Genomic DNA, 127500 nt, shown 5'->3' with positions numbered 1-127500 from the left:
GAGCCACTGGCGCGAGGCTACCATCTGCGGGCTTATGACTGATCGCCTCTAAGTATCCTGCTTAGATGCTTGTTGTGCTATTGCGTCATCGGTCGCTTGTGATTGACCCTGGAGATGACAGTCTCATTAAGAATGTGTGGGTGAAGGTCTTCCCGAATCTTCGTTAGCGATGTCAGGCATTCCTCAAAGGAGAAGGAAAACTCTTACCTTCAAACCCGGGCTGATGGAGCTCATCTAGCCTTGTATGGTCTTCCATCAGAGAAGGACACTCTTACAAAACCTACAACCTGAGGACTTTGCTGTCACCGTCCTAGCTAACTAGGCCATGGCAGTTAAACCTCAGGTGTTTAGGGTGGGGCCAGTACTGCGCAAGCTGCGCTTCACCTTAAAAATCCACTGTGGAGGCTGGAAGGGCTTACTCTCACTTGTCTGGACAGGTGAGGGTCAAAACGGTAGGTGACAAGGTGCATGGGTTGCTGCAGATCCAACCTTGCATGCGGGCAGACCAGCACATGGGCAGCTCGAAATTGCTCAGGAGATGACAGTCCTGGTCGGACACTCCCCGATTGCCGAAGCACCCTTTTTTTCAATTTGCATATCCCACTTGCCCTTGGTCGTCGTGCTTGTAGTAAGTGTGGTTAAAGCCCTTCCCAAATCTTCGCTTGCAAAGCCAAGCCATCAATCTCCAGTGATGTTATGGCCCCTCTTGTGGATCACTTTATCTGGGCATTTTCAGTCAAAGCAGAAAACAGCCAATAAATAACTGCTTTATACAGTTAACACACTCAGACACTAGCTAGGATTTAATGAAATGTTAAGCATTTTAGTCCATATTAGGCATTTTATGCTTCTCACTTGTGTAAAGGCACCCAAAGAGTCTTTGCTGGTGAGGCAGGCGTCAGCCTGTAGGGAAGAGTCAGCCTCCGTGGTTGCCATCTACCACCAGCTGGGTCAGGACTGATGCACTGACAGCTCAGTGATCCAAATGACTTGTGATTGGTCCTCAGCTAGACTCACTACCCCTACTAAACCTCTTATGGTTTTGTTTTTCATATCTGTTTCCGTGTTGGTGTTTTCCACTTGAATCCCTGGGCTACTGCTGGTGCCATCTCAACAGCCCTACCTCTGTCTATAATTATTCCCCCAAGACTTTCTCCCTGCTCATTCCCAGCAGTTTGAGTCAAGTTGCACTGTATCAGAACTTGGCCATGGATCCTTGGTACACATGTAATTAAATCCTTGGGTTGTATGTCAAAGGAGGAAGTTTATAGCAGGTATTACAGAGAAGGAGTGTTACAGTCACCTGTTGATTTTAAAGTGGCAAAAGTTTGGAGCTTGCTCAGTATAAGCACTTTATATTTCAGGGATCTTGTCTCAGTTCTAACAGGAGACAAGAAACAGCTCCCTAACTAGAGCTGTTCGTAGAGTTTCTTTTTAGGGCTTTCTGATTAAGAATACTTTGGATGAGGCAGGCTGGCACTTCTCAAGCTGTAAAGTCTGGGGTCTTTGTGAGGGGTGAGGTTAGGTAATGGAATCTTTGGCCTCAGCATAATTTTTCCCAGATGAACCTAGTTGAGTAATCACAAAAATTACTCTTACAGTGGAGCTGTCTGACAGTCTTCACAAGCCAGGCTGCAAGAACATCTACCAGCAATGCACTTGCTTAGTGATGCCCTACTTCGCTATTTCTTGTCTTGCCGCTGGCAGCCTCACCACTGGGCTGCAGGATGCATGATCCAGCCATAGGAAATCAGTAACTCTTGATTATAGAAGTGGTCCTGCTGGGGTACATCTGAGTTACATAAGCAGGAAGTGGTGAAGAAGCAAAGCTTATGTTGCTACTTCCCCTGCCACATCTGCTCTGCTGATGAAAAGCGGGCTTCGGGTTGCAGGCTGTCTGGTGGGTTCCAACACTAAGGCAGGGTAAGTGCATGCCTTAAATTTGTCAGTGCTACAGTTTCACTCTTTGCCTGCTCCAAAATAAGGGAATTCAGCCTTTCTGCAAATAGTTTTTCCACGCTGAAAGTTGTGGTTGTCCATGCTAAGCCATCACAGATAAAAGACTCTTTCAACCCGAGTATTGCAGCCCCTGTTGAGGAAAAAAAGTTGGTTGTTTTTTTTTTTTCATTCTGTCCACAATTTGTCTTACTCTTGAGATAAATAGTAAGTCACTATAGAGAGAATTGCATGACAGTCACCTGCATTACTTGGAACTGTAATAGAGTAGTGGTTGGTCTATGCAGAAAGTTTTTCCCTGCTACCAGCGTATTTGGGTGATGTGCACAAACTTCTCCATGACATTGCTACAAAGAAAGAGATCTGTTAGAACAAGCATGCACAATAAGTTTGAACTACTGACTTGAGCTAATTATAGCCTCTTAGCTGTGCCATCTCTTTTAGTTACTAATGTCTTTCTGTGTCTAGTAACTAACTAATCTCTACCAAAGACTGGTGCATGCTCATCCATGTACAAATCACAGCATTGCCTATGAGCTCTCTAGAGGCTAGACTCAGCAGTCCCAGCTGATGTTGACGAGCATATACTTCTTCCAGCTTTGCTCTGCCACCAAGACATAGCATGGAAGCCATCGCCAAGTTTGATTTCAGTGCTTCTGGAGAGGATGAGTTGAGCTTCCAGGCTGGAGATATGCTGAAGGTAAGTGGAACCCAGGTATTTCTGAGCATACTGACAGATCTTTCAATGCTTCCATTTTCTTTGACAAAACAGATTAAGACATCTATATACTGGGATAAAAATGCAGGATACGTGTCTCCCATAGGGCTTGCTATAGGTCAACATTTGAGTCTGTGTCCACATCATTTGATTTTAAGTCCATAAACTATGGATTTAGCTGCCTTGCAGTCCTCCAGTACTCAACAGGAAAGGCTAAGTACCTTTGCTGGGGCAGAGATGCAGTTCTTCAGTAGACAGATTTTGAGGGTCCTGTCTGTTTTCATTGATTATATAGGTAGTCTAGGGTGACTACATTTGGGATGACTATGTCTAAAGCCAGGCAGGATGAGTGTGGTCCAGAGAGATTGCTGTCTTCCTTACTTCCAGGTCTTAAACTGTTTGATAGTTATCGTGCACTATAGAACTTATATCTAACTTTTCACTGTAAGTAATTACCATTAGTTGCCACAGGGGTTTTAGACAATTGCAAATGGAAGTCCATGAAACAGTCTGTTACACACTTAATGGAAGAGTTTAAAAGGTTCTGGGCTAATAGTATTATATACACCCTTGCAGGAATTTAGCAGTGGGGGGAATAGCTGAAGTAGGGTTGATCATGTGCAATACAGAGCATTTGAGAGTTGATTTACATGTGTTATGGTAGAACAGTTCTTGTTAACCCTAACAAAGTCCCGCAGATGAAGCCACACACACCGTCACACTCATTATTTATCCGCATCTTGGTCCCAGTATAGCTGTCCTGTTTTGGTTGAAAATGCCTTAGTATAACCATTAAATACTATTGAATATAACCACCAACTCTAACCATTTTATGATTCTGTTCTGTAACTCCTCTCTAAGGCCTTAACACCTCCACTGTCTGAAGGGATTATGTACAGCAATAGGATATAAACCCTTGTTTGGCCAGGGAGCATACAGGGACCCTCCCTGTATCGTCCCAGCTATTCCAGCTAATAACCAGATACTGGGGCTCAGCCTTGGCTCTTCCATCACCACCATTTTTTATTTTATTGGCCTTTTAATACTTGAAGCTTAGACAAAGCTGATGGCACCCAGAATTCATTAAGAAAAAAAAAAAAGTAGCAGCTTTTTACAAAGGGTTATGAGAAGGTTCTGGAGAAATCTTTGACTCTTCATTCTGGCTGATCACTCTCATTCCTAATTCCTCTTTAGGTCAAAAGTAGTCTCCATGTCTGTACTGTCCTATGATCTTTACCTGATATCTTCTTCCTCAGGAGACTATCTGCAGGAGACTTCTACCAAGTCCTGGCTGGGGTGATAGTGTTGGCCAGATCACTTCCTTCTGTTCCTCAGTTTCCCTTCCTGTAAAATCATTATAAGCTAGAGCTTCCTTTCAAAGTATGTTGGAAGCTGCTGATGAAAAGTGCCAAGTAACAGGACAAATTGGTATTCTTATTAGTTGTCCCAGAGACTTCATGAGCAGAGAAGTCAGACTGTCTCTTGCTTTAACATCCTTTAGGTAAACAAAATAACACCATTGCCACCCAAGACACAGTAGCAGTAAAGTAGCCTAACATCTCTCTTCTAGCATATGCACACATACATTCATACCCTGCCACGAGCCCCCTCCTGCTGCCTGCACAACCTGCCAGCTGTCTTTTCTGATTCATAAAGGAAATAAGATAAACAGTATTGATGTAGAGATTAGAAAACAGGAAACATGAGGCCCTCAGCCAGCAGTGACAGGAGGAAATCCATCCTCTCATCCCCCCCACATCCTTCTCTGAGAGGATGACACACTGAGAGAAACCTGCCAGTCCTGCACCAAGAGCAGCAGGTGGGTCTTTCTGGAAACCTTGCTGCCAACAAGCAGAGCCTGAGCATGATCAGGGTGCAGCTATCATCTTTGGTTGGCCACAGCAGCAAAAAAGAGCCTTAATCTGGCACCCAGGGATGGGGAAAGCAATGACTATAAAGGCAGGAAGCTCCACAGCTTTCTATTTCCCAACCTTTCAGTATCCAAATGCATAAAAAAGACCTGTGTGGCAAGCAAGGCAATGCAGAACCATTCCCGGAGACAGTAACATCCTGTTTCCAACACTAAGCAGTTAGAATGTGGTTGGGCTCCCAAAAACTCGATATTGGCTTACAAAGCAAGTATTATTATTGTTAACAATAGATTTTAAATTAAGTCTTTTCCACTTGCTTTCTCCTTTTAAAACTGTCATAGCTCATGCTTTCAGGCTCCTCTCCAAAACCAGAGAGAACAGAAACATGTTCTATTTCATAAAGCAGAATTATGTCCCAGGAGTTGGAATGTCAAACAAAACACCAAAATCCAAAACATTTGCAAATCACAATGTAAAATCACAATGTAGTTGTATTCCTGTCCTCTCTCCTCTAGCTTAGGGGTATATTGGGGCCATCAGTCAGCGAACAGTGAATTTGGGCCGACCCTGGCCAGCAGTGCAGTCCCTAAGGACCATCAGAGTCAACATTAATATAAGCACACTTGAAGCTGCTCCAGTGTGCACTGAGGACTGGCTTCATGCAATCCTACAATCTCTTAAGTGTGATAGTGTCTTTAAAATATCTTTTGCCTCCTTCTTTTATCTACCTTGGCAAAGCTCAGGGCAGCTGAAGACTTAACCATAACCACTGAATAATCTCTTGCACAATGGCATGTGAGAGCACACAGTAACGTCTGTGCAGTCATAACACACACATGCAGAGATACAGCTGTATATCACTCCATACCCATACGTGTCAGAGGAGTTTTCACAAAATTTTTTTCCTCCCTTGTGAAACTGAGGTGCTCCAGTACCGACAATTAAAACCAGCACAGAGAACTCCTTAAACCCCTATTAAATCCTTCAGAGATTTAATTTCTCCATTTCACAGACATCAGAGACATGCAGATGGCATCCCCAGCCACCTGGACACGCATTCAGATGAAGGGATAAACTTAACAAGCAATCTACCTAATTCTACTTGGCTTTCTCTATTGCTTTGTTCACTCTGAAGCGGTCAGCAGCTACTAACCTCTCTGCATAGTGGGTGGGAAGTAGAGGATATGTGGAGTTCTATTCTTGGAAGAAATTCTAGGTTTCTGACAGAATCTTGATTACTTTTACCTTTTTCAGGAGATGTTTATTCCATCTCTCCATTCCAGGTTTTGAGCTCCCAGGAAGACTGGTACAAGGCTGAGCTCAGAAGTCAAGAGGGCTATGTTCCTAAGAACTTCATTGATTTTCATGTTCCCCTGTAAGTGTCACCGACCAGTGTATCACCACTTCACATTTCCACAGCATGCAGTCAAGAGCATGTGTGCATGCATGCACAGAGGAAGACATGACAGAGGGAGCCCTGATTATAACATAACACAATTTAAGGCTGGCAAGGATTGCCATAATGCTATATGCAGTTCTGCCAGCACACCTTATTTCTACCCTGAAGCATCTTCTGTTCTTTCAGAGCTGAATGGCTCTTGGTGCTCTCCATCACTCCCAAGTGACTCCTTTGTTGCTGTTGCTCAGAGGGGTGTCACTGGGATGTGCAGGACCTGCATTTAGATCTCCTCAAAGAGGAGAACAGTCACTGTGTGAAGTCTCGGCAACAGAGACAGAGGCTGAACACAAAAGGAAGAGCAAGGGACCTCTCTTAAATGAATTATAAAATGTAATTCTCCCCCCCCCCTTCCCCCCCCCGACTCCTAAGGACATTAACTCCCTTTTCCGCACCCTGCCATCCGCATTCCCACCCCACGGAAAGTGTGTGTGTTTCTCTCGATACACTAGAGGTCAGTGCAATGCTACATGAAATGTGACAGCTGGTGTTACTCATGTATTGACAGAGATGATAGACCAGACATTCCGCCCTGCTCCCACACACAGGCAAACACACACACAGCCACACAGGCACCCTTCACTACGTGTCATGACTGCACACCCAGACGTAGTGCTGCCAGAGGACTGGCATACCTTCACTTCTTTCTTCCCGCTGAGTAGATGGTACTGTACTTTCAGAAAGGACTGATAGGTGTTTAAATGCATGTTAAATGTGCTGTCCGGCCCTATGCCAGAAATATGATAATGCATGGCATTTTTACAACCTTTCCCTTTCAGTTGGCAGAAATGCTCCATGAAGCCACTCTTATTGTCCTCCCTTGAAAAAGCGCTGCAGCATTTCAGGAGCAAAAAGACAGAGCATGCACCAAGCGCAGTACTGAGAGCGGTAACACACAGGTGCCCTGAGCAGTTGAACTGGGAGTTACAGGGATTTTGAGGGTCCAAGTAAGTGTCCCCTTTGGAGGTGGAACTTACTGTCTTTTTTGGACATAAACCAGCCTGCTTGGCTGAACTGAAGGGTATTATTAGTCTGCTGTGCAAATATGGGCTTGTGCTTTAGAGCCTCAGGGGGATGAGATCGCCCAAGTCAATTGTTCTTGTTTGCTCTTTCATAGGGCTGTCGCATCATGCAGGGACAATAGCAGCTTCTTTTCTCACACACGTTTTTCTCATGATGCTTTTTCTGTGGAAGAGCTGTGAAGAAATACTTCCACTTTGACACTTCTGTAAGAATAGCAAGTCTGCCCTTTGAAGCAGTTCAGGCCAGATGCTAGATAGAACCAGATATAGGGAAGAAAGCTGTCTTCTGTTTTTGATGGGCCATTTTTTCTCATCTTTCTCTTGTCAAGTTATTATTGAGACCAATCATCAATGCTGATTAAAGTCTGATTTTCCTTTGCTAATGATGGATGCTGGGGGGGGACTCTTCATCAGGGACTGTAGTGATATGACAAGGGCTAATGGGTTTAAACTGAAACAGGGGAAGTTCAGGTTTGATATAAGGAAACAGTTCTTTACTGTTAGGGCGGGGAGGCACTGGAACAGATTACCCAAAGAAGTGGCAAATGCTCCATTCCTGGCAGTGTTCAAGGCAGGATGGACAGAGTCTTGGGTGACATGGTCTCATGTGAGGTGCCCCTACCCATAACAGGGGGGTTGGAACTGAGTGATCTTAAGGTCCTTTCCAACCCGAACCGTTCTGTGATTCTATGATATATAAGTAAACTGTGATGGTAGTAAAGAGAAGTATAATGAAACTTAAAAGTGGAAATGACACAGATTATGAAACTATCAGTCCTTAATTTGAATGCAATACAGGCAATGAAGCATTACATAAGAGCAGAAGACTGCAGACTGTAAATCTTCTTGCTGTGGAACGGACATATATAAGTGTACATGATTTTTTTTTTTCTACTGAAAAATCCCTATTGATGCTGTATTATTTTACTATTTATGGTGACTTTCTTAGTATTACTCTAGTGCCTTATACTATTGTTTGTCTAAATTTACATAAGTATGCTTATGTATTCTGTGTTTCTGGGATTTTGTGATATTATAACTCTTGCAGGAACCAATTTATTAGTACTAAAATTTTCATGGCTTGCTTCTGGTAAAAAATTTATTTGTGTCCCTTGCAATATATCCATCACAGTCCTGTAATTTTAATCAGTTTACCTAAAGCAATTTGATATATGTCTGAGAATTATGTGTGTATGTATACGTACACATTTGTAATTTAAAATGGCTTTGACTAACACCTTGCAGTACTGTGCCTCTGATTACAGTTCCAGCTGAGGGTTGCTTTTTAGCAGGTCAAAGCTTACATTGTTCTCTTTGTATCTGCATGTTTTTACTGCTCAAAGAAAATGGTCTGCACCCATCAAAACCCTGTACCTTAGCATGTACAGGGCCACTGGGAGTAGTCATGTGGGCTCCTCTGATCCTTTTGTTTTGTCTTTTCTCCACCCTGCTTATTCACGTTCTCCTTATCCTCAACTGCTTTTGTTCCTCACCTTAAGTCACGTTCCTTATTCATGTCTCCATGATTTTTCCCACTTGGCAGCTGGTTTGATGAGAGGATATCCCGCCACGAAGCAGAGAACATCCTCATGAGCAAAGGAGTTGGCTCCTTCATCGTCCGAGCCAGTCAGAATTCTCACGGTGACTTCTCCATCTCTGTCAGGTATCTGCTGCTCACAGCATTTTCCTGCTTCTTTTCCAGTTTAATGGTGTCCCTAGTCTCCTCTTGACAGGACTCCTAATGTGGCGTAGTCTGCATGCTACCAGTCACTGGCAGTGCTGCTGTGTTGTGAATGAGAACAAATTAGGCATCTGATTCCCAAATGCTTCTGCCTCTTTTCAAGCGTCACAGTGAATGCCCCGTTCCAAAGATGCATCCACTGGTGACCAGCTTCTCTGAAAGTGCTGCAGCAAAGCAGAGTGGTATATAGGACATATTCCCACAGTGCAAAAAATGTGCCTATGTGCCTTCCATTTGTTTTAATTCCCTGACAGCTCTGGTTACTGAACCCAAGAATTCCACTAGTACCATTAAGAGATTACTATTAAATTGTCAACTTATTTCCTACAGGTCACTGAACAGCCATTGGACAGGAATGGCTTTTAGTTGCTTGCAGCCCAGCTGCATTTCAGCAAGTTGTTGTAGCCTCGCCCTTTTCAGACCATTTGCTTCAAAGCCAAGCTCTCAAATAATAGCCAGTTTCCTAATTTTCCATCTAACAATTGATAACCAGTTTTAAATTACTGATTAGCAATGTTTTTTCCAAGCAGTATTCACTTTCTGATTCAGGGAGCTCAAAAAGTATCTGTGACAAATGAAGGAAAACATTCTGGTTACATCTACATCAGTAAGCATCAATAAACAGAGTACAGTCAGGGTCTTTTTCTGGCCCTGATGTCAAGCAGTGTGGCAGATCTCTGATGCATATGGCTAAACCTTCTTCACCCCACCAAACAGAACAGCTGTATTCAAGCAACTCACTGCAAACAGTTCCTGATCCACTTTGTCCCCACAGCCATGGCCCAGCACTATCTATGTGAGGGCTTCTGGTTTAGACCAAAACCATACTAGCACTTTAACAGTTTGTGAGACTGTAGCACTCCAGGGTAGTATTCAGTCCCTGCCTGGTCATCCCCATTCAGTTTATTTGTGCAGATGTAGCCCTCTGAGGTGCACATTTTGAGTTCCTGGTATTAAATTACCAGGATGTGCAGGTAATAATTCCTTGGGGGGGGGGGGGTTGGTTGGGGTTTTTTTGGGTTGTTTTTTTTTTGGGGGGGTGTAGGAAGAATGACCAATAGTAATGATATTACACTAGATATTATACAATTATTAAACTCAGTGTATGGCTTCATGTGACTGTGTCTGCCTGTGGTGTGAAGTCAGTGCAGACTGTTTACAGGATGTTAACAGGAACCTGCAGAGATTAGTGGGTAGACTACAAATGCACTTTTGTCTCCCATACAGAGTATGAAATAAAGCTATTAGCTATTTATGTCCCTGAAAGCTCCTCTGGCCTTTATTTCAAAGGAGAGTCTTTAAAACCTTATACTTTGTTCTGATAGCGTTTTGTGACTGGGCAGCCCTACAGCACTCAATGTTTGTAACTTGATGAGTCTTTTGAAATACAGAGCCACAGCTAGGTCAAATACACACAAGGACTGCCATGGCTTTACTTTCCAGAAGTCTAGATTTGACCAAGCAAGAAGTTTTGGTACCCTTCTGGAAAAGACTTCTTCAAAAACAGTGCAATCTGGTTGATGATCTCTTACTTTTTCAATTGGACCCAGGCATGAAGATGATGTGCAACACTTCAAAGTGATGAGGGATTCAAAGGGTAACTATTACTTGTGGACAGAGAAATTCCACTCACTAAACAAGCTGGTGGACTACTACAGGACAACTTCCATCTCCAGGCAGAAGCAAATCTTTCTGAGGGACAACAACCGAGACGAGAAGGTGAACACAAACTATCCTTAGTAGTTTCTCAGTAAGAAACCTTTCTGTGGAAGGAACTCAGCCCATGACAGTGTCTCAGTGTCAGGGGAGAGAGTCTGCCCTTGGAAACCCAGTCACATCCCTACACTGGTGGGCTCTAAAACATGGATTTTGAGTTGATTTTAGTAGGTACAGTTATATAATTGAGCAGAATCTTCTGATTCTGTTTTGGATAGCAACAGGCAGTGCTGCAAATCTGCATGGAGATGTTTTGTTAAAGCTGTGCTAAGGCCCCAGAGCTGAAATTCTAAGACACCATACGCATCCATGGGAACACAGGACTTACCTTATTGAAATGACTAAATTTCGTAAGGGTAACTACACAGCTGACTGGTAGGTTGTGTCTGAGACGAATTTGAGTCTGGTTTCCTAGTGTCCCTTAATGCACCCAGAATACGGCTGATTTTAAAGTCGAAAGTTTGTCTACTCAGAAGAATCATCCGTCTTCTGTTACTGAGTGAACACAGTAAACACTGTGGAAGAACTGAGGGCAGAACCTGGAGCAGTGGCTGGTAGGAACTGAAAATACTTCTGAGAAGAAGTTAGCAGATACAGAAAAAAAGCTGTGCTTGTTCAGTGGAGATGTAGTATTTGTTTGAAAAAGCAGGGAAATCCCAGTCCGATGAATGCCTGGTTTTGTGCCAGGAGAACAAGCAAATGACACAGTAGAGACTGCTATGCATTGCACACACTGTACTGGGAGTGAACATGTCTGGTCAGTGCAGTAAGCAAAGTCCTGCTTTACTGGGAAACGGATTCTGGTATTAAATTACCAGGATGTGCAGGTAGAGGCAAGGCAAAAAGTACATGACTTGCTGACTGCAGCATTAAAGTTTTATGGGTTGCATGTGGGTCATTCTTGCTGACTCTGAAAGAATGATGATATATTTTTCAGTCTGAAGAAGGGGCTTGTGTTGTTGTTTCCTTCTAGTCCACTTGTGCAGAGCTTTAAAAATGCATTAGTAAGGTATAAAATAGAGGCTATGAAACCTATGAGAGAGACATCACAGCAAAGGATTGTCTAGGGAAGGAGAAAGGAAGAGTGTATGCATGTATATCAGTAAAACAACCTGTTTGGGCTGGCTGTGAGCAGGAAGAGAAAGAGAACAGCGTTTGCTCTGAGATGCAGACAGGCAAATGAAAGAACAGGAGTCAAGTTTGCTTTGGCAAACACTCTGTACATTTGTTATGGTGATGGGCTCAGCAGGATATGTTTAGCACTTGTCACAGTGGGGTTTCTGTTCACAATTCAAATTTCTAGATGCTACAGCCATATGACAAAGTGATAGCAATATACAGATTTCAGTGCAGAGACAAATGAAGTCTAAGGGCAATATTTTCAAAAAGAGCTTGGGTCCTGTGACAGTCCTTACATCAGTGGCCACATTTTCAGTCCAGGACCTCCCATTACTACCTTGTCTTCAGATAGAGAATGGCTATGACAAAGATAAAATACTAGATTCCTGAATTGTCCTTCTGTTCAGAGGGGCAGGATATTTCCTTTGGAAGAGCCTCCAAGGTGGAGGGTAGTGTTCATGATCAGTGTACTATGATTCAGTCAAGGATGTGGTTGGAAGCAAAACCTGACCTCACTTCTATGATCTTTATTCCATTAGGAGAGGCATGGTAGTAGCCTGGAACGGATGAGCCGGGAAGGATTCCACCTGGGTGGAGCAGCTGGAGAAGATCATTCTTCTACATCCAAGAGATATGTAGAGCATCCTATCCCCATACCGCAGCAGCAACAGGTACTACCAAGAACGAGGAACTGGAACGTCAAGCCCTGGCACATGAGACATTGGCCTTAATTGCTTGGTAGCAAGTGAATAGTCACTTTGTCAGAAATCTCCCAACTGAATCTGCTTTAGGAAGCAGAGTCAGTTAGGTCTTCATATGGGAGTAGCAGCAAAGATGGTGTTGGCTGGGAAGCTCCTTTGGTGTGTAATAAATAAGTGGGCTTTCGTTTAGTCCTGTAATTTGTGACTGATTGACAAACCAGTAAAAAATAGAAGTCAGTATACAGTTGCCCTTTTCGCTATGAACCTGGGAGTACTCCCAGGGAGGTTTTGGGGCTCCCTCCCAAAACCTGGAAAACAAGGACTGGTGTCAGGTTTTTGCTTTGCTTAGGAAAGGACATAAAGTATCATCCAGTGAGAATGCAGAAAAACACTCCCAAATCTTGCAAGCACACACATATATATATATTCAGGAACTTGTCTCTAGTTTGTCAGATAAATGAAACCTGCTTCTTTTATTCTGAGTTATGCTACTGACATACAGCACCACAAAATGCATCACAGGGATGAAAAATAACTATGGTAACCCTAGGAGAGTGTGGTTTCCTTCAGAACATTCCTCCTCCCTATTCTATTCCCTCTCTGCACACTTTCATCATGTTGCATCCTTGATGTATGGGGTTTCTTTATTCCTTATCCTTGCATAGGAATGGAGAGGATAACTGCAGTAGCTGGTGCTCTCTTTAAAGTTCTTCCTGATTAATTTTAGGGGAAATAGTTTTCGTAGGGTTGGCTCATGTCTCTGGCCAGAGACAGCATCATCCAAGGAGAGGTCTTGTCCTACCAAAGGGAAGAAATCCCAAACCATCTCCTGTAAAGCATGAGAGCTCCCACATAGCAAGGCCAGGGACAATTGTGAAATGGCTGTTCTCTCATCAGACAAGCCAAGCTCCCTGGCAGGGGACTGCTGATGGAATAATACAGCTTCTGACAAAGCTGAGGGCTTGCGCTCTTTGGAGCACATTCTATGCATGAGTTACATTTGATATGGAGCAGAAATACTATAGGAGTGAAGTGTCTGTGTAGTAAGTCTTGTAGCTGCGAAGCCAGATGGAGTTCACTCACTTTCTGGCAGGGACAGGTGAGGTGCAAATTGTGCTCCAGTCTCAGGCAGCCTCAGCAACCTTTTAGGCTGACAAAGGCACAAGTGATACCAAGGGAGGTTTTGGAAGAGTAGGTGCAAGAAAGGAGGCAGCAAGATGAAGAGGACGAAAGCTGTTTACAAGCAACAGCAAGTGCAAGCTGTTGTTCTTCCTCCCCTTTGTTGACACAGCTCATGAGGCCCTGTGTCACTGAAGCACTGTTGCAACCTGAGCTATCATGATCACAGATTCTGTTGCACCATTATCATATAAAAAAGCTTAGAAGCTTAGTGCATTCACTAAGGTCATGGAGGGATGAAGACAATCAGCACCTCTCAGTTGTGCACACAAAAGAGAACTTATTCCCTAGATGTTGTCTGCTTCCTCTCTCCATCTTTATGGGCTGATCTGTATTGATATGACTTAAGATGTGTGATCATATGGCTTCCTTTTTTTTTTTTGAACCTGATTTTGTTTCTTTATTTTTTGGTTAATTGGGCTACTGGCTTCTCAGGCTTGCTGCCTGCACTTTACAGCACGGAGCAGCCCAAGAAAACCTCAGATAGAGAGTTAACTGCATCAGCATTGCTGCCATTCCATCAATATATGGGACAGAGGAAGAGCAAGGAGTGGGCAGGACTGGGGCATAATTACTCCAGATTGGCAAAAATCCCCTTTGCAAGCACGGTTTTTCACCTGTGAGTTACAACAGCCTTAGGTTTTCCCCAAAAGCCCCAGAGGCCAAAAAAGCCCCTCTCTGACCACTTTTCCCAGCAGCTGCGGAACATGGCTGAGGACACTCAACTTTCAACTTCTAAGAAGAAAAGTACAAAATAGAACAGCCTAAGGTGACCTCTTCAATGAGAGGCATTGCTTGCTGGACTGCAGCACAGGGAAGCAGAGATCTAAGATGATTTACTTGAGGGTTGGACCCTGACTCCCTGACCACCAATGACTCTGGAAGCTCCTCATTTATATATCTCAGCACATGTATGACTTTTCTCTTGCTGTTTTCTTTCTAGGATAGATATGGTGGGAGTCTGGACAGAAAAGATGGGCTGCATGGGCTAAGGGACCACAGCCAAGGAAATGCAGCAGCTATGCAATGGAGACACATGGACACCTACCAGCAGACACCGGTAGGTGATGCACCTGGAAGGCCCCATTTGCCCAGTTCAATGGGTCCCTTAGCAACGGCCAGCTCTTTAGGACAATGTCACCTGCACAGAGGTTGCATCAGGAATAGTGTATTAAGCCTGTTGGGATGTATCTTAGAAGATGTTTCTGAGTCTCAAGACTATTCCAGCCACTTGAATCTGCTTCTGGGGCACTCTGAGGGTAGGACTATGGTGTTCTATGAGCATAGTTCTAGAACTGCTCTCAAGGTCAGTCTTATTTTAAGTCCTATAGAGAGTTGCTTCATGATACTGTGCCATGCTACAGTGCTCCTTCTGTCTTGCAATACACTTGTAGCCACACTGTCTCTTCCACTACTTCTGCTTCAGTCCTGAGAAGATCTGTCATTCACTAGTCACCACCTGGCACAATCTTTTGGACCTACTATGCCATCAAAGTGGGACTCACCTACCTGGCACCCTTATCTGTCAAGCCTCTTAGCAGAGTGAATGTAGGTCTACCCAGATATGTCTGCAAACATCTCAGACTGCTTCCCTACCTGGATCCACCCCTGGCATTTGTCCTTAAGTAAGCACCTGCTCCGCAAATTTGTAAAGCATGGTGTCTTCCTCTGCCACAGTCCATGATTTCACTGCCATCAGCTCCTAAGAGTGTGACCTAAGGCATGCTCCTCTTCCTTGAAGAAATGTACAGCTCAGAACAACTCAGAATCTAGATCGAAGGAGAGAAAGAAAGGACAGCAGACCTTTCTCAAGTGTGAGTGAAAGAGGACAGATTGGATCAGGAAATTTGGAACAAACTGGGAAACAGGAACATGTTTTCTTTTGGCAAACCCCCCAAATCTTTATTATAATCCAGCTCAAAATATAATGGCTTTTATCCCTCAGAGGCTGTGGAAATGAATAACAACGTGCCTTTGCCTGCCATACCCCATCAGTGATCTAGAAGCTATAAATCCAATTACAGGAAGGTCTTTATGTCCAGCCAAATAACTAGGAGCCATGTCTAAGCAGAGCCCTGAATGGAAGATATAGCAAAAGTTAGTCTGTCTTCCAGCAGATCTCTTCATCTTGTGCCCAAAAAATATATCTCCCAAACTGTCCATGCCCAATGGTGTGGGTGCCAGCAATTTCCCAGAAAAGAAGCCGCTATGTCCTTTAAAAACTGATTTCCAGTCAAAATTGGAGATTGACTGCACAGTCTCTTACAATGAAGTTCTTATAAGAATCTGACCATAATGCTCATTAAAGTGCAAACCTGTAATAAACTGATATACCCAAACAGTTCCTAAATCCTTTTGATCTCAGGGGCCTGACCTTGGGCAGAGCCCAAGACCCACCCCTTGGGCAGGTTTAAGACCTGTCTGTATGCCCCAGAAGTGCCTGAAAGAGCAAGTATGATTCTTTACAATGTTTGCTAGACTCACCTGTGTGCTGGTTCTGTTGATGTATCCCTCATACTCCTCTGCTTGCTGAGGACACATTTCTATATGTGTACCAGCACCAACTCACCATGTAGAGCCATTCACTGATAAGTGTACAGCCCAGCAGGAATCAGGCAGGGATTCTGTACTCCTATACCTGGATTCAAACATGGCTACTAAACCTAATCGTACAGGCCGAAGGAGCCATGTGAACACTACTTTCTAAGGACCTGCTCTCAGTCTGACTTTTCACCTTATGGTGCAAATACCCATGAATTCAGCGAGGCTGCTGAGGAGCCAAGCACCATCCCTTGGGGTGTACCAGTAAATTGAGTCCTTCTTCCTGGCATCTTGACCACTTCATGGTTTAATTGCCAGATGGTCTTAATTTCAGTGTAGTTTGTCCTCTCATAGTGAACATATGTACTGGGGCATAAAAGGGGTGACAGGAGGATGATCTTTAAGAGTTCTGGCTCATTTTTTCCTGTCTGTTTCTATCTCCAGAGAACGCTATGGGTCCGTGCCTTGTATGACTTTGATGCTGTGGAGCATGACGAGCTGGGCTTCCGCACTGGAGACATCTTAGAGGTCCTGGACAGCTCCAACCCATCATGGTGGAAAGGACGTCTGCGTGGGGAACTGGGTCTCTTTCCTGCCAACTATGTCACACCAGTGCTCCTGTGAGGGCACAGAATGCCCCAGAGGGCCATACTGGAGCTGCTTTTCTGACATGACATGGACAGAGAGGGTGTGCATCCTCCCTTGCCCTCAGGACAAATGGTGGTTTTGTTTTTTTCTTAATTTATTGGCAATTGATCCTTTGAAATATTGGTATGAAAGGGAACTCTTTAAAGAGGATAGAATTTTTTTTTTTCCTCTATTTTTCACATTCATGAAGGGGAGGAAGCAAAAATCCTGGACTGTTCATTGGGACCTTTTTGGATCCTCCCTGTCCTGCCACTTCTTTAGTTAAGCATTGTTAACTTCCTGCAGTTAGGTTTGTTCTGTGGAAATGCACCTCAGACAAGTCAGGCTTAAGTATTTAGGCATCTCTACCTGTTCTTTTCAAATCTGGTAGCACTCAGAGTCTCTTAAGGCTCTATTTTGCCTTTCTTTCAGAGGCAGGAGGAATGCCCAAGTGAATGAAACAATCATTGGTAATCACATTAATCCTTCAGGTAGAGAAGGAAAATGAGGGGGGGCTTAGGCTGAGGTGCAAGGCAGCCTTGACTTTTCTAAATAGTTTCTGATTTACCCCTGCAGTACTTTCTGTGGGTGTGGACTGTATGGATATACTAGATGAAGGGAAAGGATCCTGTAAGCTTTTGTACAAACAAAGTGGTGAAGGTATGGGAGAGTGAGAAGCTACTTTCTTTTCTTCTTCTGATAGTCCTGCTCTACTTTCTGCACCCCATAGCAACAATTTGTCCCATTTTCAAGTTGCTCTCTTAGGTACCTAGGCTTGTGTTAGGCATCCTGGTTAGAGCAGGTCAGGCCCTTCAACTAAATATCCACTGGATTGAATATCCTTTGCTGATTCCTTTTATAAAACTGAACTGGGGAGGGTTCGGAGAGATTTGGTGGCAGAAGTTCTTTCCTGAGAATGTGGGGCGTTCACGATCACTATACACAACTCTGACTTGCTAGTGAAATGCCTTGTTCAACAGGTTAAGCTGTTACTTCACAGTATGCAGAGAATAAATTTGTGACCATCAAGCAGTCTGTTCTCTGTTCCAGTTTCTTTTGAATGAAACAAGGGAAATGAATAGGTTTTCAAAACATTGCTGAGTGAATTCCAGACGTGATACAAATATACTGCAAATGCACATTTAAAATGATCCAAACCCTGTGAAGAAGACACTGCTGCATAACCACTGCTCAGGCAAATTGATATTACACAAGCTGCCTGAATTTTTCACAACATGTGGGACCTTGGCAGTCAGCAAGGAAGTGATTATTTATCATTTGTGGGAAAGAAAGAAAAGGCAAGTGAAAAACTCTACAAGAAAAAATCAAACCCAGCAAGAAAAATGTTCTTACCTTTCGTTAGTCCCAGTAGGTGAAAAATAATCCAGGAAATAGGGTCTTGGTAAAGTCCAATTCAATGTAGCTGGCATAAATAAAGCTGCCAGCTTGACAGAGTATTAGCAGAAAAAAATCATTGTCAATTTTTTGAGAGGACTTTACTAAAAGCAGGTTATTCATGGGTGAAGTAAAATGAGAATAATTAACAAGGCATATAAGCTCTAAATAGAACAGAATACTTTGAAAGACATATTAAGAGCTTATCCCCATTGGTGGAATGAAAAGATGCCATATGACTTCCTGGGCTGGACTTGGTCCTGTTCCCTGGCAGGAGCTCTGTTATGGAACTTCAGCATCTCCTTTTGAAGTGAAGTCCATGAGGCTTCTTTTGGAACAAGCTACCTTGTTACTGTGTTGGTGTGAGGGTGTAACCTCAGGGAGAGTGACTCCACAGTTTGAAAAGTGTTTTGTTGTGATTCACTCTTCTTTAATTTTTATTACTTTTTTTTTTTTTTACTAAGGCAATACCAAATTTGGAAGAGAGAGGGTTAATACTCAGTGAGAGAGGATTAAGACCAGGGGAAAATGGAAGCAAAGAAACCAGAAAAGGCAAAGGAGGGATACGAATTATGAATCTTTCATATTCAAGTCTGGCTGAAACAGAAGAAATGGTATGTTCACAATTATTCCCACCATGTCAAATCATCTTTCAATTATTATTTTTTTTTGTTACTTTAAAATTGGAAGCAATGTCTCCTTTTCCTTTCCTCAGCACTCTAAAGACCCTCTTGCTAGTGAAGATGTAGTTGCACAAAATTAATTGCAGATAATGCACTTAGCAGTTTGATAGCTCTTCACACATTTGAAACCCCTTTGCAGAGATTAACTAATTAAGCATGTCTAAGTAGTACATTGTAAGTACCCCCATGTTAACTCATGATTCGTTTGAGGAAGAGGTAAATTTTCACGTGATTTTTTAATTGATGCTGAAGGAATTAATATTTAAAGTAATTAGCATTAAAGGACTGCACGCTAATTATGGACAACATACCAGAACCACAGTAAAATCATGATTTCCCATTATGAGCAGCACCTAATGACAGCAAAATTACTAGGAGGCAAAGGTGTCGTGGCGTCTGTGATAACTATACTAGTGCCATGTTCTTCACTGCCTCGTGCAGCTGGCCAAGCTTTGGTTGCAATACCCAGTCTTGCTTGCCCTTGCTTTTGTCCTTGACTGCTCCTCACAGCAGAGCCAGTGCTACCTGCATTTACTGTATGTGCCAACAGCTGGGAGGCACAGGCGTCAGACTGCATTTTTGTATCCTCCCACAGCAGAAGTTGTTTTCCTCCCAACAAAACAGCACAGAAAAGAACCATGGCCCTTCACAAATCAATGGAGTCTCTGTACAGAATGAGAAGTGTAGGCAAAGGGGGGAGTTTTGCTGGGGTAGAAGTGGTTTAGCCATAGGATCGAGATATTTTCCATGCTTGGTGCCATTTTCTGCTATAGTCTAACCATGAAATGATACCTCCCATAGATCACATCACTTAATAAGGAAAAAGAGAAAGACACACTCCTCTACCATATATCCCTGCCAACCTTCCTGCTCCTTCTTCCAACAGGTTTTAATTGTAACACAATCTTTACTAACATTGCGGTGCATCACTCACACCTGTGCTGTTAAAACCTCAGATGCTATTGCCCGTGAGAGAGGCATGTGTTAGCAACGTACGACAGGAGCCTTAAGATGACAGTGCGGTTTACTGAGGTTACTTGCGTTAGTCATTGTTTTGTAAATAACTAACCCTCCAGAACACATCCTGAGTGAGCCCACTGTGAAACCAAAGCAAGAAGGATTAAAGAGGATCCCAGAGAAGTATTTTGGTTGGTATTTTTCTTAAGCAAGAAATTCAGTTCATGAGAAAAGAGATTGTAAACAGAGATAAATGTAGGAGAAGCATGTGGGAAGGCAAACATTATTATAACAAATGAAATGGAGGAAGCTGGACTTGCACATAGAAAAGTAAGTTTTGAGCACCCCTGAGCTGTGCTTTTTCCTGTCTGAATGAACTTTTAGCCTGCATTCTGAGGTGAAAGGTGAGCTCTGCCCTCAGCAGGAAACAGCAGGTCTTTATTTGTATCAGTGTCATCACAGGGACAGCAAGGATGTATGGTGGGACAGATATGTAGCAATGTGGGCTAGGGCTGTGCTCAGACTTTTGCTCTGCTTCTGCAGCTTTCTGTCAAGGAGCCTGGGTTACACCAGGCTAGGTGTGAGAAGTGTTTGACAATGGTGTTCCTTCTGATGCTGCCCATCCCTGCCCAGTGTGGCCAAGAAGCCCTCCTGCAGCTGCAGTACATCACTTTGCTGTCCTTGGATACACTAGAAAGCCCATCACCCAGTTTTGCCTCTATGCTGATGGAAATGCAGACATCTCATTTCAAATACTTGTGCAAAGCAATTGGCTTAGCTGCTTTTAAATGAAACCCCATAGAGATCAGCTGAAACCATTAGTGTTCCCTAGATGATCCAGGCAGTAACATTTACTGGTTAAAGCATACACATTGACTAAAGAGCTTCCGACACCAGCCACTCCTGGCTGCTGAAAGCTTTGTATTTCAGTGGGGAACCATGAACTGAAGGTTTGATAAAGTCTTTAATAGCACTGAGGAAAAGGGCAGAGCATTGCCAATTTCTCCAGTTTTTAGAGGCAGCTTTCATGTGACAGAATTCAGGGGCCTTAATTTGCATCAAACGCAAAAGAAGTTTCTTACGTAAGCAGAACTGACCGTAGAAAACAGCCAGTGACTTATCTGTGAGCTACAGGACAGCAGGGAAACGGGCAAGTGAGTAGAAAAAGGTCACTGGCCTTTATGCAGAGGGAAAATTCAAAGCACATTGTCTGCTATCATTGTGTGACAGCCACCTGGCGCACACCCAGCCTGCTAACATGAAAATGCAAAATTTCACAAATGACGGGCACGCAGGGATCCTTGTAGCCATGCAGGAATAAAACTGGCTCAGGCAACAAAGGGAGGAAGAAGAAACAAACAAATTAAAAGATCTCAAGATATCTCGTGGCTTCTCCCCGCTAGTCCAAGCAGGCTCATTTCCACCAGGTCTTATGAAAGATATAGACAGCCACAGCATTTTGTTTGTCACAAATAAAAATTGAGAGCAAATCTGTGGGAAAAAAATGCAGTTTAGGACATGAGTCTGATATTATGTACTTAAAGCTATAAAATGGTGACAGTGGGAAGCCATTCAGTGATATCCAGCCATAGATGAAGAAAAGAAGGGGGGAAAAAAAGAGTAAGAGGTGGTACCTTCTCTACCGATCTAGAGGTCATTTGCATTGTATCTTTTATGCTTGTGCTCTTCTGAGTGTGTCTGACGCTGACTGTAAGCTCCTTGTGGTACTGGCCAGTCCCTCTCCCTTGCCAAATTCCAAGAACAGCTCTACTGCAGTGGCTCCAACAGACAATAACAAACAGCAGGAACCAGTCTACAGCGACCCTCCTCGTCACTGAATGTTTTGTGCCAGATGCAGCACACCAGAACTTTGGCTGCAAATTCTGGATTAGAAGCAGACTGCATCAACCTTTTTTTTCTTTTCTTCTTGTCTCATCAAAATTTATGGGAGGATAAAAAAAAAACAACAAACACATCCCCCCCCCCCCCCCCGCAAATTTGCTACCAGCACCAAGGGATTGGGGAACTGCCCTCTGTTCTCAAGTGATTTCCATTAGAGCTGAAGGCATGCATACCACAGCTCATTCTGAACTAGCAGCTTTTTACATTCACTTGGCAGAGATGTGAGTAAGAGGGATATGTTCAGCAGAGAATCAGCTCTCTGTAGCTGCATATCTACGTATCTGAGCTTGCCATTGTGGTGGCAGGTATTTGCCTGTTATCGGATGAAGGTGGTCTGCTAACAACAATGGCCAGGATTTCATCAGAGCAGGTGAGTCAATCTAACAGCTCACTGCTACCCTGCAGAAAAGGAGCCACTTGGTTTCTACCAGGTTAATGAGTTGAGTCAGCTCACCGAGGGCAGCATAAGGAGGACCAGAGCCAAGGCAGGGTGAGCAGTGGGAATGCACAGCCAGGAGGAGAAAGGGTAGTAAGACAGAACCTCCCAGTCCTGGCAGCAGGAGCTATTAGATCACCTCATCCTAGGCTGCAGACTCAGCAAAATGAAAACTCAGTTGGCTTTGAGTTTACCATAATGCCTTTACACTAGTAGGGGATCTTTTCTTAAAAGCTTGATTGGAAAATCAGTGTGGGGGCAGGAAAGGGGGAAAGAACTCAGATCTGCTACAAACACTATATCACCTCCATGGAAGCTCATAGAAAACCTTCTCATTTAAACAACAAAGCTGTAAGAGTTTTTTATTGTTTGTATTGTACATTAAAGCAGAAAAAACCCTAATTCCTAAAATAGTCACTAATAGTAAAATTCTCAGTCATTCAAGCTATTTTCAGCATTACCTCTGGGGGGAATGGACCATGCACAACAGTTTTCAGAAGAAAAAGAAATAATAATAAAGAGAGGTACCTTGCTGCCCTGTGAAATAGACAAATTAGTGCCACATGTTGCTGATGCTTCTCTTTCTGGGTGGAGTGCAGCTATCAGTCATGTTTATCAAGCTGGAGAGCACACCAGTGCTTACAAGTTTAAATCTTTAGCATCAGCTGACTGAAATGATAGCTGCATATTCTCATTTAGAATGTGCGTGACTTGAAGAGCACAGACATTTCACAAGCACTTACACAGTAGAATGCACTCTGGAACACCAGTCATAAACATGTTGAATTTAGGGCTCCAAAAATAAGAGGTAAGGCTTCAAGACACACAAATGGGTGGTTTGCACTGACTTTATATAAATTCTGATTAAAAATAAAATGTGCATATTTAAAAGAAGCTTCGTAGCCACTTGAACAGCATAGCAAGCTTGTTGTGGTCTCTACCACACAGTCTCCAGGTTAAGGCTGGCAAGAGGGCTGGATTTAGTGGGTGAAAACTCTGGCCTTGATAATGGGAAGCTGGAGAACACAGTCACAACTGTCCCTTCAGTCTTCTGAAGCCTTTGGTTCTGTCAGTGAATTGAAGGGCAACCACTATGATGAGAGATACCATTACTAAGAAAAGACTGGCGGTGTTTACTGTCCTTACAAGTAAACATTTCCATATGAAGCCTATTTTTTCTGAAGTGCTGGCTTCCCTGGGTCTAGAGGCAGTTGCCTCTCAATAGCAGCCCATTTTTAGCTGAGGCATGCAGCTACGGTGCATGCAGGCTTGAGTGAGACTTTGGAAGGAGAGGGACACCTGAGAGGATATATGAGCAGAGAAGCGGGACTGAGATTTGTCCGAGTAAGTCACTGTTGTGTGTTTTAAGTCCATGGAGCTATTCCCATTTTTGCCAGCTGAGGTTCCATCTTCCACAAAGAGATCATATTTTAATTTGATAAGATCTCCATGTAGGGAGCCAAAGGGTGTGGGTAGTGATTTACTCCTCTTTGAAATTATAATTATCATCTTTCATCTATTTAAAGAATCTTTCTATTTACCTGTGTAAGACAGTCTAATATGGTCAAAGCCTTGGGTTTTCTTTTCTCATGACTCAGACAAAGCTGACCACAGTTCCAAAGCTCTTCTCAATGTATTCCTCATATTATGCTTTATTGTTTCTACCTTCCTTATTTCTGCAGCCTCTAGCTTATTGAAAAACCTGCTGCAAAAGGGGTTTTCCATCCATGTCTATGGGGGGAAACACGTCACTTAGGAAAAACAGCTGGTTAACTTAGAGCTAGTACAGCTCTGTAAATAACTCGAACTGGTGACAGTGGCATGACTGTTTCACAGTAAGTGGTCAAGCCAAGCATCATGCATGGATGCACACAATCCACACAGCGGAAGTGGAAGAGACTGTGCTTGATGGAGGCCTCTGTGGTGTAAAATAACAGACCTCACAGGGAGTCAGAGAAGAACATCTGTGTTGTGAATGTACATAGATGACTACCCCATGTAAAGAAGAGCTAACATTTTGAGGAATGCTGTCCCAAAGAGGCTGAACTTAGCATATACAAGATACGTGTTGTAGTCAGAGAGCATCAACTGAGACCAACTAACCCATTTTTAATGCAGCCGTCTTTCCTTCATGCAAAATTCAAATTCATGTTCGGCATCCTGTTACTTATAGCGTGGGTGCAAAACTCTTCCTAATAGGATGTGTGCTGCTAGTATACATAAGGCTTGGCTGGCTCAGCACTGCAATCACATCAACCTCCTATTTGCATCCCGCCAGTCTCCCTTTGCACTCCCATATTAGCTGGAAGCTCTTGTCTTCATCATCGTAGCTTCCAGTTCTTTTGGCCTCATCTCAAATGCTTCATTATGATCCTGGAATTCATTTTACAGTATTCCTAAAGTTCACTGTCCCCATCACCTTCTCTCTCAGGAGTGTGTAGGTTTGCTTTCCGTTTCATTACACCATGGGCATTAATTAGTGTGCTCTCATTATGTGTGTGTGTGTGTGTTGGTTGGTTTTTTTTAAGTTTTGCTAGTAGTATCTTAGTATTTATTCTTACTACTCCCAGGTTGCTGTAAACACTTAGGAATACTAAATCCAGACCAAGACCAAAGCCCTGTCATTCTGGCATTATGGCAATGCCCCAGAGCTCTTGCAGCTTCCAGCTAGTGATAGAGGTGGGTACAGGAAAGCAGACAGGAGTAGCACAAGGAAGAAATGAGGCAGAAGAGATCACTGTAATGGCCACAGCAGCAGGCATTCTTGACACATCTGAACATCTCGGTGCATGTTATGAGTAAAGTATTTCCTCCTTTGACTTGAAATCCCTTCTAAGACTTGTTTGTATTACAGAACCTATAGCAGCACCACTACGTGAGTAGTAACACCGCTGTTAGTGCTCCCTGGTGCTTCTCCCCTCCCCTCTCACAGGTTTGCTCCTAATGAAGCAGTGTGGTTTCCCCATGTCCAGTGAATAGGGCAGGGAGGGAGCAGGACCCCTCCACACATGCACAGACATGGGCAGGCAGTCCATGTCAGTCTGGCATGGCCTTGCCAACACAGATGCTCTGCTAGTGGTCTGGTCTTTTACCCACCAGGTAAAGGGCACTGAGGAAAGAAGAGTCACAGATTGGTTTGGGTTGGAAGGGACCTTAAAGCTCACCCAGTTCCAGTCCCTGCCACGGGCAGGGACACCTTCCACTAGAGCAGGTTGCTCCAAGCCCCGTCCAACCTGGCCTTGAACACTGCCAGGGATGGGGCAGCCACAGCTTCTCTGGGCAACCTGTGCCAGGGCCTCAGCACCCTCACAGTAAGGAACTTCTTCCTGATGTCTAACCTAAATGTCCCCTCTTCCAGTTTAAAGCCATTCCCTCTTGTCCTGTCACAACATGTCCTTGTAAAAAGTCCTTTTCCAGATTTCTTGTAGGTCCCCTTTAGGTATTGGAAGGCTGCTATAAGATCTCCCTGAAGCCTTCTCTTCTCCAGGCTGAACAACCCCAACATTCTCAGCTGTCTTCATAGCTTCAACCAGTTTTGTTGCCCTTCTCTGGACCTGCTCCAGCACCTCAATGTCTCTCTTGTAATGAGGGGCCCAGAACTGAACACAGGATTCGAGGTTCAGCTTCACCAGTGCCCAGTGAAGGGGATGATCACTGCCCTGGCCCTGCTGCCACATTTGGTGATACAGGCCAGGATGTCCTTGGCCATCTTGGCTGCCTGGGCACAAGCTGGCTCATGTTCAGCCAGTCTCAAGTGTCTAACTACACTTAAGGATCTGACTCTCCAGAACAGACTCTGCAGCGTCCCTGGAGCCTCTGCTGTGCAAGGGCTGCTGTGGGGTACCACGTGGGGTGGGAACAGAGCATCCTGTCCCTGCGGTGGAGGGGAGTTGCTGCACACAGGATACTCTGGCACAAGCTGCGGATATCCTGGATCAGAGTTAATTACTGATGTCTTCATTTTCGTTCTCTGGCTTTCCCACTAATGTTTCTTCCATATTTCTATGGCTTTGTGTGTCTGGCTGCCTGCGGTCCAGAAGGTCTATTAGTTTCCTATCCTGACATCTTGATAGGCAGTAGGATGAGTCAGAGAGATAGAACACTAAGGGATAATAATTAGCCTTCAGATATGGCAGGAGCTCACTTCGGGGTTGTGCATGGCTGGGTTTTCCCAACTTCTTATCAGAAAAATGTCGATAGAACAAAGGCAGCCACCAGTGGTGAAACTGCAAACGTGAAATCAAACCTCAGTGGTGCTTCAGAAGAAGTATATGGGGGCAAGGAGTTCACCTTGTGCGTTTGCTAATCACAGGAAACAGAGGTCATGAAATGCTGTCCAGAAAAGAGTATGCTGCAGAGATCTTGCTGTTTTCTTCCTGCACCTCTCCTCCGCTGTCCAGGGCACTCTCATGTTCTGAGAAGTTTCCTTCTTGGTAGATGTACTGTGTTAAGCACCACCTCTCTCCTGTTCTACAACGATTTTGCTAGTCCCTTATTTTCAGTGTACATTAACATGCATGTTCACTACTGTGTGTATGTGGGCATTTGTAGAAGACACAGCGCCTGCGTTAGCTTTGTGGGTATTTGTGCTTGTTAGGAGTTTCATAATTTCTCCTGGAGTTTCCTTATGTGTAAAATTGAGATAATAACGTGTAATTACCTACCTTGCTGGGCTGTTGTAAGGACAAATTAACCAATGCTTGTGTGGGTGTTTGCAGATGAAAAGCACGATATTAAGACTAAATATAATGATTGAATGTTACAGAAGAGAGTTTGTATTTATTATGGTGATTGAATATGAGACGACAGTGCTTTGTGGGTGTTTGTTTCTTGTGCAGTACCAAGTATTTATGGAAGGTGGGAAACTGGGGGAACTGAGTTTGGGGAAGGTGTTAAAGAGATGGTTAGTCTTTAACCTTATAGCCTACTGTCTTTCTTCTCTCAACTAAAGCACTGAACAAGGCACAAGAGAACAGAGGCATTAAAACAGGGCCAAGCTATAAAGGAAGGGAATGAAAATGAAATAGAATTGAAGATCGTGATTTCTAAGAACAAAACCATAAAAACTGAATGGGAAAATAAAAGCTAGGGGAAATGAGGACAGGCATAACCTGAAGCCTCAGGGATTCGTGATGTTACATTATCTCAGTACATGGAATTATGAGAAAGTAAACACCAGTTTAAAAGAGGCATCAAACCAACTGATGGAAAGCATGTGCAGGGAAAGAAGAAAACAGTGGAATGGGAAGGAAGCAGGAGATGTGCTTAATTATCTTTTGTTTTCATTTCATTAAGTGCAATGGTATCGTTCTTTTTTCTCCTGTACGTTGTTGAGATGCACTCCTTTGCAAAGCTTAAAGATGGTGTCAAGTATTCCCAACAATTTTTCCATGTGTTCCCTGGGCAGGCTGGTAAGAGTTAAGGTGTGGATGCATTTGTCAGCCTGAAAATGGCCTGTCTGGTTTCATTTGGCTTTCATGCTGTCTCTGGAGAATTAATGGAACAAATTCATTTCCATCAACTCCAGTGAAGCTGTACCAGGAGTGAATCAGACCCACTTTTCCCTGCTAAATGCAGCTGTTGCCCCGTGAAACCCTGATCCAAAGTGCATTTCAGGTTAAACCTGGAATGTTTTGTGATTAAACGCACAAAAAAATAAAACCAAAGCTTAATTTTAAGATCTCTTAGTGAGTATGGTATGTTGGTGTGCGAGCTCCCTGGAGGAGTGGCAAGGGGAGGTGGACTATGAGAAGGAGTAAGGGGTAAATAACCACTACACTGCAGAATTCAGGCAGAAAATTACCTTTCTTTGAAAATTGTCCTGAGTTGGAATGAAAATCATTGTCAAACATCCCTGCAGGGTCCTATGAACTGCTCACCTTTGCTCCCTCTTGTTCACCCTCTCTCATCCTCACCCTCGCTTCAACATCTCTCCAAGACCAGGAGAGATGGCTCCAGTTCTTCACCTGGCCCTCGTTTCACATCTTTTCATTACTCCCCAAAACTTATTTTGGGCTGACTCACTCTCACCTCAACTCACTGACCTGAATTAATCCTTTGTGTAATTCAACTGACTAAAATTGACGTACACGGAGTTACATCAGAGCTGAAATTAACCCAGTCTGACTAAAATAGCACCTGCCTTTTCTACTGAACCATTGCCTGTTTCTTCCCCACCTCCACCCACATATCGTGATTTTAAGATTTCTTTCTCTTTTGCTGCCATGAGCAAGCTGTGCTCTCAGTGGCTGGTGTTGCCCTCTGCTCTCCAGCATCCTGTTCTCCTTCATCCCCACAGTACAAGCTGTCGGTCTCTGCTAACAGTGAAGCCTTGCCTACGTCCCAGACTATGCAATAGCTTTTCATCTTCTGTTGGATGTTGCTGTCCTTCATGATAGAGATGCACCAGCTGAGTTCAAAGCCTGGTTGCTGTGGGCACTTCATATGCCTGTAGAAATTACAGTCTTACTCCTAAGAATTTGCAAGTCAGAGTGCTAAGATGCACAAAGACGAGGAGGGAAGTCAGATGAAGGTGAAGTGGTTTGTCAAAGGTAGCATAGCAGGAAAATGGCAGAGCCATGGATGTCAAACTCAAAGCAGCTCTTCCTTTTCCATGACTGTCTTTATGCAGGCATAGCATTTCTCATCATTTCTTACAACCCTTGTCTTTGGGCCCTCAACCTTATGGGAGGTCATTAAACGTCTCCTTCACTTTCTTTCTCATCCCCTCTGGCCTTCTGACTTCTTTCAGCTTGCCCCTGGAGCCTGCTCATGTTGGCTAGGCTTTCTTCCCTCCTCCTGCAAAAACCCTGGGTGTTTGCAGCATGCTCCTCTCTGGTTGAGCTGTACTTTGTTTGGCAGCATGCTTTACCATTCGCATCTGGGTATCTCTTTGGGGCAAGGATTTATTCCATAATTACTCTAGCTTATTTATTATCATGGCATATATATCTGCAGTGTTATGCAAACTGTAAAGGCTTCCAGTTCTAAAGGTCACCATGGGCGTACCTTGTGTTTACCTTCTAAATGCAGATGAGCTCAAAAGGAAAGGGAATGGCAGGCCACCGATTAGATGAAGGCAGGGAATCGCCCTGATCTAACTAAATTGCCCAGGCAGCGTTCATAAAAGTAGGTTACCTAGTGCTGCAGACAAACAGCCCGATCTGAACTCACCTTCTCCAAGGCAACTGAATTAATCCCCCAGCTTCACTGTGCAGTCCCACAGCAGTATATAGCTGCATGGTCTGGACACCCAGAGCAGCAAGAGAAATGTCCTGACCCCTTCCCACCATAAATGTCAGGCCTACTCGGTCTCCCACGCTGGGACTCGGGTATGGCACTTCTTGTTCTCCTGTATCATGACTGCAGAATGAGAGGCAATATTGAGTGACAGACAAAGCTTCCTGGAGGTGATGAACAGATCCTGTGATGTTGCCTTGCCACAGATGATTTGGCCCAAGCTCAAATGAGCCTTGCTGCAGCTAATGACCTTCAGATGAAGCCTAGCTGGAGAGCTACCACATAACCTGTGACCAAGGCCTCCAGTAAATCCCTCCCATTGCTTGTCACAGTGTTACCCCAAGCATTAGCATTTTTGAGCTGTAATTTGCCATTCATATCGCTCTGCAGTGCTGAAAGAGGATCACAAGGCAATTACCTTACATGAGAGTATGAAATTACCCCACTACTTTCTATATGCAACTTGCAGGAAGAGTCGAAGGATAAATTAAATGTTTGTGAGAAACACAAAATGCTGAGCCATTAGTTGCAGTCCTTCCCAGGATCATCCGCTGTCTAATTGCATTTCCTGCCTTACTGTGGCTTAGGTCAGTTGTCAGCATGAGAAAAAAAATCCAATCATCACTTCCTCTACTAATTGGCAGCCTCAACAAAGTGGAAGTAGAGCCATGAAGACTGGACTCTCTCATCCTGCTTGTAAGAGCAGAGATAATCTGGTAGGGATGGGGATCTGCCACAGGCTGCACTCTTCCCCAGGGGATACAGCTGCTTCTCCAACAGAAGAAAATTAAATACAGGAGGGTGGGGAAGAAGGTGTGGGGTCTGACAAGCAGAAACATGTTAGTGAGGCAGGCTTGCTGGAAGACTAAAAGGGAAATTGCTCATGGTCACTGTCAAGGGAAGATCTTTTTAAAGATCCCACAAAAGGATGCAGGGCAAATAGAAAAGAGCATGTGAGGAGGGTAGGCTAAACACGAGGCGACATCTGTGGATTCTCCATTGTCAGGAGAAGAGGGGAAAAAGGAATGTGGATAAGCCCAGAGCTGTGGCTTATTTATATTGGAGCTCCTCTTCCCTCTTCTTTCTTGCAATGCATTTTGCATGAGGGTGCAACACGGTAACCTGCTAAAGGCTGAAAATAAAGATGTGTGGGGACAATCTGTCTGAAAAATACCCCTCTGGAGAAAGGAATCTCTTGAATATGATGATCAAAGTGTTCAGATATTAACAGATAAGAATGGTTTATGAATCTGGGTTAGCTCAGGATCCATTTGATTATTTTTAAACTTCTCAGACTGAAAGCTACAAACACATTTCTCTCAGAGAAATGCCACTTACTTTAAAATGAGCTGCAAAATCTTGATTAATTGAGTTGCAAAAGAAATGGATCTAAAAACAAGCAGTGGGGGAACATAACTGTGTTATGCACTTGGGTTTTGTTTTGAAAGAATTCAAACCCAGATCTTTCTGCCAATGCTGATCTGAACATCCATTATACAGTATACAGCCTGAATTCAGGTGTCCATAGACCCAGGAAGGGACAGCCTGGGTCACTGCCTCTATGACACTGTCTCAGGACCAAGACCACCACCATGCCTCAGACTGGCTTGCTTAGAAGCTCTTCCCTGCTGAAGTCCAAGGTGGGAATATCTCCTGTATCAAATGTAGGCACTACGCTGGTTTCTCCTTGTGTGGACATGGGGTGGCCGGGAGGGCACCCCTCCTTGGAGCAGCGTTAAAGCCTGGTATAAATGGTGTTCTGCAGTGTCTCGGTCAAGCCAAAGTATGATCTAGCCAGATCACTAGTGTGATCTAGCCAGAACAGAAGCAGGGGATGTTGTCTGGTATTTTTTTATGGCCTTAGTTCTGGATTTATAAAGGCAAAAACAAATGAAACAGCAGATGTCAAGCGTAACTTCCTGTACAGTTTTGCTTTCACACCTACAACACGTCTCTCTGGAAATAGCCTTTTGGGAGGGAGGTCTGGCCAGCTCCTTTTATTTATTTTCTCTGACTCACAGGAGTTGCTGGCACCCACTCAATCTCCCTTCATGCTGGCACTGCTGGACAGAAACTCTGGTGAGTGAAAGGTCTGGAGCTAGCCGTGCCTCCGATAAGGTTGTGAGCAGCTGACTTCTTTGCATTGCCTCTCTGAGTATTTTTAAGCTAGATACACATCAGCAGCCAGTGTACACTGATCAGTAAAGGACCTCTTCCAAACCGTATAAACACACTTCTGTCACATCTTAAAATCTAGCTGTATCTTTATGTTCATGAATCACAAATCAGCTTATTCCATCTCCAGGTCTAAGCCTACACTTCAGAATTCTGCATCTCCCCTCGGAGGATTCCCTTTTTTCTTTCTTATGCTGCTCCCTTCATGCAGTTTTGCATTTACTGTGGGGGCCAAACTGCTTCCTGCCTGTTTTTTCTTAAGTTTTAAGGCCAACTTCTAAATTCTACCCCCATGTTCAAGCTTCACAGTTCTATTATTTCTCCCCTCTTTATAAAAACGCAAGGCTTCCTATTTTGCCATGGCTTTTTTAGCCATCTTCCAGGATGGCTAAAACTTTGTGGATACGAGGGCCTCATCTCTGCTTACCACTGCTCTCTATTCCTCCACTGATTACACAACTTCTCAAAAGAATTTGTTCACTCTTGGACACATCATGTCTCTTTTGCGTCCCCTCCAGTGACTCCCTCTTAGCCACCACACAGCATGGGACATCTTGTCCTTGTCGTCAGCACATAACTCTGATTCCCACCTCATCTTGCTATACTGGCTGGTGGCCTACTCCACCGTATCAAGACTGTCCCACTAATTGCTTCCTGCCAGTCTGCTCCTCATCCCTCCAGCCTCTGCCTGGGACACCCACCCAGCCTTCCCTCTGTGCTCCATTCCTCTTCCCATCAACTCTCACCTGAGCGTTTTCTTCTCCAAAGAGTCGGTAGCAATGCACACTGACAGGCGGCCAGTACGCACGTTAAGCATACACGATGCTGTAGACTTGTTGCTGCCTTAACCTACCAGTGCCCCCACGCCTGGAGTCCCTTTGCCTATAAAGCACACTGTGATTTGAGAGCTACATAATTATCGCTGCGATTAAGCATCCTATTCGGAGACTGCATTGCTGATTCCTCATTGTTTTCTCTAGAGAGACCTTTCACTCAGGGTTTGGCTCATGTGCAAAGGGGCTCTACAGCTGTCCTCTTTTTTCCTCCCTTCCTTGCAGGAGAAACCAAAGTAAACGTAGGTGATGCTGGCTTGGGTTTTGTTTTTAAGCTCTTCCTTGTAGCAGTCCTGTGGAGTACTATTTTCCTCATTTTACAGATGGGGAACTGAGGCACAGCAGATGTCTTGCCCAAAGCCCCACAGGGTAGCTCAGCTGAATCCTGAATTGCAACCAGTTCTGCGTCCTTGCCTACATTGGAGTTGAAAGATTAAGCAAGAGACCTGGGTCAGCACTATGTCTTACAAGAAACTGCCTCAAACTGTTGCCCTTTGAATGGGAGCAGCCAGGGAAAATGGCTAAAGGCCTTTCTGTGCATGCTCAGTCAGCAAATACCTTGCTGCAAGAAATAAGCCCGCAAACACAGTTGTTCCTTTCTGCTCTCTTCAGAGGCCTCTCCTACCTATTTACTCCTGCATGGAAACAACAGCTGAAAAGCTGAGTGGGAGGCCAGAAGCACTTGACTCAGTTGTGGGAATTCTCCAATTCATCAGCTAGGTTTTCTCCCTGAGGCAGTGTAATAGACAGAAAGGAAGCCTCTGAAACCATTTCTTCATCCTCTTGATTGCAGTCTGTCACTACTGCTGCAGGAGTGACACACCTTCCACCGCCTGCAGCTCTCTGGGTTGCTGGAGGGAGAACGGAGAAGGCAAACACTTCTTCCTCTCCACCCTGAAATCGCTTGTTTCAGGCTTTTTAGCTCTGCCAGTACTTGGACGTGACTAATGCACCCATTCCTGTGCTGCGTTGGCAGCCCTTGCAAATGAAATTTCAGACTCCGGACAAGCAGAGCGCGGGTTGCTGCGCACGTAACAGTCTTCCCACAAACTCCTGGATCCTGGCTGCAGACAAGATAGTGCAGAAGATGCAATCTCCACCAAGCCTTTGCGAGTCTTGCTATGGTGCCAGTCAGCCCAGGGAAGGAGTGTACTGTTTAATAACAACCATGGCACAGACACCTATTTATTTATTCTTCCACTTCAAGACAGCAAAGCCCCATCACCTCAGGCTAACCTGCAGCTGGAACACTGAGAAATGGAAAAACACTCTCCTGTATCCTCCATCATGTTAGCCATCCTATTTTCTTTGCAAAACTCATTTTGAACCAGTTGCTGCTTTTCAGGAAGGAAAAAAACCCCGAACAAAGCAAACCCCCAAAAGGTAGTATGGTTGATCAGAAACATTTTGGTAAACCATGTTTTGTTTCGGGGATACCACCCCTCAAAAAAAGGCTTCTACTATAAAGCTGTCAACCACAAAATTATACTTTAATATCTGCCCCTGGCTTTACTCCTGGTTTGCATGCAGATGCTGACTGTTCTGGGGAGAAATAAAGTATAGATGAGGGGGAAGGCATCAGAATTTTATTCCTGAAGAGCTGAGTTAAACCCAAAAATTTATACAAGAGCTTGTAGCAGTTTGTCACAAGGGAAAGTCTGCTGGGAAATTTATCAAAGAATATATCATGAGGTGGGCTATTTAGGGACTGAAATTACACAGGAAGGACTGGCAAGAAAGATATATGCTCAGGACAGGTGCAGTTACAATTAATGCTAAATATAAGGTGTCATATCTTTACCTAACGCTCAACCTGCACTGCCTTGCAAAGGAAAGCGAAGCAATTAGGCCCAAATAACCAGAATATACGTGGGAGGTGTTTGAAGGCAGAAGATTTAAAGCACTGTAATGGGGTTGGGGGAGGGTTACAGTAAGAGGTAACATTTCCTGATAGGTTAGTTTACATCCTTTGGAAAACATTATGGAACCAGACCAGAAAAGTAAGCAAGACCTTAACCAGAACTTTGCTTGATATCCAAGCAAAGGTGAAAAGCAAAGAGACCCAACCCTGCCTACATAGACGCAGCCCCTCCAAGCGAGTGATCCCTAGGAACAAAATAAGTCAAAGGATGGCTAACGTAGTTCTGCGTGGATCTGCAGCTGCCTCAGCCCAGTTCAAAAGCAGGCTCTCCCTTTCTTCTTTCTCTTGAGCAGGTAGCACCTGAGCTACAACAATAATGACCCTCTCCTAGAATGGAAAATCGAATTCACTCCTCAGTCCCAGCCGCAGTATTTCCCCCACCCTGCCTGCCACTTTTCTTCTTCAGGCCCAAAGGGCTGAGTTACCCCTGTGACAGAGAGAACAGTATTTTTGCACAACTCTTTTCTACCAGTCTTTGAGGTGAGGCTGTCAGCTGGGTGGTCGGGGTGTATCAAAAGAGAACGAACTATCAGGCCTTATAAAAAACTCCATATAGGAAATGCCCTTGGTTGGAATGTATTGCTGTGTGAATGCGGAGGGAGGAGAGGAAACATGCAGGCATTGGGAAACGGTCTCCCTCAGCTCTTGCACAGCTCCTTGCCCCTATTTATTGTATCAACATACAGACACCACTTTGTCTTTTAGAGTGAGGGATGGGGCCTAAACGTTTCATCACAACAAACTGAAAAATGCTTTTGCTTGGATGTGGGAAATGTTTGCCATCTTTTAAATATAAAACTAAACATATATTTGTGAACTTACTGTTGCTTTCATGTGGGAGCCTTCGCTGAACACAAACGATTACATTGTGCAGCTGCAAATGAATAGAGCATCTAGGATTAAAGAGATTTTTATTTAGCCACATATGAAATAGCAGAGCTGATAGCAGCCTCTGGTACAAAAAAGCCCCAGTGACCTAACAAGTAGCACCGTGAGCACCGGAACTAACAAATCTGCATCTCCTGTGTATTTGTATACGGTGGTTGATTGACTAGGGTGTCTAAGATGGCACAAACTTCATTTGAAGCTTTTCAGACAGATCAGGCACTTATTAGTGCTTTCGCTTTTATGGAGTATCTGCAACATAACAAGGCATGAACCCGCGCTGTAACTTTCCCTGTTGGGGACTGCGATAGGGTCCCTTTTTTGCTCTCAGACCGTTTGTGTTCACAAAATCTGTAGGGATGCCATTATGCTTCTGCCAAACTTGTTCAAAATTGGCCAGTGGGCTCAACAGTTATTAGAAATGGACAGACAGGCAGGCAGATGCAGGCACCATGACCACGTAAGCCTCATTTGCATCAGAAATCGGGCTAAAAGGACCTATATTGAAATTAATTTTTTAAGGCGAATTGATGGAGGAGCAGACCTCTGCAAAGTACAATTTTCAAATTTTAAGTTAATTTCATGCTAGGAAAAGCTACTGCTGACAGGCTGGAATACTAAAATTCTCCTTTTTACCTAAAGGAGAGGAACAGCACAGGACGAGCTCTGATGCCCCACCTCACCCTTGGATTTCTAAGCTAACTCATACCGAGAGCAGGTGATTGCTTATAAAGAGGAGGCAAAGAACACCTCCAGCAGCTCTGTCCCTACAATTTTTTCATGCATATGAGCACTTAGGGCTAATCACATATGTAAAGCGCTGCAAATGCCTTGTATTTCACCGCTGCCTTGCCTTTATCCCCATTTCCTTGATTATCCCTGCCAGCTTTGTTCCTGGGCTGCAAGGGCGAAGCCTGCTTTTCATCCTTTGTGTGCGCACTGCAAACCGCAGCGGGGCCTGGATCTATATGAGGGCCCCTAGCAACTATCACATAGCACGCAGAAATCGTAATTTAACATTACAGCCCCTAGTCTCTCAGCTGGGATGCGCGCATCCAGCCGGGGGTATTTATTCACGCTCCCAGACAGAGCTAGGACCATGGCTGGTTTGTTCCCAGCTCTGACACCAGCCCGCTGAGCGGCCTCGGGCAAACCGCTCTGTCATCTCCCCATCTGCACACGGGATGCCCACCTCCCGCCTTTCTGGAGCCGCTGAGCTGCTGCTGCTGCTGCTCTCTAAGTGGGTTTGAAGAGGGCTGGCCAGCGGCCCGCTGCAGCCGACCAGCCATGGCTTGCAGCCACCGTGTGGCTCTGGCCCCATCCCGGTCCTACTCGCGGCCCTCCTCCTTTCCCCCATGAGCACCCCCCCCCGGCTGGCTGCCACGTCTGAGAAAGGGGGGAGAACCTCTCTTAAATACTCTTTCGTATTTGCACCCTCTGGCCAAGGACCCCGGTGCGGGCCGGGCCGTGGGACCGCCACCCCTGTCCCACCCAGCTTCGGGGCAGTCTCCGGGAAAGGGGTAGGGCCGAGGGGACAGTGTGGAGCGTGCGGGGCCGGCGCAGGGCGGCGAGGCCGCCCCACCCGTCGGGGCGGGCTCGGGCAGGCCAGGTGAGGCGGTACCGGCGCTGCCTTTCCCTCCTCGTGTAGCGTCCCGTCCCGTCCCGTCCGGCCGGCGCTGCGGGAGCCGGCGGCATGGCGGAGTCCCAGGTGCTGCTGCTGGACGAGCTGCACGTCAATGAGAAGGTGACGGAGGCCCAGGCCCGCTTTTACTACAGCGAGGAGCAGCGCCGGGCCCTGGAGGCACTGGTGACCCGGGGCGAGGCGGCCTACCGGGAAGCGCTGAGGAAAGAGCAGCTCCGCGACTTTCTTTCCAGCCGGGAGCTGCAGGCCCTGCGGAGCGGATGGCGGGGGTACGACGACCCCGCGGAGGGTGGCAAGGTGGCGAGGGGGCCCGGCGGAGAGACCCTCTCGCTGGCCTACTGGCCCGAGTGCTCGGACACAGAGGTGCCCCCGTTGGACTTGGGCTGGACTGACAAGACCTTCTACCGGGGCATCAGCAGGGTGGCCCTCTTCACGCACCCCCGCAAGGAGGAGGGTGCGCCCCACCTGAAGGAGGTTGTGCGGGAGATGATCCAGCAGGCACAGAAGGTAGGGCCCGGCAACCACATGAGGCTGCTGGCCTCGACGAGGCAGCCCTGCCCGCCTTCATGCCTGGGCCGTGGCTGCCTGCATGGAGGGCTTGGGCTGAGGATGCGTGGGGTGGAAGGGAGGCAATAGCTAGCCCACCGTGGCCAGGCTTTCCTCTTTGGCCCCTTCCGCACGCACTCCAGTTGGTTGGTGTCCACCGGGCAGGGCTCTCCCTGCAGTTTGTTGCCAGTCACTTGTTGCCAAAGCTGATGCCCAGGATGGGGTTAAACCCTTACACATCCCCCAACCCCCGACTGGTTGGTGGTTTGCTTTGTTCTGCTCCAGTCTGATCCTCTGACTCAGGGGAAGGCAGGTTATGATGCTGTCATAGCCAGCCTTCTTGTAGAATCATAAAATCAGCTATGTTGGAAAAGACCTTTTAAGATCATCAAGTCCAACCTGTATGTGCAGGTATCCCTAGTTAAACACAGGGCAGCGAGTGTGGTTATGGAGTGGTGGTATATTAGGTTTATTTTTTGTGGTCTCAACACCATCCAGCCTGGACTGTGAGCAGCCAGACAATATGTGGCTGTGCCTGCTATTTATCTTTGGTTGGAAAGGACTGTTAGTGGTGACAGAACACCCATGGCAAGGAAACAAACTAGCCACAATGCTACAACAGTTTGTGCTGCATAGGAGGGGGCAATGAGGAGGTTTTTCTAGGTGTAGGTGAAATTTCCAGGGAAGACCACCCAAGAACAGACCCCCTTCAGGGCTGACATCCCCCCTGGGAAAGGGGGCTAACAGCCCAGCAGGCTCATTCCTGCTTTTGTTTTTTTTTCCTTTCTGGTTTTTCTTCTGCTAATGCAGCAGTGATTTCCTCCTCCACCTGCTTCATCCCCCCTTTCTTTGTCCCCGCCAGCACACGCTATACACACAACTTTCGCAGACTTGTTAAGACCAAATCTGCTGGGAAACACTGAAAACTTCCAGAGAGGCATTAATTAATCCAGCAGGTGAGCTTCACGGCCCCCTGCTCACAAAAGTACGTGCACACCCCAAAATCCTGTTCAGTGACTGATGTGATCAGTCGTATACAAGAGCCAGAAGCTGTACAATCCTCATGCTCCTATTTAGTGCAACGTCACATCATCTTTGCACTGCTCTAAATGCCTCTACAGACTGTAGAGGCATTTGGGAAAGCCCTGGGAAGCTGCTGTTTCATAGCTGTGCCTGGCACCTGGAAATAATTAATTCCTTTGTAGGTTTTCATGTTTTTCTCTGACTGGACAAACTGTGCCCCTCCCAGCCCAAAGGTGGTTTCATGTTTAATAGCCATTTGAGTGTTTAATGGTCCTTTTCATGATAACTATGCCTATTGTATTCAGCTGAGCTGGCCCTGGAAACTAAAAGTCTCCAGGTAGCAGCTTTTAGTTCAGCAGAGGAGAGGGGGGTTTTGTTGGTTTTGTTTTTTTTGAGGGGGGTCTAAACAGATACTAGTAATGTGGCACATGTCTGTGGGTGGCTTATCAGTGTTTTACAAACATATGTTAATTAAGCTGCCTTGCTGCAGTGAGATTGGCAAGTTAATGCTTGCCAATCTTCACATATCTATGAAGAGCTAGGCACACCTATGGGCCTAATAGATAAGTTTATTATCCATGGGATAGATAGAGGAATGGGGAAAACCTCTTGCAGGGGCAGACACTCATGCTCTGACTTGCTCTACTTGGGAACGCTCCTAGGTAATCTTGTGGCAAGGGTATGAGAAGACTTAACAACAGGGGTTGCCCACTGTACATTTTGCTGGCTTGAAAGTGTCATCTGCAAGGCAGCTCATCTGCTTTTTGAACAGGACTGCAGTTTGCATGGGTTTAATTCACAGTCTTGCAAAGAAGCCTAAACTGATCCAGGGCCCCAAAGCCTGGAGGGAACCATCCATTCATATTGTAAGGCAGTACCAGCAATTAACGGTTTGTCCAGGACATGTTGTAATTTCTGCAGTCATTGAACTCATTGCAAATGGAAGGGATGGAAAGAAAGCAACACTTCTGCTACCAATTCTTGATCAATTCTCTATGTGGATGTTCTTGTTTCAAATGAATATTCTTGTTCCTAAATTACTACATCAATACCACAATGTGTGGAGGGGAGCAGGAGCGTAACAGGCCTGAATTACTGCATAAACTGTTCATGCCTTTAATTATAATCTGCCTGTATATGAAGTTATGCAGGAATAAAGTGGCAAAAGTTCACTGTATTTTAATTTTTAGAGGTTCTGGTAACATTCCTTGCATCTTGCTGCTTTGTGCTGGGAAGTGGGAACCAAGGCAGGACCTGAAATCCATTTCTGCCTAGCAAAAGTTATATGGGGCCTTATTGTTAGTATAATGTAGCTCCACTGTAGTTCACCTGTATTAGTAACCTATGTGTTAATAATGAGCATGAGCACAATGTCAGCTCTTTTTTCCTTTTTCTAACAAAGAAAATCTTGCGTAAGCACTGTTGACAGAAGGAGCCTGACAGAGCAGATGTGTTGGTTGTTGTTGACCGTACAAGCAGAGACTCGGCAAACACAGTAGGGGTTTACTGTGGCATCACTTTCCCGAAAGCAATTTGTTCAAGGGCATTTTTGAAAGGAAAGAAGTCTCTGGTGAGAATTATTCCCCATTCCATAGAGGGTTCTTTCAACTTCAGCTGCACTTCTTCCAAACTTCAATTGAAGAAAATCCACTGTTCAGTCCGGTCTTCAGCTCCATTCACCTGGATGTGGCATCCTCACCACAGCCTGGGCTTGGCACTGTGACCCCAGCACCTGGGAAATTAAGGCAACTCTTCCCAGCATACTGTCAGCATGAGAAAGGGAGAATGACAAAACATCTAAGTTCTGCATTAAAGTTGCCCAGAACCTTCTTGGTTTTGTTATTACTCATCCTATGGATGTTCAGGCTTGTCAGTCACGTCAGTGCAGCCTTTTGTTTTTATGTAAAATCTATGCCTGGAAAGAGGCATAGTTTTATACCAGAAAAAAATATACATGTGAAGAGAAGGAATGATCATTTTGCCTCCAAATCTTGAATACTCACCCCAGTCCCTTCCTGACAAATATGAGGTGTTTATGTTTGAGCTCCATAAGACATTCCTCAGCCATTTCCCTGAGAGCAGATTTCTTACAGGGAACTGGGAAAAAAGGAAAATAAAACTCTTGTTGTCTGGACTATGCCTCATGGCTGAGGATTCAGGCCTTGGTTCCTCAGCACATTCATTCTTCCATTAGTCACCTTCTGAGTAAGTGTCAGAGCTGTGTTTTTCACTCTTATTTTTCAGTCTATTTTCAGTGGTGTTCTTTGATTTAAGTGGATCTGTACAGAGGCAACAAAAGTTTTACAATACAGAGGAGAAATCAGGTATTGGGCATTCCCCAGGCTGCTGAAATACTCCATCTTCCTTTAGAAGAAGGAGAAATCTCAAAGACATTTATTAAGTTCCTTCCAAAGTGCAGCAGGAGCCAAACCAGAAAATTACAAGATTATCGGCAGTGCTTGGGCATGTACATCCCGGTACTTCTGTTTCTCCTATATCCTCCTCCTCCATATTCCGGTGTCTGTGCTCTCCTTTTTTTTTTTGCATCAGTATGATGTGCCTCCCTTTGAGTTCCTAATATTTTATTCAGTTGTCTGTCTACTCTCTTCTTGTTTCCAGATTATCGCAGTAGTCATGGATGTATTTACAGACCGGGACATCTTCCGCGATATTGTTGATGCAGCATATAAGCGCTGGATCCCAGTCTATATAATCCTAGATGAGGAGGGTGTGAAGCTTTTCCTGGAAATGTGCAGATGCCTTGACCTCAGTGACTTACAGATCCGGGTAAGATATTCAATACTGAATCATCAGCTCCTGCAGGTCAGAAGTAATGAAGCTTGGAATTCACTCAAACAGGCAAACACACGTCTTCCTGCAAGTCACATCACAGCACTTAGACAGGGGTTGATGGAACATGGAGGTATAAGACAGTGGCTTGCTAATACAGAAAGAAAGAGAAAGGAAAGATTTGGATTTTTTGAATTTCACCTGAGACCTTGTGACCTAAAAATTCCTGTTTGGGAAGAAAATTTTCTGAGTAAATTCCTGTTTGCAAGGATTCAAACTAAAGTCCAGTGTAGCACTATGAGTTGTTGTCTGCATGGATCGCAGTTATAGGACAAATACACTCTGTGAAAGCAAGACTTTCCTATCCAGCAGCGATCAGCTGGAAGTGAATGAGCTTGCAGTCCTCCTTTGCCTGAGAACTTAAGGGATTGAGGAGCATAGCTGCTCCCCAGTTCCATAACAGAGTATGCCTTCATATAGTGCATGCAGCACAACTGAATCGTCAGCCTAGCTTGGCTGGCAGAAGCAGCCTCAGTAGAATCTCATTCCATTACATACTGACTGAAATCCTTTGTGTGTTTATAGTTAGTGGTGTATTCCTTGCCTTTTTCATGTTTTTTAGTCACTGTCACTACTACAGACTTGTTCTGAATACTGACAAAGTTGCTAGGTTGGAAACAACCTATGGGATGCCAGACTCTCCCCTCTTGTGATCCAGCTGTTCTGAGCAGTGGGGGTGGGGGGAGGAATAAAGCCTTTTTGCCTGAAGGAAAAACTTTGCCCGAGTCTTCCATAAACACTCAATTAATAGTTAAAAAACAAATCCACAACCAAAACTCAAAAAGCTCCAAAGATTATACAGGCTCATATTGGTTAACAGTTGGACTTGATGATCTTTAAGGTCTTTTCCAACCTAAACTATTCTATTATTCTCTGATATTAACCATTTTAGGAGAATCATCTTAGTTCTGGATGAAAATTACTTGCATATATCTGAACAGTGCTCCTGTGAACTGTCACTCTGCTCTGAGTTTCTGGACTTCATCAAAAAAGACATCCAGCCAAGCAGCTTTCTCATCTTTCTCCAAAACAGAGATAGAAGTTTCTTTCCTCTGTTGTCTTTGAAAGCAAGACAGACCTTTTTCAAGTTTCAGGGGTATTCTGTGGCTTAGGCTTGAATCTCTTTGGTAAAAAACTGTGAAATCACAGCAGTAGTTCCATTTGCTCTGGTACCCATTTCCCAGTATTTTTCTCACCATGTCCATCATGTGTAGGAATGATGCCTTCAGTACAGCATATTTTAAGTCCTGGATAGAGTGAATGAAAAGATGCCCTGGCATTTTGTCTGCTTTCTCCGTTTTTAAACAGGAAGTGGCACCCTTCTGCTTTTCCTCTACCACTTTCTCCATAGGTATCTACCCAGACTTTACCCTCCAAAACCAATTATCCAGTGACATGCCAAAGCATTGACTAGGTCCTATAGCAGCCTGCTTGTGTTACGCTTTCCAAAGAGGTAGAGTTCAAACTGATGTCTTCAATAGCAGGAGAAAACTCTTCTGTGTCCCTTCTGTGCTTTCCTTCTCTCACTGCGGCCCTTGCTATGTTTTTGATTGGACTCCTGCTAAGTTGAGCTGAAGGATATCCATTGCAAAGGACTTTTTAACATTCTTTTTTTGACCTAGTTATTCACACTTCTGCAGAGCTCCAACCCACAGAGTGCTGTCCTTCAACTTTTTGCCCTTCTTCCCAGCTATCTCAGGCTGTATCTTAAATTGCCCTTAAGGTAGTTGTATTTCTTTTCCAGTGTGGATAAGGCTTTAGCTATTCTTGCTAAGGTCAGTGCAGTTTATTCCTGTTTATAGTACTATGAAAAGTCTGGGAAGAGTCTTCCTGTAAGGGGAAACAAGTCATTTGCCTCTCAGGGAAGATGGCTTCTTAGTATCCTGCCCAAGGCTGCCTTGGATGTATTTATGCTGCTGCTTGGGTCAGTATGGCAGAAGTCATCATACAGTGGTTGCCCTGAATCACCAGGATTTAGATACCCAGGGAATCTCAAGCAAGGTTAAGGCTTCCCCTTCATGACTTCCCCCACCTCCACCTCATTGATGGAATGCATTGAGGGTCATTTTGATCTTTTGGTGTTGAAGACCCAGATTTTAAAAGCCAGCAAGCTGGGCCTCTGGGCTTGCTCAGGCAGAATCTTGTCCCACACTGATCACAGATGATGCTGGAATTGCTGAGGAAGAATGAGAAACTCTAGTGCAGTTAACTCTATCATTCACCCATTCCTTACTTATGACTTTCTTTCTTCTGATATCTGCTTTGATGTCTGATTCTTTTTATTCTCCACAGATTTCAGCATCAGGGAAAACATTCTTTCCTTACACAGTCTTTTTGTGTAATCATTTTGCTTTCTTCTAAAAGATTTTCACCAGCAGGCCATTAGTATCCTTCCTGCCCTTCCCACCATTCCTTTGGAGTACTTGGACAATACAAGCTTTTTCCTCAGAAAGTTGCAGCAATATGGGATGTAACTTTAAAGTTTAGAGGCAGGGAAAAGGATCCCAGGGAAAGAGGAAGAGAGATGACATGATACCATGGGCTGTCACTGCTGCAGGGCGAGGATGCTTATTCTGTCTTCTGTCACCACCAGATGCTCAGATCATTCACTGATTTCCCACCCTTTTGTTTCCATTGCTGTGTTCATCCAGCACAGAGTGAATACTTCAATGGTCCTAATACAGGGAGATTTACTGTTAACGCTGGATTTTGCCCCTTTGTCTATATACAGTGCTGGGCATTTTCACAAAATTCCTGGCTAGCATATCATTTTGGGATGGGAAAGTATCATGACCTGCTGTAGGAAGACAGTACCTCACAAAACAAAAGACAAAAAGTTCTTTACTGACTCCAAGCATGAAATGAGAAAACCTCAATGATTGTCTGAAGGCCAGAGATCACTAAACAAACACTGAAATTCAACCACTGGCCCATTTATGCTGGGCTGTTAGTAAAAGCATGCCCTGTGTGTATAAGTCATGTGGCTTCCTGAGCCTACAGGACATGGTTTGCCAGACCTTTGTTATGTTTGTTAGGCCCAGGTCGGTCCAGGGATAACAAAGTGTCAGTCACAACAAGAGTGTTCTTCGGAGATCATGATGGATCGAAGTACTCAACTACAAAATTCATAGTCCCACACAAATTCTCTTCTAGTTGATCTGAGGGTGGCTGTTCTCACCATCTTTCAGACAAGTTCTCTTTTTCTTGATTAGCTTCTGCTAATCAAGACCGCAGTAACAGACACTCCTGCTCAAAGACAAGGAGTTCACTTAGAGCTCCAAGCAAGCCCAGGGAATGAGTTACCTGCAGGAAGTTTCACCTTCATGTTAATTTTTACATTAATTTTCCCAACATGTAAGGAATTCTTACCCTCACTTCACTCTTAAAACTTCTCTTAAACTCTTAAAAGCTTCTGCCTAATTTTTGGAATTTCTTAATCAGTATTTGTATATATTAGGGCCACAAGGATGAGCAGGGGGCTGGAGCACCTCCTGTATGAAGACAAGCTGAGAAAGTTGGGGCTGTTCAGCCTGGAGAAGAGAAGCTGCATGGAGACCTCATAGCCTTTCAATATCTGAAGGGGTCCTACAGGGGTGCTGGAGAGAGACTCTTCATCAGGGACTGTAGTGACAGGAGAAGAGGCGATGGGTTTAAACTTAAACAGGGGAAGTTCAGGTTAGGTATAAGGAGGAAGTTCTTTACTGTGAGGGTGGTGAGGCACTGGAGTGGATTCCCCAAAGAAGTGGTAAATGCTCCATCTCTGGCAGTGTTCAAGGCCAGGCTGGACAGAGCCTTGGGCGACATGGTCTAGTGTGAGGCGCCCCTTCCCATGGCAGAGGTGTTGGAACTGGATGATCTTAGGGTCCTTTCCAACCCAAACCATTCTGTGATTCTATGATTCGAATACCTGCAAGTTTTACTGTTTTGTCAACAAGCATGCCTTTTCCAGAACTGTTTGTGGCAAACACGTAGGGTGGAGCAGTAGTACAAGAAAACAAAGGATAGGAGCTAACCCAAACGAATTCTATTGACTGAAGGGATCCGATTTTTCCAGGGACAGCAGAAAGGGGATCTCCACATTCAGTGTGGAATTGTGGAAAAATTGTGGAAAACCACAGTCAATGTAAGGGTCTGTTGAGTCACTGTCATCTATTGGCTACTGCTTTTGTCTGTTAGTTTAGAGGTCGCTCATGCCATCCATCCCAACTTGAAAGAAAGATCATATATATCAGCAGTTGATCTAAAAGGAAGAGTACACACAGGATTCCCTTTTGGAAGTACTTAAAATGCTTCCTTTTAGGTTCTGCCTTGAGTAGCCTCCCAACTCACCCCCAGCTGTAAGCACTAATGCCCAGGTCTGTCTAGTGATAACAACAAAGTGTCAGTCACAACCCAACCTTTCTAAACTGCGTCTAATTTATCTCTCCATGGATTCAGGGTGAGCTTTAAAAGTGTGTCACAATAAAGCAAGAAAGACTGATTCCTTCACTCTTTGTATTAGGATGCTGTGTCAGGCTTGACTGTTACTAGTTCATATTAAGTTGCTGCCAGGGAGACGTTAGTCACTTCTTGTGATGAGTGGTGCAAGCCTGTGTAAAGTAAATGTGGACACTTAATGCAGGATGCAGCTTCCATAAGCCAGGATATGAAATCTCAAGCAGGCTTCTGCAAGAATAACAGATCTGGAGGGGTCACTTCTATCTGGTGAACTCTCTGGTCATCCAACCAAAATATTTATTATGATTGTAACAGTAGTGTCCCCCCCGCACTCCCCAAAAGGGCTGCAGTATCACCTCATTTATATTTGTCTTTCCTCTTTTGTTGTTGTGTAGTCTGTAGTACATGAACCCGGGCTTGTTCCTCCTCTGTATGGCTTGATGTATCAACCTACAAATGCTCCGTGTTTCTTCAAGGCAGAAAACATTATACAAATAACCTAAGTGATCCGGTGTTTATATGACTTTGTGCTTGTTTTCTGCATTTCAAGATGTATTTATGCACTCCTGTGCCTGCTTTGTTCAAGGAGGCTTATGTATTCTTTGGTTCTATCCCCTCTGTGTCTTTCTAAGTATTATATGTAGTTCAGTTACTGCAGAAATTCAGGTGTGCTTTATTCCCACCTAAAGATGATGTAACGTACAAACACAATAAAATCCACACTTGTTACATGCTCAGAAACTTTCTGCTCACACAGGCTGGTATTTCTTGATTCACAAAGGTACAGGACCCATGTGTTGACTGATTTGAAAAACAGAGTCCTTCTTGTCACTTGCAATCAATATTCCATGATTTGGTCAATCCAGCATTCAGCTTTACTCAGCAAGGAAAGTAATTATTTCAGGTGATCAGCCAGCCAGCTACAAATGTTATTCTAAATACTGGAAGGGGCACCCTTTCTCCCGTGCTGTAGCCAACCTGTATTCAGCATCCCACACATATGACTCACTGCTAGGCCTTGGGCAAATCACTTCATCTTTTTTCTCAGGCTCCTCATCTTTAAAACAGGGTAATAATACTTTCAGCAGTGTTGTGAGCATTAATTAGCTAATGCCCACACATGACTCCAGACAGATCAAGCAATAGATGACTGCAAAATAGTAGTATCATCAGTTACTGTTAGTCAGAATTTGTATTGCTGCTGCTGTATTTTAATGGGGCAAAGAGGAGCAGATTCAAAAGGTAAGAGTTATAGTTAGAAAAATGCTGTTTGAAAGAGATCTGCATTCTTACAATCACTCGTTCCTGCGCACTGATTTCTATAGCCTATCAATATTTAAGCTGTGAGGTTTATAATCATAGGACTTAGCTCTTTGTGGGATCCAAGGCTGTGCTAGCATTAGCCGAATCCTCATGATTCTCCTGCTCTGCAGATGGAGGAAGAATGAGGCAAAGGTGAATTGAGTTTCCCAGAGCATCACAGCAAATAGCATGAGAACTGTGATTACACTTGGGACTATCTGACTCCCAACCCTGGATTTATTACTCTGGATCACAATACCTCTTAGCTTTTCATTGTTAAAAGAATTCTTACAGAAACAGATGGTCAGATGAATAAAATGGTCCATATTTGTGTGTCAGAGTGACAAGATAATTTGCTCTAAACTTACACTGACAATGTTTTTGGGGGGAAGGGGTGTTGTTTCATGTTGGACATTTTGGCAGTTTAGCCACATGTAGCCAGGACCCATGAGCAGAACACTTGGCCCAATATGGGGAAATCTATTCTTATAGTAAGTGCAGGCACACATCTGTTGATGAAAGTTGTGTGACCTTAAATCTGCTTTTTCTCTGTGCCTGGTAGTGCTTTGTTTCATTACTTGTAGGTTTGCTGGCCAGAAGGTGTAAGACAGGAGGTTTGGGGAGAGGTACTTTTCTAACTACTTCCATGCACTTAATGAAAAGTTTTTCCTTCCTCCTCTTCAGAGATTTTTGCTGATCTATTCAGGACATTGGTAGATGTACCCCACTCCTATTGTTCAGAAAACGTTCTGTGTTTTTTCAGTCTCTGTTGAATAGTGAAGAATCTGGGTGGACACTCTGTTTGGGGTTCTTATAGCAAAATTGTAAAGGTCAGGGTTCTCCTTTTGTTGTATCAGACAGGAAACATTTATCTTTTAAGCAATGGAATCGTTTTCTCCTCTCTTCTGTAATAATTAAGTTGTCCAGTCTTCTAATTTGCTCAGTTTTGTCAAGCCATGTGTTGATGGGAATCACAACACAAGCACAAAAAGAACTTAATCTACACCTGTCTCATACAGTACCCTCCAAGTAACCCTGTCCTTTGCACCTATGCACAGATGTTGCAAACTTCCTTGGTTTTGTAGTCGTGCTAATGTAACCTGGAGAAGAGCTCATGGGTGCTGTGGAATAGAGATCAGGATTCAGAGAGTGCTGACATGACTCAGAGCTCACTCTGAATCATTCCCCTGAACTGGGCTGGGCCTTCTGAGCTACAGCATAAGACTGGAGATGCAGGATTACTTGATTTTGAAAGCATTGTTTTGCCAGTGGGCTAAGATGAATAGCTGAAGACAGCAGGCAGGGTTACAAAGATGCTGACCCATTGGACAGGGCTATAAACTGATGGAGGGGAGTGACTTGCTTTGGCAGGGGATGACAACAGGTCTTACGGCACTATGCTTTTCTTTCTGCAACCCTTCTGATTTCTGGTGGATGATACTAAATGAGCTGTAGTCCCAGAAGTAGTGAGATAATGCGAGTGACATGTTAAGACTTGGAGCTGGCAATTATATCATTCTCTGCCCTATTTATTGTGACATTTGGTCTTTTCACCTCCCTGTTAGAATATCCGTATACGTTCTGTGACAGGAGTTGGGTTCTACATGCCAGCAGGGAAGATCAGAGGCACACTGGCATCCCGATTTCTGATGGTGGATGGTGAAAAGGTGGCCACTGGATCATACAGGTGGGTTGCTTTTGCATGAGGCAAAGCTATATTCTTTGTGTAAAGAATGGCCTGTGACTTTGCTTGGGAGTCTTCTTTTTGTATCATTCCCTTTCTTATTCCAGCCTCTGTAATCTGTGTGGTGTGTGTAGAAACTGGGGTGGGACAACAGAGAAGGTGACACAGAGCACAAGCTGCTCCTTAGAGAACAGAACATGCCCAAGCTAGTGGACCATTTCATGGACTAGAGATAGTTCCATACTGTGCTCAGTTCTCTTCAGTGAGGTTTCCATGCTGGGGGCTCCTTCTGTTGATGCAGTGTTGCTTTTTAAAAAGCGTAAACTGTCCTTCAGAGTTTTAGGGCCTTTTCTTCCAGATCTAGTCTGCATGCCTGATGAAGAGCAGTAATAAGCTTCATGTATCTATCCTGACCCATCTTGGCAAGGACATATGGGCAAATGGCATAATGCTGCATATTCCTATGTAGTATCTTAGGTATTGCTAGGTGGGCTGGGTCAAGAATACACCTAGAAATATAATGTTGGTTCTGTTTCCTGCTTTCAGCTTCACATGGAGTTCATCGCACATTGACAGAAACATCCTGCTAGTCTTGACAGGACAGCATGTGGAGATGTTTGACATAGAGTTTCGTGAGCTCTACGCCATCTCAGAGGAAGTTAATTTCTACAAGGAACTGGGTATTGCTAACCCATTCCTTCTTGGAATTGGGAAGCCAGGCCTTCGTTCCTCCACTGTGGCTCGGAAGTTCATTAACCCCAAGTATGGTTTAGTGGCAGGGGCAACCCGTGGTGATATGATGCTCTGGGCTTCACGACACAGGCAAGATAATCAGGGGAACATGGAAAAGGAGGAATCAAGTGAGTCAAAGAAGCGGTTAAATCAGTTTCTGAATGACTTAGTCACATTGGAGCAAGAGTTCCCAGAAATTGATCCACCACTGGAGAACTTGAACAAACTGAATCGGAGCCCTCAGAAACTGTTGTCCCGGCTCCACATGGACCTGAAAAATAAATCCAAATCCAGAGAGTCTATTCGTGATGTGAAGAAAGAAGATGCACAGGCCAATTCAAAGCAAGGAAAACGGTTTGCCAGTGGGCTTTTCAGTCGCAAGGCCAAACGGTCTCCAGGCTCAAGTATTGAGGCCAACTCTTTTGCCAGTGAAGGACATTCAGGAGAAGATCTTGGGAACATGAAACTGGAATATGAGCAGCTCAGCATTGGCCGTGCCAGTGTTCGGAGCACCGGAGGCATCTCAGGTACCAGCATATTCTGTCTCCGTGTCCCTTGTTCTGAGTCTGGCTGATTGGTGGTATTGTTTCCTCTACATTAAATTGCGTGGGATCAAAGAGAAGTAGAAGTTGCATCAAATGATACAGGCAATTTAAGTTGAAGGGAATTTAATGGCATTCTTACTGTAAAGTTGGTACTTCCCATGTAAATGTTTTCCCATACTTCTCAGCAAGCGGATATGGGACAAAGGGAGAGAAAGGTGAATGTTTCCTTATGTAAAACAGGTTGTGTATACAGTTCAGGAAGTGCACTGCCCTAATATCTTAGAATGGTTTGGATTGGAAGATCATCTAGTTCCAACCCCCCTGCCATGGGCAGAGATAGCTTCCACCAGAGCCAGTTGCTCAAAGCCCCATCCAGCCTGGCCTGTGTTTGCTATTGTCATGACTAGCAGGGTGCAGGCAGATTTTCAGTGTAACCCTTCCTTTCCTCATTTGTGTTTAGTTGGATGTGAATCCTGTGACAACTGGAGAAGAGAGGAAAACGTTTTTATGTTGAGGTGAGAGGGCAAGGAGTGGAGGAGAAGGTGAAAGTCTTTATTTTGCTCCTTTATCACCTTCTGGAATAAGGGAGAAGGTTTTGAAAATAGACACTATGGAGAATTAGTTAGATCTCAACTTTTCTTTCCTTGCTAATCATAGAACGCATGATTGATATTTTCACTACATCCTTCTAAGGCTTCATCTGGTTGAAGACATAAATGATAAAGATGTCTCCCAATTTATGGGTTCATAGCTAACTTCCCAAGGTTTTAGATGTTTTATGACAATGAAGTAAATCTATGGACTGTTCAGCCTGGTTGTCTTCCTCTCTCAATGAGCTGTGCTAGGTGTCCATACAGCCTGTGCCAGCAGGAAAATAAACTAGTTCCAGGGAGAAAATTTTTCCTTAACTCATCTGGCCACAGACCATTCTGTGCTCTGATGAATGTGAAATGCAGGCGCAGAGAAACTGAATTCCCTTGAGACTGCCATGATGTGAAATGGAAAGACATTCTCCTGAGACCAAAACCAAAAGAAAGATATTGGGAAGGTCAACAGCAGCAATTGATTAGGTCCTTGGAAATATTTCTGGTGGAATGAAGCACAGACTCAAAAACACCAAACGAACACAAGAGAAAGGAGCTGTAAGAGAGCATGAATTGTGCATTTAAGATTATTTAGGATTTGTGTTTGGCTTTTTGGGAGGCAGAAGGAAACCCTGGTCTAAAGAAGTCCTCTCCCCAAATCACTTTACGGCTTGAGCACAGGCAGTGTGTGCTGCTGGGCCGCATTTCTCAGAGCCAGGAAAACAGTATCTGCGAAGACCTATAGGGAGGTGTATGGGCATTTCCTTTGGAAGGAATGGACCTGAGGGCTTGCACTACCCTCTAGTGACAGAAGTAGAGTATTGTGTAATCTCTGATTTGTCAGCACTTTACAGGATCAGAAATGCACCGAGTTTCTCACTGTCAGCTGTTTTAACGCAGACAGCCCACCATTTCTGCAACGTCGTGATAAAATTAGACTGAGATTAAGGCACGAAAGAGACTGATGTCTCTAGTGAGGTCCCTTGTGGGGCATTGCACACTCTGGGCAGCAGGGATGTCCCTATTCCTTTTAACACAGTGGATCTGGGCCAGACAGTGTGATGCTAGGTCTGGACCATCTCCACAAAGTCACTATCATGCTATGCTGTTCAGGTTTTATTTATTGCCACTTCCTGAAGGCTGACACGTCTTTAAGTAATGATGAGGGAAGAACTGAGATCAGGTTCAGGGAAGGTCCAGCACACCTGCCTTCCCACTGTGCTCTTCCTCACGTGGTAAGTCTTTCCAAGGAGTCCATGCAAGTATTTTCTTGGTTTATGCGAACTGAGAATGCCTGTTCATGGTGGCGGTGGGAGAGTCCAACTTTTGAAGCATGATGTAAGTAGCCTTAGGTCATCTGGTGTTGTAAAAGGCTGAAGGAAGATCACTACCTGGGTGTTACACTGTTTGTGAAAGTTTCTCTAAACTAATGGTCCCAAAGCGGCACATGAGTAGAGATGGCAGAGGGCACATTAGGAAGAGGGAGGCTCATGAGAAAGAGTTAAAAAATGTGTTGCCCAGAAGATCTTGCAGCTACTCAATCAGGAGCACATGCTTCATTAGGATTTAATAAAAAATTCTTGAACATGGGCATGAATAGAATTCCAGCTTCAAGATAAAAATAGGAGGCACTTTGTTCTTGTGTAACTGTAGGAGTGACTTAGTTTTAAAAGTGTAACTTTTCTTTGAGCAAGTCTAGTAAAAACTGGTGCTATCATAGTCTGGGTGACAGAAGGGAGGTAAGAAGTGAAATGAAGGAAGAGAAGGTGCTTGGTATGCAGTCAGGTTGGGATGCAATTATTCAGAACTTCACAGTTTGAAATAGCTGCCCTTACCTTTTGTAAAGATTAAACAGCACACTTAAGCCCTGTGGGCCTGCCTGTGCACACATCCTCCAAAGTCACTATTAATTCTCTAGTACCACAGAGACACATCCCACCTCACAAATGCATAGAGACTAGATCCACACCCCAAGCAGTTTGCAGAGTAATTGAAACACATTATTCAAGTAGGCTAAAAGTCGGGTTCAGCCTTGTAAGAGCAAATGGTGATGAAGAGAATCTGAACTGGGAAGTGATGAAAGTGTGTTCTGTGACAGTCTGAAAATCTGCCTCGGTATCTGCATGCTAGAAAAGGACACCTACAAGTCAAAATTGGGAGTCTGGAAAATACAAGAGCTACAGATAGTAATGTCACAGAATAAGTGTCCAAATGAACATCCTGAGGTGGTGTTCTAGCACACTTCACAGACTGTGCTTTGTTTCACAAGGTTTTCTTAAACCACATCATCAAATTGACACAACTCTTGAATTTCACTGCTTAGGAATTGCCTGCTTAGGAACACAACAGCAGCTCTGAACCTGACCAGAATCTTGTTAATTTTAAGCTGCTGCTGGGCAGACTCTGATCAGCAAAGACACTGACATCTGTGTGCAGTTTCAGGGGAGGACTGGAAAGGTTTGAAAGCTGCCTTCCTTTAGAAGGCACTGGCTTTTTGTCTTGTTTTCTCCCCTGCAGTAAGCAAATTGGGCTCATTCAGAAGGGTCTGCTATCCCGAGTTGCTTCATACATTGGCCTTTGCTCCTCATGAGCACTGGCTGCAGAACATACATACTTAATAGCAGGATTTTGTGTTTCGTTTTCAGGTGCTTCTTGCAACAAGGAATAGGATTTACTCTGGGCACAGAAATACTGCAGAAATAGCTGCTTAGTTATCAGTGGTGTTTTTCATCCAAAGTGGGATCACGGACGGCTGGTAATTGGAATCTTCAGCCTCTTTTCTATAGAGGAAGAGGAGAATGTTGCTGGGTGCATACAAGGAGTGTGTTTGCTCTGACTGTAGCGGGATCTGTAGAAAAAGGTCAGAAGACAAGTATACAGTGAGAAGAATAAAGGAGTTGGGAGTAGAGATTAAGCAGAGAGGAGCACAGACACTTTTGAAAGTAAACATGAGGGTCTTGACTGTGATACAGACAGGGAAAGGAACAGGGGTGGTGACGAAATAGGAGTAATGATAAACTTAGTAGTGACATACAGGGTGGGTCAAAGTGGGGACAGGAGGTAGAACAAAATGCCATGGGGAGATGTGGGGAGGAGGCAGTAGCATGCAAAGCAGCCACAAAAGTGAGGGCAGGTTGTGGAGCAGCCTCCCCTGTGGATATTAACAAGTTGTAGTGTGGAAGAAGGTGGAAAGAAGGAGGGGGAGAGGAGAAAGCTATTATCTTCCCCATCTCCTATGGATGAGGGAAACATTGATCCAATACCCACAAGCGAGTGACAAGAAAAATGATTCACTTGAAGCCCAGTTCAGAGGCAGTGTGTGGGTTGAAAGCTCCCTTACTTTGGCATGGTTGAGACTTCTTAGTAGCATGTCACCGTGACTTGTGGCAGTTTTCCCTCCCAGTTCTCACTACATAATGGCCACTGGCTCCAACTACTTGGGAGATGTACACATACCTTCCTTCTGTACAAATACATGAGTGGGGTCTGTCCTTGTTCAGAGTGACTGCAAGCCACACAGCAGCCTCTCTCAGTACGTACTGCCCTGGGCTATAGGTAAGCCCAGGGCAGTATATGTATAGTAAATGTATAGTATATGTAAGCCTTGCTGAGCTTAGAGCACAGACGAGCTCCTTTACTTGCAAAAGCCTCTGCAAACACACTATTGCAGTGCTTGAAGAAACTATGCTGGGGCATCCAGACCAACAACTGGCTGTAACGAAGGAGATGCAGGCACTGAAAAGTACTGGGAGCATGGAGAAGGAATCCATAGAGTGAGCAATGAAAAAAAACTATTATGAGAAAAAATGGGGGCAGCGTACTTCTGCTACTAAAGTGAGAGACCCTGGGGCCCTGGGATTTGTCCTGCAAAGGAAATGGTAGAAATACTGGTACATGAGATGTTTAACACAGAACATGAAAAGACTTCTACTGAGAATGTGTGTGGGGATCAAATGGATGAGGTGACCTGACATTTTTTTTCATACCTCCCCCTTTGGAAAACCTCCCACCCAAGTCATGGCCAGACTGTTTTTCAGTGCCAACTGGGACGTGAGAATATCACTGAAGCTGGCCTGAGTACAGGCCAAAGCCTGGAAATGCTTCTCCAGTGGTTTTCTCCATAGCATACTTTGAATTTGCTCTTACTTTAATGTCTCTTCATTTCACAGTAGTAGGAAATACTAAGTCTAACACAAGGTGTAGAGTAAACAACATGAGAGTTTTGAAGCATGAGCCCAGATTTTATCCAGACCTTATTTACTTAACATTAACATTACTTCTTTTCATTCCAGGTAACATGGGTCCAAACTCCACTATGAGCGATAAAAACAAACAATCTACCTGTGTGTTATCTTGATTGGGAAGGGTTGTCTGGAGAACTGAAGACTGAACAAGCTGGAACAGTAACCTCTTGATTGCTTTTGAACCTACAGCCATATACTTATGCAGTGGTCTGTAAAGCCACTGCGTGGTCCTGGGTGCACCTGGCACCCCCAGTTAAAGCACATTTACTGGGTGAAGCATAGACTTTGGATGGTTGGTCCCTAAAATGAGAGTGATGAATGTATTAGTCCATATGTCTGTGTGCACACATATTTTATATATAAAAGCAACTGTGATGACTGGTCTCAGAGCCTGCTCTGTGTCCAGATAAATGCAGATTTTCTGACTTAGTTGTGCTGCTACTTCAGTCTGTCTAGCTACAGACTCAGAGTGACTATGTTGCATTGTTTACTGCACTGCAAAAATGTATTGGTCTGACTGCCTGGAAGGCTAAATCCGATCGAAGTGGCAAATTCTGGGTGAAATAAGAATGTTTACAGACAGCGTAGTAATCCTTTGTCCACAAGGAGTCTTCCTGTAGATTCTCGTTGTCACCTACCCACACAGAAATGAGTGGTCTGGGAGAAGGGTTTAGTGGAGTCCAACAGATTAGTATCTTAACTGTATATAGCAGTCAAACAAAGTGATTTAGCAAGAATGTAGTTAAGAATAAAAATGGATGTTTAACCTGCAGCTGAGACTGGGTCAAGAGAAATGCCTTAAAAGGGAGACTGGGCAGGATCTGGGAGCAATAATGGAGCTTTGAGTGGCTGTTACAAAATCCTGTTTGTTGCTAATTCAGCAACACTTTACCATTCATGGAAACTGAATGATTAAGGAGCAGGTCTTTGAGGATTGAAAGAGGAAGCACAGGAGGCATACAAGCTTTTCAAATGTTTCTTTTTTCTTTTTTTTTCTTTTTTTAAGTTAACCTTTCCAAACTCTAAATCATGCCAAAATCAAGAGCTTGAATCCATGAGAAGCACTGCATGCTGTCAGACAAAAGTCCATCTAATCTGCTATCCTGTCTCTCGGAATAGCCAGTAACAGGTGATCACAGAAGCATAAAATAGAAAGCTTGGATACAGAGATCTTTCTATGACACTGTTCCAGCAGTCCATGGACTTTCTGAACTGGCAGTTCCTTCTGGACCTGGCCTTAATGAATGTACTTAGTCCCTTTTTAAATAATCCTTTTCTACTTTTGGCCTTTGCCTGTTCTGTGGCAGTGAACCCTGAGTTTATTGCATAGTATGAAAAAGAACTGTCGTCAGGCTGTTTTAATGGTTTTCCTTGTCTCCTTGCCATTTGTGATTTTACAGAACTCTGTCATATGTCCTCAGTCATCACTTTTTCCAACTTGCAGGTTCACGGTATACATAGCTATTATATGGGACCTGATTGACACCTCTGTTCTCGTTTCCTGGCCCTTTTCCAGTTCTAACCACTAATAGAGTGTAGAAGTGGGTTGTTTGTGTTTCTTCAGTGTGTGGATTGATGTTTCACTCTGCTTTCTCACAATCTGAATTACATACTCTGCTGTTGTATTTAAGCCCTCTTTTGATACCCAAGAAAAATAAATCCAATTAGGATTTATTTATTTAGGTGCAAGTAGACACCTGAAAACTAACATACCTGCTTGCCAAAAAAAAAAAAACCAACTATCCAGACATCAGAAAAACACAGGTTTAGTTTTCTTTTTGTTTAGAGAAAAGCATCCGTGTTCTTCACTGCACACGGAATTCACAGCAAAGGCAACTGCTACACTCCCAACACAGAGCAAGCTGTTCCAAAGACTCTTTGAGGTGCTGTGTTGCAGTAGTGGTTGTTACACTGAAACAGCTGTCTGTAATTGATGATAAAATTTGATTGATTGATTGATTGATTGATTGATTAGCTGCCTTTCCTGGAAGTATATTTAACTTGAATGGCAAGCAGGTCTGTTTTGCTCTGAGTTTACTCTGTGGAATGTCTTGAGAATCTCAAACACCAAAGGTATTGTGCCCTCTCTTAAACATACTCATCCCCTATCAGTGGGTTAAATGCTTGCTCTGCCATAGCTTTCTGGGAACAAGTTGTAGATTTACAGCTGGGTCTGTCAGCTCCTATTATCAGCAGCGTTTTATAAAATTGTTCCTGCTAATAAGAGAAAAGAGGTGTTGGAAATGACACCATCACTTGGATTGTAGAAGTAATTTAATACATGACTTAGCCTGTTGGCTTCAGGTTTGTGGCTCATGTGCCAAAAGCCATTTGCTGTATGCTTGTAGGACTGTCTAAAATGGCTTCATTTTGCCATAATTCCGTTATTCTCCAGATGTGTGGGAGATTTTATTTAATTTTTCTTTTCTCTCCCTGTATTTATTTCACTTTGTTAGCAGAGATCAGAGAGACATTTATCTGGCCAACACTGTTCCATGGTTTTTTGCTCTGATACAAACACTGTCATCTGGTGCTGCCTTGTTCTCCCAGACTTTAAATGTATTTATTTATTTTTTAAATTGTGCAATAAGTTAATTAACTAATTAGCACCATGTTGAGATATATGGGCAGGTTTTCCAGGAAGTCCTCTATCTCTTTGTTTTTATGTCTTTGTTGCTTCATCTGGGGTGGAGTGACTTCAGAAGTAGTCCAGGAAGCTGATTACACTTGCCCTTCCTTTCCTCTGTGCTTATTTATTAACGTGCTTTACTTTCTCTTTCCTATGATGGATATGAGGACACTTTTCTTTAACCTTGTCAACTAACAGGATCTCCTTTCCAGAAAGATTCTCTCATCTGGTTTGAGTCGCTGTTTCATTTGTCTCATGAGTCTCTCTGTCTTTGGCTTCGTTTCCACACCAGATCTTGAAAGGTAGCATTCACCTGTTGTTTTTACATTCCTTCTCCTGTCACAGCAGTCAGTCTCATGCCTTGACTCCGGGGGCTAGTAGAATTCCTTAGGCTTATCACGCACTACTTAATTAGTTAATTTGAGAGAGCAGGCTTGCCTTCTTGCATGATATGAATCTGCTCCTTAAACTCAGCGTGACTCTTTGGGGATGCATGCAGCCTTGCCGATCCAGAGTGGATATTTCAGACACTGGTGGAACTTGTTCTTCCCTGAAGATAAGATCAGCTGAACTTGGACTATTTGGCTGCTCCTATGGCAACAGATCAGAGTCTGGGTGAGATGACCGCATTTATTTGGACTAGTCTTGCTAATTGTGGTTCTTGATGAGAGCTAGAAACCTGAGGCTGTGACCTGTAAAATGAATCTCTATCGCTCCTCAGATAAAGTGTGGTTGATGGTGCTGGGGGGCAGAGGGACAAGGAGTAGTGGTTATGAACTCTGTTGGAAGCCTTCTAGTAGAGGCTGAAGTACAGCAGTCTTCAAAGGAGTTGTCATTTGGTCCTTGCCCAAGACACCACCTCTTGCAACCAAGTCACTATCCTCCCAGCGGGGTGGGAAAGAGGGGAGACATTTGTTGTTCCATTGCCATTTTAAGGAATAAGAATAGCTCTCCTTGGCATCTGTGTCCTGATCCTGGACAATCCCAAGAAGACGCTGGTTCTCCCGATCTCCTTTACTCTGGCTTGTGAGCCCAGGTTTGCTGATCTGGCTGACATACCATGGGGCCTACACTTGCCTGGCTGAAAAACCATGGGTCCTGGTTTTGGACAGAGAGTAGTGAAGCTGTGGTTTGCAGCTCTTTCTTTCCGGCATGAAATGGTGAGTGGTTCTGAATGAGCCTCTTGGCTGAATGTATGCCTTCTGGCTTTCTTTGGTATGCATTTGTATATTTAATGTGTATGTGTCCAATGAGTTACACTGGAGACCTTTTTAAGTCAAACAAATAAACTGTATGTTACATTGAGATAGTTGGTTTATTGATGTTGCATTTAATTCCTCAGCTACAGTTGCTGCATTTGGGGTTTCTTTCTTGTCTATTTGTCAAGAACCTTGATTGTCTGAATTAGAGCAGGTTTCAGTGTAACACATGAACATCTCTGGTCAATGTTTGGCCGTGCTTGTTAAAAGATGTGTGGGCAGCTAAATTCCCCACAAGTGCAGCGTCCTGTGGCTTTGAGTACCTTGAAGAGAGACTAATTCATTCCTGCCCTCTAGTTGCTGGAGTAGGCTGTAGCAGATGTCCACTTCAGTTTTAATTCATTTTCTACTACCACTCTTTCCGACTGAACTGTATCTTGCTGCAGCTATAAATGCATCTGACAAAGTGCCACCTCTGTTTCCCTTTCCATTTTTCTTACATAATTTGTACCTATCAGCACTGACATTTCATTTATGAAACTGAGTCCCTCTGCTACATTTCGGTTTCACCTGGTACCGTGTAATCCTTGACATTTAAGTAACTCCCAAGCGCTTGTTTCCCCTGCTCCCTTTGTTTGTGTATACAAAAGCCTATTTTAAAATTCCTCACCATGTCTCAGAGTAAATCCAGCCTCAATTTTACCATTGGGCGTTAAGGTACATGAAAAAGCACTTGCAGTAAACAAAACCTTTGCCTTTCTTTCAGTGTTTAAAACCACATAGCAATTGCATTTGTACTGTTTGTTTAAGAGGAGTCTGTCTAATCCTAGCTCTTTTCACAGGGTAGGTCAGTGCTCTGTGGATCCTGAACCTCTTTTGTTATACTATTAGCACCACCGTCACTTTGTACCTCCTCTTTTTCTGCACTTGTTTTAGGGAGGCTCTCCAAGAAAGTAATATAAACTTGTCCTTCCCCTTGCTTCACTGCAACTTCAATACCACATTTTTCTCTGTTTTTTTGACACTTCTGTCTGTGCTTTTGCAAAATTAGGGAGCAGTCCAGGAATTAATGACCTCTTTGTGTCCCTACACCCTATGTCCCCTGTCCTTGGCCTGCTGAAGAAATGCAAATTCGGGAATCCTCATTAATAAGCAAGGCTTAGGAAAAGCACAGTTAGTTGGCTGTAGGAACCATCTTTGAAGAGCAGCAAGGCTGGCAGATGTTTACCTAACTCTTTGCACAACACCTATTTCTGATCTTTCCTGCAAGTCTGGGCACGTGTACTGGGGAGTTAGGGTATGGAAAACCCCAGCATAATGTACAGCACCTCAGCATCCCAATGTGGGCAAACTTGCCATGTTTTTCAGCAAGACAGTGAAGGAGGGGACAGCAGCTGAGAAGCGCCTGCACAAGAAGTTAAGGGCAGAGTAGCTGGTGTATCCTAAGTTGGTAACATAATGTGTCCATGTCTCAAGTTTTGAAGATGTTTCTAATACCACTTCTCTCTCCCTTTCCAGCCTGTCTGCCTGCAGTATCAACTTCTGCCTTTTCATCTGACTTGTTAGGGGTTGCTTTCTTTTTCTGAAACATTAAGATATGTCACTTATAGGAGAAGTGCAGGCATAAAACAGCTCTGCTGCTTGTCTCAGGTAGAAAGCAGCAGCTTCTAGATGATGGGGAGTGCTGAAAGCCGTGATTTCATAGACACTGGATGTGTGAAATTGCACATAACCAGGAAAACACAACCACAAGAATTCGTGCAGAAAGCATAGAGGCAAACTACAGCATGTGAATAATGAGGACTGTAGCTACTATAGAAGGACTGAAAACTAGAACATAAAAATGAGAGCTCACTAATGCATATACATAGAGCAGCATAGGGAAGGATCTGGTAGGTCAGGTTAAGGATACTTCCCATTTGTAAGTACTGACTGTATTCAGAGGGTCCTTTGCCTTTTTAACTTAAACTTTACTTAAGTTAACTTTAACTTAACTTAAAGCAAAAATGCTTCTGAGGAGCAAATTTCCAATGTGCAAGAAAAGTATGTTTCCCCAGTGGGCTGTGGCCTGATCAGCATTTTGCATGGGCTTGGGGGTGGATTTGGCACATTCCTGCTGTGGGCTCAGTGAACACCCATGTTTCTTCAGCAATGTGATTTACTGAACTCGAGTGGCTGTTACAGGAAGGATATTGCTTTCTGCAATCAGACTGAGAACCAACTGATTGCAGGATAAAGCACTGTTATCAGGACTCTTCAGCCTTTGTACTATGGCAGGTGTTGTGCCCTTTTATTTAAAAGTGCCTAAAGCAGTATTCCCAAGCCAAAGGCTAAAACACAAGACCTGAATGAACATAAGAACATGGAATGACAATGGAATGAGAACCCTTCTGCAACATCTGCATCCTTTTGATACGCTGGTGGAACACATTAGCCTATGGCGCCCCTGAACCGGATGCAGTATAATGGGAGGATGGAGAGTGGGCAGAAAAACTGAGCACACAAGAAAGAGCAGGCTGCTTACTTGAGCTGGATCCTACACCAAGCATTAAAAACAAAGGTTACGTCTTGCATGCCAACAGCGTGCGTGGGATAGGAATGTCAGCTGTCTGTATCCACAGAGCTGCAGCAGCCCAGGTCTGGGGTTTTGCACTCTTGGGATTGTGAAGAATACAGCTGTTATACCTCAGTGTTGATGTAGAAAGACCCTTGTGTCTGAGGCTCCCCCTAGGACACAAGAAAAGGTGTAAGTGCTGCAGGCTTGGTTATAAAGGGCAGAACTGTACTTGTCCCTTCTTGCATTGTTTTGTGCTTAAGACATGCAGGAGCTATTTTATTATTATTATGCTCTGGGTTTTCTGAAACTTCAGCACTAGAGGAAACAATAAGGAACTTCCAGGTAGCTGGGGACTAACTTCTGTGGAGGGGACACTTCCACAAAGAAAGATAATTAAAAGAAAAAGCTGCCTCCTGGAGAAATTACAGTATATTTGGTGAAACTCAGTGTGAAATCTCAAGGTGTGGATGTTAGACAACCTTAGGAAAAGGGCATTTACCTCAAGTGTTTGAGAAGAAAAGCTATTTAAACTTTGAAAGAGCTATTGGTTTTATTGTTGCAATATTTATGATCCTCTCTTTATAGGTCATGCAACCATTTCCTTAGTTATCCTTAATCTCCTACCAGAAATTCTTTCCCTTGGCTTGCAGTCTCCTTGTGCTGAGAACTTGCACTGCAGAAACAGAAAATAGCAAATCTAAACAAAGTGGGATCATTTTTAGCCGTCTTGCTAAGTGCACAACACATCTGCAGGAGGATCAATTGCTCTGATTTAGCATGGCCATTAGGAGCATTTTGCTGCACTGAAAGGAAGAAAATGGTTCTGTTTAGTGTCCTGAGGTATAACTGTAATAATCATAGACATTAGAGATGGAAAAGGCCACTAGGTCGTCTGGTCCATTGCCTCAGTACAATGCAAGGCAATTCACCAACGTACCTTTTCTGGGACTTGGTAAATTATTCTACCACTTGTTTGAGATTCTCCTTCACAGTCTAATAAATCTCATAGGAAGGAAGTTAAAAAATAACTTTTTGGAGATGTACAGTAGGTAGACATTCAGGCATTGCATGGAAAGAATGACCTGTCTCCTGGTTTATCAAAGCGTCTGCCATTGCCCTTTCACAATGAGGACACTGCAATATATTCACTTCCTTTGTTCTGTATTTATGACTGCAGCACTTCAATAAATCAAAAGTTTTCTGGAAGAAAAAGTTGGAACAGTCTCTACTGGTTTCTCACAATTTCCAAACCGCTTTTAAAGATGCTAATTCAGCTGTAGAGCTAGTTACGCTTCTGCAAATCCAGATTAATTTCCCTGCACCCAATGGGGTTACGCAGGGTTTACGCTGGATTTACACTGGAGTTACTGACAGCACAGTATGACCAACAGCTTCCTCTTTGCATCCAAGGAGACAGACTCACCAGAACAAAGAGAGAGACAGACAAGCACAGGCGCCAACTACAGATGCTGTACCCTGCAGCCAAAAGGAGGGTGTTGTTCCAGGCAGGCTCCATCTTGTTTCAAAATCGTCCACCTAAGTAGTGCTTGCCATAAGTAAGTGGGAATTCAGCTATGCACAGCAGTGTTTGTTAACACAAGGACACCCTTGGAAACGCTGTAGGATCTTTGCATTGAATATTGCTGCAAAAGCAATTGCTGCATGAGGCGGTCTTCTGAAGGAACTGGTCTCCCTTGATAAACACAGCCTCCTTGTCTTCTTAAACACAGCCCTAGTCTTGAACTTCTTGGAAGAGTAGCTTAAACGTGTATTTGCCATGCTCTTTGTGCACTAGCACTACTCGGTGGAAACAGGACCGTAAGTTACAATAGACACAAAGGCTGGTTTAGACTCCATAAAATCATTCATGATGGTAAGGAATCCAGCAGCAGAAATCAAGTGTGGTCCATGCAGTGTCAGCAAACAGACTAGATCTGTACTGCTGAGGGCTCTTGAGAAGGAACATCTTTCTTTTCAGCAAGTTCCTTGAATCCAGAACAAGAGTCATAAAAGAAAGAACATTTTGCTCTTTCAGGGAAAAAAAACCAAAGTAGCGCAAAACAGAATGCAAGCCCCAGCAAACTGTTGACTTTCCTCTAGCAATTTAGGGCAGGATTAGGAGGAAAACCCCAGGGTTTTTGCTCGCTTTCTCCCAAGTGAGGGAGAGAGAACCCGGTGTTTTGAGAGGGGCCATTTGCACATGATGAAATCCACTGGAATCTTGATTACCTTACCTTCCTCATGCAAAAAGAAAATGGCACAGTAGGCCAAATACTGCTGTAGCCCCTGAGCAAATGGGTCTTCCTCCATCTGTTCCTGGTGCAGTTTATCAGTTCCTCCCAAGACTGCTCCCAGGAGTCAGCCTAAGTTCTTTGCCCACACAGCCCCACCTCAACCTCCCAGCAGCTGATCCCGTGGCAGCCACAGGGAAGCTGCTGGCAGATTTCCACCAAGGAGGTGACACAGAAAGCTGTACTCACGAGCCTGAACTGATTTTGCTGCCAACCATTGCAGAAGCAGAGCTGGGACAGAGAGTGAGTCATGGGGTTTGCAAGCAGTCAGGTTTGAGTCGTAAAGAAGAAAGAGCGTGGCCCACCCAGCTTTGCCGTTCTTTGTTCCTGCAGCTGCCAGAGGCAGTCATGGGAACCCTGCTGCTGCTGCCTTCCTCTGGGCTCACCCCACCTCACGTGAGGTGACCCTGGCCATTTTCCTGCGCAGCTCTTTCTCCTGGAGCTCCTAGCCATTGTGGTGTTGGTCTCCCTTCTACCTCTCCACACAGCTATGAGTCTTTGCCAGGGACTCCCTGCAGCTGATCAGGGATGATGCAAGGGCAAGGAGAAGCCTGCAGCTGATGAGAGCTCTGTGTGAGGGACAAAATACACCCTTTTGTGAGCAATACTAGCCCTAGATCCAAGAAACCTCCCATATAGCTTCCCACTCCCTGGCACATAGTATCTTCCCCACATTTTTCCCACCACCATTCTCATTCTGCTTTGTATTGAGATTTTCAATGGCTTTTTTTTTTTCTGTATTTTTTTTATCTATCACAATTTTATGCTTGTTTTCTCCTCCATCTTTCTTAAGATGCTTCCTTCTTTAGTTAACTCTTTCTGTCTTTGCATCCTGGCATGACTGACTCCAGCCCTTTTGCAAGTCCCAGTGTCCTGGATTCAGCTACAGCAGTCAGTTAACAGTCCAGGTAAACACTCGGGGATGGGTTTTTTTTTTTTTCTTTTTGTTTGGTTTGGGGTTTGGATTTTCTTTTTAATAAAGAAATGTAACTCATGTTTCCCCATCAAACACCAGTTAGGAAATTTTCAGAAGAAAAGGAAGCCTGTGAAGGGGGAATAATATAAGCATCATCTAAAGTGTGGGAGTTCAATCAGTCAAATTGAAGCTTTAAATCCCTAATCAAAACTGACAGCAACCTTTGTGTGTTTTTCTTTTTCACCTGGCCCGCCTGAAGGAGGCACAGTTTCCCACACCCTAGAAAAAGAAACTGGTTCCCTCTCCCCACGTTTTCTGTCCAGCATTCTGCACACCCCACCATACAATCCTACAGTAACTCTTCCATTTTCCCCTGCTCTCCAGGCCCCACTCCTTGTTTTATCACAGGTTTTCCTTGCAGAGTGATAGTCCTGCTCACTGTCTGTCTCCAGCTCACCAGACCAAAGAAGGACAGCACTGTGCTGGTGGTATTGCTTTCAGTCCTGCTGACAAGCGCTGTGCTTTTTGCTATGGACAGCCTCACTTCCACAGACTATCCAGCTTGCTTTGATCTCATTAATAATAAAGGAGAATGGGAGCCCTTTTGAATATGAGGAAAGAGCTTGAGTTAAAAAATTAAACAGCATACCCAATTAATTAGAACCACAGCAAAGTCTTGGTAAACTGCCATCCTAAATTACTATACAACTCCCAGAAAATAATAATGAAAAAAAAATATTTGTATGCTCTTGCTGTCCTAATAAGAGTTTGGGATAGGACAGGCAGGAGCTTTCCCCACTATTGATTATCCACTTGTGATATTATGAGATGTAGGTTCCTTATTCCCTTCTTGCAAGTGTAGGGGCATATATACACCCATAGCTCCTGGGGCACAGGGAAGGAGCTGGCAGGTTATGTCCAGCCCTCTGCTTTCTTCCAAACTTGATTCTTCCATTTTGATGGGGCTGGGTGACATAAATCAGTACATAAATGAGCATTGACCATGAAACTGGCTAACCTGGGACAAATAAAAACTCTGGCATAGATCTAAACCTTGGAAAATGGAGGAAGCGCCTGTAGCGGTTACCCTATGTCTAGCTGTAAAATTCTAAGCTGTCTTGATGATGAAGGTGGACCTGTGACAATAAAATACTGTAATTGCTTTCACATAGCTACACTTCAGTTTTCGTTTAGGTTCAGCTAAAGGTGACTCCAAACAGTTTTGCACAGGCTGCTATTGATGTGGAGTATCATAGCTCTAACCCAGTTGTTCAGTGGGGAGGTTAAAAGGTAAATAAAATCTTGTCTGAAGAGCTCCATGACCTCTACCCTCAGCAGAACTGCTCCAGTCCTAGCTAATAATTCCTGTGTGCATGCTGGTTCACTTTCAGCACTGAAAACAGAATGCAGGCGTCTTCCTCTGCCGACAGAGTGAAACAAATGAAGAGGAAAAAAAAAGATTGTTTGGGTAAAAAATACCATACCATTCAAAGCATTTTTCCTAATTGCACTTTTTCCATTAAAAAAACCCACATGTTAACATTGTTTTCTGAAAATGGCAATATTTAAAATAGCTTCAAGAAATGTTAATGAAGCATTGTTTTAATTTTGCCTCCAGGAAAAAAAAAACAAAGTACTATTATAAATTGTTCTCCATTTAAAATCACTGCCATCATATTAGTAATTTCTTCCCTTCAGCTGTGGGCTGACAACCATCTCTTCTCCCCTCTTCCTTCCAACAGTATTATGTGAGCATCACAGCACAACAAACTGAAACTTCTGCTAAGCACTTTGCCCAAGACATGCATAAACTGCTCTTGTTTCTATTGCAACTGCATGTCTTTCCTGGGTATGACACATAAAAGTAGGTTATGTCAAAATAAGCTTATTATATTAAGAACAGTTATAGATGTGGATATGTCTGTCTGGGGCATAAAGCTCAGATCCTGAACACCAGCTGTCATTAAAAATACTTTACTTTTAAAAAAAAGCAGGAATGCTAGCACTAAGCACCTGACCAACCTACACGTTTGAAAATTACATTTTACATTTATCTCCCTAATTTTTTCATGCTATTTCATTAGATTCTAGTTTTTTGGGTTTTTTGGTTTTTTTTTACTTTTTTCCTTAAATTGCTCTTTTCTGTTTGTTCTCTGCTGTTATAGGTGACCTAGAAAGAAAAAATTGGGTTGAAATCTGTTCCTCTTCTCTTTTTTTAAATACAAATCCTTTTTTCCTATCCCCATTTTTACAACTCCCAGGCATATGAAGTATTCCTGCCCCTCTCTCTTGCTTGTTCCCTGAAAAGCTGTGTAAAGGATGCAGGAGAATCATTGAGAAATCTTCTCAGCACTCAGTTGAAGGAATGGGTAATGCTGAATCCTTAGCAGATATCGTTCCTGAAAGCAGTTATTAGGATAAGTACTTTTAAATAAGAATAATTGGTAGGCTAAACAGTATCAAAATGTTTCCAAATATTCATGATTTATTCCTTTGGTATTTGATGTCATGTCTGCTGAAACGTACTGAAGTCTTCTAGGAAAAGGACAGATAAAAAGACAGCTTTCAGGGGACAGAAATAAGCAAGAGAATAATCCAATCAGCCTGTCTTTATATATAACAAGAGAACATCAATTCTTCTGTTACTTTTGTACAAATCATCTTTTTAACAACGGCCATCTTTTCCAGTGCTGTCTGCATTTAGTCACAGATAAAGTACAGCTTTATACTCTATGCTAAACAGCACATTTCATGCCAGAGCATTTAAACATAATGCACATAAAGAGCATCAGCATACATTTTACTGTGGCTTTCCAAGAAGTAACCATCTTAATGGCAATGCGGGTAACTACCCAGTTACTTTCTGTGCCCAGTAGATAGCTGCTGCTTAAAGCAGCTGAAGTAGCTGTTTTGAAAAACCCTGAAGCAGAAAAAAGACAGGGTTAGCCTTTTTTCAGTATCAGTAAACACTGAAAAGGCTGGTTTTCAGTATTAGTAGCTTTTAGTGTCCAGGTACCTCAATGAACTATCCAGAGTTCACTGAGCTACATTAATTCAAAAAGCCTAACAAGCCTATAAAAAAAAGATGTTACAGCACTGACTGTTGGAAATAATAAACCAGTATCAGATCTAAATCCCCTTTCAACTATGAATATCAAAGCAGTACCTAAAGCTGCTGCTTTGATATTTGAAGTTCACTGTAGTGAACTCTGAAAGCAATTCTATGGTGTTTTGTCCCCTCTCATTCCAGCTTTCAGAAATGTCCCAGCTGGATACACTCCTTGTTTAGAGAAGTCGATGCACACAGTCTTTTCCCATACTATGTATCCCTGCCAGGTGCAGTTTTGTCTCTCTGTTACCACAGGTATACTTAATTTTAGAAACGAAGAGGCAATGTATTTTCACAGCACAAGGAGGTGAGATTGGAATAGTCCAAAGGTTGTGGAATTGACCCCAACGCTGAAGTGTGTCTGTCTCTCAGGCTGCACTCCCTGTGAGGTTTGATCCTTCAAGACGTTTGCAGGCAGGGTCCCAGCCTGCTTCTGCTGAAGCCAAAAGGAGCACATTCATACTGCAGTGTATGTTCCCCCGAGCTTCAATGGTCTTTCACATCACTTCTCCACCGCAGAGGAAAAATCTTCCAAAAGTCCTCACCCCAAAGAAGCCAACCTTTCCCAGCACCTGGAAATGCACCCCAGTGGTAGTGTAACACTGACATCCAGTGGATGAAGAAATGCAATTTCACACATTTGGAAAGAAGTGGCAATGCGGGAAGTATGAAAAAAAGAGGAAGAACTATTTTGTTCATAAAAGTTTGGACTTTGTGAGAGCCAGGAACTAGCCTGGGATCCTCCCCAAACCCACAGGTGACCCCGGGTGGGAACTTCTGTGTCATCCATTATAATTTCAGACAAACCAACAAAATCTGCTTGCTTCCTACAGGTCAAATTTGTTCTGCTGTGCGAAACTACAGGGATGATGAAGCCTGGTATTTTTGCTCCTCTGTAATGAAAATGTCTGGTTTCCTCGGCTTATCCTAAATAAATCACACTGCTTCACGTTGCCTGCCATGTCCTGCCACAAGTGCATCAAACCCTGAGCAAGACAGATGAATCTGCAAAAGAGCACCAGTAGGGGGAAAGGAAATCTAAAAAGGAAAAATAATTTTTGACTTATAACAAAGACAATGTCAGCATTTTGAATGTGTCCTCTCACAGTGCATGCAATCTGTACTCTCAGTATATTAGTGATTTCTGCTTACAAGAAGAAAAATACACGTGAATATAGACAGGATATAGATAGTTCCTCCTCAGTTAATAAAAAATGAGGATCAGAAGTCAGTTGCATCCCCAGTTTATACTACTATTTCATATTGATTTACACATTTGCATTCCTTAAAGCACTACAGCAACAAGGATGTATATACCTGGTATAAAGTCTTATTCATATTAAGAGGGCTCTTCCCCCCCCCCCCCAATCAATGCAAAAATCAATTACTATTGCTGAATGGGGAAGCCATCAAACGATTCACTGCTCTTTACTGACTTGTGTAGCCTGGGTTCACGTGGATCTTGCCTGCTGTCCCTGCCAGCAACACACATTGTTTTGCTCTGCTGACAGCTGTCCCTCCTGGTGATGACTAACCTGTGAAGAGCTCTATGGCTCTTCCAAGACAGATCATGTTTTCACTGAACACCCATAGACCTGTTCACCAATATGACAGGCACATCACATCTCTATAGTTCTCTCTTTGGCACCAAAACAGTATTTTCAGCTGCCCCGCTATTCTGCTGATCAGGTCCTAACAGGATTCTCCGGAGGAGATCAAATGAAAACATTGCACTGGCATGCAGCCCTGGGTGAGGTCAGGAAGTGACAGCCATTAAGACAACAGTAGTCTTCAAAAATACCGGAAAATAAGGAGAATAAGCATAAAATTTGGTACAGCAACCCTCTGTCTCCTCCTAGTGTAACCTCCACATACTCTTGGTGCTTTCGCTCCCTATTTCAGACTTCCACGCTCCTCTGGCCATGCTCTTCTGCTCTGCTAATACTAAACCCTTCTTTGTCTCATGTGGGCCCTGCTTATACATATTCCATTTTTGCATCTTCCATTTTCTACCCTTTCTGAGATCCGGCAGCTTTGCCCCATGCCTGCTCTCCAGAACTTTCCAGCCCCAGGCTAACACTCCTGCACCTCACCCCTGGCTTCACATCACCTCCCAGTATACCTCTTTACAGCAAGGGTGGTAAAATACAGGCACAGGTTGACCAGAGAGGTGGTAGATGTGCCATCCCTAGAGACATTCAACGCCAGGCTGGATGTGCCTCTGGGCAACCTGATCTAGTTGATGATGTCCCTGTTCATTGCAGGGGGTTGGACTAGATGGCCTTCCAACCCAAGCTGTTCTATGATTCCCAGGTAAGTAAGTGTCCCCAGACCAGCCCCCACCTCACCCTCCCACTGCCATATCCCTGCAGCCCTGTTTCTGGCTCAGCCCACTCCATAGAAACTGATGATCAGTGTTTATTTTTAACAGTTACGTTTATGAATGATACTGTAGTCACTGCAAAATTCACAGCTTCCATCTGAAAATTTTAAGTCATTTTCAGCCCAGAGAGCCTACATAATGAAGAGACTGTTGATATTCCAGACCAAACTACCTGGAACACCACAGCCCGCAAAGCATCAGCCCTTATTCCAAAGGAAAACACAGCTGGCTGTCAGAGCATGAAGGACAAAACACCACATCGTGGGAGCTGACAGCCAAGCTTCTCTCAGCTCTAATGAACCCCCGACTCCACCCAGGACATGTAGAGCCCGTGCTGGCTGCATAATCAGCCCAGCCCGGATCACTGGCCACCCCTAGGCTGGCCTGAGGCCTGGGGGCCTGCCTGCTCAGCAATGGCAAGCCCTGAGGGAGCAGGGATTGCAGCCTTTCAGTACTTCAAAGGGGCTGTGAGAAAGACCGGGAAGGACTATTTTGCAGGGCCTGTTGCGATAGGATAAGGGGTGATGGTTTTAAACTAGAAGAAGGAGATTCAGTATGGATGTGAGGAAAAGATCTTTTACAGTGTTAAAACACTGGCACAGGGTGCCCAAATAGGTGGTGGATGCACCATCCCTGGAGATATTCAAGGCCAGGCTGGATGTGGCTCTGGGCAATCTGGTCTAGTTCAAACTAGTTTATTCAGATGTCCCTGCTCATTGCAGGGGGGGTGGACTGTATGACCTTTACCTTCAAAGATCATCCTTCCAACCCAATCCCCTCATTCCCCCTCCCTCTCTCCCCGAGCGGGCCGCGAGCCTCACTCCCTCCTTCCCTCCCTCTCTCCTTCCCTCCCTCTCTCCTTCTCTCTCTCTCTCCCTCAGCGCCCTTCCCGCCCTCAGGACCCTCCCGCCGCCTCTGAGGGGGTCTTTGGCGCAGGGCGCGCACGCCCCTACCCCACCCCCCGAGCTGCACCGCTACGGGGGGCGGGAGGGAGGAAAGGAGAGGCCGGGCCGGCGGGAGGGGCCCCGAGGGGCGCTACCCCAGCGACGCCGGGGCTGCTGCTCGCTTCCCATCCCCACCGCGGCGAGCGCTTGTCCCGGGGCAGAGCAGGGCTCGCACCGCCCCTCCCCGCCACCGAAGGTGTACCCCCCTCAGGTTTTCCCGACAGGGCCCCGTCGGGACGCCTGGGCGACCCCAAGGCCGCTCCCCGGAGCCGTGGTGCGCAGCGCCGTGCGCTCGGCTGGCTGCCGAGCCCCGGGAAGAGACGCCCGTACGGCTGCTCGCCCAGAACGGGCAAAACGTACAACGGCGGAAGGGCTGTGAGAAGCCTTTTTGCGGCTGGGGTTGAAAAGTGCTTTGGTGTGACGTGGGGACAATGCTGAGGTTACGTTGATGCCGCTACAAACAGCGCTGGATATGTTGCTAGTTAAAATGCGTGTATGGGGATGGGAGGGAGGAGTGACCAGGCTCAGAGGTGTGTCCCAGGCAAGGGGATAGGAAAAAAAAAAGTTTCCCCAGCTGTTTGTAGCAAAATGAGCGAGTGTTTGTGGAGACACTTCACCGGTTGTGGGTAACACTGCTTGTAGCATGGTATCTCACAAGCTCAAATCTTGCTGCGTGAAAATGCATGTAGGAGTATCTACTACAGGGTACAACTGAGGCTTGTTGAATAAAACCAAGTTTCAACAAAGTGTTTTCCTAGCCAAAACAGACTTGCTGGCTACTGTAAACAGTACTTCGTTTCCTCATGTTTAACATTTCACTATCATGAAGAATATTTGTTGAGATATCTCCATAAAATTAACTCTCTTTTCTTGCAATCCATAGTATTACATTTAATCATGATTTGCTAGATTTCAATGTTGCGTTTTCATCCCCTTCAAAAACTCGGAATCTTCCTGAGAAAGAAGTAGGTAGATCTTTGGAGTTTGTATTGGTCCTTCTTTGAAAAGTCTGATTCACTTAGTATTTTTCAGTAATACTGCTACCCAGATGAGTTGGGTTTTAGTTTCTACTACTAGCGTTGGCAGAGGTAATACCTTAGATTTGTGGGGTTATTAGATACGTGCACAAATTCAGCTAACTTTGTAGTTTGCCTCCACTGAAGTTCTTCAACAATTCCCTCATCTCCCATGGTGACTCTCTCTGATGGCATGTGCAGCTGGTGAGAAGCTGGGTGGTCTATGATTTCATCTGCTGCATTACCTGGGGTCTTGAATTTAAGGATAAGGTCAAGTTTTATTATGTGATCCATCGTTAGTGCCAGGACAGCCATGTAGGTGTATCTCAAGGAGTGGTTTGTTAAGGGTGACTTTTTAACTGTGTTTAACTAACCTGCGGGTAAAACTGATCAATTCTGCAGTGAAGAAATCACCCCTGCAAAAACTTAGGGCTGGGGAAGGGGGAACAGAGCCTACAGTGTGTGCTAGCTTTTCTGCTGTGAAGTTTTAGGAGCAACAAGGTGTAGGCACATCTTTCTGTGTATTAACTAGGTGAGGCTATCACAACACCTTTTCCTTTCATCTTGGTAAGCTATATGTAAATGAGTATGGGTTTCATGAATATGCATTTTTATGTAAAACAATACAAACGTAAAGAATTAGCTCAGAAGTTTCAGTGCAAATTGGTAAAATTCTAATGGGCATCCTTCATTAGTGAACTTGGTCTTGGTTTCTGTTTTCTCATAATGTTGTTACTTGGATGCTTAGTAAAGGGAATCACTTCAACTGTGTAATGTGAAAGTCCTGGAAAAACCCCCAAAACTTCATAAAACAGTCATTGTGTCTTTGTTAGACAGCCTAGCAGCTCTATAGCTGCTAATTTAGCTGGAAATCTAATCCTTCATTTAAATGATTACCTCAAATGTTTGGAAATAAAAATCTTGGAACTGTGAATCACAAAAAAAAAAGCTTTATTTATCCAAGTTTGTGTGACTGAATAGTCCAGTAAAACATTTAGGTAGAATGTGTGTCATGGCTTTGCTTGGTGATGAGTGTTTGATCATTAAAACTTGAAGTTGGAGGATGACTTGAAGGGGAGAGAGCTTTAGGAGAGAATTTTGCATAGTTCTGAGGTAGTGTGTTTTACTTTAGATCTGCCTCCTGACATAGGAAGTAGGAAACTAGAAATAAATATGTTTTGCAGAAGTAATGCATAATATACTTCATATATAGAGATATCCGTCTAGAGCAATGGGATGAATAGCTGCATCCAGAATGACAGAAAGAATTGAACTACAGAATAAGTAATTTGAAAATATGTTCAAATGGGTTTGTTCTTTTATGGTTTTGAGTGGTGGTTTGTTTTTTTTTTCCTCCAGTAAAACTAGTGTCTTTCTGCTCACAGAGATTGGATTTATAATTAAGCAGTATGAACTGGAGATCATGGAAGAAGTATAAGGAGCTTAGTTATTGACTTGAGTGAGTTTATTAATAGTCCACTTAATGGTTCAGTTACTTCATTCTCCATTTTCTGCAGAATGCTTGGGTGCAAAGTCTCTTGCCATAGTCACTTATTGCCATTATCGTGTTTATTTTCTCAGAATATTTTTTATATATAGATATTTTCTGGTTTGTGCAGTAATAGTAATAACAACAATGAACAGTCATTTTCCAGCTTCTTTGCAATGGCTTTCCTCAGTAATTGCTCTCTAGTGCTGCTATTAGATTTATAAATTCTGTCTATACTGAAGATTTACAAATGCTGCAGTACCTCTATTTACAGTGCATCTCACAGTGTACAGCTATTCAGCTCCTTATTATTAGATTTTATTTTTCACTCAGCCCTTTTTTGTGTGTAATTTCTGGATCAGCAAATGTGTCATTGTGAAGAACTGGGATTGTTTGCTTTCATAGGACCAATTAAGTATATTTAGCATGGAGAGAAGGGGGAAGTACCTCATATTAGCAAATATATACCAGTGATTTTCTTTTAGCTGACAAGATTTTTGCTGCCTTGATGCTTATAAAAATATATTGGCCTGAATTATCTCTGGACTTGCTTTTAATGATGCGTTTGTTGCAGTTTCAGAAATTTTACTTGTGAAATGTTATACTATCTTAGGCAAAGAATAGCAAGAAAATGTCAATCTAATGTCATGTTCTAATAACAAGAGCTTAGAGATGTTGAGCAGTTAGTAACATATTTCTAAGTGCTTGACTAGATGTGGTAGAATTAGACATAAATTCTTGCAGATAGTCTTCCTTAGCTTAACATTTAATGTCTTTCTCCCTTTTCAGACAAAATATATGTGCTATGTTTGCTTGTTCTTTCAGCAAACGTGTGGAATATGGACTGAAGAATTGGTTTTAATTTCTTGTGAATCCAAAGTAAACTTTCTGCTACTATTTGCTAATAAAAATAGGGACACTTTTTGGTACTTGAGGCAGCTGTCACTGTCAGACAAGTAGTTGCCTGTTGGTATTTGTGCTTGTGAGGTGACAAGGGTAATAGTAATGAGGATATTCTGATTGCTGTTCCTTGCTTCTTTTGGCAAATAGGAAAACTCTCCTACTTCCTTACATTTCTCTGCTTTACTGTTCATACCTTCTTTGCATTGCGTTTTTTTTTTTTCCTTCAGGGAAGTAAGCAGCTTTGCTGCAAAGACTTGGTGCATTTAGTTTATTTTTCTCTGTTAGAGCAGCAGGCAGTGAGTATGTTAAATAATTTTTTCCTTTGCTGCCTTATAGCAGCAAAAGGAGAGAGTGGTTTTGCTCTTATTATGGTTTGCATCATGTTGTAGGGAAATGTTCTGAGGTTTTAAAGTTTTCACCAGTGTAAGGCTTGTGGTCGGAGTTTGGATATTCTTCATGTTTACCATTTAGTGAGCTATGGAGATGACCTTTTCTAGTTTCAGCTAGTCAGTACGGATTGCATTTCTAGGCCTTGCCAACTTTAGTAGTTCTGAAATCAGATATCTTGCATGTATTTCCTGATTTAATGTCTGTGGATTAGAAAAAACACAATAGTTCCTCTGTGAAAAAAATCTGGGACAAAAACTGATGTTGTCTGAGACTTGCACAGCCCAAAATTTTTTAGGTATCTGTTTAAGAGGGCAAAAATGGATCTGAAAGTAGCATTTACCCAGCTTAGCTTTTAGATCTGTGGAGAAACATACTGCTTGTCAGGAGAAATAGGAGGTGCTGGAAGGCATATGTTATGCTGCATGATACAGGACACTGGTAAGAAAAAATGTGTAAAGTATAAACTGGTAGTCAGTATATTTTGCCCCCGTCAGGCAGAAGATTGAAGGCTGAAAAGCTAATTAGGGGATGAAAGGATAAGAAGCAAAGTTGCAAAAGGAAGAGTTGATAATTTTAGATAGACTGACAGAGGATTAGGCAAAAGGTGATACTGTAATATCGTGTTGCCTGTGTGAGGGGAAGTCCTCTAAGCCATCTAAACAAGTTGTGAAGGAAAAGTCACTAATGTTTTTACTTATGTTTTAATTTTTTTATAATTTCATCCTAGCTCTTGCCAGCATTATAAAAAGCCCTGTAATGAACAACTACCTGACAAAGGGGTTTTCAGTAGCGTATTCAATTTTTTGGGGGGAACTCGCCGGGGACTTGGCGATCTACTGTAGACTAAACATGCTTTGGTCCTACAGTGATCCACCAACGTGAATAGGAGTAGGACCTCTTGTCTTGCTGCTGCTTACAGCCAAGTTATACAAATTGCTCAGCAGTCCTGTGTCAGGTCTAGTTACAAACTTGGATGTCTTATGGGCTGTGTGTGGCTGAAGACACACAGGTTGTCCAGCTCTTCACTTGTATGTTTGAAAACTTATTACTTTTCTCCTGGTCCTTTTTTTTGATCTTTAGAAATAATCTGATGACTCTTTCTGAAAACAACTGAAATGCGTTAGAGTACGTTTTGTTTTCTCACTGCAGAGAACAGTTGTATCTGCTTTTTTTATATATCAGTAGTATAACTTCGTGATTTAAAAGTTTTTCTAGAAGTCAGATTTTGTAGAAGGTTAAATCGCCTGTACATTCACTTTCTTCACTAAACCGGTGAAGCACTTGCAAATGGCTGAGGTTTGTTTGGGTTTTTTGTTCTGCTGCTTTTTTTTTTTTTTAAGTTCAACTTAACTTGCTTCTAAGTAAGCAGCTTAAAAAAGAGCACTTTGGCATAAACATTTGTCCTTACAGGAAGTTTTACTATTACAGCCATTGTAATTTAAATTCATAACCTTCTGTATGCATTTGAGTTCTGAGAAGAATTTGTTTCGAATAAACTTTATAACTTCTTCTGTTTGTCAAATAGCTCAGATTCTGCCTTGCTGGTTTTTAATTGTATTGTACCAGATGTCTATTTTTGCAATTCAAAATGCAGATGATTCTTTGTTTTGATGAAAACAAGAATGAAAAAGAATCAAGCCACAGTGCTTGTTTGGGACTGTTCATCAAGATACAGAGTTTTTCATAGACATTGCAAAAAAAAAACCCCAAAACCGACCACCATCAATATTTAGTATTTTGGAGAATGTTCTCCATTGGGAAGTTTGAAAAGATGGATACTGTCTTTATACTGGTGTTCCTCTGCCCCTCATATTGATGTCTCTTTTGTGGTGATTTTCTACAGGCACAGCTCATGCATTTCCTAGCCCTTCAAAACAAAATAAGTTAATAAAGGTTAAGTTGATGGATTTATATATAATAATATAGCGGTGGGTTTTTGTTTGGATAAATATTTGGATGCTCCAAGATCTGCTCATCTGTTTTCTATGACTGGTGTGGTGACAGTATGAAGAACATGCAAATTTTAGTTGTTTTTCAATGTTTCTGTTACCTTTATGTTCTAATGGCACTCTTCTGAGAGGTAGGAAGGGGTGAAAATGTATTTTACTGCATAGCAAGACTTTTTCACTCACTTTGTAAGCTATGTAGTTGCGGTAAATTAGCTGCCTATAACTTTCTTTGCTTGGCCTGTTTAATTTTTAGAGTAAGCGGAGAAGCAACTGAAACTGGCTGATAATAATTCTCTTGTTGGTAATTGACTCCTCCAATTCTTTCATATTCAAAGGCCAACTTTCTTTTCCTTGTCCTTGGCAATTCGTATAGTGCAGAAAATGGATTCAGATTATGAAAGACTCCCTGTGGATTGAAAAGTAAATCAGCTTGGGGAGAAGTGTCTCAGGGGGGAAAAAGGTAGTAGTCCCACTGGATCAAATACTTTCAACATTGGCTAATAAGCAATGAAAAACACTTCTGACAGCGTAGCAGAGTGGTGGCCTCAGGGCAAGAATATAGTGACATAATCCGTCTGTTCTGTCTTTAGCTCTAACCCTGTACTTATCCAATGCTGGATAATGTTACTTTCACCAGTTCAGGTAACTAGATAAACTGGTACTGCCTTGTGTATGAATAGTGTATGCTAGCTTACCTTGCCCCTGCTTCAGCTGGGTATGTAGCTAAACTAAAAGTTGTATGAAGTTTTAACTCAAAAGATGACTCAGACTTTCAATTGCTACGTTTTCAGATTGACCTAACATATGAAAATGATTCCAAAACCTTAAGAGTTAGGTTTTTAGATACAGTGGGAGAGCTTAACTATGAAAATCAGTTGTCAAAAGCAGGCTTGTATATTTTTGGTGGAAGTATTAAAGATTGGCTACCTGTCTTTTAAATGCCACTTTCAGAGGAAATTATGATTGTGAATGTTGAAGAACTGTTTTGTGCCAAACCCCAAAGACTGAGGATTTATGGCTCTGACATCACCCATACTTAAGCAGGTCCAGACCTCTTCTTGCAAGTAGTTCTACAGTTGGTAGTTCTAACTGAGCATGTTTATCTGAGACTGTAGTGTTGAAGACTAGGATTGTATTGTTAATAACTTTTTTTGTGTGTTACAATAAATAAAGAAGTAATCTGGTCATTAAAAAATGAGTGTATTGTCTTGTTTCTTTGAAGAAGATTAAAAAAAAAATATTGTTTGAATTTAAAGCGGATTTTTGAAAATTCCTGTTCTTAGGTGCCTGAATAGCTGAAAAGTACAATTCAGACTGATGGCAAGCTATAAATATTGATGAGGCTGAACTTGGCAGCTGGTTATGTTGAAAGTTGGTGTTTGCAATTATAGTTTAGAATGATTTCCTTAACTCAGTATTTGTTTTCTTTGACAGTAGTCGTGTTAAGATCTTGGACTTCTCTGTGTATATAATCATGTTAGTAGGAAGTCAAAATGTTTTGTATAGAACAAAAACCTCAGTTTTTAATTATTAGAAATGCAATAAATGCAGAACATTCATATGAAAAGCTTTAGGTGTAAACTAGCAAAGAGAGAAGTAAAAAGAAAAAAATAATAAGAAGAGCAAGATGCGATTTAAACTTAATTCTCAATCTCCCCTTGGCCTTCCTCCTGGCTCTGTCTTGGCTTGGTCTGGCTATAAAGGTCTACACAAAGCTGTGTTACATTACCAGAAGTAGTGCTGAGATCCAGAGCTGCGGGGTACAGGTATCTGAGTGTCCCAGCTGCTGAAGGACCACCAGTATTGCCGCACTGGTGTGAAGTTCCTAACAATGTAGCTCTTACCGTAAAAGGTAACAAAACAAAAGAATAGGTTAATAAAAGGATACTTTAGCTATCTTCCTGTAATAGAGGAAGATAGTAAGAACTGAAGAGTTTGAAATGTACAGTATCTTCCAATCTTGTGATGCGTTTGAATGATTTTTAGTAGTGCTGTCTTTAACTGCTGAAGTTGCCATTTAAATGTGCTAGTGGATAAAGCACCCTTCCCCCTTTCCTGTGCACATGGCTGCTTACTACCTTATCAGTTTTAATTTAGTTACTACTGCTGAGTTTGATAAACATACTGTTATATAGGACTTGGTGGCTGTTACTTGTGGCTCAAAAGGAAAACCTTAGATCCTAAATTGTCTTACGGTATGAACAGTCTGATGGGATGACTGTTGGGATTATAAGCAGTAAAGGAGTTATTTATAGCTTTCAGGTTTAAAGTTGAGCTGTTGAGACGTAGGCTTCTTTCTTGCAATAACATTTTGCTTAAGGTGGACAAAAATGTTTAAAGTCTCTGGTCTAGTCTCCTCTTCACCTCTCCTCCAAAAAACTCAGGTCCTCTGTACTCTGAAGCCTTTCTGTGATTTTGCAAATGCCCTGAAGCAAAGGCTTGCCCCTACTGTACTGTTGCTCCAACAGTGCTGAATCTTCGGGAATGCTAGGTAGTATACATGGATTGCTGGCACTGCGAGCATGTTGATTGCATCTCCTTTTTTTTGCCACTGCGGTACCATTAAATTACATGATAGTTTTAATACTCATGGCAATAACTGCTTCTGTGCCATTAGGATTCCAAGCATTGCTACCATTATCACGTAGAAGCAGTATTAGCAGGGTGAAATAGCCCCTTTTTTTGGTGCCTGAAAAAGCTCTTATACTGCTACTGACTGTCAAGAGGACACTGTTGCCACCTAAGAAAATGGTATTCCCAACAACTTCAGTTTCAGTAGTTTCCAGAAACGTTGTGGTAGTGTTGAAGGACTTGAAGAGAAAAAGTAGAAATAGTGCTGAGGATGTTTATTACATATACGTATGTATGTACACATATGTAAATATGTGTATATGCTTGAGCCACACTGAAAAGATAGGGTGAGAGAAAGCACAAAGAACTTCGGCAAACTGAACCAGTTGGCAGCTTTGGGCTGATTATACTGTTGAGATATAACCTTGATTACAACTGAAAAGTGATGTGTAGTGTACAGTAGGCTGCTGAGGTAAGGTAGAGACAAATACCTTTTATGTTTACTGTAGCCTTTAACAGGTTCTTTAGCAAAATCAGTATGAGCAGGAAAGAAGTGATTTTTTTTTTTTTTGTGCTTTTTTGTGCTTTTTGCATTAGAAAGTAGCAAAAAGGTGTAAGCAAAATATTTTTTTAAAATAAACTTTTCAATTTATTTTTCACTTAGTAAGAGGAGGAGGATTTAACACCTTAAATGTTGTTTATGTAAATGTTTTGGAACACTGGGAAGGTGTCGATGCAATATTCTGTCTTCAGCTCATGTTTCAAGGCTGCCTTAAGATTTAAAAGCTTGAAACTGGATTTTCTAAATATAAAGTCTGATTTAGGACCATTTTTGTTCAGTCCTGGGCTGCCTTTCCTTCTCCTGCTTCTGAAACATGATCCGGTAGCCAGGTGATCAAGTGAATAAAATTTTTGCTTTTTTAAAAGATTATATAGACATGAGTTAAATACTGCTAGGTTGTGGTTTGCTCATTTATTTGGGCTGTTGATGTGAAAAGACTTAAGTGCTATGAAGTGGGGCTTGTGTTTTGTACATATAGGTTAATGACAACTCCTGTGTAATCTGCCTAGTCTCATGTTCCCTTAGAAGACCAGTACACACTAGTGTGCGTGGTATCTGTTCCAAGTTACATGTATTTATCTTGTCGTTGAAAGTGGCTGTGTCATATCTACATTAACAGCTGAACTATTTTCCATATAGTACAGAAAACATCAGTGCAGAGAAGTTAGTATTGAACAAAGTGTAAGCTGTGCAGCCAACACAGAATTAAACATAATGGACATTTTAACCCGCATCCTGTTTAGAACTCGGTGATTTTGTGGGGTACTTAGTCACCATTGCTAAATGCTGTTCTCTGGATTTATTTTTTTGATAAAAGGCTGAAGATTTCTGCCTTCTCCCATTCCTCCCAGCTGCTTTGTTTAGTAGGGTCATATCTTTAGTCTTTCCTTGAAGTGCTAATCTTTCCTGGATTTCCTTCCACCTACATAATGCAAAGAAATTGTTCTAAACAATGTGAAAGAAAGAGATTGTAAATCCCTCTCAAGTACCAGTAGCATCTCTTTTCCTCATAGGGAATTCTTTCTAATTGATTACAAGTTACATTTCCCTCTTCTTTCTGATAAGTGGAGAAAGACTACTGCAGTGACACCTGGATTGTCGTCGAGAATTTTTAATTTATTTTTTTTTTAGTAAATCATGACTGTTCAGTGCCAGTGTGCTGTGTATGAAAAAACATGAAGTATTTATTGTTTTGAAATTTTGCATGACTTTAAGCCAACTTCCCAGTACCCTAATTGGGTGATGCTTCTGTGTAGTTCCATCAGTAACTATTTATTGTAAGGTGATGTTTTTAGACAGCTTGAGGCTTTTGGGTAGAGTGTGCTCGTGGTTGCTTTGTCGTAATCATTCCACAACATAAGTCAGAGCTAAGTTTAAAATTTGCTGCTGTCAAGCATCTACCCACTTAGCAAAGGGACATTTAAACCACAGTGGTGGCAAAGACCCCCTTTTGTCTCCAAATGTACCCTTTCTAGTCAGAAACTGTTTGAATGAAAATCATGCCCAGAAAGCTCTTTTGTTAGTGTTGGAAGCTCAGGGGAAAAAAAAAATCCTTATTTTATGTCAGCTAGTCCAATGATGGGAGCAGTTTGTCACTGAATAATGCTGTATATTAAGCATGAGGCATAGCAAACAAAGATGATGCAGTGAATTTAGAAACATACCAGCTGTTGATTACCTTCACAACAGATCTTTATGGTGCCTGAATAGTGGCAACTGGAAGAATTTAGATTTCAGTGATGTTAACTTGGATGTATAGTGGTAAACCAATAGTTCTGGTCCTCTTTTCATTCCTGGAAGTTGGTTATGTTTTGCAAAACCAAAATTGAAGTATTTAATTCTAGCTGTGGTTAAGACAGAATGGTGGATTCTGAATGGGCTCGAGTGTTAGGCAGCTCAGTGCTGCTGCTACTTTATCTTTTCAAAACAGGGTTAAACACCCCACAATTGGCAGGTAGTGGGATTAATTTTTACACATAGTAATTAGTATTCAGAAGTTATTGTAGGATTATGTAATCAGTTTCCTTGAGCACACTTGTGTGTGTTCTCTCAGCTCTTAAACAAAAAACAAGTTTCACCTCATGTTTTTGCCCAGTTGTGAGTAGAAATCGTATTTTTAGAGCTTCCTACTCTTCTGTTGTATCTCATAGTCATCAACAAATTCTTTCACACATGCTGCCAGTGTTTACTGTTTCTACAGGTTTGGATAGGAGATTGTGTGTGTGGAGAATGTGAAGAAAACACTTTCCTGATGGCAGCTTGTTCCTTTCAGTTCTGTGTACCTGGAATATGTTCATGTTCCCACAGCAACAGCTTATAGGAGATGACCAGAAAGGAGGTATTTGTGTAAGTAAAGAACTTGGTGCACAGATGTGGGAAGATGTGGAGCACTCTAAAGAATGCTGGTAGAAGAAAGCTAGTCTAGGAGTTGCGACTCTGAACAGGATATTCTGCTGCTTCATAGATTTCTTAACCCAGCTAAGCAAATTGCTGCACTTCACTGTATTGGAACTAGAAATATATGCAGAAAATTTGGGGTGTTACACTGTACATGCATACAGTTCTAGTCTATCAGGTTAGGAGTTAGTACATGTAAGCCAGCAGTATGTAGGTATAATGAATTGTCTCCATTATCTTGCAATAACAGAAACTGAGTCTGATCTTTCAGTGTGCCTGAGCTAATAAGTAAGTGTTGTAGTTAGCTCATTAATACTAGGTTAAGAACTGTCACAGTTTTTGGAGAGAAGAGGGAGGTCCTCCACTTTCTTCTGTTAGAGGAATGGTGCCTAAATTGTGGGTGGGTTGTTAATTTGTTTTTCTCTTTCCTCCCCTCTGGCTACCTTATCAAACTGTGTCTGATTTGCTGGCCCTGTGCAGTCCAGTAGGTGGGTTGATGCATCCTAAAGCCCTGGCCAAAGTATATACATATTCTGAGGATTTGAATTAGGTGATGTAGGCATGATACTTAAATTTATGTTCTCACTGTGGCTGAGACTGAGATTCTTCTTCCTGTAACACCTTTGCAGTCCTGCTCAGCTACACATCATATTCTGTCTTTAACCCAAACTGTTTTCACTGGTTTCTACTCTCTTGTGCTGCTTTGACTTTGCTAATTAACATTGTTAAATAAACCTAAATTTGTCAGAGTAACAGGAGGAGGATAATCAGTCTTTCCTTGTCATATATCTAGTAAAAATTAGGTGCTGCTGCGAGCCTTTTTTCAGCTAGGGAGAGGAATCCATACTCCTTTTCTTGAATAAGATTCTGTAATGAGATAAGACAGATTATTGGCATAATTAGCAGCAGTTCTCTGTCTTCCCGTGGAGACATCAGTGATTCCTAAGCATGTGGTGGTTTGGCTGGAACTGTGAATGCTTTTGCTAGATATTAATTCTACAGTATTTCAGTATCCAGTCTGGTTCAATCTCTTTCTGGGAAAAACTGCAGTTTGGCCAGCTTCTGCAATGTATCCTGTTCTCCAGCTTAAGATCCTATACTGTCAGAAACTGCACAGACCCTTCACTGGTCTTGCTTTTTGTCTGATCCTCTTGTTGGATAGAGGTACATGTAAGAAACGTGATAAAACTGCTAAGTCAACAACAGCCTTTGACTCCACCTATAAAGTATTGGTTACTTGTCAGCATAGATTAATAATAGTGTATTAAATGGTGTGGATGGATATTTCTGGGATGTCCTAAGCAGATGGGTAATAGTTAAACATTCAGTTGAGGAATCTTTTTTTTTTTTTTTTTCTTCTGTAGTTCAAACCAAGGGTAAGTTAAGGTTAGACACAAGGAAGAAGTTCTTCACTATGAGGCTGGTGAAGCACTTGAACAGTTGCCCAAAGAAGTGGTAAATGCTCTATCCTTGGCAGTGTTCAAGGCTAGGTTGGACAGAGCCTTGGGTGACATGGTCTAAGGTGAGTCATCCTTGCCCATGGCAGGGGGGTTGGAACTGGATGATCTTAAGGTCCTTTCCGACCCAAACCATTCTACGATTCTGTGAATGGAGTGGGTTACCTCTGCCTATTATTTTCAATATATTTCAGTAGTAGAGGTGTTTTCTTGATCTCCTGCTACCTAGTGAAGCCAGGTAAATTCAACTTAGTTCACCAAGTTGAGAAGTTACTTAGTTCACTAAGATGAAAGCAGTGTTTTGGGTTGTTTTTTTTGTTGTTGTTGTTTTTTGGGGGGGGCGGGGGTTATTATTATTTTTGTGGTGCTTTTAGCTTTTGGTTGGTTTTTTTTGTTTTATTTTTTTGGATTTTTTCTGTTTGTTTTTTTTTACTGTGAAGTGCTAAGTGTTCTGGCTTCTTACTAATTTCAAAGTATGCATTCACTTACAGAAAAAGTTATCAAGAGTTCGAGTTTTATTAGACTTCTGCCTCCAGAGCCTTAGTTTCTAACAAGGATTTAAAATACCATGAGTAGTAAAAACATTCTCAACTTAGGTGTGGGCTCTAAGGTTGCTAACACTTTTGGGACATCATAATATTAAGCTGGTGATGTACTTAACGTAGATTTTTTCACTTGGAAAAACTGCTTGCAAGTGATTGGGAAGACTGCATGTAGTCTGCTTTGCTAGCACTTTGCTTGCATGTACTTTTCTGGGTAAAAAAATGAACGTTTCAGTTTTGTACCTGTGCATAGTAAATAAACAGTTAAAAACTTGAGGTTGATCTAATGATTAATAATGAGGAAATTGTAACTTGCTGCCAAACAAATAACAAATAACTTTTTCATCACATAAAATTCACAATGCTTGGTTTAAACAGTGGCATTTATTTTAGGAGGAATTGCCATTAGTTTTTTGAGGAAACGTTAGATTTTTATTCCCACCACCCACCCACCCTCCCAAGTGGTTCTAGTGGCAAAGTTTACAGAAACTCTGGTTCTGACAGTAAATCATTGAAAGGGGAAATGCCTGTTCAATATCAGTTTGAGGTTTCTGTCATGCAGCATTATGTAAGGTACATTGTTACTCTTCAGCATCAGGCTAGTATCTATACTATTCGTGAAGATTCAAAGGAAGCTCATCAGTCAGCAGACTAAATACAATAGATATCAGGTGTAAGATGGCTCTTAAATGGTTTGGTGGGTTATACTCTAAGGGTTCTATTTTTTTTATTTTTTATTTTTATTTTTTTCCTCAAAACTGATTGTTAGTTTAAGTTGTGTGGTGATGGGTAAGTATGCAGAAGCAGTAAACAGTATTACGTTTTTAACATTTTTCTCTGAGGTAAAGATACATTTCCAGCAGTGGTGCAGGTTTATTCTGTAAAAGCCTAAATTTGAGCCTGAGGCTTAGCAAGTCAATGCTTTTTGCAATACGTAAATCTCTTGCCTTAGAAGAATAATTTCCTAGACTGGGTTGGCAGTTGAAGTGGAAGAATAGTGAGGAAAAATGTACTTCTCTCCTTAACTCGAACCCTAACTGTAGCTGTTTTCCCCATCTCCCCACTACGGCACAAATTACAGTGGGAAAGGGGTGAGAGGGGCCTGTATTGCTGCTTTTGTGATTACAATATTTTGTTTACTCTGCATGATTTTAAGACTAATATGGCTTTTCCTAAGTGCTTTGGGAGCATTGACTTCTGGTTTTACATGTGTTTTATCTACTAGTGCCCACAGCTGGCTGACTTTTTAAATTCCTTTTTTTTTTTTCTTTGTCTCCTTTTAGGGTTTTGTTTTTGCACTGAATGTAGCCAGGACGGATCCTTGTGGGCTTTGGCAGCCCTTGGAAACTGTCAAAGGTAAAAATCAACCAAAATTTAATACTGCATTCTTGAAAGTTGGAGGTGAGAACATTAACCTATGCTCATTTTTAACCAACTTTAGGATGACTTTTCATCAGGGACTATAGCGATAGGACAAAGGGTAATGGGTTCAGACTTAAAGCAGGAGAAGTTCAGGTTTGATAAAAGGAAGAAGTTCTTTACTGAGAGGGTGGTGAGGCACAGGTTGCTCAGAGAAGTTGTAAATGCTCCATCCCTGGCAGTGTTCAAGGCCAGGTTGGACAGAGCCTTGTGTGACATGGTCTAGGATGAGGTGTCCCTGCCCATGACAGGGGGGTTGGAACTGGATGATCTTAAGGTCCTTTCCAAGCCAAACCATTCTATGATTCTATCATACATCACTGTTTTCATATACTTCCTAGTGTGTCATTTCCTGTGGGTTTGGGTATGAAGTTTTTTCTGGAACTGCCTGATAGGATTTGTTTTTGTTGGCTAAAATTGTTGTATATGATGCAGGTTTTTTTGAAAAGTTATTAATTTATTAAAAGATTTGAAATTCACTGTAATAGTTAAGCAATTAGTTCCTACAAGCAATGAAGTTATATTCAGGTTTTGTTGATCTTCTGCGTGCCTTTGCTTTTGTCTCAGTACCTCTCAATTTGCATTTAAGGGACAAAAATATTCTGTACTTTTCCATATATTAAATTTTCACTTGCTTTTGTGTAATCTTAAACTGGGTATAATGTAAAGCTGTAGCAATTAAGTATAACATGGCTAGACCATCTGTTAAAAATTAACATTTTTTGGGGTTTGTATCTAGATAGAGACTAATGATTGCAATTGCGTATCAATGTGATTGTGTCAAGCCTAGTCTCATGTAAGACAGTTCAGTTCAGCCTTGTTCTAACTGCTTTTTCTCAAATATGCCTTGTATACATGATCACATCTTTGAAGAGCACTTTTGTGCCTGCTTTGCTTTGTGCTCTTATGAGAGAGTTTCCGACCTACCTTCAATTTCAGTTTACTGTCTCTTATGGTTACAGTTTGCACAGCCTTTGTCCTTCACAGCTTTTCCACCAGGCCATATCTAATTTAGACTTTGGAATTCACAGGAATCACTACTGGGCTTACGTTAATAAGTGCTTCTCTTACAGGTGCACTCTTCAGAAGCTTGAAATGGTTTGGTTTTGTTTTTTTTCCCCCCTCTATCAAACAAGAACAGTTTTATTCTTTAGTCAACAGTGGATTGCTGCTGGTACCCTGAAAAATAGTGTTTGCTGCATTAGATAAGGTGCTTATTTCCAGTGATGCTTGTTTGATGAGCAGTAAATTTGAAGACACTTGGATTCCAGCTCTGTGTTGCTAATGAGGACCTTGTGTTTCTGAATGGTGAAGCTTTCTACCTGAGGGAATATGAATACCTTGTTCACTACTGTTTGGCTCCAGCTTTACTTGCCAGTGTGCAACAATGCAGTAGCGAAGAGATAGTCTCCATACAGTGCTTTGCACTGTTCAGCTTACACTGTTTTCATAACTGCTGCATCCATCATTCTGACCTCACTGAGTGAAATGTGTACATCTTTTCTGCAGAAAGGGGACTCAAGCCCAAGTTGGTTAATTTTTCTAGAGGATGCCATCTGAATAAAAAGATTGGGGGGTTTCAGTCCCATCTGAGCAGTTTTGTTTGTTATACACAAGAATGAATCAGATTATTTTACTTTTGACCTTTTCCAGGAGTGTTTTTGATAGATGTTGCATCTGAAAATCCAAATGGAATGTTTATAAACTTTGTGTTATCCCTGGTAATCTGGCATATCATAAAAATATTGGAAGTAAGTAAATAAATGCCTTTTAACATTGGCCTTTTTCCCAATCCTGTAGGACACGAGTACAAGTTCTGGTTGTCTGTCTATCCTCTGTGTATAAGATTACCCTGTCTGTGACCTTCAGCCCTCTGCTTGGAAGCTAGTGAGTCTAAGGGGTGGTGTCAACAACATGGATTAATTGTTATTTCTTCACATGCTGGTGCTGAGCCTCACTTTGTTGGCTGAGAAGTCACGCACAGTTGTGAATGTCTCCTACAAAAGTCTGCCAGGTATAGTTTCCCATGGATTCAGGAATCCCCAAATGGCTGCCTTTGGTAGTAAACTTGAAATATAGCACTCGTGTCAGTGGCCATGGGAATCAAGAATTCATGTAATCAGAAAGGACGTAAAAATTATACTGTTGAATTGGGCTTACAGTTTGTTGCCTGATGTCTCCTGAAAGAAGCCAGAGGCAGATCCAATGGAGCAAAATACAATAGAAGGGTAGTGTTCAGCGAGACTTCCTCTTGTGACTTGTGACCTAGGATCTTCCTACACCAGCTGCAAGATATTGATGGATTTTCTTTTCCCCTTGTGAATTAAGTTGCAATCTTAATTTTCCAGAACTAAGTTGCAATCTTTTAAAACTTCCCTCTTCTCACCATCCCATGCTGGTGAGTTCACTCTAACTGAGCATTGAAATAGCATGATACATGTTCTGAGCATTAAAGGTGATGAATTACAGGACAAATGAGTGAATAAACTCTTTTCCTTCTCCAATACGTTTGCTTTTTTACAGATTTCTTTCTCTCTGTTTTTCTGTTTCCTGCTCTGATCTCTGAGCTGTGGATAGTTCAGCATATTTAATCTGTCATCTGTGGGAGATCTGACTTATTTGTTCTTGTAGCCTTTCATTTTTTTTTTTTTTTTTTTCTATTTCCTAATTGTACTGATTTTTTGTTTTCTTTGGTATCCACTGGTTGGAAGGCTTTTGTCTTCTTCCAGGAGTAATATATAAAAACTGGTGTCAAAGTATTGCCAGTTTCTATTCCGGGATATCTCAGAAGCTAAACAATGCAGTTTTTCAGAGGTTCATCTGTAAGTTCTTCCAGCACTCTGAATGAGCAATGATGTGGTCTTGGCCTGACCTGTCTGTCTCTTGGTTTATTTTATAAGCTTTTTTTTAATGCTTGTGTAGCTCAAGTTCAGTCTTGCTTGTTTCCCTGATTTGAAGACAGTTCAGTGCCTCATCAGTCCTTCTAGCCAAAGCTGTTTTGGTCATTAGACATCAGGCTATCTGTCTAACAATCGAGCTATTACAAAACCATGCTCAGAAGCTCCCAGCTCCAGAAGCTCTGACGTGGTTTCTGAAGCAGAGCATGGCGAAGTACCATGGACAGGGACTGCCCGGCCTGTCCTCTCCCCTCCTCCTGCAGAACAGAACATGGCCTGGCAGCAGGAAATACTTGTTCTGTGCAGGAGGATCTTGGCATAGATGCGTGATACAAGTCATGCTTACCGTTTGATACCTATTTTTGATTATATGCTGTAGGCAGGATATTTGGTGAGGACTGGAGTGAGAGGTCTGCTTTATCCTCCTTTCTCTCTCCCCAGAAAAAGAAATGACTATACTGAAAGTCTTTATAATTGTCATGCTTTGTATGAGAATATATACTGCTGAACATAGCAAGTTGTTGGTTATACGATTTAATGAGTTGCATGTAACATTTGTAGCTTCAGGCCCTTTATATTTGTAGAATGCATTCTTCATTCCTTGTGTCAACTTAATAGCCATGAAAGGTGTTGTCTACTTATCCACAACATACAGAAGATGTTGGCTGTGCAGACAGCCTTCCCTTATGAAGAAGCTTTAACCTTGCAATGAAGAAGGTGCGTCTGGATGAACGATTTCTAAGGATTCTCTTTTTGACCTCATTACTATTTGCACTTCCAGAATTGTCAGTTTCCAGTCATGGAATTTCTGGTGATAGTAGAATCAGCAGCTCAGTACCTGAGGTGCAGGTGGAGAGGCTTTAAGTGGGTTTTAAATGCTGGTGCAGTTGAAGACTTACAGCACCTTGAGAGAGACAGCTGCTAACAGCCAGCAGCTTGTGGCTTTAAGAGAGTTCTTAATGTGGTGTGAGCCCTTACTTTCCACATACCTGGAATGTTACAGACCTGTTGATAGCTTATATCTTGCATTTTGAATGTGAGAGATTCCTGCCAAATTTATGCTGATGTGTTTGACCTGTTAATTGATTCGATCTGTTACCTCTGAAAGATGGCTTATCTTCTGGAGTAGAAGACATTCTAATCTTTGTAACCAAAGTCTCCCTAACTGTACTGCATTCTTCCATAAGTTACTTTGTAATTCTAAGGGTGGAGTTTGGGGTGTAGATTTTGCTCAGTTGAGACTGCGCTGACACTGTTAAAAAAATTTAAAAACAAGTTACCAAGTAGTGTTGAATATTGGAAACACTGGGAGCTGTTAACCTGGGTTAGTCTGGAAATGTCAACCTACAGATCAATGAGTTTATCAATTCCCTGAACTGTTTACAGCCTAGAATGTATTTATTTCTAAAATGAAGTAAAAAAATTCCCTAAAGTAAGAATTCAAAGCTACTGAGACTTCATTGGGAGTCTAATAATTTTTCAAACTAATAAACTTTAGATTGTCTGTAAGTTGAATTTCTGAAGCTTTTATTTGTACAAAAGCTATTAGTAAGTAAGAACTGCTCAGCTCTAGTCTGTGTGAGTATTCCTTACTGACTGTAGCTTTCATGAGTAAACACAATACAGTAAATACTCAGCAATAGCAGATTTTAAAATGAAAAAGAAAGTATATTCCTGTTAGGTGTGTTTTGTTTTTTTTCCCATCTTAATTGAGTTATGTCTTGTCCTGAATAACAGTTGTCTTGTTTGTGTAAAACATAAATTCAGCAAATACTTGCAGAAGGGGAACATTGAAGGTCATAGCTTAGGTTTGTTATTTATGTGCACTGCAATCTCACACTGGTAAAGGTGGAAAAATCATTGTTTTGAAAATATCTTTCTTTTTTATCTTTTAGGCAGTATTTTGCATTTCTGCAGAGCTTTGCACAGATCCTGTTCCCATGCAAACTGATGAGGGAGAAATACTGGAGGAAGGCAGTCCCAAGGTCAGTGAGGTAAATGCCACTGTGTTTTGGAGAAACAAGAGCTTGCTTGGCTGCAATGGGGCATACATGGAGTAAATACTGACTGCTGGTGGTATTTTTAATATGCAAGTAAATAATATTCATTACCCTGGAGTTATTTAAAAAATTAAGTTTTTAAAATGTCAATAGGAGAGTGTATCTGCCATCTACTAAGAATTGGAACCATGTATTTGGGCACTCTTAAGAAGGAAAGAGGAAACTCTTGTGAAGAAATACTAAGTTTATATTCCATTTGTTAGAACTGGAAGGACTTGTCAAGCTTTCTGTCCTACCCACCCACCCTCTTAGCTGTCTTAAAGAATGAGGCATGCGGACACTTAGGTGCAAGTGTCACTGTTTGTGGATTATTGACTGGTCTGTATTCAAGTTGTTCTGCTTCTTGTTTTCTTGAACTTGCCAGTATGTGCTTTTTTGTGAGATTGGATAGTATGTTGCTTCTAAAGATGCCTCTGTTTCTTTACATACTGCGTTGGGACAAGAGTCTATAAAGTGTGCTGTTGAATAAAATGTTGGTTGTGTCCTGCTCTTTGCTTACTACCTGAAGATGCAGATGTCTGGTTAAGAATTACTTAGGTTTGCATAGTGATTAGCATATTCTTCAAGAGGTTTATAAATTCATTTTGTAGTCCCAGCTCTCTCAATGAGGTAGTGTTAACTTTGTAACCAATCTGTGTTTAAAATAGGGATCTTAAATGTCACAAAAATCTGAATCCTTGTTAGCTCTCTTGTATTTTTGTGTAAGACACCCACTGAAGAAAAGCAAACCCTGGAGGTCTAAAAATAAAATCTGTTGTTTTCTAGCTGGAGCTTTTTTGAGAAATATTGTTATCGGTTTATGCTCTCATAGAGAACAAATCATGGTTTTTAAGCCATAGGTATCAAGTTAGGAGGTAATTAATTATTAGAGAAAGGATTTGGCAATTTTCCTGCACATACATTAGGAATTGTGTTAATTTTAAAGCACTTTTGAAGGAAGACTCGCTAGATTAGGAGCTGAAAAATGAAAAAAAGTCAGTGGGTATACCTGCAGCCATCCAGGGTATTGAATGCATCTCTTGGCAATGATATAAGATTCAGTGGGGGGGATGGACATGTAAGAGAAAACATCATGGTACAATTAATTACTAGTTTTATTGGCATGACTACTGGTGCTTACTTTTTGCTAGAGAGAATCTCTGTGTGTGTGTGTGTGTACATATTTATGTATATACACACAGGTACCTCTGTTTGTATACATATGGATACCTAACTTTTGTTTGTGTGGTAGGAAATAGATTGAAGGAACTGGCTTCTGAAACTTACTTTTTTCTTCCAATGAAAAGTATGGTTTTTTGCCTTTGGCATTCTTAATTTTGGGTGTAATGGCAAATTGTATCCCAGCATTAGGTGTTCAGAAAATTTAGTGAGCTTTAACTTGAAACCAGATCTTTTGGACTGACTTTAAATACCTAAGTGCATGTGCATTATTGCTTTGAAATAATTGTCATTTAGAGAACATGGGAGATCTGGAATCATACATCTGGTATTCAGTGTTATTAATAAAAGACTTATAGAAGATCAGAATATATTAAGTGAAACAGACTCATGACTATATGTAGTCCCCCCTGTGATATACAGGTCTACTCACCAAAGTGTATTTTTCAGTGTTTCTTTAGTCTGTAAATGATTATCCTCTATTTCCTGGTCTCAGGAAAGTTTTCTAGCTATGACAGTTGAAGGACTTGCTCTAGAAAAATTGAGGCAAAAAATATTGTCTTGCATCATTAAAATTATGTCCTTAATTTACCAATGTTTACATGATCTGAGCCATTTTCTTGTTTTTTCTAAGGAATATTTTTTAAGACATCAATGATGTAGTTTAGGTTCTTTTTCTTTTGTCAGGAGTTACCCCCCTGCTCCCCAGCTCCTCCAGACAGATGACATGAGGTTTTTTGGGTGAAGTTAGTTTTGTGCTTCAAAGACACTAATATAGCTGCCTGTTCATTCATATTTTATTTGAAGCTTTCATTTATCCCCTTTCGCACATTCCAAAACACTAAACTGTAAATAAAAGGTAAATATATTGTTACGCTTACTGTTCAGATCACTGGATTTTTTTTTTTATTCTAGGTGTTTTTTTTAATACCTGTATGTGAGTACCAGCAATGCTTCTGGACATCACTCTTTTACATTCTGTACTCAAAAATCCCATAATTTATCTGTTCTTTTGCCATCACTAGAAATTATTTTTTTGTGCCTATAAATGATATATAAAGAAGCCATCGTCTTCTACCATTTTATTTCTATGCTCATTTAAGATGGACTTGTAACACTTCGTATGTAAGCAGCTCCTTTGAAGCTCTGCTCTTAAACAGTGTAGATGTTGAGTTTGCAGTTCATAGGACTTACAAGATTAGTAAATGCTGATTAAAAACATGCCAGCTACTTCAGTGATGATAAATTTGATTATATCATATATGATGACAGATTAAGGCCCCATTCTTAACCATTGTTATGAATAATTCATTTCTAACCAAAAAGAGATTTTTGCATGTGATGCAAAGAACGAAATTACAGTTTGTGGTGATTCATAACATCTTTTATTGGGTGCCTCAGAATAATTATGAAATAAAAGTAGGCAAGCTTTCTGTCTTGATATTTCTTCAATCTTGCAGAACTTCATCAACAATATTAAAGCTGTTGTTGCAAAATGTGATTGTTGCAAAAGGTCACAAAGGTTGTAGAATTTATACTTTTTTGTTTGTTTGTTTGTACCTACATAAAATATAAGTTAAAAAACACTTCATGTTCAAAAGGCAAAGGCCCAGGCCTGTGTGCTGGGGTGTCTTGATATCAGCCCTGCCTGGAGCATTTCTGTTTAGTAAATGGCTTTGCTATGATTCTGCTTGATACTTCTTTTCCTTTTCAGAATACAAAATGCTCAGGGGTCTGGTACTTCCTCACAGTTCAGATTTCCTCTTCCATTCAGTTTTGGTCTTGGCAACAAGTGGGAAACCTACATTTTGGCTTCTTGCAGAATGTTCCTGTTATCACTTCATCTGAATTTAAATTGAAAAGCACTTGAACAAGCAGGCATGGAAATGGTCTTTAGACTGTAGCTGAATCCTTTCCATGCTGTATTATATTTTGGCAAGAAGGGTCTTTGCCAAAATGTGACCTAACAATCACTTCTGACACTGTCTTAAACTGATCTTGAATTGAAAATTATCTGTTGTATTTTCCATAAGTACTTATTGAACTTGAGGGAAAGAGTAAATATACTGACTTCAAGAAATATCTTTGTTGTATTGATATATTTTGTCTTTATTTATCACCATGGAAAGACATGCTTATAATTTACCTTTGTAAAGAGTAAGGCTCACTACATGAAGTTCTTGGAGTGTTAGTAACTGACTCTTCATAAAGCAACAAAGCAAAGGTTTCCAGTTGGTAATGCATTATAGGAAAAGCATTAGTGATTGGAATGATAATCCCAGTTACCCGAGACTGCAGGTTTCATGCCCAGTTATCAGCATTTGTTTCCAGAGTCTTCAGTTAAAAGAAAGTTTAATTGATTGAAAAGGTGTCACTTGCTTTGCTTTTTAAGTTCTTGCCCAGTAGCACAGGAAGAGGCAGTATGCTAGTGCTGTCAGCAGTCATAATCGCTAAGAAGCCTTGGTACTTCTCTTCTGGAATAATGAGGGAATAACTTGAGGAATCGGATTTCTTGGAGATTGAGTTATACTTAAATGAAGTATTCTGGAGTGTCAAGGTTGCCACGAGAATCATCTTTCATGGAGTTACCATGACCATCAGGATATAAATAGATTTGGGTACTGCAAGAAACAACTTTCCTGTGATGCCAGTCTGAAAATAACCTAAAAAGTTATACATGAAGACTTTTATCATGCAGTGGAAAGCAGATCATGCTTTATTACTTACAGTGATTTGATTTGATTCTAGACCTGTTTCAGATTTTCTGGCATTCTAGACTGTGTAGTATTCTGAGATATCAAGACCAGGCCCTGAAGAGAAAAGATATCTTTCTGGTTTTGAAAAAGATAGAAAGTTCCTCATGTAGAGCTAAGCAGGTCACTTTAAAAGACGGTGTGATTCAAACTATTTCACATTAAATGTAGTATGATTAGAAAATGTAATCACTGCAGTCAAGCGTCATGAAGAGTGATAATCTTGCTTGGCTTCTGTTAACCTGGCAGCACTGCTACAAAAGTTGGCCTTCATCCTTGCCTTTGCTGCTCTTGAAATGAATGGCAGAAATCCAGTGGCAACTTCCTGGTAATTAAGCTTGAGGAAAGTTACTGATGGACTCAGTCCTTGCTTTAAAGTTTGTTTTCCCCACTGTTATTAATGAATACATTTTTAATTCATTTTGCCTTCCTCCTCCCCCTTTAATATTGTGGTATTTGAGTTGGGCTTTCTGTTTGCATACACTTCGGAATTTTCTCTCTCTTTTTTTTTTTTTTTTTTTTTTGACAATGTATCCTTTTGTCATTCATTGGATTGGTTTCCAGCAATGAGTGGGTCTTGCACATGCTCTTTCCCCTTCTTCCCATCCCTTACCGTGCGGGCTTTTCATTTTAACTGGTTCCATTGTTTGATCTCACAGTTTCTTCCTTGTTGTCAGGCTGTCAGAAAATACTCTTTCTGTTAAAATGGCATCAACATAAAGACAGCTGGCACCTGTCAATAGCATGCTCTTGATTCCAGTATTTATCTACTATTAGTGCAACTAAGAGGGGAAACAACCTGTACAGAAGTAAGCTTTTTCAAATGAGCTTGGAATCTTTAAAAACTCCATATTTTTTGGCAGATGTAAAAGTTCTATTCTATAGGACTGTTGGGTCTACTTTATCTATATGATCTGCTGGTGAGTATTACACAGCAAGTATAATTTCACTTTGTAAAATAGTTGGGGCATGTGGTGTTTGGTTACTGGCTTTTCAGGTCTCCTTCATTCATAAAAAAGAACAGAAAATAGCATTTCTGCTTGGAACCCCACACCCTTTACTGTTCTTTGGATTGTGATTTGATTTTATTATGGTATTTTGTGGTAGCTATTTTGCTACTAATGATTACTAGACTTTTACCATTAACAGCCTTCATACTCTGAAAATATCAGCAAGCGCTGAGCTTCTTGTTTGTGGCTGATTTCTTTTCAGCTGTTTTGATCCATCTGTTAAGGATTACTGCACAGACAGCACTTAAACTTTGTTTCTCAGTTGTTCCTTTGCTGTAAAACATTGCAGGAGGAAGCTAAAATTTTATGCCTTATTTGAAGTATTTTTATGACTTTTTCAATATTGGCGGGAGTTTTAAGCTTACGTTGAAAACTTTTTTCTCAAAAAGTGCAGTTAAAATTCTCATAAGATGAAACTTCTTCCCCTCCCCTTGTTGTTCATTCATCTTTACAAGTAAAAACCTATGAATTTGCAGGGAGGGACTTTGACCAAAGTAATTTAGAAAAAGTCATTTATGAATTGTTATTTTGATTCAGTGTTGAGGAAGGGAGATGTGGAAAAATAGCTAGTTCTGCCCTTTTGATGCTTTGTATGATAAACATCTAGGTACACAAATGTTGGCTGCACATGATTTGAAATAATGCTCAACTCCTAATAAGCACAGGAAAAGGGAAAAGATTCTGTATGGTATTAGATAAATGTATTTTTATTAAATATTTTCATTAATATTTATAGAAATAATTATTGAACTGAATAAGTAGTCCAGAAAATAGTCTACTTTTCCATACTCTGGTTTGGAAAATTTCCATACCTTTTCAAAACCAGTTGCAAAAACATTGAGGCTTGCTCTGTTCAGTTTCAATGTCCAGTGCCACTTGTCAAGCTGCCCTGAGGTTGCCAGTTAATCCTTGTTATACTTACCTTAAAGTTGCCACCCTATTCTTTTCTGTCAACATGAATCTTTCCTCTTTACATTATTGCCTACCTATTCTCATCCTGCTTAATTCTTATTTTTCTTGCCTCTTGGTGTCTAATTGTGAGCTAGCATTTGCCTTCTGTTTAAGTCGCTCTTCAGAACTCTGTTGGCACTGGCTGTGTTAGGGTTGTAGTTTGTTTTTATCCTGAAGCATTCACACAGAGATTATGTAAAGGTTAAAAAGTATAACACTTACTTGAGTATCTAAGCTCTTGCTTTTATTTCATATATGTTGAGAATAAAGAAACATGAAAAGAAGCATAAGAAAAGAAACATAAAGAGGCCTTTGTAGTGTTTATACCTGATCTGTTAAAGTACATGTTCTGATATGTATAAACTTAAATATTGAAGTTAAACTGAAGCTTAAATTCAGAAGGAAGTGGTGTTAGCAGGGAGTGTTGGCAGTCAGGAGGTATCTTTCCTAAAAGCACGAGTGTTCCTCTGACTGCATTTATGGATTAGTTTGGCTCAATTTTTGATAGTGGATGTTGCTTGATGCTGACAGTAGGGCAGAAAAAAGGCTGGTGCTTTTCTTGTATGGGATTTAGAATTAATATAGTAAAAAGGAAGTCTTAGTTGGGTAGTTAAACTTCACACAGCATCCAGAACCTTAACTCCTGTATTTCTGGGGTTTATAATACTGCTTAGTGATACAGAACTGGGTTTCTATTCAAATGGCGCTAAATAATGTAAAACATTCAGGCTGAAGGCCTATACAGTAATGAAATGAACAAAATGCTTTGTCACTGTAATTAAAATAAGCTGTTTTCTAGTCTAGTACTGGCTTGATTCATAGAGCTTACAGACTTGATGATTTCTCCGCAGTGTTCCCTGCTACCCTTGAAAATTTTGGCTTATTACAAAGAGGTGAACTTTGAACCTCAGTGTGTACTTTCTTGTGAATACCTGACAGGTCGGAGTAGGTTTCAGTTTATTCATGTGGCAGTTGGGTTTTTTTGGTGAGTGATGTTTTCTTATTTTATGGCTTACAATGATTTTTGGATGTATTACTTTATTAATTTTTGATGCATGCTGGCAGTGGATCTTCCAGTACTTCTGTTTGCTGTTATACAGGGTATGTTTCCGTCATTTTTCTGGGATGTGAGTTACAGGAGCAGCTAGTCTTTCTGATGGTGACCTACAGCTATACGAAGTTCCTGGACACTTTAAACAAAGTGTCTTGTAAAGGCTTTTAGAAGTAGAGAGGTATTCTGACTAACAGGACAACTGCTGCTTTTCCTGAAAGGTAGCTGCTAAGTAACTGTTCGAAGCACAAAGACTATTTTTCACAATAGAAGCTGATGTCAGCTTCATCATCTCTGCTAGCTTCATTTTTCTAGCCTGAAAATGTTATAGTTCCATAGGAAAGTAATCTCAAAACCAAAACCTGCATATCGTGCATTTTAAAAAAAAAATCATTAATCTCTTAGTAAAGAATGAAATTGCTTTAACTCTTAATAAAGTAGTCCTTTTTAATGACATATTATTAAAGCTTGTAAAAATGTTATGGTGTATTCCTCTTGTTTTAAATATAAATTAACATAGTCCATCAAGGGGAACAGAAATTTTAGGTTAGTTTTTCTCTTGAGCTTCAACACTGGTCAAAAAAAGGACATAGTAACACTTTCCTGCAAAACACTACACAGTTAGACCTTTCTCTGTGTGTGAGAAAAAAACTCAACAAACCCTGCTCATGAGTTTATCACTTTGAATTTCAAGGTGGTGTAGCAAAGAGCTGTAATTATGGTATGTGGTTTAACCCCAGCTGGCAACTAAGCACCACAGAGCTGCTCACTTACTGCCCCCCCACCCCAGTGAGACTGGGGGAGAGTATTGGAAGGGTAAAACAGAGAAAACTCATGGGTTGAGATAAAGACAGTTTAAAAAGGGGGGGGGACACAGACACCCTAAACAACAAAACAAAAACCCCAAACAAAACAGAGAGGAAAATAAAACCCAAGAAAAAGCAAGTGATGCACAGTGAAAGCAATTGCTCAGTACCAAACAGCTGATGCCAGTTCCTGAGTAATGGCAGTCCCTGCCAACCTCCCCCTACACACACATATTCCTGCCTTGGTTTTATTGCTGAGCATGACACCATATGGTATGGAATATTCTTTTGGTCAGTTTGGGTCAGCCGTCCCAGCTGTATTCCCCCTCCCAGCTTCTTGTGCACCCCCCACCTGCTCGGTAATGGGATGGGGTGAGAGGCAGGAAAGGCCTTGACTCTGTGAGCACTGCTCAGCAGTAATTAAAACATCCCTGTGCTATCAGCACTGTTTTCAGAACAGATCCAAAACATAGCCTCATACTTGGTACTGTGTGGAAATTTATCTCTACCCCAGCCAAAACCATTACAGTATGTTATCACGGGCTACTGGCTTCATAAAATACCGGTTATAAACAAGGTAAAATTGTTGCAGACTTCAAAAAAAAAAGGAATGCAGAATTAAACAGGCAGTGCTACTTGAACTATTATCAAGGAATGCTGTTTATACAATCATATAATGGTTAGGGTTGGAAAGGACCTTAAGGTCGTCTAGTCCCAACCCCCCCTGCCATGGGCAGGGACACCTCACCCTAGACCTGGTTGCTCCAGGCCCATCCAACCCTTGAACACTGGTCTTGAACACTGCCAGGGATGGAGCATTTACCACTTCTTTGGGCAACCTGTTCCAGTCCCACACCACCTTCTCAGTAAATAACTCCTTCTTTATACCTACCCTGGACTTCCTTGGTCAAGTTTGAACCCATTGCACCTTGTCGTATCACTACAGTCCCTGATGAAGCACCCTTGTAGGTTTCTCATCGACCAGCACCCCCAAGTCCTTCTCCACAGGGCTGCTCTGAATCTCTTCTCTGCCCAAGCTGTAGCTGTACCTGGGATTGCTCTGACCCAGGTGTAGGACCTCGCGCTTGTCTTGGTTGAACTTCACAAGGTTGGCATTAGCCACCTCTCAAGCTTGTCAGGGTCCCTCTGAATGGCATCCCTTCCCTCCAGCATATCAACCGAACCGCATAACTTGTTGTCATTGGCAAACTTGCTGAGGGCACGCTCAATCCCAGTGTCCATGTTTCTGACAAAGATGTTGAACAGGATCAGTCCCAGCAACAACCCCTGAGGGACGCCACTTGTTACCCATCTCCAGTTGGACATTGAGCTGTTGACCACAGCTCTCCGCATGTGACAATCCAGACAATTATCTATTGGGTGGTCCATCCATCAAATCCATGTCTCTCCAATTTAGAGACAAGGATATCATGTGCCACAGTGTTGAACGCTTTGCAAAAGTCTGCTTTAGCTTAGCTGCTTGGAAATTTTGAAAGAAACTCAGGATCAAGTGTAAGATTTTGCAGTTGGGCATACTGTTTTTTACAGGGGCAAGATGGATTACTCATCTGAAACCTACCTACACATAGTGAAGACAGACTGTTAAAGTGCAGATACCAAACTGCGAGATGCCTCTGTTTCCTAATCTCAGAATACTCTAAAGTGCTTTTGAAGCACAAAAGAGAAGGTTAATACAATGTTTTATTTCCCTTGGAAAATACCATCATCTGCCAAATTGACTTTGACATCTCTAAGAACTGTTTTGGGGGTGAAATTTGAGCCATGCACGGTAAAAGCTTGCTTTAGCCTTCCAAATCATTGTGGTCTGATTGGTTTGGCTGAGTCACTGACAGGTGTAAAACTCACCAATCTTGTTGACTTCATGCATTTACAAGATTTAGTACGTTTCATACATTTGCATGACCCTACAAAGACGTTTTGTTTTCAGTTTATGAACTATATGGGTATGTATTTGTTTCAGTTCCTCAACATCTTTTTGTTCTCTCATTGGGTGTGGAAGAAGTGGATATGGGGTTTGCAGAGAAGACTTTTTATTCTTGACACTAAAAATTGTAGTGATGGTCTTTGCCATTACAGTAGATAAGAGAGTGTGTGGACAGCTAAAGACGCTTGAAGTCTGCAGAAGGGGATTATGCAATATCAATTCCCCTGAGGGTAGAAGCAACATTAAAAGCGTGTCCACATTTCCGGTCACCTGTTTTAAGTGTTCAGTGAGACATTTTCATAGTAGACAAGGCAGTGTATTATATGAAGGGAGAATGTAATAATTGCCTACAGATGCAGTAAGCCTGTGTGAAAATAGGTTGCTAAGGAATTTTAGTACTCTGAAATCATAGTGGTAGGTTTCGACAGATACAGTTTCTACCTGTGATTCCTAAACAAATAACTTACTCCCATGATGTTTGAGTGTTTTGTTTGAGGACAAGCTGTAATGTACGCAGGCAAGAGAAGCTGAGGTTCTGCCTTAGACATGAGTGGGTATTTTAATGATTTGATGGTCTGTCGGGTACCTGATGATTTTAATAATCCTGAGGAGTCTGGAAAAATTATACGAGCAAGCACTGTCAGTGGCTCCCTTGTGACTAAAATGATAGTTTGGACTTAAATTCTGATACCTACAGAAGCTAGAAAGCAGCTGTGCGCTGTGTGAATAGTCTGTATTTCTTCTCCTTTTTGACAGTGGCCAAAAGTGGATGCCTAAGACAGCAGGGTTAGTATTTACTCATAACAGAATTTTCTCAGCCACCAGCTGTTTGTTGCACAGGAACTTTCTTGACCACTGCAGTTTCTGTGTGTTTAGAATCCACCCAATAGATTTCTCTTAAGTGAATACAGAAAAGAAAGTTAGCAATTTTTTTCTTCTTTCCTATCTGGTCAGATGTCTTCAAGGCAGAATAATTTCAGCACCTCTGTGTGTGTGCCTGGTTTATGTCATGTTCAGTCACTCTCAACAAGCAACAGAAAACATTTGTAGCAGTGAAGGTGTTTGAATGTGTATTGCAAAAGTGTAATTTACTTTTCAGTAATTCTGATTATAATCTGATTTTTTGATGTGTTAAATTTCTTTTTTTCTGCTGTTTGCCCGTTGTCCTTTTGTGGCAGTGCATCACCTTCCTTTCCAAATCTAAGTGGAAGAGAGCAGTTACCGTATTTTCTCTCTTCTGTTTTGGAGTGGTTAACAATGTGTGTATCAAAATATCTTGCCACTTACAAATGCCAGTTTAAACTGCTATAACTTGTTCATGTGTGTCTGCACCATAAATGGTATTACCTGTAAAATGGGTTGACTAAATAGTCATTGGGCTGAATATGTGTGGCTGTTCAAAGTAGTGGCGGTGAGTGAACTGTTCAAGGGCTTTCAGGTCGGATTTTCCCCCTGAATGGAAAGTGTAAAAGATTTGTTAAGGAAGTGCAAAAGTTTTTTTCAGAGTTGCAGAAACTAGCAAGAATCCTTGGCTTGTGAAATACCCATGATCTTTGGTGTTTCACAAGCTGAAGAATAATACATATAGTTAAGTAAAAGTTGGGAATTACTTAGGTCTTACTAGCTTCAGATTTTTCTGGGATCCATTCTATGAATGTACAGAGCACACTGATAAGTGGATGAAGAGCAGCATCAGCTGTGGTGCTTGAAAAGGAGAGCACTTCTGCTCATATTCAGAATGCTTTATGCATTTTGTGTCCGAGAATGTTGAGCTATTATTCAAAACTGCTTTGGCAGCTTCAGAGTTCAAGTTTTCAAATGGCATTTCTAGACACCTTGTCATAACATGACTTGAGTGACTTCAGCGTCTTCGGTGGTTGAAGGTGTTACCGGCGCAACAGTGTCTTGCTGCAAATAGCTTCAAACTGCCTTCAGAGCAAGACTCGGGTGAATTATTTTTGTTTTTATATATATGTAGATGAGCTTCTGTAGTTGAAATATTTTGCAGAGAGGTAATGTATTAAAAAAACTAAACTTTTTTTATTTATACAGTAAGAAATGCGGCTGAGGGCCTGACCTGTTTAACATTTCTGAGTGTGACTATTATTTTCATGATATTCATTAAACTATTTGTTTTAAGCTTAGCAGGGAATTCCTGTTAAGCTGCTGGGTATTTCACAGAATATTAGATAACATAAACATCAAAAAAAATACATAGAAAATGGGCCATAGGTTATTTGTACAAGTGTAGGTGATGAATTAGAGACAGTTGGGAGGTAGAAGCAAAGCTCTAGTCTTTCAACCACTGCTGGAGGTTTGCTGCTTATTTAGGTGAAACATAAGTTACGCATTCTGAGTTACATGTCTTCTCTGTTATTAATGATTGAGCTGCCATTGCTAATCTGTCCTATTGTTCTAGAAGGATGATGCACATTTTAGTGATGTGTTAACTTCTTGGCATTTATAGTTAATATTATAACACTTAATTGAGTCAGGGATTAAAATACCATGAGGCTGCATATAATGAACATAGGTATTAGTGTAGTGATTTTAAAAAGAAATTGTATGTGGTTTAAGTGCGTTAGCATTCAAAATTATTAGCAGGGAGTACTGAATGTGATATGTGATTTAGCAGTAGTCACTTACATTAGTAAGTTTCACTTCTCTTTTTACTAACAGGAAACCCAGTTAGGACTGCACGATGGTAATAACACTGAAATGCTCAATCTAGATGGAGAAACTTCAAGAAAATAGTGAGTAGGCTAGGAGATGGTTAACATTTTATGTTGTTGGGTTTTTTTTTGTACAAGACTCAGCTTTGGCAAAATTGAGAAGGGGGGAAAAGGTAGAAACAGGTTCAAATGATAACTTCAGAGAACTTTTAATGTATATCTTGTCTCTAAGACTTCCCTCACTGTGGCTCAGAAAAATACTTTGCTCTTTCTTATTTTAGGAGCTTCTTTTCACTATGAATTTCTTTCTTTTGTAGTATCTAAGGTGTGGTTTTATTTTAATGTTTTCCTCTGTGTAATAAAATTAAGGTTTAATCTAAAAACAGGTATTTTGGGACTAATTTTGCTAACATATTTATGCTGCTGTGCATATTTTGCAATGCTAGCTTAACACTAATTTATTCATAAGAAAATTATTAAGTGTTTGAAGCTAAATTGCATTGATTTTTATTAAAATAAGTTAAACATTTAATTAATCTGTTGCTAATGAGTAAAATTTTCCCTGATGCAGTTTGTCCAGAGTGTTCATAAAGCCAAACAGAGAGGTGACTCAGCTTTCCTCTCATTTGTAGTAGTGATTGTATTTCTGTTAGACCTCAAATTGTCTCTTGAGATTTCTGACAAGTTCTTCTAACTGCTTGGCATTTATTGGGCTTCTGTCACTATTAGCAGTAGTGAGTAGTGACTAATTGCTTGGATTTTAACATTAGGTTGTGTAATTCTACTTAAAGGGAGCATTAGACAAAAGAAATGCTGATGACCTGTTTACATTATTTCAGTTGCTGATGATGATTGGGAAGTACACTGGTATTAAAGTAGTTGTGACAAAAGTTATCAGTCTTGAGCTGGGTCTGCAGTAGGCTGGTTTAAAATTAGCAGGTGCCATAAAGCACTGGAAGTAAATTGCCACAACCTGAAGAAAGCGGCTTTTGACATTGGCTGGTACAACTGGCGTCCTGTTGTACACCAGATGAGGTTTCCAGTTCTTGCGTGCTTGAGAAGCTAGCAAATGAAAAATCTTAAGAGTCTCCATCTCCTGTTCGCTCAGGTGGCTGCTTCAGTTGTTTTATAAAATAGGAAAAAAAAAAAACAACAAAAAAAACCAACAACACAGCTATGAAAAGGACCCATGGAATGAGCAGGAAAAGGGAGTGATAGTAGCTCTCTTGGTGTAGCTGCATTAATATGAATCATAGAATGGTTTGGGTTGGAAAGGACCTTAAGATCATCTAGTCCCAACCTCCTGCTATGGGCAGGGACACCTCACACTAGACCATGTTGCCCAAGGCTCTATCCAACCTGGCCTTGAACACTGCCAGGGATGGAGCATTCACAGCTTCCCTGGGCAGCCCATTCCAGTGCCTCACCACCCTCACAGTAAAGAGCTTCCTCCTTATATCTAACCTGAACTTCCCCTGTTTAAGTTTGAACCCATTCCCCCTTGTCCTGTTGCTGCAGTACCTGATGAAGAGTCCCTCTCCAGGCGTCCATGCAGCTTCTATTCTCCAGCTGAACAGCCAAAACGTTCTCAGCTTGTCTTTGTATGGGAGGGGCTCTAGCCCCTGATCATCCTCATGGCCTCCTCTGGACTTGTTCCAGCAGTTCCATGTCCTTCTTATGTTGTGGACACTGGTGACAGTACTCCAAGTGGGGTCTCGTGAGAGCAGAGAGAATATGCTTCTGTAACTGGTGAAGACAAAATACTTTTTAAAATAATTAGCTTTTCATAATAAGTATAGGATTTCTTGCAAGCATCTGTCTTTCTTTTTTGAGAATGTTTGGTTTATTTTAAGCCCAGTGCAGTTTTGGTGGGCTAGGATATCTAATAAAGGTGTTCAATCTTGTTAGGAAAATGTGCTTTCTGACATCAGGATTTAGGAAGATGAGGCTTTGCCCTTGAAACTTTCTGACCTTTCAGAGTGTGGCTTGCTTTATCCAGGCTCTCCAGATTAGGTTTACTCATTAATCAAATCCATTAGGGTATCATTGAAGGTATTTTTAGAAGAGAGTAGTATGAAACTGTAGTAACAGGTGTTGCACTTCGGGAGGGGGGGAAATAATAGTTTATTTAAGCTTCTCTGGTATATTTTATTTTCTAAAAACTAAGTATTGAGTGTCTAATTGTGAATAGCTTTTTAAAATTAGATGAAAAATTTTATCTTTTATTATTTAGAACACTCAAAGTAAGAACTTTTGTCACTGTTTGGAAACTCACATTTGCCCAGGTTTTAAGGAAAAAAGGCTTTGAAATCATAAAATGCAGGGTTCAGCAATGTCTGGTTCCTTTTTTATTTTCTTTTTAAAGTGCAAGTTTTCTATTTGCTCCCCCCCTGCTGTTCAAGGGTCTCTGTATGGTTCCTGGGTCCAGCTGCCAGATTTTTGAAGCCTTCTCCATGGCTTGCCAGGAGAAACAGGTGTGGATCGGGCTTCCTTGGGCTCCTGCTCTTGGAATCAATGGCTCCCTCTGCAGTCCTTTTAGAGAAACTAAAGTGTCTTACATCCCCTGCCATTCCATCTTTTCTTTTCCTGGGAGAACTGCAATAGGTACACGAGTTGTGTCTTACCTCCACCTTCCACTCTTTTTTCTGCTTATTCAGGACACCTCTTACCTATGGATGGTGTAAATCTACAGAGACTAAAGATATAGAATACACCTTTTCAGAATGCTTGCATTTAACTGGATCTGTTGTGGTTGCTGTATGCTCTGTGTGGCTGAAACTTAGTGAGGACTCTGGGCTCCAGCTTCCTTAAAAAGAAGACTAAAAGAGTGCTGGATGTGATACAGAGAAGCTGAGAGACTTCTGGGGAAAAAATGTGCATAGGGCTTCTATGAGAACTGTGGGTGGAGGAAAAATTAATATCAGCTAACTCGATTTTTACTTTTCAAATACTTTTTTTGGGTCTCAAAAATAAATCTGCTGAATTGATAGCTGGGCCTAAGAACTAATTTTAGGAAAACATACTGTCCATGCATTCTGCCGGGGTAGTTTGCTCTCTAGTTGTTTTCAGGAGGATCTTTGTCAGATAGAGCTCTTTGAATTAAGATGACAGCAGGGAAGGCTGGAAGTGGATACTCTTTATAAGCTTATTCTAGAATTTTTAGAATGCTAAATAAACTGCATAGCATTTTCTTGCAAAAAGTTTAAAACCTGCAAATTTCAAAGGGAAAAATTTAGCTCACTGATCATGAATTTGTTTAAATATGCGGGCTAGCAAAAGAAAATTAGACACAAGGCTCTGTAAAAAGAGGAATGCAAAAATTGCTGCACTGGATCAGGGCTGTGAAATGATCTCTTTCATATATATAAAAATGTGTGTTTGTGTAATTTACCCTTCCACTTTGTAAAAATGACCTCATTGCCAGAAACAGAAAAGCTTGTATTGCTATTGTCCTGTAATCTTCTAACACACAAATAAATCTTCAGAGATATGTGAAACATAAAATCCAGAAGGACTTGTGAAATTTGTGGTTGCAATTTAGGTTTGTACAGCAATAAATTTTTCTTTGCCTGTGTAACTGTTTATTTTCCAAGTAACTGTATATCCCCTTAAGTTGGTGTGTGTTGGTTTTGGTGTTTTTTTTTGTCAGCAGGTTAGGGTTTATTTATATTGTGGTAGCAAAAGCGTGATTATTTGTTGTCAAACTGTCAAACTGCTTTTTTTTGTGTATGTCTCACTTGTGTCATTTTGCATTGAGGGAGATCTGCAGCCCAAATGTTAGATTTTATTAATGTAAAATCTTCCCTCTGCCTCAGACTTTTCTTTAGTCTGACCTCTCAGGCATTTAGAGCGTTTTGGAGGGGGTTTGAGCCTTCCCTGTCTGTGCTTTTAGGCAGTATCCTGAAAGAGGATGTACTATGGTTCTGCCACAGTCATTTCAATATTTTTCTGTATTACTGTTCAGTGTAGTTTTACTTTTTCTTATTGTTTTATTTTTGGCCTTTTGATTATATAACTTCCCAAGATATTTTTCTTAGACCTTTCTATGCTGAAGTGCAGGTTCTTGCTGGGTTAGGAATTTGTTAGAAGTTTTTTTTCTCCGATATATTACCTTTCAACATTAAATTGAATTTGTTCTTTTATTCATAGGATTTCTGGGAAATTCAGGTTGGAAGGGTTCTCTAGTCTGACCTCCTGCTCAAAGCAGGGTGAGCCAGGAGGTCAGAGCAGGTTATGAGGGATTTTATCCAGTCTGGCCTTGAAAACCTCAAAGCAAGGAGACCACAAAACTTCTCTGGGCTATCTGTTCAGGTGTTTGTCTGTCCTCATGGTGAAGAAGAGTCATCTTATATGCAGTCTGGACTTCTCTTGTTTCAACTTTAATGCTCACTGTTTTTTGTCCTGTCACATTGCACCACTGTGGTAAGCCTGACTCCTTGCTAACCTCCTTGTAGGTACAGGCAGGCTGTTGTTAGGTCTCTCCAAAGCCATCTCTTCTGCAGGTCAGATAAGCCTGTCTTCCTCAACCTCTCCAAACAGGGCAAGGGCTCAGGCTCCCTGAGCATCCTGGTGGCCTACTGCATCCACTTTATGGATTTATTTCTTGTATTGAGGGGCATAATAAGGTATGTTAGACCATATCTGGAAAAATAAGCCCGGATTAGAGGTGATAATCAGTTCCCTTATCTACTGGCAAGACTCCCTCTTAATAAAGCCTGCGATACTGTTGACCTTTCCTGCCAGGGCACACTGCTGGCTCATGATAAGCTTGCTGTCTGTCAGCCTCCAGATTGTATCATTGCCAGGGCCTCTCAGGTGTGGGGCTTTGTGTTTGTCCAGTCTGAATTTATACAGCTCCTGTAGCATTCATTCCTCTTTCCTGTCTAGATCTGTCTGAATGGCAGCCTTGCCCTTAAACATGTTGACTCAACCTCTTCACCCCAGTTAAGATTCTGCCCCTCTACTCTGCTCTCATGAGACCCCACTAGGTGTTCTGTGTGCAGTTCTGGCATCCCCAACATAAGAAGAACATGGAGCTGTTGGAGCAAGTCCAGAGGAGGCCACGAGGATGATAAGGGAGCTGAAGCACCTCCCATACAAAGACAGGCTGAGAAAGTTTGGGCTGTTCAGCTGAAGAAGAGAAGCTGCGTAGAGACCTCATAGCAGCCTTCCAATATCTGAAGGGGGCCTTTGAGAATTCTGGAGAGGGATTCTTCATCAGGAACTGTAGCAATAGGACAAGGGGCAATGGGTTCAAACTAAAACAGGGGAAGTTCAGGTTAGATATAAGGAAGAAGCTCTTTACTGTGAGGGTGGTGAGACACTGGAACAAGTTGCCAAAAGAAGTGGTGAATTCTCCATCCCTGGCAGCGTTCAAAGCCAGGCTGGACAGAGCCTCTGTCTGCTAGACCTTTGTAACGTGGCTTAGTGTGAGGTGTCCCTGCCCATGACAGGGGGGTTGGAACTGGATGATCTTAAGGTCTTTTTCAACCAAAACCATTCTATGATTCTAACTATTATCTTTAAATTCTCACCAGAGTCTATCCTACTGGCCCTTCAAGTCATCGGTAATGTTTAGTGGACTTGTCCTTGGGTAGACCCTTGCGACACTCCACTTAACACCAGCCTCCAGGTAGCATACAATGCAGAAACCATTAACTTCTGAGCCCGACCAGCCAACTGTTTCCTGCAAGTCTAGGTGTTCATCCCTTCTAAAAAGAGGGATTTTTTTCCTAATTCACTAATACTCAATTTGTTGAAGTTCCCATGTCCTTTTTAGTGTCTTGATTTATTTTATTGTTAGCTTTTCTTACCGGTGAAAGCCTATATTGGTAGGTTTATTTTGTGTCTTGAACAGTTTCCATGTTCGTGAGTACTTTTTTTACTCTGTGACTAATTTTCTTGGTGTTCTTCTCTTTAGATACTTTGTCATTGCCTTTCTTGAAGTTACTCTTTCTTTCTCAGCTCCTTCTTTTTCAGTGCTGACATTATCATACCATATCGTATTTTTTTTTATACTGCAGATTTTAGTTATTGCAGATGCTTTTGCCTACTCTCTGAAGTGTAGAGCAAACATATTAACATATTAAAAGCAGATGGGGCTTTCTAGTTGCTTTAAAACAGACTGCCTAGACCCACAATCTTACTGTTTCTAGCCCAGGTAATTTGTTGTTCTTAATTATTTACCCTCTTCAGTTTGAAATGGTAGTTTTGATAGATATGCATGCTTGATGAAAGTATGTCTGGAACAGTTATGTCACCATTATTCTTCATGTAAAATTCACATTAACGCACAGTTTTGTTGATGGTACTTCAGTGTCTGCTAGATGTTCCAGCTCTCATTTAAATTTCTTGGTTACAGTCTAATAACATAATTTCCAATTCCTTTCTATGATTTTGTTGGTTTTAAAATAATTCCCATTTTATACTGCAGTTTCTATGATCTTTCCTTTTCTACAGCTTCATGAAATTGAATTTCTATTTTATAGTGCTAAACTAACAAGATTCCCATGTATATGCTGTAGGTAGTGCTGCTTTATTCCAAAAGGCTGTATTTTATCTTTCTTCCCAGTACTGGCTGAAAACCATTCCCTTGCTTTACTATTCATGTGAATTGTACTTGTCTCATAGCAGCAAGAGACTAAAATACCTCCTGATTTCAGGTTGTGTACTCTACTCTTAAGCATTTACCCTCACTCAGAGAACTACTGTTCTGTGATGTGGGAACATTCTGAAGCTGGTTTACCAGTTGTCACACTTATGTGTTAACATCAACAACAACAGAATTAGTGGAATGAATACTTTTCAGCTAGACAGTTTTGAGTCCAGATGTTTTGACACATCTGGTTTTGAGAATCACATATATGGATTGAGGTACAAATAGGTTTCAGTGTGTCTGGTATGCTGGGAATACATGGTTAAAAATCTGAGTTATTTACAAAACTATAAATCAGAATTTTCTTACTTTCAAAGATTAGTTTTAAATGAAAATACAGTTTTGAATGTCGGTCACATTTACATGTTTTCAAATATGAATTCACCTTACACATTTAATTGTCTGTCTTCTGGATGTCATTACCACCTAATAGTTCATCAGTTTCTCAGTTCATTTGTGGTTTTGCTGAGGGCTGTGTCTGTACAGGCAAACAACCCAATTTCTGTAGTCCTTGTAAGATGTCAATATGCAGATGATGTTTGTCTGTATTTGTGACCTGTCAGCAACATCGAAGTACAAATGATTAAACTTGACTCTTGGAGCAGGGAAGGGTAGGTAGGGGCAGAAGGGAAAGTGGCTGCTCGATCTTGGATTGGTTTGGTTTTGGGTTTTGGTTTTTTTTTTTTATTCTTTCAAAGACTGACTAAAACATGTTATCTTTATTGTGTTTCTCTCCCCTTTCCAGTTTAGTGTAGCAGATCATAGATTTTGTGTGTGATTATAATTTAGTTGCTTTGTTGTGTGGCTTATTGAGTATTGCAGTGTGGCCTGTTAGCTGGCTTCACATGAGGTAGAGTATTGCTAACTGTGTATCTGGATGTTTACATGAAATACTAAGTGCATGTGGTGAATTTTCGTATAAAGAAAAGAGTATTTTGCTACCTGTACAAGAAATTCTGCCCGAATGAAGTAATTAAATGAAGAGTGTGTAAATAATTAATGATCAAATATAATGTAAATCTTTTTGGCCCAAAAAAATACTGAAAATGCATGTTTAAACTGTATTTTAAAAGCAAACAATTAAACAGAAAACTTCCTTAGTGCCCTTAGAATCTTTTAACATGTGAGCCAAAGGAAATGCCTACCTTATGTTGTCATTGGAACAGCATCTATTTGAGGTTCCCCTAGGCCTCATTTTTTAGCCTGCTAACTAGGCTATGCGTGTGCAGTGAAAGTCTCTTTTACATATAAAAGTTATTTTTCACAAGAAGTCCTCTGCTTTTACAGCAGTTTCTGCCTGTGGTTAATAAGTTCCTTTGAAAATTCTTACTTTTCTCCAGAGATGTTGATAGACGTAACTTTTTTTTTTAATTCCTGCCTTATATGTTAAGGAAGAAGGGGTAGAAGCCCATACTTACTCAGAATGACAAAGGAAGTCCATAACAGAGCAAAACTCAGAACCTAGATACCCTGACTGATAGTCATCTGCTACAGCCATTAAATGGTTCTTTTTCCCTTGGAAGATTTTCTGAAAATTGTGCTATAAAATGATACCATAGCAATGGGGTTAGAGATGTACATATGTTGCTAAGAAACTACCTGATCTGTTCTGGACCAGCTACGGGGATAAAGTGGCTGTCTTAAGTTGTTGTGTATGGAAAAGGGCCACTTTAGGTGATGTGCATTTTGCTCCACCGATTTCTGACCTGCAATGCTTGCCTTTGCAGATGGAACATGAGGATTTTGTAATGGAGGGGCATGGCAAGACTCCACCTCCTGGTGAAGAAAACAAACAGTGAGTCACACGTTTATTTAAAAAGGGCCTTACCATAGTAAATGGTGTGAAGCACTCTTATTTAAATGTACTGGGAGCATTGGTCATTTGTTGGGTGCTCACCCTTTTGGTTCCTTAAATATCCATATATAAAAGTGGATGGTGGCTGAGGGACAACAACAACAACAAAATAAATAAAGCAGGATGTTGACTTGCATTAAATTTAAAAGCATAGAAATATGCATTTTAATTTCAGAAGTTTAATCAGAAGTTGTTGTAAAGAGAATAAGTCTGGAAACTTAGCACTGAGGTAGTGAGTTTGTACGTTCAGCTGCTCTTCACTGAACTAATGTGAAATATGATAGAGCCAGGGCCTTCCTTTTGGTGTGCATATGGTAGAGCAGTCTTTTTTGGAATATAAACCTTCTTTAGAATGTGTTTCAATAAAGAAACTGGCATTGTAAACAAAATGCTTTTTCAAGGATGAACAATTTAAGATGCTGGTACACAGTGCTTTAGGCAGAGAAGCTTGATCAGAGAAGAAAATGACAGGTTTTCATTAGCAAAAGGCTTTTTCATGTTACTTCAGACTGAAATGCACTAATGGTTGCGTCTTTTTCCTGTGTTTTTGTTCAGATGGGAAGAACAGAGTCTTGTTTTAGGAGTATTGCAGTGATGGTTGTCTTCCATATTCTTTTCTTTACTTAATGCAATGGTTATTCAATTTTGATGTCATAATAATTTTTTTTTTTCTGACCTGCCTTTTGGAGCAAGTAGGAAGATATGACCTTTGAGAAATCCACAGCACAGAACTCTTTTTCTCCTGTGCCTAGTTGGATGTCTCCTCGTGAGAAGTTCTCACTGATCAGCAGTACATTTGTTGCAGAAAGGCTGGGGTTTGCCCTGAGGTGAAGGTCTTCCTTGCCTTTTAGATAAGCTAGGAACTTCAAGTCCACTGCTTCTGCAATGGTGAGAAACCATTTCTGAGGTAGCCAGAATGAGTTCAGGAAAGTTCTAGTGCTGATCATGCACATTCTTTCCATCGTGGAAGTGAGCCAAACTTCTCGAAGTAATTGCTGCTATTTCTTTCTATTCAGACTGCTCAACTTACTGTGGTACCAAGAGATACAGAGCTTGTTGAATTAGAAACTTTCAGAAAGTTCCAGAAGAAAAAGCGGGGCAGAAATATAAAGTGGGTGTTAGATTTCTGCTTTTCTGAATTGTTTCTTTAAATATCTAGTAGCATCATTCAACACGTTATTGGTATTGGATCTATAGCTTTGTGTTTGCTGTCTAATTTCAGGTGCAAGCAGAAGGTAGGATTACTTTACAGTTGACCTGATTTCTGATTAGAGCTTTTCAAGTGCCTTACATTACCTCTCTTCTTCAAAACTGTGGTTATTAGAGACTACGAGATTACTGATATGCAGGATTTTTATTTTTTTAACTAACAAATCTGTGTTCAGGTGGCATCTGAGATCTTGTCATACAGATCCTGCCCTAAGGAGTACCATTTCTAATAGTGTTAATCACATATTTATAGAAGTCTGAAAGCGCAATTTTAGTAATGAAACTAAGAGATGAAGATAAGTGTTTTGTGCAACTGTGGCATAATTCCAGCAAGATTCTATTGTGGGTATTGCTCTTAAATTTCAGTCAATCACCTGAATCTTTTTCTACCCACAGTCTCAAATTTTCAACTACTTAACAACATTGTCTGCCTTGGTAGAGCTTATCTCATGCTGTAAGTGACTTTGATCTGGCATCTGAGATAAACAAATGATAATCACACAAAGGATTTGTATTCTTGAGTGACTCCAAAAAGCTGCATCGATTTAACATCTTTTGCTGTTGATCTCAAAAGAAAGGAAATTAAATAGGAAATTGCCTCTTCGTATTATTACTCACTTGCATTAGAGATTAGATGGATTAGTTGGGCATTCTGGTGTGGGTCTACTGAAGGGCCACAGCGAGAGACTGGAGCATCTGACGTAGGAGGAGAAGCTGAGAGAGCTGGGACTGCTTTGCCTTGGGATGAGAAGACTTTGGCTTATCCATGTGTAGAGATACCTGATGAGGGGACTATGGAAGACTGAGCCAAACTCTTCACAGTCATGTCTGGTGAAAAAGCAAGAGGCAGTGGGCGGAGGCTGAAATACAGGGAATTCCACTCAAACCCAAGGGAAAAAGGAAATTACTGTGAAATGTGGTCACACCTTTGGAAACAAGTTGTCCAAAAAGGTTGTGCCTTCATAATCCTTTAAAATATTTAAAACCCAGCTGGATACAACCCTAAGCAGCCTGCTGTAGTTAACCACGCTTTGAGCAAAGGGCTGGGATTAATGATCTCGGGTATCTCTTCCCTCTGCAATGAGTCAGTGTTCAAGGCCAGGTTGGACATAGCCTTGGGCAACATGGTCTAGTCCATGGTGGGGGGGCTGGACCTAGATGATGTTAAGGTCCCCAGCCCTGACTATTCTGTGTACCTTTGTTCACTGTTGTCCTCCTAGTTGGTTTGAAATAAAATTGGAGCTTGTTAGTGAAAAGTAGATCAGAAGTTTTAATGTAGAATCAGGTGTTTGCTTCAGAAATTGCTGCACTAGCTGAAGATGCTTCCTTCCCTTTCCAGCTGTTTGTTAGACTTTAAGATTACTGCCTCTACAGCTATGCAGATGTTTTGGGGAGATCCCCCCCCCCCCGAGTTCTAAGTTGCTTTCCTGAAAAGTTGACCATGTTAATGTAAATGCTTTAACAGACTGTTCTGAGTAACTATATTTCGATCCTTAAGGGAGGAGTTTCAGCAACTGACCTGCAAGCAAGGTGCTGGAGCAGTCTGCAAGTGGTACCCTCCTAGGCGAGCCCAGCAATTTCTTAATATTTAACTGCATTCCAAAAGACTCAGAGTTTGAGTGGACATTGAAAGAACAGAAATAAAGATACTTCTGAGACTTTCAGTGAAAGCAGTAGTTCTTACCTACCGCCAGTTTCATGTGGAATTTCCTTTGCTGAAGTACAGCTTCATAATGGATTATAAGAAGCCACCACCCTTGACTTCTAGCAATTTATTTCCAAAATGCAACAGTATTTCAACTCAGTTTGACTCGGGGCTTGGCATTGCAAGAGTGCCTCCTAGTATTAAAAAACAACCAACCCTGCTTGCATCTCTCAAACCTTTCTTTTGTTGTACTGAATAGTTCTTTCAGGCAGGCTTAATGCAATAAACTTGCAGCTTTTTTAAGATTATTTTTTTAATTGAGCTGTAGATGATACTCAAGAACTGCTGTTTGCTGGTATCTGTTAGCTTTTTGGGGCGGAACTCTCCTGTTAGACTCTATACAGTGTCCTTAGACATTTTTAACAAATCATTTACAATGTGAATGTAACTCAAAGAAGAAAAGTTACACGTGCAAAACCCTTAGTTATGAGTGAAATATAGAATGGGCATACCCATCTTGAGTTCTGTGGAAGATACAGTTTATGCATGGTGCCTGTGTAACAAACCTGGCATGGTTGTGCAGCAGTGAGAGCTGCCAATTACTCTAAAACCCACACTTCAAAAGAAGTGAGTGTGTGTGGACTGCTGGGGCTGATAATGTCTGTATTGGACCATGCTTCTACTTCAGCAGAGGATCCTGACTCCTTGAGGAGTTGTTGCTTCCCACTACTCTGTAAATGCCTCCCTCCTCTCAGCTCATTAGTATGTGATGTAACTGTTTGTTACACTTGGCTGCATTACTTTGTTATGTGGCTAATATCTTTGCTAAGAAACCCCTTTCGAACTCTCCCAAAAGAAAAGTTTGGAGAAGGATCAGCATCATTATGGTTAATTGCAGGTGGACGTTTTGTTAGAGGTGTTCTCTTGCATTTTCATCCATTACAAATACTGACCTGAACTTGCCATATTTAACAGGTAAATATTATCTCTCCACAAAATACTTACATTTTACATGGCATTAGCTTCTTTTTGCCTTACCACCTGTAATAAGGCTTTTGCTTATCACTTACTAGAGAAAAGATTAACAGGCAACTTTGATCCAGAAGTATCTTTCCAAAACAGTCAAACTTCTGTTTACAACAGAGAGCAGCTTCTCTTTGTACCTTTTTTGGAGTAGGAAAATCCTACTCAAGTCCTTAAACTGAGGTTGTGTTCCTGGTTCGAGCAGTATTAATTAGTAGCTCTGCCTCTGCTAATAAATTATTCCCAGTTGTCACCACCAGAAACTAATGTACCTTGATCTATTAGTGAAAGGGATCATGTAATGAAAAATTACTCCTTTTTATAAGAAAAATGTAAATGTTTTACCATGTCTGAATAACACACTGGAAAGTCTGTTTAACAGTAGCTATTTGGACAAGAAGTAAGTCAAGTTCATGCTCATGTTTACTAGCAAGGTAAGCCAAGCTGTTACTGCTGTCTGAAGCAACTCAGCTGGCTATTCCCCACCTGCTGTTTTGTAGTAATGGGAGAGAAAAGTCTTCAGCTATCTTGGCACTTTGTACATCTGGAAGTGATTCATACTGTAAGAAAGAGAGCAAAACAAGATCTTTCCATAATTTACAAAGTGTCATTGATTACACCTACTGGATAGCCTTTTTCTTGGCTTGATAATTTAATGTATAGATGCAGAGGCAATGAGACCCTCCAAAACTGCAGCAATACCAGGAAGAGATAGTAACCAGTGGAGATCACAAAATTGTTTGAAATTGGGTAATGTTGCTTTACATTATTCTCTGACATTTCAGCAGGACTATTCAATGTCTTCCTGGATTTGTGAGACACTATGATTAAAAGAAAGTGGTAGCTAATATAGCCTAAGATGGAAAGAGGAATGATAGACTAGTAAAATAGTTTCAATCAAAAAGGACCTCCGAAAGTCATCTCATCCACTTCCATGCTCAAAAGTGGGCCAGATTTGAAGGTTAAATGTAACTTCTAAATTGTATCAGGCTTCTCAGAATTATTCTAGAGCCTTTCTGGGCAATCTGTTATGTTGATCACCCTCATGGTGAAGAAAATTCCATAATATTCAGTAAGAATTTAATTTATTGCAATTTATGTCTATTGCCTTTCATCTTCCAGTGTGGATGTGTGAAAGTCTGGCTCAGTCTTCATTAAAACTTGCTTCTGTGTTTGCTTGCACAGCAGAATAGTCCCTGTCCCAGTTTCGTTTTGTCATTTTAAAGCTATAAAAAACAAGCTCTATCAGCCTTTTCCCTTGTACTTCAAATTAAGGAGCTAGTTAATAGGCCAGCCTTCCTTCATTTTCAGCAGCCTGCCAATATTGGTTGCACATGTAGATATCACTGCCACAGTGTTGTAAAATGACCAGTCTTACTCTTTGATAATGTTGCTGGAAACTATAAAAAGGCTGCAGCTGTATATCCTGAAGATGTCTGCTTTGGTTGGTGGGAATGCCAGACATTGTTAGGAAGCACTACAGTATACTTTTGAAGGTTTAAGTTAAAAATTCCATGAAAGACCCTAGCCACAGCTTCTGTCCCTATAGCATAGACCACTGTTCTTACCAAAATGAAGTTAGTTAAATGCGTAACAGGGTTTTGTTTCATGTATTAATGACATTCCATATTACCGAAGGTATTGAGATTTGCCTTGAGAACCGTTGCACTTTTTAAATTTACTAACACAACCAACCTAAGCAGTAGCATTGTAGGGGTATTTTTTGGATTTGGTTGGTTGGGGTTTTTTTGGTTTTTTTAAAGATTCATGTTGGGATTTTCAAGGTAGCCTCCAAATCCTAATTCAGATTATTAACTTAGTTTTAGGGAACCTAAATTTGAGTATCATCCCAAATTCTGTTGAAATTCATGACAAGTGAAGTCTTCCCTTGAAAACATCACCAGTTATGTTCAAAAATAAAGGCATAGCTCATTTTTCATTGCTGGTTGTTCTCTGTGTGTAGCCCATTAGAAAAATGTCCCCAGACACCGAAGTCCTCTGTCCCACATCCTGACAAGCCACCACAGAAACATGGGCTGTGTCTGTAGTGACCACACCAGACACTTTTGTCACAGGGTATCACAGTTCTGTTAGCGCGTCAGAATATGCTTCGGTCCCAGTGATAACTCGGGCTAGTTCTGGTATTGGCATCTGAGTAGGAGAGTTCTAACTTTGAAGTTGTTTTTTTTTCTTTTATGTCTTTGGAGCTTTGGAAGGATATTTGAGGGCATGAGACCATTAGACTAAAGATGAAAACTGGTCCAACTAAGGTTTAAGGAATATTTTCATCACCTTCATATTTTATAAGTCTTTACTCCCTGCAGTGGAATGAGAGGCAGGACAAGTTTACATTTGAAGGCAGCTTTACCTGTGTATATAAAGGGCCCTGAGGCACACAGGAAAGAATTGCCCTTTGTTGTGCAATTGAGTGGGTAGACATGGATAAGACAGCAGTGAATTCTTCATCTGTAGCAGTAGCTGTTTCAACCGTAAGACTGGTAAGTCAATAATGTTGAAAAGCGGGCTTGCACCCTTTACAGTACAGTACTTCTGAACGGTGTAAAAAAAAAATAAACATGCAGAACTTAAGCACTTCAAAATGCCAGAAGTTCCATCACTTGTCTCCTATATTTTACTAGTTTAATGTTACACTTAAATATTTGGGAAGTTTTGTACTTAAAATTAGAGGTATGACGCCCAGGAAAACTCTAGTCTGACTTTTCTAAGCAAAAAAATAGTTTTAAGTTAGGCATTCACGTCTGCAAGTTAGTGTTGAAAATGTTTTCAGTTGTCATGCCGTGGTTTTTAATATTCCTCAAGTCACATACTCTGATTTTATTTTATTTTTTTCCTTGCAAACCATAAATTAGGAGGTAGCAAAGCATATAGCACTGTGTGGTTTATTTTGTTGTGAACAGATTCAGGCTTGCTGTGTTCTCCAGCTAACCTACACCTTTAGCGTACTGTTATTTTGCAAGTGTTTTCTGAGTATGTAGAAAAAACAGAAGCAAAATTACTGTTGAGGGGGAAAAAAAACCAAAAAGCTATGGGAGATTACACAGAAAAAAAGTCAACTTTGGAAGTTAAGTTACCACTTACCATCTCAATGTGTTTAATTTACGCTGCTACTGAAAACTGAGAGAGGAAAAGACTTATGGACAATGTACATTGTAAGTGGGAGTAGTTTGGGTTTTCTTATCCCTAGGATTTCATAGTGCGTTCATCCAGATGTCTTCTGTTAAGAAGAGGTTAGTTTGTTTGGATTCTTCCCCCTTTCCACTCCCTCCCCTTTCCCCCTCCCCCCCAGAGACCTGTATTTATTCTGTGTAGGAAGTGTACAAAGCCTGCTCCTGAATTTGCAGTCTTATCTGATCAAGAGGCTTCTTTACATTTGTTGACTTTCCAAGACAAAAGTATATTTTCTATTCCAGCTGGCTTGATTTATAAATACAATATTGCAAAATACACTGAGTAGATAACGTCACATATGATGCTTGATATCATTTGTTTCTCTAGTTATTACAGCTAGTAGTAATTCTGATTGCTAGCAAAAAAGAGGGTATTCTGATTTAAAGATCTTCCTGTACTTTTGAAGGGGAGAGCATTTGCCCACAGATCTATTTCCTAAAAATCCCAGAGCCTCTTTATTTCAGAGGCCTCCATTCCCTATCCTCTAGTCCCTTTCCAGGAAGTTAACTATCTACTGGACACTCCATCGATTTCTCAAGGTCATTGTCCAAGAAACCTTTTTTTCAGGTCCGGCTGATTAGTGGCTGTTCCTTCTTACCAAGTTGCCACTTCCTCAGGAGCTGCCTGAGGTAATGGTCTTCTAATGGATCATTCATATGGATGGGTAGACATTGTTCTCTTCTCAGCATTTCTTTGCTACTTAGATGGCAACTGTTGAATGGTATCTTATATGGGAGTGAGAGACATAAAAACAGCAAGCAAAATCATTTAAGGGCTGTTAATGATTTTTAGTCCCAAATTAGTGTTTTGTCTGTATTCTTAGTGTAAAAATGTATTTTAATTTAGCCAAATTTCAGTGATATCTACACCAAGTTTGTGCCACACATTTTAATTTGCTAAGGATTCCCTTTTTGGACAGCTGGCACAAATCAGTGGCAGCATAAACGTGTATGAATTACAGTCCTAAAACTTTTCTTCCTTTTGCACAGATGTAAGTTGCACAAAAGTTGTAAGCGTTTTCCACTGCTTCGTTCTCTCCAAAGAATAAATACATTCATCAAGTCTTTTTTGTTGTTGTTGTTTTCAAGGGGTTTTTTGCATACGCCCAGATCAGTTGTTGAATCTTCTTTTCAAGGAGATTAAGAGAGGAAGGGACAAAAAGTCTAATGGGTGTATGTTGTATTAGAGTTATGTTCTCTTGTTGTTTCCTGTGTCCAGCAAACAGAAATTTTGGTGACTATCTTCTATGGCTTAGAGATACCCGAAGTTAAAGGATAAAAAAGGTTAAATGATCCTAAGTCCAAGAACTTGGTTCAGAGTTGTAGATCCCATCTAGACCCTTCAGGGAGCGACCATTATTGGTTAAAGAAGGGGAGCAAATAAAAAAAAAAAGCAAGCTCTTTATTCCCTGTAGAAAATATGACTTACTTTTTATGACTAAAACTGTGCTTTGTGGTCAACATGGTATGAATTAAAAACTTGTTTACAGAGATATTTTGGAGCTCTTGAGCTGTATTGCTCCTTTGGCATGCTGTGATCTGGAGAGCTGGTAGGATTTCTTTTTCTCCTACCTAGACAGATGGAGTTTGCTGAAATCTTTGCCCTTGATCAAAGTTGATCAGATTCAGAATCATACTGTTTTTAGGTTAGTGCATGCATTTGTATACTTGTGACAGCCACAGCTTGTAGCATTTTCTGCCTGGATAGATAGCTGTTCCTTTCCTGACATTTCAAACTGAAGGACTGTACATGAAGGCACATTACTTAGGGAAGATGTTCAAGTCATTTGGAAAGATCAGTTTACAGATTTTTGCAGCAATGAAAAGTGCTTTTAATAGAAAAAAAAGTCGAATTAGGGAAATCTTTTACAGTAATCCACTGAATATGCATTCCTTTTGTAGTCTGCTTTTACTTTGGGGTGGGGTTTTTTGTTGTTGATTTTTTAAAATTTTATTTAACTTAACATATTATGGTTCCTTTAATAAGAACAAAGGAAAATGGGTTGATGCCAGCTCCAACCAAGATGCCAGAAATTCCTTTGCTCAGAGGTTTCCGGGCCAGTGATTGAATTCTTTATGCTAAAACTCAAGGCAAGTTAGAACAATTTGAGAGAGAGGTACTGGTCTATCTTGCCGTAATTAAAAAAATAAAATAATGTAAGTTCAGTATAGAAACATTTCCTTTTAGGTGGGGAAATAAAAAGGAAAAAAAGGAAAAAAAGATTGAACTAGAATATTACTAACTCTTCAGCCCCAAAATCTTCCTTGTCTTTTGTGTGACCTCCCATAAGTATTTGTGAGAAGCCTGCTTTGCACGAGCAGCCCAAATGAAAGTGAGTATACCGAGTTTCAGTAGAAGCATGTCTGAAGGCTCTGTATAAAAAGTGGGTCCTGTTGTGGTAAAGTGTTTATAGACGTGAAAGATAAGGTTTTCATTAAATATTCCAGCCTGGCTGGAATATTTAATACCCAGAAAATGCTTGTTGCTGTTTGTTTTAAAATGTTTAAAGCTTTGAGGCTTAAATAGGGGGAAGGAAGGATTTATCCAATGAGGTTATTACTCCTTTTGAAATACACAGTAACATAGCTATTGTTGACGGAAGGTCAGTTGAATCAATCATTTAACTGGCATGGTAATTCATAGGCTGTAAATAACAGTTTGAAAGCAACCACTTGCTGTATACATGGGTGGAGTGATATGGTATGCCATTTCCTTATTTATTTGAAAGAAGTATTATCTTTTCACTGGCGTAGATATAATTGCATTAAAAAGATAAACTTTTCCTATTACATTGATATTTTGGCACTTAGGAATTTTGGAAACTGGTAAGGGTGACCTGTTAGGATAGGAGTACAGACTCCAAGAAGCTTCTGAAATGATAATAAGGAATTCTAAGAATTCTAATTTGTACCAGTTCCCTTGTGTGTTATGTTACTGGAAGGTACTCATTTAATTTCTCAGGATATGGGTATACAGATTCATTGAGCACTTAGAGGGTGACTTGACTGAATGGCAAAAGACATTTGGGATCAATTCTTTCAGTTCCTGGGGTAGTTAAGTCTCATGGTTTTTCTGTGTGTGTATCTTTCCTGAGTTTGGAGTCTTTTATTCCTTTTTGGTCAAGTGAAGAGAATAAGAAATTATAATACAGCTGCGATTACCAGTATGTTAAACTTCATGGAGCAAAATTAATTTCTGCACTAAAAGAAGGGCTTCAGGAAACAAAAGAATACTGGTTCTGGTTATGTCTGTTAATAGTTAATCATCATGTGTGTTTCAAGGTTAGCTGCCGCATATGCTATTTTTTTGCCCAGGTACTGAAAGAGATGAGAAAAAAAAGTTACGGGAAGAGATCTACATAGGGCTCAATATACTGGAGGAGTCTTGGCATCAAAGGAGAACTGGCTGTGCGGGAAGCTGAGATTAGTGCGGTAAAGTAGAGGTTCAGTAATGCGTGACGGAGATTCTTAGGAAGTGAGCTTTCAGTTCTGTTGTTCATGGAACAACTTTGTTAAAAGGCAGCTAGAAAGCTTCATCTTTCTACAGGTTGGAAAGGGCATTTGAGGGGATTGAAGAAGTGAAGGCAAAGTGATGGATTATTTATAGGTTGAACAGCCAGGAAGAAGCATTGTGGCAGATTGAGGAAAAATTAGGCGGAAAAGTATGTGTTTGCAGCGTTTGGTGAATGAAGTTTTCCTTCTGACTTGTTCTCTTTCTTGAGCACTTCATTAAGGTATAGGGTCACAACTTTAGCTTGGCCTTGAAGTCATGTATAGTTCTTAGACTTTATATGCTGTGAAGTTTTCAGGCCTTGTGTTCTTTCTTTTGTCCCTGGCAAGATATGAACGAGACCTGAGCTTTAGTATGGCTCCAAAGCAGTGTTACAATATAAGTTTTAAATAATAGTGATGGTATGCACCATTCCTAGAAATGTTGATAGGTGCCTTGTGTAAGGGATATGGAAGCTGTAGTAACCTTTTCAGAAACTGAGTAAGCTTTTCCTTTATCGGATCCTTTTTGTCATGGTATTTTTCTCTGAAAAAAAAGAATTTACATTATACTTTTGGTTACTATAGTTAAGAACCCTGGCAGCTCTGTTTGCACAATTCTGCAACATAAGATGTCTCACTACACACTAAATGTGAAGGCAAGTTGGGAAGCCCAAACCAAATCCCGGGTTTTCCTTAGGAATGAGTATTTTGTCTTTGAAGAATGCTTGAACATTTTAAAGTTTTGTAGGCCTGCAAAAGGAGAGGACATCTCTCTTCCACGATGGCTTATGTGCACTTGCTGTGAAGACTAGTTATGATTTTCACTTCTCAGAAGTGTTGGGCATTCAGCATCTGTGTCTGTTCAGAGAAAATAATGTAAAAGTGATCTGAACTATCCCTTACCCATTATGGAGATGCCTGTGTCAAGTTCCTAGTTGTTACCACATCTAAGCAGCAAGATGCTTTGAACTCCTGTTTTTAACCTTAATTTTAAAAGTTTTCTCTTGAAATACACCATATGGAATTTGTAAGAAGCATGCAAGGAATAGTTAAGGCTCTTAATTCTGTTCCATAATTTAAGGGGTTGTCTGCTTGCTTTTTATTATTGGAAATTGTTTATCTGTGTAACCTGTTCCTCACAGTATGTCCCTACCCTAAAAGTCAAGCATTTAACTTCCTCTCAGGAGAGACGAAGGGGCCTTTCTGATCCCTGTTAACTTGAAGAGGTGTGTTTGCTAGGATTGTAATCCAGGACAGTTGGTCCACTGGTGACTGGTTGGAGAGCTGGGGAGGAATTTGCCATCAATTATCTTGAATCTGTTACTGCACCCCCTTTCTGGGGTTGGAGGAGGGAGGTCTAGGGAAATCTAACTGATGAGCTGCAGTAGGGTAGAGGGGACATGTAGGCTTCAGTTCACTTTGGTGAAGAAAATCTGCCTTTTTGCCTCTTACACTTCAGAGAGTAAATTCTTCACCAGCAGGAGAAAGGACGGTTGGTGAGAAGGCATTCTTGCTATGAGAAACTTGTTAATGTTTGAGGTTTCTGCTGAAGAATTGTGTTGGGAGGAGCTGAATAGGCTTTTTCACTTTCATAGTAGCAGCTATGCAGGACTTTCTAGGGGGAAAAAGTGAGTCCTAAAGTTACTGCCACATGTGTATGGGCAATGTAGAAAAGCCCATTTGGTGGAGTCCAGTGTTGAAGGATGGTGAGAGAGCAGCCTTCAAAAGAAGTAAGATATGGAATCAAACTGTAGGACTTTGAGCCCAAACAAAATACTCATAAGACAGGGCGTTTTGCATAAGGACTGAATGATCTCTGTTCCTTTTAAAATTAAGTGAAACCAGGTCAGACAGGCCAGGTCTCCTTTTTGAGATGACAGCTGGAGGGCGAAGTTGATACCTTGGTTTGTCGAGTGGACACTGAAGGATGACAGTGTCAATAACGTTGAAGCCTAATTTATTGATTTTTACCAAAAGCTCATCAGAAAGGATGAGCTGTTACTAGAACCACAATGCAGCTTAATGTGAAATAAAAATCCCCCACTCCTCTCTTGTCTCAGTTGAGATATGAGTGTAGAGAATCCGTGACTGTAAGCATCTCTCTTAATGTGCATCTGTGTGCATGTATATGTCTGCTCATACTGGATACTGTCCTCATAGGAGCACTGTGAAGCTTCATTAAAGTTTTTAAAGTGCTTTATGATCCTCAGATGGAAGGTGCTTAGAAATGAAGTGTTTGTAATCAGGTAAGTTAATAGCGCATAACAAGGATATAACCTATTAACACTAGCTTATAACAGGGCTGCTGGCATCAGAAAGCTTAATGGTTAGGTTTTAAAGTGTAATTGCCCTCTGAAAAGGGATGTGCAGAACTTGTGTATGCTGTGTATTTTTATACTCCATTGGATGTTTTCTGAACTACTGTTCTGCTTCCTCTGCAATTTTGCTTGGGGAAATGCTGCATTTTAAACAAACAAACACCCCAAACCAAACCACAATAACAAAAAAAACCCACAGTAAAAAAATAAGACAAAACCCCAAAACTTCTTGCGAGCCATCTTAACCAGTATGCCAACAGAAACAGATAAAGAATGAACTATGTTTCAGCTGTTAGCTTAGTTGAAAAACTTAAGTTAAAACATTAATTCCATTTATTTTTATCGTAAAATAAGGAGCTTGAAGTTGTTTTCAAATAGTCTCTTAAAGGAGACAAAACATGGGTAATTTCACCTTGCCAAGTGGAGTCCATTGCTCCTTATGGAAGATAAACTGGTCAAGGTAAAACCTAGGCTTACACTCTGTTTTTAACAGAATGCTAAATAACCTGACATGTTTTATCCACGTTACAGTTATCTAAGAATTGCCCATACTGGCTTCTCTAAATATTTTTGGTTCACTGATTATTTGTTTGAAAAAAAGGTTTTTGATTAAAAAAGTTTTGTCTATAGAACATTGACAAGGTGAAATTTTATAGCAGTCAACTAACATAACACAGCAACTCAGGTGAGTGCTGGTTGCTTGAAGACATCACAGTATTATCAACTTCTTGAGGTAAAAGCTTCCAGGACTTTCAGAATGGAGAACTGGCAAGCCTCGCTGAAGAGGACTTCTGAGTAAAACAGTTTGGCTTTTGAGAGGGACTAAAATTATCTGCAGCTTAATGCATACTGTCATATTTCAGTGTGAACATGCACAGAACATGCAGCTGCAAAACTTGCTGTAATGTTAAGGGGGATAGCTGTTTCATAAATGTGGCTATATATTTGTTTCTATGAAACTGTGTAAATCAGTTGCCAGGCAGTTGGTTTGGATTTTGTCTTTAGATATTCGAGCAATTGTGGTGTTCCCTTCAGGTCTTGCCACAAATAAAAACCCATTTCCTGAGATTTCACCACATTTCTTAAATTGCCGTGTTTGGATTAGCCCTGCCACACAGCACCACAAGCTGTTAAATCCAGCCAACCTGGGTGATTCTCTGCTCTGGTTTAGACAGCACAACTTCAATAGCTAGCATCAACTGCTTTTATTTCATTAGGTACCTATTACACACGTTAGCTATTTCTGGGGTTTCATGAGCCTGCAGAGGTAGATGTACAGGTGTTGCATTGCAGGCTGTAGCCCTGCTAAAGAAATCCACTCACTAGGGGAATCCCCATTTGGGAGTTTCTGTGCCTTACTGTGAGGGAGGGCAGTAGGAGCAAACCATGTTAAAACCTGAGACCTATAGCTATTCATCTTGGTGATCTTTTTGAAACATGATTAGCCAATGGCTTATGTAGTATGACTACATACACTAATGATTTTTATTCTCATTCATAAGAGGTGCAGTTTCTGCCCCCCTCCAAAATCATTCCTATGTGGTGCCCTCCCATGACTTTTTAAGTTAAGCTTCATTCTGTGTTGTTTTATCACTGCTAGCATGTTCTTTTTTACTTTTTACATAGTTACAGTGCAAAACTTTACAGAATTAAAAATGTGTGTATTATCAGGGTTCAGTCCTGAAGGTGCTCCCGTGAGCTTCTTACGCTGCTGTCCCTTCACTGGATTCCAGTACCCTCTCAGTTCAAGTGTTTATTCCCCATGTTGGGCAGACTCAGGAGCAAGCCTCCTCACAGCAAAGCAATACTTGCATTATCATATACTGTTTCTGAACTGTGCTTTAATTGTTTCTGCACATTCAAGGTAATGTGCGGAAACACCCTGCAGACTTACTGTTTTATGTTGAAACATACTGGGACTTACGACTGAGCATTTATCAATGGATGTCTGCATAATGATGAAGTTGCAGCCTAAGGCTCAAGGCAATAGGGGAGAGTGAGTTGGCTCTGCTATCCTACAGGTGTTCATGCCTCTTAACCTAGGGTTTGGGTTTATGTGAGTGTTGTGTAGCCAGCCTGTTACCGCCTGGGTTCATGGTGGGCCGAAGATTATTCTCGTCTTGTCCTTGAATCAGGATGGGGTGGTACTGAAAACGTGGTTTTCTCTGGAGGTAAGCGGTAGGGGTCTTGTGTCCCCGGTGCACCACAGAAGAGTGTGTGTGTCTAGTGGGACTTAGGCATTTCGTCATTCACCGTCGATGGGCTCTGCCACCTTAATGTAGCATCAGCATAATTGGCCGCTTTTCTTTAATCAGTTTTAAAGAGCAAGGACTCCAGCCGAGTTCCTCTCTTTCAGTGTTCTCACAGCTCACATATTTTACCCTTTCTGCTTGCTGCCCTTCGCATGGTGAACGGTGAGGGATCAAGCGGGTGGCGAGCGCGCTAGGTTGACGGGGAGTTGGGCGTCCTCCCCTCTGTGCTGGCGCTGTCCCTTTAAGGCGGGAATGGGACGGCCCCGCCTGGTTGATTGACAGCCCGCCTGGAGTCACATGACCCGCCTGTATTTGAAGGTCACGAAAAAAGCTGCTTCCTTTAGAGAGAGCAAGAGGGAGCGAACGGGAGGGTGCGAGCGAGGGAGAGAGAGAGGAGAGGATAGCAGAGCAGAGCAAGGGAGTTCAAGCCAAAATGGCCGACAGAGTCTCTGCTGGTTTCTGAACGTTTGAAATAATAATAATTAAAAAACCCAACAAAAAGACATAAAAAAAACCAACAACAACCAAACACAAAACCATTTTCGGATCTTTTCTTTTTTTTTTTTTTTTCCATTTCCATTTCTACCTTGTATGCCTCAACTCGCTGGATTTAAGCACTGCTGCACTTTATGAGGTTAGTGGTACGTTTATATTTTATTCCTCTTTTTCTCGGTTTTACCTGTCTGTAGATCTTTAAGAGCCTGAGCTGACTGTTTTCATCCGTGGTTTTGCAGAGGTGTTTTTTTGTAGCACGGATACTTGCTTCAGACGTTGTATGGTTTTACGTGTGAAGCACTTTTCGTGGATTTTTAGGGCTTTTTAGATGGAGGTGTCGGTAGGAGCATACTGTGGATTTGGAAGGGATTTGTAATTTAAAACACTTAGGCAAATTACAGAAGGTGGTTTGTGTTTTCCAAGCTGGTGAAGTACAAGATAGTACTGAAAATCTTGTTTTATTTAAATGGAGGCTTCTGAAAAAGTGATTTCTTCCCCACAGCACCCGAAGCTTTTAAATCTGCTGCAAAAATTTGCATATATATAAAACGGGGTTTTGCATTCTTTCTGCTGCCGGGTCCGATGGGGGACCGATGGGGAAACGTTCTCACCGGCCCATCCTTCCCGGGGGGAACGCTAAAACCACGCACCCAAACACCTACAGTGCCGGGTTTGGGTGG

General features: G+C 41.7%; 3 protein-coding genes across 15 annotated transcripts in view; all 3 read left to right on the top strand.

Annotated features, from left to right (window-relative positions):
* GRAP2 (GRB2 related adaptor protein 2) overlaps positions 1–17628 on the top strand; it is a 110673-nt gene extending 93045 nt beyond the window's left edge. For 3 of the 4 annotated variants that reach the window (XM_057425363.1, XM_057425364.1, XM_057425360.1), the window contains 7 exons: positions 2554–2656; positions 5829–5920; positions 8567–8686; positions 10315–10483; positions 12139–12270; positions 14423–14539; positions 16465–17628. In XM_057425363.1, the coding sequence (XP_057281346.1) occupies positions 2579–2656; positions 5829–5920; positions 8567–8686; positions 10315–10483; positions 12139–12270; positions 14423–14539; positions 16465–16644 (888 nt within the window). In that variant the 5' untranslated portion in view covers positions 2554–2578 and the 3' untranslated portion in view covers positions 16645–17628. The remainder of the gene's footprint in view (positions 1–2553; positions 2657–5828; positions 5921–8566; positions 8687–10314; positions 10484–12138; positions 12271–14422; positions 14540–16464) is intronic. The other variant, XM_057425362.1, reaches the window with a different exon arrangement.
* Positions 17629–36637: 19009 nt separating this feature from the next.
* On the top strand, positions 36638–55656 carry FAM83F (family with sequence similarity 83 member F). The gene is made up of 5 exons (XM_057425370.1): positions 36638–37222; positions 40904–41071; positions 48439–48560; positions 49104–49816; positions 54711–55656. The coding sequence occupies exons 1-5, from the start codon at positions 36767–36769 to the stop codon at positions 54773–54775; spliced, it is 1524 nt and encodes a 507-aa protein (XP_057281353.1). The 5' UTR covers positions 36638–36766; the 3' UTR covers positions 54776–55656.
* Positions 55657–71109: 15453 nt separating this feature from the next.
* On the top strand, positions 71110–113535 carry LOC130607864 (trinucleotide repeat-containing gene 6B protein-like). Of its 10 annotated transcripts, XR_008974383.1 has the most exons (6): positions 71110–71129; positions 85250–85322; positions 90178–90276; positions 102696–102769; positions 111071–111138; positions 111754–113535. XR_008974383.1 is itself a non-coding variant. In XM_057425347.1 (4 exons), the coding sequence occupies exons 1-4, from the start codon at positions 88991–88993 to the stop codon at positions 112261–112263; spliced, it is 225 nt and encodes a 74-aa protein (XP_057281330.1). In that variant the 5' UTR covers positions 88244–88990; the 3' UTR covers positions 112264–113535. The 10 variants fall into 10 exon arrangements, 2 of the variants coding, with proteins under 2 accessions (XP_057281330.1, XP_057281329.1); XR_008974384.1 differs by having other exon boundaries at positions 90178–90267; positions 111071–113535; XR_008974382.1 differs by having other exon boundaries at positions 111071–113535.
* Positions 113536–127500: the final 13965 nt, after the last annotated feature.

This window comes from Pezoporus wallicus, unplaced genomic scaffold, assembly GCF_028554395.1.
Source record: "Pezoporus wallicus isolate ANWC-B61680 ecotype Strahan unplaced genomic scaffold, APGP_CSIRO_Pwel_v1 contig_8110, whole genome shotgun sequence".
Taxonomy (NCBI): Eukaryota; Metazoa; Chordata; class Aves; order Psittaciformes; family Psittacidae; genus Pezoporus; species Pezoporus wallicus.
The sequence above is the reverse complement of the archived record's forward strand: the minus strand, read 5'-3'. Positions and strand labels throughout refer to the sequence as shown.

What these genes read in the sequence shown, in the direction of transcription:
- FAM83F (XM_057425370.1), top strand. Translation starts at nt 36,767, where the DNA reads ATGGCGGAGTCCCAGGTGCTGCTGCTGGACGAGCTGCACGTCAATGAG. An exon ending in TGATCCAGCAGGCACAGAAG is followed by an intron (nt 37,223 to 40,903) that starts GTAGGGCCCGGC and finishes TCTTGTTTCCAG; the next exon opens with ATTATCGCAGTAGTCATGGA. An exon ending in TCAGTGACTTACAGATCCGG is followed by an intron (nt 41,072 to 48,438) that starts GTAAGATATTCA and finishes CCTCCCTGTTAG; the next exon opens with AATATCCGTATACGTTCTGT.
- LOC130607864 (XM_057425346.1), top strand. An exon ending in GCAGTCCCAAGGTCAGTGAG is followed by an intron (nt 90,277 to 90,545) that starts GTAAATGCCACT and finishes TCCATTTGTTAG; the next exon opens with AACTGGAAGGACTTGTCAAG.